General features: G+C 43.0%; 1 protein-coding gene across 2 annotated transcripts; it reads right to left on the bottom strand.

Annotated features, from left to right (window-relative positions):
• Window positions 1-19,341: 19,341 nt before the first annotated feature.
• On the bottom strand, window positions 19,342-85,221 carry CLIC1 (chloride intracellular channel 1). 2 transcript variants are annotated; one of them, XM_058168487.1, is made up of 6 exons: window positions 84,968-85,221; window positions 25,286-25,395; window positions 23,264-23,389; window positions 22,679-22,785; window positions 20,791-20,972; window positions 19,342-19,705 (listed from the first exon to the last, which is right to left on the bottom strand). In XM_058168487.1, the coding sequence occupies exons 1-6, from the start codon at window positions 85,004-85,006 to the stop codon at window positions 19,544-19,546; spliced, it is 726 nt and encodes a 241-aa protein (XP_058024470.1). In that variant the 5' UTR covers window positions 85,007-85,221; the 3' UTR covers window positions 19,342-19,543. The 2 variants fall into 2 exon arrangements, with proteins under 2 accessions (XP_058024470.1, XP_058024469.1); XM_058168486.1 differs by lacking the exon at window positions 84,968-85,221 and adding an exon at window positions 29,163-29,274.
• Window positions 85,222-105,067: the final 19,846 nt, after the last annotated feature.

Here is a 105,067-nt window from a genome sequence, read left to right on the forward strand (position 1 = left end):
GGCCCGCTATTCATTTCACTTTGATCTGGATGAATGGAACTGTCCCTGGCTGAGGGGCTTTCCAGATCTTAGATTTCATTTCCCATCACCCATCCTCCTAGAACAGGAGTGTCAAACTCAAGGTCTGTGGCCCACATCTGGCCCGCGGGACTGGCCTGGAAATAGTAAAGGACCGGCTAGGGGTGCCTCTGCTAGCAAAAACGGGGCATGGGAGGGGGCCACACACAGCCCCCACACCAGTGGTAGGTTTCAAAATTTTTTACTACCGGTTCTGTGGGCATGGCTTTGTGGGCGTGGCTTTGTGGGCATGGCAGGGCAAGGATACTGTAAAATCTCCATTCCCACCCCACTCCAGGGGAAAGTTACTGCAAAATTCCCATTTCCTCCCAATCAGCTGGGACTTGGGAGGCAGAGAATAGTTGGGGGTGGGGCCAGTCAGAATTTTTACTTCCGGTTCTCCAAAGAAATTTCCGCTACTGGTTCTCCAGAACTAATCAGAACCTGCTAAAACCCACATCTGCCCCACACCCTGTTTTCAGGCTGGAAGGCCTCCTGCAGCACTCTGCTGGCCAAAACATTCTGACCAGCAGCGTGCTGCAGGAGGCCATCCAGACCAAAAATGGGGCATGGGGGGTGGGGACATGCATGGGGGGGGGCACACTCCCTTTTGTCTGACAAAGTGCTGCAGGATACATCAAGGCTGAAAAAGTGGCATGGAGGGGCATGTGTGGGGGTTCCCCGCACCCCTTTTTGGCCGGCAAAATGCTGCAGGAGGCTGTCCAGGCCTCCTGGACAGGGGGGGGCCATGTGCCCCGTTTTTGGCCAGCAGGGGGCTGCAGGAAGCGTCTGTCCCGTCTTTCCCACCCCCACCACCCTGCCTGCCTGCCCACAGAGGAGAACTACAATGCTGATATGGCCCTGGAAGAAATCCAGTTTGACACCCCAGTGCTAGAAACAATAGATGGGAGTTCTAGTCCAAAAATATCTAGAATTGCCCTTGTATTGCCCTTTTCTAAGGCAACATTTTCATTCACCCCAGGATGCAATCTGGAATGAATGAAGCCTCTGCTTTATCGGCACGAGGAAAGCCTTTGGCTTATTTGTCTCCGTTCAGAGTCAAACCACAAAACTCGTGTTCGACAACCATGTGATAATTCCTCGTGTGTTCGCCCCCCATCATAAGAGCTCATTAATTACCTTTTGCATCCTATGACTATCGTTCAAAACAATCCAGGGTGGACTGTCTGTTCACTACAGAGCTACATTGCTTATAAAAGAAGATATGGCTATACAGATAGTCCTCGTCTTACAACAGCTCACTTAGTGACTGTTCAAAGTTACGACGATGCTGGAAAAAGTGACTTATGTCCATTTTTCACATTTGGAACTTTTGCAGCTTCCTCCTGGTCACGTGATCAACCTCTAGATTCTTGGCAACGGACTCATAATTTATGACGGCTGCAGTGTCCCAGGGTCATGTGATCACCTTTTGATGACTCCTGACGAACAAAGTCAATGGGGAAACCAGATTCACTTAACAACGGTGTTACTAATTTAAGAACTGCAGTGACTCACTTAACAAATGTGAGCAAAGCAAAGTCGTAAAGTGGGGCAAAACTCCCTTAACAAATGTCTCACCACCCGTAAAAACAACTGCAGTGATTCATTTAACAACTATGGCAAGGAAAAAATGGGGCCTACGTCACTTAATAAATATCTCATCGAACAAGATAAATTTTGGGCTCAGTTGTGGTCATAAGTCAAGGACTACCAGTACACGCCCAGGTTTATGTGAACTGCATAATACAGGTAGTCCTCGACTTACAACAGTCCGCTTAGTGACCGTTCGAAGTTACAACAACACTGAAAAAAGTAACTCATGACCATTTTTCACTCTTTATGACCATTGCAGCATCCCCATGATAACATGATTTACAACTGGTTCACTTTTATGACGGTTGCGGTGTCCTGCGATCAGGTAATCCCCTTTTGCGACCTTTCGACAAGCAAGGTCAATGGGGAAATCAGATTCACTTAACAACGGTGTTAATAATTTAAGAACTGCAGGGACAAATGTGGCGAGCAAAGTCGTAAAACTGGGCAAAAAACTCACCTTAACGAATTTCTCACTTAGCAACAGAAATGTTGGGCTGAGCTGTGGTCGTAAGTTGAGGACTACCTGTATTGTGTTCTTTGTTATAAAGTACCTTGGAAAGGCAATCATAATGAGCAGAGGAGACCATAACTCAATATCAGCACCAGGGGGCACCACCTCAAAACCATGTGGTCCTGTCCACCATTAAACCATCTTTTCAAGCGGTCTCCATTTTTCCAGTGTCTTTCTCCCCACTTGGAACTGAACCCAGATGGACATTTCTTCCAACAGTGTGAAGACAATCTCTCTGGAGAAGTACTGGGAAAGATGAAAGAAAAGAGAAGAAGAAGGTGACCAGCAGGAAGGGATGGATGGAGATATAATGGCAATGGGCCACCACTGGAATACTTGAAAGAATAGAATAGAATAGAATAGAATTTTTATTGGCCAAGTGTGATTGGACACACAAGGAATTTGTCCTGGTGCATATGCTCTCAGTGTACATAAAAGAAAAGATACCTTCATCAAGGTACAACATTTACAACACCAATGATGGTCAATATATCAATATAAATCATAAGGATTGCCAGCAACAAAGTTACAGTCATACAGTCATAAGTGGAAAGAGATTGGTGATGGGAACTATGAGAAGATTAATAGTAGTGCAGATTCAGTAAATAGTTTGACAGTGTTGAGGGAATTATTTGTTTAGCAGAGTGATGGCCTTCGGGGGAAAAACTGTTCTTGTGTCTAGTTGTTCTGTTGTGCAGTGCTCTATAGCGTCGTTTTGAGGGTAGGAGTTGAAACAGTTTATGTCCAGGATGCGAGGGATCTGCAAATATTTTCACGGCCCTCTTCTTGATTCGTGCAGTATACAGGTCCTCAATGGAAGGCAGGTTGGTAGCAATTATTTTTTGTGCAGTTCTAATTATCCTCTGAAGTCTGTGTCTTTCTTGTTGGGTTGCAGAACTGAACCAGACAGTTATAGAGGTGCAAATGACAGATTCTGCAAATCTGTCATTCTGCAAATGACAGACAGATGCAAATGACAGACAAATGCAAAAAGACAGATCATCATGAAAAAAAATTATGTATGTGGTTAAAAGTCTGTAGAGATTCACAGTCATCCAGGTCATGGTTGTCCCAAAGGTGCTTTTTCAGGAGGCAACTGGACTTTCTTGTTGTTTCTTTTGAAGACGTTTTGCTTCTCATCCACGAAGCTTCTTCAGCTCTGACTGGATAGGGGGGAATGGAAGGATTTATATTCCTTGCAGACAGCTGGATATTTGCATCCTTTTAGAGCAAGGGTGTCAAACTCGCGCTACATCACGTGACATATCGGGACTTTTTTCTCCTTAATTAAACCAGGCATGGGCATGGCCAGCGCATGAGGCATCCGGCCCATGGCCCACAAGATTGAAGGCCTGTTTTAGAGGATCATTGAAGCACTTGGAGGTTTATCTGTGTCCTCAGGATCACCTGAGTAGTGCTTCTGGTTCCTGTAGTCTGCAATTTTTCCTCTGGAAATCCATTCCTACTCCTGCACCGTTCAAAGGGTGTTCATCCCAAATTGTATAGCTAAAATTCTTTGGTTGCTAAAAGTCACACTCAACTCAATTTATATGCAAGCTTTATCTATCTTAAATAAGAGTATAGACAGAAGACAGCATGAAGTGATGACAAATCTTTTTTATATGATGAGCAGCTTTTTCTTAACTAATCAATCAATCAACCAAGACCACTTTGGAATTTGAAAACACGTATCGTGATCACTGTCACAAAATGGCTGCCCCAGCAGCCTATTCATGCAATGCTATCATAGTGAGCACAGCCAGTTTCAAAGCATCTATTTACCAGAAGATAAACTAGTGGGTTTACATTCCAAATTCTCCCGTAATTCTCTATGATGCTTGTTTTTGTTTTTTGTTTTCCCTCTGGACTGGTGGGTATATTTCCAGACAAACCTGGCCTGCGTCAATCCTCCATTTCTATATTGTATGGATGCTTATCTATGGCACCTTCAGAACATCTGGATAAATCCTTTAGAGCTTTCTAACAGATGTTCCTAAAAATGTAATGTTTTTTAATATAACAGAAAGAGGAAAGACTCAACCCACTAAAGAACAGAAGAGTCAGTGCACTGCTTTTCTTTATTTCTAATTAAGATATACTCTAAATGAAATGAAGCCCAAATTTAATTTTTGACTTGGCTGTGCCTCTTTGGGGAATGCGTGGTTTTTTGTTTTGTTTTTTTGGCAAGCTGCTGCAAAACTGAGAGTGGTTCTTAGCTCAGAAAATATTGTGTCAGCCCTGGCTGATGGGATTTCTTGAAATCCCAAAGGGATCCTTGCAAAGAAATACGATTCTAAAGGCAGGGAACTGTTGTTTTGCAGAACTAGTTTCCCTTTCCCCTTTTAAAAATAAGGTTCAGCAGGCAGGTTGCAATTTGGTGCCCTTGGATACTCTGTTTAGCTGTCCCTTGAGTCTGAATACCGAATTATTTTGCTTGCTTAAAAACGGGAGAGGGAGAGACAAAACACTCTCTGCTCCTTGGCCCGCTGCATGTGCTACCAGGGTTACTTACGTTTCTCTGACTACCGTACAGATGTTGTAGTTTCAACACGATTTTTGTGTAAATTGGCTGAACTGAAGGCAGCAGTTGAAGCTCTCCCTGATGTTGCTGTTTATCACTGCTCCATGTACAGCCGGCCGCACCCAAATCAATTCTCTGTTAATCTCAAAACTTTAGAGCTTTTTAAACCCAGCTCGCAAATATGAGCTGACTCCCAACTGTAAAAACACCCCTGTTCGTAACAGCATTTGGGATCATTGTCTTGGGCTCAAGATTGATTCCTGCCACTTGGGTTCAATATAATTTCCCTGCCAGAAGCTTCATGCATATAAAAACCAAAATATTTACAAAAGATACTGACCCTTACTTTGATCTCTCATCTTCCTTTATTTTATATTATCTAGATCAGCGTTTCTTAACCTTGGTAATTTGAAGATGGGTGGACTTCTACTCTCAAAATTCCCCAATGGGCGAGGGAATTCTAGGTTTTGAAGTCCACCCATCTTCAAGCTGGCAAGGTTGAGAAACACTGATCTAGATCAGAGGTGGATTTCAGCAGGTTCTGACTAGTTCTAGAGAACAAGTAGTGGAAATTTTGATTAGTTCGGAGAACTGATAGTAAAAATTCTGACTGGCCCCACCCCCATCTATTCTCTGCCTCCCAAGTCCCAGCTGATCGGGAGGAAATAGGGATTTTGCAGTAACCTTCCCCTGGAGTGGGGTGGGAATGGAGATTTTACAGCATCCTTCCCCTGCCACGCCCACCAAGCCACACGCACAAAACCAGAAGTAAAATTTTTTGAAACCCACCACTGATCTAGATTGAGGAAAATCTGTCCCTTTTAAAACACAAAGTTACGTTTTAGGAGTGTCATTGTATCCTGACTCTTGCCTATGTTTAAAACTATGGGTTTTAAAAATGGATTGTTGAAGTGTAGGCATTCACATGTTGCGATAAGCTATTAAAATCGGTTCCGATGTCACCATTGGCTGTGAAAATTGATTGTGCTTTTTTTTTTCTTTTTTTTTTTTTTGGCATGCTTAATATTTTTCCTTTTCAACTTTGGGCCCTTGTGATGGCATGATACCATTGGAACGGACAGAGCTAAATTTTTTGACCTTTGGGGAAAGGGTTGGGTAGTTAAGGGCTGAAATATGTACCTTAAAATCTGCCACATCCAATTTGTTTCTCAATTTTCCAGCCGCCGCCACCATCCAGAACACAGGAACATTTCAACCACAAATATTTTTATTTTGGTACAAACAGTCCTCAACTTACTACCACAAAGGAACCCAAAATTTCCGTTGCTAAGCGAGGCAGTTGTTCAGTGAGTTTTGCCTCATTTTACAACTTTTCTTGTCCCAGTTGTTCAGTGAAACACTGCAGTTGTTAAGTGAGCAACACCATTGTTGTGTCACTATGGCTTCCACATTTACTTTGCTTCTCAGAAGTTTGCAAAAGGGATCACATGATCTTGGGACACTGCACCTATCATAAATATGTGCCAGTTGCCACATGTCTGGTTTTTTTTGTTTTTTGTTATCATATGCCTGCTGCAAAGGTTTTAAGTGTGACAAACGGTGGTAAGTCACTTTTTTCAATGCCGTTGTAACTTTGAACAGTTACTATACAAATGGTTGTAAGTCAAGAAGTATCTGTAACACTGTTGAATCATGAAAGGCCATGCAGAATCTGTAGCAGAGGTGGGTTTCAGCAGGTTCTGATCAGTTCTGGAGAACCGGTAGCGGAAATTTTGAGTAGTTCGGAGAACCGGTAAACACCACCTGTGACTGGTCCCGCCCCCATCTATTCTCTGCCTCCTAAGTCCCAGGTGATCGGGAGGAAATGGGGATTTTGCAGGAACCTTCCCCTGGAGTGGGGAAGGAATGGAGATTTTACCGTATCGTTCCCCTACCATGCCCACCAAGCCATGCCACATCCACTAAGCCACACCCACAGAACTGGTAGTAAAAATTTTGAAACCCACCACTTATCCGTAGGGTGGGTATTGTTTATTCTGTGCTAAATGAAACCAAACAAATGACATTGTCTGCCCAACGAGATCGACCAGATTCGGAAATGACTTCCACAAGAAGTCTATAACTCCTTCTTATTAAGATTGTCTATAACAGAGGTGAGGAATGATGGGCCTTTTATGACTTGTGGACTTCAACTCCCAGGATTCCTGAGCCAGCCAAGTCCACAAGTCATAAAAGGGCCATCATGCTCCACCTCTCGTCTATAATGACAGAATTTTGCATTTCCGGTTGGGCTGTACCTCCTTCTCCTTCTTATACTTCAGTGAGTTAGAGAGGTGTCTGCCTGAGTTATTTCCAAATTATGTATCTCAACTTCAGAGCTTCAGTTTTCCTAGATCGTGCTTCCTGCATATTTTTGTCTTGCTGACTCTACACACATAATTTGTGAACCCAGTTAATAACTTCCTTTTTACAGGTTTTAATAACCACATAAACATGAGATGGGGCGAGATTTATAGACTGCATCTCCTTTGAGCTATTTGCTTGAGACTTGGATGAAGGATATCTTGGAAGGACATCTTGAGTTCACATTTCCAGCCTCTGTTGTGGAACAAATTCCAGAGTTTGGGAAAAACATCCGGCCGGAAAGCTGAATTGCTACTACACACCCAAAGAGACAGTTCTAGGCTGGAAGGACAAACTCTATGATTTAGAATACGTTTTGAATACAGTACACCTCTATTGTTCACAAATGCAATTATTTTTGGCCGTGTCTAATTTACAACTTTAATATCAGAATATTTAATACCGTTATGTCACTGGCAGCTCATCCTTTCCTCCATTAGAAATAGAATAATTTAATACTGTGCACAATGTACTTATAGAATTGGAAAGGGATTTCTCCACTGTTGCGGTATATGCATTTCTTTTATTTATACATCTGTTATCTTCCCTCTTAATTAAAATCCACCTGAATGAATAGTTCTGCAAGCCAATGTTTTTTTTTCCACCGATAGGAGAGATTTGTAGATTTCATATTGAGGATGCCAGTTCGTCTAATCTAAAGCAGATTAAAATCAGAATACAAAAGAAGGTGTAGCAATTATTGAAAATTCATAGTTAGACCCTGCAAGAACCAAAAAATGCAAGAACAATAACTAAAAAGACTTGATTTGGTTTGAATAAAACTTGAAATCAGATTAAAGGTAGTCCTCGATTTACAATCACATTTCCGTGGGATGATAGAGGACAGGAAGGCCTGGAGCAGTGATGGCTAACCTTTCTGCCCTCACATGTGAAAAGTGGGGGGGGAGCGTGGGGGGGTCGCATATGTGCATGCCCATACCCATAATTTAATGCGCGCGCCCCTGCTTTTGGCACTCGATGGCATGGTGGGCCTGGTAGGCCGTTTTTCGCCCTCCCCAGGCTCCAGAGGCATTCTTGGAGCCTGGGGAGGGTGAAAACGGCCTTTCTCACCCCCCACAGAGGCCCTCTGGAGGCCAAAAACAGCCCATTTGCCAACTTCCGGTGGGATTGGAAGGCCTGAAAATCAGCTGGCCGGCGCACGCATGCGCACTGGAGTTGAACTAGGGCAACGCTTGTATGCCCACAGATATGGCTCCGTGTGCCACCTCTGGCACGTGTGCCTAGAGGTTTGCCATCATGGGCCTGGAGGAACGTTGTCCATGGGGTCAAGAAGGTTCGGACACAACTTCGCGACCAACAACAATAACAATCTAGTGGAAAAGTATCAAAAAAGGCAAGATGATGGCAACAGATTTGAAATCAAATATTCCCCCCCCCTTTTTTTTTACATGCATTAACAGACATAAAAAGGAGCAGATCTTCCATTGCCTTGTTGTGGCTACAGTCTTCGCATTTTTTGAGCCTATTCCTTGCCCTTGAACACCCCAGCATTAAGTGCTCAATAGAATTCACATCAAGAGTCTTTTTGATATACTGGTTAAGATACCAGGCAAGAAACTGGGAGACTGTGAGTTCTAGTCCCACCTTAAATCCTTAGATGCAACTTAGAACTAAGGAGAAGTCAACACTTATTTGAAGACATTTTTTTAAAAAAAAGCAAATATACAAACAAACAAAAAAAGACTTTACTTCAGAGCACAAAAATGCCACGGAGAAAATATGAAATACAAATGAAATCGTAAACATGCACAAGTTTATGATCTTAAACCTCAGCCGGCAGGAGTCACTCAATAGTGACAAATTTAATATATTTAATGAATAAAAACATCAAATCAGTAGTGGGTAGCAAAACCTGTCGCTACCTGTTTGCTTATGCGCACACGTATGCATGTGTGATGATTCTGTGCATGCACAGAAGCGTCTGGTGTGGGTGGACGGAGCCTCCCGCCGCCGGCCGCTACCGATTCACCAATCCAGGTAGAACTGGTAGCAACCTACTACTGCGCCAAATCCATGCTAAGTAGTGTAGTATCAAGTGAGGTGTGTTCTGAGTAAGCAAGCCTGATGTTTAGTAGTGCTACTGAATTTATTGTCCTCTTTTGCCATCACTCTGCTAAACAAATAATTCCCTCAACACTGTCAAACTATTTACTAAATCTGCACTACTATTAATCTTCTCATCGTTCCCATCATCCATCTCCTTCCACTTATGACTGTAACTGTGTTGCTTGTATCCTTATGATTTATATTAATATTGATTGCTTCCTGATTGCTTATTTGTACCCTATGATTATCATTAAGTGTTGTCCGTTATGATTCTTGATGAACGTATCTTTTCTTTTTATGTATACTGAGAGCATATGCACCAAAGACAAATTCCTTGTGTGTCCAATCACACTTGGCCAATAAAAAATTCTATTCTATTCTATTTTTCAGACTCTGAAGTTCTTTGCTACATATTTTTGCAGGAAAAACATGTCCAAATCAGTTCATTTTCTTCCTTTTAAAAAAAAAGAGACAATTATGAAATTAAAAGTAATTGAAAGAAGGCTGCTGCTAATCACCAGAGCAGAAAGTTTAAAAGGGAGGATCGTTTGCCTAGCCCAGACCCACAAGTAAGGAGAAACATGAAAATCGACTTCTTAGCCGGCTATGCAATACTGCTCCTCTTTCTTCCCCCAGGTAAGTAGAAATTTCCGGGACGATGTAGATTTCAGAAAAAAAGAGAGTTTGATTCCTTGGTGTGCCTACAGATCTATTTGATTTATAATCCAGACTTTTCTCAAGGTGGCGAACAAACTATTAAAGTAGAAGCAGTTCAAAATGGAGACTGACAAAATAGAATAACAGACTAACGGAAGAGACCTTGGAGGTCTTCTAGTCCAACCCGCTGCTCAGGCAGGAAACCCTATACCATTGCAGATAAATGGTTGTCCAATCTTTATTTATTTATTTATTTATTTTATTTTGTCACACAGTATATATAAGGATAAGCATGAAATAACTATACAATATATAAGCATATATATGAGTATGAATATGTAATAACTATATTAATTGGATATAATGAAAGGAAACAATAGGACAGGAACAGTAGGCACGCTTGTGCTCTTATGCACGCCCCTTATAGACCTCTTAGGAAAGGGGTGAGATCAATAGTAGACAGTTTTTGGTTGAAGCTTTGGGGACTTTGAGAAGAGACCACAGAGTCAGGTAGTGTATTCCAAGCATTAACAACTCTGTTACTGAAGTCATATTTTCTGCAATCAAGATTGGAGCGGTTAACATTAAGCTTAAATCTATTGTGTGCTCGTGTATTGTTGCAATTGAAGCTGAAGTAGTCTTTGACAGGAAGGACATTGCAATAGATGGTTTTATGAGTTAAACTCAGATCATTTTGAAGGCACCATAGTTCTAAATTTTCTAAGCCCAGGATTTCAAGTTGGTCGCATAAGGTATTTTGTTGTATTCAGAGGAGTGGAGAACTCTTCTTGTAAAATGTTTCTGAACACATTCAATTGTATTGATGTCTGAAATGTGGTATGGGTTCCAGACAGTTGAGCTGTATTCAAGAATTGGTCTAGCAAATGTTTTATATGCTCTGGTTAGTAGTGTAGTGTTTCTGGAGAAGAAGCTACGCAAGATTAGGTTTACAATTCTTAAAGCCTTTTTTGCGATGTAGTTGCAGTGGGCTTTGGCACTTAGATCATTTGATATGAAAACTCCAAGGTCTTTAACAGGGTGGGGATCATCTGTAAGGTAATGTCCATCAAGCTTGTACTTAGTGTTTAGGTTCTTTTTTCCAATATGTAAGACTGAGCATTTGCTGGTTGAGATTTGGTGTTGCCAAGTTTTAGACCATTCAGATACAAAGTCAAGGTCTTTTTGGAGGATAGCTGTATTGTCTGTGGTGTTAAATAGTTTGACATCGTCAGCAAAGAGAACACAATTACTTGTAATATGGTCACAGAGATCATTAATGTATAATATGAAAAGTGTTGGTCCAAGAACGCTGCCTTGGGAAACGCCGCTATTGACAGGAACAGGATTTGTTAGAGCACTGCCAATTTGGACCACTTGTTGTCTGTTTGACAGGAAAGCTGTTATCCAATTGTGGAAGGGTCCTGAGATGCCGTAGGATTTTAGTTTTAGGAGAAGTTTATCATGTACTACTGAATCGAAAGCTTTACAGAAGTCTATGTAGATTGCATCTATTGTTTTGCCCTGATCAAGATTTGTAGTCCATATGTTTTTGCAGTGAAGAAGTTGTAAATTACATGATATTTTTTTCTGAAACCAAATTGTTTATTAGAGAGTAGGTTGTTTGTTTCTAGGTGGAGGGTAATGGATTGGTTGATGATAGATTCCATTACTTTGCAAGTGATGCAGCATAGAGAGATTGGTCTGTAATTTTCAACTAGGCTGGGGTCTCCTTTTTTGAAGACAGGGATGACCGTGGCTAATGACCAAAGTTTGGGAAGGGAACTGGTTGTGAAAGCTTTTTCAAAGATTATGCTTAGGGGTTCTGCTATATTAGTGGAAAGCTTTTTTAAGAAGTATGCACATAGTCCATCAGGTCCAATAGATAGGGATGGTTTCAGTTTGCGAAGAGCTTTTTCAACGTTATCTTCTATGAAATCTATATGTTTTTCTCTTTGAGAATTAGGGAAATATATCCTTGCCCTTTTCTCTGTGACAGCTCCTCAAGCTTTGTTCCATGCCTCTTCCCTGCTTTTTGTTCTTCAGGATCAGGGGTGTCAAACTCAATTTTGTTGAGGGCCGCATCAGGGTTGTGTTTGACCTTAGAGGGGCCGGGGTGGGCATGGCAAGAGTAGGGGTGGTCAGCTCAATGTCATTCATGTCGTGGGATTCCTGTGGTGGCCGGTGCACTCTGCCAGCGAAAACGGACTGCCGAGCTCCATTTTTGGCTGCAACAACCTCCTACAATCCTCTGCCAGCAAAAATGGAGTTCGCAAGGGCGGTGCTCATCTCCGTTTTCTAAGCTGAAGAGCCAGCGCTGTCCAAAGATGTCTCCGTGGTCATGTGGCTGGCATGACTAAATGCCAAAGGCACACAGAATGCTGTTACCTTCCCACCAAAGGTGCTCCCTATTTTGCTACTTGCATTTTTTACATGCTTTCAAACTGCTAGGTTGGCAGAAGCTGGGACAAGTAACGGGAACTCACCGTTACGCGGCACTAGGGATTTGAACCGCTAAACTGCTGATCTTTTGATTGACAAGCTCAGCGTCTTAGCCACTGAGCCACCGTGTCAACTTAGATAGGTTTAAATTGAATTAACTAAATTAACTAAATTAAATTAATTAAATTAAATTAACTTAGGTTTAAATTGGACAGGAAAAGGCCAAGAAGAATAAAGATGGGACATGAAGACATTTTTGAAAAAGAACTGGGGTGGAGCCCTCGGGCTCTTGAAATTCCCCAAAATTGTTTGCAAAAATGGGAGTCTGTTCTGTTTCATGCTGTATGTGACTGTAACAAATAAATTATTGGAGGCAAAAAATGTGATTTGATGGCATTTTTGCTAAAGTCTCGGGTAGGAATAGATGAAACCTTATTCATTTTAAGTTCAGGAGGTGAAGTTTAGAAGAATGTGGCGTTATCGGGGCTTTCTGATCTTGGTTGTTTTGCTCATAGACATTTCATTACCCAATTCGATAACAAGATCAGTGTTAGATCCTATGATGGAAGAGACAGACACAGATCTTTCAGTAACAAAAGCTCTTTATTAGTAGACCAGTATAATCCAACAGAGTGCTAATCTGGCAGTGTCCTCTTTTATAGAGGGCTGCCAGACAGCTTAACCAATGAGTTTTAAGTATTTTCCCTCCTTTTTGGAGGACCTGAGTGAAACCTCTAGCTCACTCCTTATATGGTACATAACAATCAGTGCCAGAAATCTCTTCAAAGAAACTTTGTTGTTTATAAAAGCAACTTCTTTGAAAGTGAGAAAATGCTGGAAGAGAACTAGAAAGAAAAGGCTCTTTCAAGAAAGTCTTCAAGCAGAAACTAGATGGCCATTGCAAGGAGGTGGCACATCTTTGTGTCAAACAAGCAGATTAAACCAGAAGCTCTTCTGCATATCAATTGGGTGATAAGATATCATATCACGTTTAAATCTCTTTTACCTAAAGAATATCTTCACTTTTGAAAAACAAACTTGCGTAGGAAGTTAGCACCCACCCCTCTCCTAGGAAAATGAAATATTTTAGGAAATATTAAAAAGGCAGAATATATTTCCCTGGATGAGAAATGTGTTTTAGAGCAGGGGTCTCCAACCTTGGCAACTTTACGACTTATGGACTTCAACTCCCAGAATTCCTCAGCCAGCAAAGCTGGCTGAGAGAATTCTAGGAGTTGAAGTCCACAAGTCGTAAAGTTGCCAAGGTTGGAGACCTCTGCTCTAGAGTGCTTCATATACAGCGTATATACATATACTGTATATTTTTAATATACAGCGTTTGAATTTAGATTTTTAAACTGGGTATTGTATTTTAAATTTTTTTGGATTATTGTTGTTTTATCTGCTGTACACCACCCTGAGTCTTCGGAGAAGGGCGGTATAAAAATTTGAAAAATAAAAAATAAAAATAAATAAAATATGATTCTATTTCTCTCCTGACAAAATCTGATGCTTCAGCTGAAACTATTTTAATTCTATCTTGTGACATTACAAACTTTTGTGAAGACAAAACTCTATTGCTGTGTTTGCAGGATCCCCTCTGCAATGCTACGTTTGCCTCTTCCCCACCATCTCCCCGCTGGATTGCTTGAAATTTGCCACAGCGTGTGGCCCATCGCAGAAGTGTCTCACATCTGTGGCGAATGGTCATAAAGGTGAGACCGCCGTGTTTCTCGTTGCTTATGCAAAACTTTTCACGTTTGGATCCTATTCCTTCAAAAGCCAGGAAAGGAAATGTGAGGTAGCTTAAATAGGAATCCCAATATTAACCTCACCCTTTTGCAAAGGTGGTATTCAGCCGGATCAGACCGGTTCGGACAAACCTGTAGCGGTGACTATGGATGGGCCCGCCCCCACCCACCCGCTTGGATTAATGCTGTCCTATTTAGCCACGTTTTCAAGACAGGGCGCATGCGCGAAGGCCGGGAACATGCACAGAAGGTGTGCGCATGAAGCGAGGGTGAGGAAAGCTGGGTGCATGTGCGAAAGGCGCACACGGTGAACCAGTGGTAAGAATATGTGAAACCCACCGCTGCCCCTTTGGTTTTTCTGCTTGAGCAACTTGATTGGGTCAACGCAAATGGGCACAAGAAAGATACCTGAGAAATGGGAGGCGCATCATCAAATGCTTGAGGGAAATCTCCCATGTGGTCCTACCAGAAAGACTGGGTCAAACTCAAAGGCCAATGAAATGGAAAGGCCATGATTGGACAAAGGGGTGGTATTTGTGATTGACCTTCCATCTGGCCTTGACTCTCCTCTGTCTCTCTCTCTCCCAGGTGCCCTTGAACTGGTGATCCATGAGAAGACCTGTGCGGATCCTTCCATGTGTGGCGCTCGGGGTATTCGAAATATATTGGGGATCAATTTCACCTACAACACTTTCTGCTGCTCCACTGAGCTGTGCAATGGGGTGGCTGGAGAGTTCAGTACCTTCTGGAGGCTGCTGGTTTTTACCCCATTTTTGTTTATGCTGGTCTATCTCTGTTGAGTCATCCCAAAAGCAGCCCCATGTAATGGTAAAGGATAGCACTACAGCTCACTGTTAGCTATAATTATCACCTCCTATTTAACCCAACGGACCTGGGAGCCCCAAAATGCTACACAGGAGGAACTCAGACATATCCTGTCCTCTTCCTTCCCTGTCTTGGGATAATGTCTCAATTTTGCTAAGGGAAAATAAAGAATTTATAATCTGCTTGAGTCTATCAACCTTTCATTAAAAAGGAGAGGGAAAAGCTTTCTAAGACAATAAAGGAATCGAAAGACTTCACTATCTCTTTTGTTTATTTCATTATCCTTATCTTCATTTTACTGCCTAAATCTGAAATGTAGTTGTATTTATTTGCTCATCAAATTTGCATGCCACCCAACTCTTAACAATTCTGGGAGGGGCAAGGACCTCTTTCGTGTGTTTAAGTCTTTATTTGCATTTCAACATAATGGATTGGTGGTGATTTAACTGCTAAGTAAAACCATGAGCCATGGTGGCACAGTGGTTGGAGTGCAGTACTGCAGGCTACTTCTGCTGACTGCCGGCTGCCTGCAATTTGACAGTTCGAATCTCAGCAGGCTCAAGATTGGCTCAGCCTTCCATCTTTCTAAGATGGGTAAAATGAGGACCCAAATTGTTGGGGGGGCAATATGCTGACTCTGTAAATCTCTTAGAGACGGCTATAAAGCAGTATATAATTTTAAGTGTTATTGCTATTCAGGGGTGGGTTTCCAAATTTTTAGCAAGGGGTTCTCTGCCCGGTTGGTGAGTGGGTGTGATCATGGTGGGCGTGGCCTAGTCAGCCTCCTGCACCATGGTGGGGATGGGGGGGGGGCTTTTTGTCCTCCCCAGGCTTTGGAGGCTTTTCTTGAGCCTCCAGGAGGGCGAAAATGGCCTCCCCAGGGTTCGGAGGCCCGCTGGAGGCCAGAACTTCCAGCCTTCACAAACTTCTGGTAGGCCCGTTTTTCACCGTCCCCAAACCTCCACGCATGCCCTGCACTAACCTGCATCCAAAACAGGCTGCATGGGGGTTCCTGGGAGGGGAGGGGCAGGGTGGGCGGGGCCAGCCAGGAGTGGGATTTGGGGGTTCTCTGAACTGCACAGAATCTTAGCTAGAGGTTCTCCTGAACCCCTGCAAACCCCCAGCAGCCCACCCCTGTTGCTATTGCTAAGTAATACCGATAGAGAAGTAGTTAGAGAAATGATGACATCTTTGAGAACAGTGGTCAAGTCAGTGATCTAGCATCCCACAGAGCGGTGATAGAACTCTACAGGAAGGGAATCCGAAATCCACAGCATGCAACACCTTTCTTAGATTAAAAAAATCACCTGTGCGGATCCTTCCATGTGTGGCGCTCGGGGTATTCGAAATATATTGGGGATCAATTTCACCTACAACACTTTCTGCTGCTCCACTGAGCTGTGCAATGGGGTGGCTGGAGAGTTCAGTACCTTCTGGAGGCTGCTGGTTTTCACCCCATTTTTGTTTATGCTGGTCTATCTCTGTTGAGTCATCCCAAAAGCAGCCCCATGTAATGGTAAAGGATAGCACTACAGCTCACTGTTAGCTATAATTATCACCTCCTATTTAACCCAACGGACCTGGGAGCCCCAAAATGCTACACAGGAGGAACTCAGACATATCCTGTCCTCTTCCTTCCCTGTCTTGGGATAATGTCTCAATTTTGCTAAGGGAAAATAAAGAATTTATAATCTGCTTGAGTCTATCAACCTTTCATTAAAAAGGAGAGGGAAAAGCTTTCTAAGACAATAAAGGAATCGAAAGACTTCACTATCTCTTTTGTTTATTTTTCTTGATGTGCATGCACATCAAGAAAAATAAAATCAGTTTGTACTAAAGCTTTCTCAAGCTTGACGAGAAGAGAAAATAAGTTCAGGAAACATAAATTTTAAGGAAAATGTGTCTCACCCTTTGTAAGATACACAGGTCCCTTGACTGGTGGAAAACAGAACTCAAAGAAATATTCTTTTAGATTAACAAGCATGGATGTTATTTTATTTCATTATTTTCAGGGCAATCTCTCAAAAGATATACCGTATATACTCGAATATAAGCCGATCCGAGTATAAGCCGAGGTCCCCAATTTTACCCCAAAAACTGGGGTAAACTGGGGACTCGAGTATAAGCCGAGGGTGGGAAATGAGGCACCTACCGGTTGGGGAAACCCTCCCTCCCTCAGCTGAGAAGGCTGGCGGCTCCCCCGCCCCGCCCTCTCACTGCACCGGCAGGGCTTCAGTCCGGTAAAATGTGAAAAAAAGGGAAAAAAAAACCTCGAGTATAAGCCGTATATACTCGAGTATAAGCCGAGGGTGGAAATGAGGCACCTACCGGTTGAAACCCTCCTCCCTCAGCTGAGAAGGCTGGCGGCTCCCCGCCCGCCCTCTCACTGCACCGGCAGGGCTTCAGTCCGGTAAAATGTGAAAAAGGAAAAAACCTCAGTATAAGCCGTATATACTCAGAGTATAAGCCGAGGGCTTAAAAAAAAAAAAAAAAAAAGGCTGAGCGCCAAAGAATTGAGGCCTTTGAACTATGGTGCTGGAGAAGACTCCTGTGAGTCCCTTGACTGGTGGAAAACAGAACTCAAAGAAATATTCTTTTAGATTAACAAGCATGGATGTTATTTTATTTCATTATTTTCAGAGCAATCTCTCAAAGGATATACTTGACTTTGCAAAAATAATTGCTCAAAATCAAACTTTCCCAGCCTCTTTTTTTTCAAGGCAATTCTCATCATCCTCCAGATCTTGGAGCTAAAGTCCATATCAGCTAGGAAGTATTCTTACTATTATTCAAGAATCCATAGATTACAACTGTAGAATCTGCTTACAAATGATTTTGCAATTTGAGAGTCATTGGTTACCCTCAAGCTAAGATGCTATAATTTAATAGTATTAATGACCACAATAGTCTTTGTAAGGCAGAGAAGACTTGCTTGATGGGTAAGGAAAACCATCTTCCAAATTGTCAACCAGAATAATTCCTACGGGCCATTTTAAGGAATCCATGTTCTTTAAACTTTAACTAGAATATATATTAAAGCAGGGGTCTCCAACCTTGGCAACTTTAAGACTTGTGGACTTCAACTCCCGGAATTCCTCAGCCAGCTGGCTGAGGAATTCCGGGAGTTGAAACCCACAAGTTTTAAAGTTGCCAAGGTTGGAGACCCTGTATTAAAGCATGTAATTGGGTTTTTTTTCCATATAGCCAAAGGGTTCATTGGGAAGCACTACAGATCAGTTCCCCAGTTGCAATGTACGACTGTGAAAGTTGGACCATAAGAAAGGCTGAGCGCCAAAGAATTGAGGCCTTTGAACTATGGTGCTGGAGAAGACTCCTGTGAGTCCCTTGGACTGCAAGGCGATGAAACCGGTCAGTCCTAGAGGAGATCAACCCTGACTACTCTTTAGAAGGTCAGATCCTGAAGATAAAACTGAAATACTTTGGCCATCTAATGAGAAGGAAGGACTCACTGGAGAAGAGCCTAATGCTAGGAAAGATTGAGGGCAAAAGAAGAACGGGACGACAGAGAACGAGGTGGCTGGATGGAGTCACTGAAGCAGTAGGCGTGAGCTTAAATGGACTCCAGAGGATGGTAGAGGACAGGAAGGCCTGGAGGAACGTTGTCCATGGGGTCGCGATGGGTCGGACACGACTTTGCAGCTAACAACAACAGATCAGTTCTGACCTGGCTCACACGTTTAATGTTCTCTTCAACTGTAAAGTTTGCGTTGACGAGAATCAGGATCAACTCGTGACTTCATGGCTACATTTGCACGTGTTTTTTACAACAGTTTGAAAGTGGCTTGGTCTTGCTTTCTTCCAAGAGATTTGTGTTTTGTCTTCCTGGCTTATCCTACAATCTGGTGTCGGCTGGTAGTCTCACATCTGCAAAGTTGATTAGGGAGGCTAAAAAAATATGAAGAACAGTTGCAGAAATTGGGTATGTCTAGTTTAATGAAAAGAAGGACTAGGGGTGACATGATAGATTACAGTTCCGATATCTCAGGGGCTGCCACAAAGAAGAGGGAGTCAAGCTATTCTCCAAAGCACCTGAGGGCAGGACAAGAAGCAATGGGTGGAAACTAATCAAAGAGAGAAGCAACCTACAACTAAGGAGAAATTTCCTGACAGTTAGAACAATTAATTAGTGGAACGACTTGCCTCCGGAAGTTGTGGATGTTCCATCACTGGAGCTTTTTAAAACGAGATTGGACAACCATTTGCCTGAAATGATATACGGTTTCCTGCCTGAACGGGAGGGGTGGACTAGAAGACCTCCAAGGTCTCTTCTGCATACTCAACTGGTCCAACTTTGCAACTGTCAAAGCAACATTGCCTTTTTTTCTGAGCAACCTTCATGAAATGTTGAATAACCTCAAAGTCAGGATTCATACATAGCTTGCTCCATCTGGTTTGCAGAATTATCCAGCGTTGTGTCTCATAACTACCAAAGTAACCCAATTATTCCTCTAGCCATCGTTGTATCATGCAACACCTTATAATTATTTGCCTCTCCTTTGGGCAGGGAACAAGTACAACAAGAAACTTCCTATTTTTAAAAACATGTATTTTTTTATTTATTTCATATTTGCTCATATTTAAATTTGAATCATTTTTTCCCTCCAGAAAACAGACACTCCCCCTCCGGTGGCCAGACACAAATACATATGTTAAAATACCCGCAGAGATGCCCAAATCCAAGAATCCCTGCCAGCGAAGCCCTGTGTCCCTTCTCCACATTTTAAAAGTTTACTACTTCAAAGCTTTGGCAACCAGCTCATAAGCTAATTCAATTTCTTCATCATCTGGGCAGGTGCTAGAAAACTCCTCACGCGCGTAGGCATTCTTAAGATAGCGATGGATGCCGCGGAATTCCTCAGGAATGGTAAAGTCACGGTATTTCTTGCAAACCACCTGTCGGGAGGAGAACAACCACAAATTATTTTGCGGCTTCAACCTACTGATCAATCGGTACATTCTTTAAGGAAGAATTCTGTAAGGAAGGAGCCTTCGTGGTTGAGTGGTTGGAATGCAGTATTGCAGACAAACTCTGCCCCACAGCCTGGAGTTCGATCCTGACGGGACTCACGATTGACTCAGCCTTCCATCCTTCCAAGGTGGGTAAAATGAGACCCCAGATTGTTGGGGGCAATATGCTGACATTGAAAGCCACCAAAGCAGGGGTCTCCAACCTTGGCAACTTTAAGCCTGGCGGACATCAACTCCCAGAATTCCCCAGCCAGCAAAGCTTTAAGCCAGGCTTAAAGTTGCCAAGGTTGGAGACCCCTGACCCAGAGAGTGCTGCAAAGTCTAAGAGCTATAGCTATTATTACCGTATTTCCCCAAAAATAAGACCCGGTCTTTTTTTTTTAACTCCAAAAGAGGCATTAGGTCTTATCTCCCGCTGTCTCACCTCATGTTGGCGCCATCTACAGTCCCACCCAGCAGGAGCCCGTGTAGCTGCTGCCGGCTCACTTTTTCTCTGGCTGCTTGCCACCGCTCGCGCACGGTGCCCCTGGCCTCTGTTTCACCATCAGAAGCCTTGAGAAAAGGCCTCTGCAGCCGAGACACGAGCTCTGACGGCGCCTCTGATGGCAAAATGAAGGCCGGGAGATGCTGCGTGGGTCAATCCGGATCTTGTGTCTCGGCTGCAGACGCCTTTCCTGAGGGCATCTGAGAGCGAAACGGAGGCCGGGGGAGGGCGACACATGCAAGTCGTCACCCCCTGGGGATGCTGTAACGGTCGTAAGTGTGAAAAATGGTCGTAAGTCACTTTTTTCAGTGCCGTTGTAACTTTGAACAGTCACTAAGTGAATTGTTGTAAGTCAAGGACTACCTGTACAAAACCAGGAGATGAAAATGTCATTCTTCCAGCATTTTTTCCGCCAACTGTATGCTTCTGGGAAGCTTACAAATAGGGTGTGAAGGAAATCACACACCCTTATTTCCCGTTCCCCATAGATAATTTACAGGCGCCCTGTCTCTGAAAAGTTTTTCACCTTGACGATATGGAGTTTGGGCAGCAGATTGCAGTCTGCCAACGTAAGTTCATTTCCGTCAAGAAATTTGCGGTTGGACTGTCCTTCATCTTCCGCGCTGTTCTCGTCCACCTCTTCGGGTTGAGGCGTCATCAAATAAACATCCAGCACTTTCAATGCTTTCAGTAAACCTTTCTCAAGGTCTGGGAATTGAAGAGTGGGGTGGGAAGGAAGAGGGATAAGAGTTACCAATGAAAAATATAAATGAGAAGTCAACACAGCTGGAAGGATTCAATTGGTCACCAAATTGGGAAGAAGCTTTAGAACAAGACGAACAAGGGAGATACAAAGAGGAAGCCAACAGTAATAGGAGACAGAAGGTAGAGCCCCAGCCTAGATAATAGCCTGACAAACAAAATTTGAGTTCAAAGCAGGAGGGGTGGCAAAAGCAGCTCAGAAGGGACCCTCCCTAGTTTTGGGGGAAATAAGTGAAGGAAGAGTTCGAGTGTCGTGGTGGCCTTGTGATAAAGACACTCGCCTCCCACTCAGAAGGTTGAGAGTTCAATCCTAGGTTACAGCAGATGTTTTCTTTCTCTTATCGCGTAAAGAAAAAAAGTATCTGCTGTGAACACCATGTAGGTATCAGGAAGGGCATCAGGCCAGTATATGCTCAGCTCCATCCAGTCGCCCCGACTCTACCCTGAATTAAGGGACTACAGGGTCATTAAAAAAAAAAAAGGGAGGGAAGGGAGGGGTACTTTCAGACTCGATAACCTTACAATAAAGGTGGAGCTAGTAATCCTGGATCTACTTCTGGTCTGGATTACTTTGCAAGCTTGACAGTATCCAAGAAGAAAGTAAATAGGGCCAGTGAGATTCAAGGTATGGAACTAGAAAAAAAGAAGAACATTAGTGAGAGGGCAGGAAGAGGATCGATTCCACCTCTAGGATTTTTGGGGTGAACACAAAATGAGGCATCGTAGCAACTGGTGGGAAATGAGGGACAACTAAACGTTAGACAACAATGATTTTTTGTTTCGTTTTAAAAATTGTTCTTATTGTTTTTAATGGAAGCTGCCCAGGGTCGTTTGGAGGTCGGGTAGCCTCTGAACTGTACACATGTAAAAAAAAAAAAAAGCCAAATAATGTCAAAGAAAAGATTTAGCTAGTAAAGATTAAAGCCAACAGGTAATGAAGTAATTGACAGATGATTTCGCAGGTCGAAGCAATTTGCAAGCACAAATAATGTTACGTTACACACAGACGAGAATGGAGTTGAAAGTTAGAAATGTTGAGAGTCCATTGGAGTTGGGTGGCTTATAATTTCATATCAATAAAAATAAATAAGCAAACACGCAATGAGAAATTCCACTTGGGAGCTGGGTGGCTTATAAATTCGTATCCATAAAAATAAATGAACCACCAATGAGAAACTCCACTTGGGAGCTATTACCAAATATTGTAGGGTTGACTGCTGTTTTCTTACAATTCAACTGGCTAGCCACCCCCATTTTCACGTCGATCTATTGCATTCTGCCTTCCGTTCACTCTTTTCTCCCTCCCCCTTTTTTAAATAGGCAGTTCCTTATTGGTTCCTGAGGCTTTCTTTCCCCCAATGAGAGCATTTCCTTAACCTTATACCGCCACGCAGACTCTTTCACAAATGTTAAGGTTTCCCACAAACGTACTTACTTTCTCCTGTTGGTTATCCATATATTGTACAAGTGACACTTTGTGGGAAATGAGCCGAAGAATTTTGGATTGAAGAAGAGAAACCAAAAGAGAAAGAAGAAAGTGAAAAAGCAAGGTTGAGGAACACAACCCAACCACAGAGCAAGGAAAATGAATTCCCAAGAGTTAAGCCATCACGTAAGAATAGCAATCAGGACTTGTGGTCCAAGATACTCACTGGCGTTGAGGGATGGGTTTGAGTTCTTGATATAGGCAGAGAATTTGGCAAAGACATCAAGGCCAGCTGTGTTAGATTCAGGGTTATTAGCAGCCAGCTTTGGATACCTAAGGAAGAAGTAAATATATATATATCCATGGAATTTGATAATAATCATATGAAATTCTCTCTATATCCCCAAATCCACTTTGCCAATCAGCCAGGGATGGGACCCTTCCGGTTTAACAACCAGTACGGTGATCGCTGTGCGTGTGTACGCAGTTTGAAGAAATCTTCTCTTCCGCATTTCTCCAGGGAGAAACACAGCTGAGGCGTGGCAACATGTTCTGCCACGCAAATCAGCTAAGAAGATAAAGGTAAGAAAATAGCGTGGGTAGGTGAGTGGGCCCATTTGATCAGGACAAACCGGTTTGCTCCCAGCTGATCATCGGAGCTACCGGTTCACCCGAACCGGTAGAATCCCATCCCTGCAATCAGCTCTATGGGTCTTTCCCCCTCTTCCCCCCTCTGTGTGGCAACTGAAGGAGAGAGAAAAATGGCTGCTGACGGGTTCAGTTCAAAGTTGACACTTTGTTTAGTTCGTACTTAGGAGGGCACAGAACTTCTTCCAGGAATTCTTCAATCTTGTTAGTGTCCGTATGGACCTCGGTCCCGTACATCAGGAATGGGAGCTGGCCTCCAGGACAAAGCTTCTGCACGGCTTCAGTTCTCCTGAGAAGAAGAGGGAAATGTAGGCAAGGAATGAAAAATGGATATGGATAAAGCCCCAAGTGGCCTCAACGGCTCTCAGAGAGGGGCTAACCAAATGATTGCAAAGAAATACAGTGCTTACACACACACACACATACACACACACCTCCATCCTGTCAGAACTTATCCTTCCATCCCCCTTCCCACCCCTCCATCAGTACGGATGAAGCAATTACCAGGCACATACTACCACATGTGGTGGACTTGTAAAAAAGCAAGGAAATTTTGGTTACAAATTCAGACATGGCTAGAAAAAATGGTTGGACAACGTATAGAATTTAAGCCAGAATTATTTCTATTAGGCATTATAACAGACAGCTACAGCAAAGGGCCAATATACCTAATACTACACATCCCGACAGCAGCGAGAATGGTGTATGCACAGCAATGGAAAAATGAAAACACCCCCTCAGAAAAGGAGGTAATAAGGAAGATATTAGTATGCGCAGAAACGGATAGACTAACGTTAGGATTAAAAAACAAAGGAGAGACAGAATATGATGACACATGGAACAGATTTTATCAATGGCTGGAAGCAGGAGGTGGGAATCGGAACACGAAAAAATTAGGGTAAGTTGACCCGGAATGAGATATTATATGTGCATTTGAATGAATACGTTGGTCAAAAATAATTGTACAAGACTAGCACTGTGTAAGGAGTGTATATGTTATTTGTCTTTTACTTTGGTTTTCACGGCGGATGAAATGCCAGGACAGTCACACTGTGTTCGATATACTTATATGTAAATAATAAAAATATACTTTAAAAAAAAAGAATGGATGAAGCTTCTTGGATGAGAAGCAAAATGTCTTCCATCTTCTTGAAGGAAAAACAGCAGTCCAGCACCTTTGAGACAGCTAGTTTACAAATAGTCCTCGACTTACGACGACAATTGAGCCCAAAATTTGCATTGTGCAACAAGGCAGTTCTTAAATGAATTTTGCCCTGCTTTGTGATCTTTTTTGCCAAGTTGTTCAGTGAATCACTGCAGCTGTTAGCTGAATCGTGCAGTCTTTAAGCCAATATGACTTCCCCCATTGCCTTTGCTTGTCGGAAGCCATCTGGGAAAAGTTACAATTGGTGATCAGCAGGAACGGCGCAATGGTCCTAAATACCAGCCAACTGCCAAGTGCCCAAAATTTTGATCATGTGACCCTGGAGATGCTGCAATGGATGTTTACGTGTCAATACTGGGTTATAAGTCACGTTTTTTCAGGGCTATTGTCACTTTAAAAGATCGCTAAACAAAAGATTGTAAGTTGAGGACTACCTCTAACCTAAATTAGATATGTTCATGAGTTTGACCAGACCTCCCAACCAACTTCTTTCCATATTTTTGGGACTTCTGTTCCCAGAACTGAATGGGATCTAGCTGGGAATGTTGAGAGATTAGATTACATTAGATTAACAGAGTTGGAAGGGACCTTGTAGGTCATCTAGTCGAACTCCCTGCCCAAGCAGGAGACCCTACACCATTTCTGACAGATGGCAGTCCGGTCTCTTCTTGAAAGCCTCCAGTGATGAAGCTCCCACAACTTCCGAAGGCAACTTCTGTTCCATTGGTTGATTGTTCTCACTGTCAGAAAATTTCTCCTTATTTCTAGGTTGAATCGCTCCTTGGTCAGCTTCCATCCATAATTCCTTGTCTGGCCTTCAGGTGCCTTGGAAAACATCTTGACCCCCTCCTCTCTGTGGCAGCCCCTCAAATATTGGAACACTTGTTATCATGTCTGCCCTGGTCCTTCTCTTCACTAGACTAGTCATGCCCAGTTCCTGCACCTGTACATCGTATGTTTTAGCCTCCACTAACCAGTAGCCTCAGGAGGATAGGATAGGATTAGTGTTGTCTCACCTACCTTTTGGTGTCCACTGTGGTGACATTGAAGGTCACTCCCTTGAGCCAGAGAACCATAAAGAGTCGTTGGGAGAAGGGGCAATTCCCAATTTTGGCTCCATCGCTGCCAGCCTGCAAAAGCCAAAGCCAAAAATCGAGGTTTAGATACAAGCATCAAAATGTAACTCAACAGTTTAGCAGAAATCCCGCTGGGTCTATAGCTGACATTGCCCTGGAATTGGTAGCAAGAGGAGTAACAGGAGTTTCATATATCTGGGTAAATGAATGGCAGGGCCTCACTTGATGGCTGGAAAAAGTCAGCAATCCCTGTGAACACCACTAGATGCAGCCATTTCATAGAAATATGGTGACAATCTTCACAGAATTGCTTTATACCAGGAACAGCCAAAGAGATTGTCCGTCTTTCTTTCTTTCTTTCTCTCTTTCTTTCTTTCTTTCTTTCTTTCTTTCTTTCTTTCTTTCTTTCTTTCCTTCCTTCCTTCCTTCCTTCCTTCCTTCCTTCCTTCCTTCCTTCCTTTATTCTCTCTCTCCCTCCCTCCCTCTCTCACACACAGCCTTTCTTACATCCTTTCTTTTACTTTTATCCCACCCCTTCTTCCTTTTTCCAAAATACCTACCATCTCTACTAATTCCACCATCACGTTTTTCCTTCTAAAAAAATACCTTGGCTTCTTGTCACTGGCTTTCTCATTAGATACCAAATTGTTCCTCCTAAGATCCTTTTCTCTTTTCATCAGGGGTGGGTAATCTATACACATGCAGGCCTAACTTATAAAGGCATATGGGAAAGACATGGCGGAGAGAGTCTGCCGAAGGATCAGTCAAATAACAGACAGCCTAGCCCAGTGATGGCGAACTTATGGCACACGGACCACAGGTGGCATGTGGAGCCATATCGGTGGAATAGAATAGAATAGAATAGAATTTTTTATTGGCCAAGTGTGATTGGACACACAAGGAATTTGTCTTGGTGCAGATGCTCTCAGTGTACATAAAAGAAAAGATACCTTCATCAAGGTACAACATTTACAACACAATTGATGGTCAATATATCAATATAAATCATAAGGATTGCCAGCAACAAGTTATAGTCATACAGTCATAAGTGGAAAGAGATTGGTGATGGGAACTATGAGAAGATTAATAGTAGTGCAGATTCAATAAATAGTCTGACAGTGTTGAGGGAATTATTTGTTTAGCAGAGTGATGTTCTTGTGTCTAGTTGTTCTGGTGTGCAGTGCTCTATAGCGTCGTTTTGAGGGTAGGAGTTGAAACAGTTTATGTCCAGGATGCGAGGGATCTGCAAATATTTTCACGGCCCTCCAGCACACATGCGTGCGCCAGCCAGCTGATTTTCAGGCCTTTTGGGCCCACCGGAAGTCGGGAAACTGGCCATTTCCAGCCTCCAGAGGGCCTCTGGGGGTGTGGGGAAGGCCATTTTTGCCCTTCCCAGGCTTCTAGAAAGGCTCTGGAGCCTGGGGAGGGAGAAAAACAGGCCTACCAGGCCCGTCGTGCCATCACGTGGCAAAAGTGGGGGGAGCCCGGGAGGGTTGCGCATGCATGTGCAGGGTCTACTGAATTATGGGTGTGGGCACACGCGCGCACGAGTCCCCCCATGCTCCCCCCGCTTTTGGCACATGACAGCAAAAAGTAACAAGCTGGAAGGGACCTTGGAGTTGGAAGGGACCTTGGAGGTCATCTAGTCCAACCCCCTGCTCATACAGGAGACCTATACCAGGAATTCAAACCGCTGACCTTTCTGATTGACAAGCTCAGCGTTTTAGCCACTGGCTTAGCCCATAAGTGGATCGTGGATGTGGCAAGAGAATGAGAAGAAACACACACATCCCCTTAATTTCTGAATTATAAGGGAGATGAGGGAATTATTTCTGTCAATGTAGTTCTACAATAAAGTGGAATTAGCTCATCTGGTTGTGGTTCCTATTTGGTTTACCAAGAAAGGCTGACATCACTTCTCTCTTTTTTTTTTCTTCCTCCAGACCATCAAGGTTTCCGACCACAAATGCAGAAAAACAGCAGCAAAGTCTGCTATCTTTCAGAGGCAGGAAATTCATCAAAATTAGAGTTTAAGCCCCAATGTTAATGTTATTTCTGATCTAAGACTTTCCAAAATTCCTCCCTAACATCTGTCTTGGCTCAAAGACATAACATGGCATTACCCAGTCAAAAGGCAACAGGGCTTCCTTTGTTTTTCCCTTGAAGACGTTTCACTTCTCATTCAAGAAGCTTGTTCAGTTCTACCATGGATTGAAGAAGCTTCTTGGATGAGAAGCGAAACGTCTTCAAGGGGAAACCAAGAAAGTCTACTTGCCTTTTGAAAGAGCACCTCTGGGACAACCATGACCTGGATATCTGAGAATCTCCTTAAGATATGGCACTACCCATTTATGCATTACTGCCATTTATCCCCACATACCACTTTAAGGCATCCTCTGACCATACAGAAAACTTGGTCGGCCATTTTAAAATCTTGCCTCAAACCCACCTATTGGGTGAAGTCCTTCTTAACTCCTTTGATCAACTGGAATTCAAATTGGGGCCGCAAGTTGGGGAGACAGTGGGGGCTTCTCCATTTCCAAATATACTATAAATTCCTTGGACAAAACAAGTTTTCTTGTTCTCTGCATATACCATAAAACACTACTGTGTTTCCCCAAAAATAAGACCCTGTCTTATATTTTTTTGAACCCCAAAATAAGCGCTTGGCCTTATTTTTGGAAAGGTCTTATTATTTTGGGCCGCTTGGAATAAGATGGGGCTCCTCTTGCTGTCTTACCAGATTTCCAGCTCTTTCTCCGTAACCCTAACCAGACTGGCTGCGCATGTGTTTAACTATTTTGGGGGAGGGCTTATTTTGGTGAGAAATACATTACATGAGAGCCAGTTTGGTCTAGTGGTTAAGGCACCAGGCTAGAAACCAAGAGATTTTGAGTTCTAACCCCTCTTTAGCCATGAAACCCATCTGGGTGAGTGTCTCCTAGCCAGACTCACCTCGCAGGGTTTCTGTTGTGGAGAACATAGAAAGAGGTGTGTTGGACTTAGTAACTGTTCAAAGTTACAGTAGACATATACACCCGAAAAAAAAAATTATGACCTCATTTTGAAGATACAATGAAGAGAGAGAGAGAGAGAGAGAGAGAGAGGAGGGAGAGATGGCAACCAACGCATCTTTATGGCCACAATCACAATCACAATCAGATCATCTTTAGCATCCCACAGTCACATGCCCACAATTTTTAATGTCTTTTGCCAGTTTCTGGCACTTCCAGTTTGTGGTAAAAAAAAAAATACCCACTGAGTAAAATGGATTCATTTAACAACCTCCATATTTACTTACTCAAATACTTTGGCCACCTAATGAGAAGGAAGGACTCACTGGAGAAGAGCCTAATGCTGGGAATTATTGAGGGCAAAAGAAGAACGGAATGACAGAGAATGAGGTGGCTGGATGGAGTCACTGAAGCAGTAGGTGTGAGCTTAAATGGACTCCAGAGGATGGAAGAGGACAGGAACGCCTGGAGGAACGTAGTCCATGGGGTCGAACATAAGTTCGCAACTAACAGCAACAACAAAAATATTCACTTAACAATTGCTGCAAAAAATGACAAAAAAATCAGGTCAAGTGACCTGCTTAATGAATTGTGACTGTAATGCCAGGGTTCCATTACGATTACAAGTCAAGGGCTCCCTATATTGAGGTGATTGTTCAAGGTATCCCTTAAAAGTAAACCAAAGCATAATGTGATTTGTATGTATGTAATTCTACTCTTTGATCATACTGGAGACAGAGAACTAGATCCCCAGGCAATGTACACAACCACAAACATGTCACAGACAAGAACAAGTTCTATCCGTGCTTCTCCATGAGGGCCAACACCAAACCAGGTCAACAGATAGGGAAAGTTGCTCATATTTAGGAGATGAGAACAGGTACAGCAAGGGGAGCAGAAGACCAAAGTATATCAGCTTCTCCTCCTCCATGAATTATCCTTCTAAAAGTGTAGCATCTAAAAGAATAGAATAGAATAGAATAGAATTTTTATTGGCCAAGTGTGATTGGACACACAAGGAATTTGTCTTGGTGCATATGCTCTCAGTGTACATAAAAGAAAAGATACCTTCATCAAGGTACAATACTTACAATTAATGATAGTCATAGGGTACAAATTTAACACTTAAAGATACAACACTTAATGATAGTCATAGGCTACAAATAAGCAATCCGGAAACAATCAATATCAATATAAAACATAAGGATTACCAGCAACAAGTTACAGTCATACAGTCATAAGTCTTTGCCTTTTCAGACCCTAAAATATCCCAACGGGTTTGAGATGCAGCTACCGTACTTTATGTATCAGCTGACCCTCAAGATGCAAGAGGAAACTGAACTAACCCTCCTGTGAGTTAAAGGCGGCAGCATTTTCCACGAGTTTGAATTACTGGCAATTTTTAACAAATGTCACTCAGCCTTTAAAAAGAAAACTCTTACCAAAACATAGTTTCACTACAACTATTGCAGTTCCCGATAATGGAACTTTTTTTTTTTCTGTGACCATGAAAGATTGCATTTCTGCAGTCACAAAGGTTACAAACACCACCCCCATATAAATATGCTGAGCTCTTCTTATGATACAGATTCAGCATTAGTCACAAGGTGATATGATTTTCGTGGTAGCATAGTCCCTTCCAGTAAAACACAGTTTAACCACCACTGAAGTTTCACTTTTCTGACAAGTAGCCTTATTAACCCCAAGCTTGCTAGCATAAACTTTAAACCAGGGGTCTCCAACCTTGGTCCCTTTAAGACTTGTGGACTTCAACTCCCAGAGTCCCTCAGCCAGCAAAGCAAAGCTGGCTGAGGAACTCTGGGAGTTGAAGTCCACAAATCTTAAAGGGACCAAGGTTGGAGACCCCTGGTTTAAACTACAGACCTGTAGCTGTTTTAGTTTCTTTTACTAGGAGCTTACAATTTTTTTTTCCAGCCATGGCATTTGGAATCCCAGGGGGTTTATTTTGAAAACCTAGTGCAGGGGTGTCAAACTCAAGGCCCGTGGGCCGGATGTGGCTCGAGGGGTTCTTAGATCCGGCCCGCATGGCGGGCCTGGAAATAGCAATGAACTGGCCCACAGTGCCTCTGCTAGTGAAAATAGGGCACAGGGCAGGGGTGAAATGCTCCCTGTTCGGAGCAGATCGCCCAATCCCTGCCCCCCACCCATGCCCAGCTGAGCCGCCCAATCATCAGGTTTTTGTTTTTTTACTTTTAAAAGCATTTTTTCTTCGGCCGAAAAAATACTTTTAAAAGTAAAAAAAAAGCCTCTGATGATCGCGCGGCTCATCTGGGATCGTCAGAACCTTTTAAAAGCATTTTTTCTACAACTTCTTTAGTCGAAGAGGTTGTAAAAAATACTTTTAAAAGGTTCTGACGATCAGGCAACTCAGCTGGGATTGTCAGAACCTTTTAAGAGCATTTTTTTTACAACCTCTTTGGCTGAAGAGGTTGTAGAAAAAATGCTTTTAAAAGTAAAAAAAAAAAGTTGGCCACGCCCACTCAGTCACATTACCCACCCCCCACCAAGCCACACCCACAGAACCAATAGTAACAAATTTTACATTTCACCACTGTCCTAGGGGGGCTGCAGGCGGCCCCTGCACACCATGTTTTCAGCTTGGACAGCCTCCTGCAGCACCCTGCCCACCAAAACGGGGCATGGGGGGGGCTCTGGGGTGGGTCCCCTGTGCCCCGTTTTGGCTGGCAGGAGGCCGCAGGAGGCCATCTGTCCTGTCTCCTCCTTCCTCCCCCCCCGCCCTGGCTGGCCCGCGGAGGACAACTACAATGCTGATCCAGCCCCCCAAGCAATCCAGTTTGACACCCCTGACCTAGAGGGACCAGAACAAAAATGTATTATTGTTGTTCACTGCACAGTCAGCCAGATGTTCAGACTGGATTTGGTTTTTTTTATCCACCTCCTAAGGACCAGGGGATAGACAGACGTTGATGTTTGATGGTGTTAGAGCAGGGGTAGTCCACCTTTTTATACCTACCGCCCACTTTTGTATCTCTGTTAGTAGTAAAATTTTCTAACCGTCCACTGGTTCCACAGTAATGCGCCATGTATCGTCGTCTGCGCATGCCTCTTGCGCATTGTGGATTGGGTTGGGGGGGCCCCGGCTACCAGCTCTGCTTGTCTGTTATAGCTGGATGGTGTGTGGGAGGATGCGTGAGCTATTCTGGGATGAGGCTCTTTTGTTTGCGGTCGCACTATAGTGCCATTTAGTTTCACTTAGCTAACATGAACTAAACTTATGTGCGGGCGATAGAAATAGTATATTTTCAGAAATTTAAATTGTCATGGGGAATTTTATGAAAACCTAATGAAAATGTTTTTAAATAATGATATAATTTTTTTTTAAAAAAGTCAATTAAATTAAAAAAAAGGAAAGTGCTTCAGTATCAGAAAAAACCCCTACCGCCCACCATGAAACCTGGAACGCCCACTAGCAGGTGGTAGGGACCAGGTTGACTACCACTGTATTAGAGGCATCGTCACAGGATGTAAGCTGTTCCTAGTCAAGCTGCCTTTTGCAATTGACTGATGGTGAATTGGTCAATGGCAATGCTGTTCAAGTGGTGCTCCAGCTGTTCTGGGATTGCACCCAAGGCACCTATTACTATTGGTACTACCCTTGCTTTCTTTTGCCATAGTCATTCTATTTCTATTTGCAGGTTTTGTTATTTTGTTATCTTCTCCAGTTCTTTCTCTTCTATTCTGCAGTCTCCAGGTACTGTCAGATCCATTATCCAGACTTTTTTTCTACCGGGCAATTGTTAAATCTGGCATGTTGCATGGCAGGTGACTGTCTGTTTGAATTCTAAAATCCCAGAGCACTTTAACTTCTTTATTTTCTATGATATTCTGATTGGATTTGGTATTTTTGGACAATCGGATCTAGGTTAGCTAGAGAATATTGCCATAATATATACACTGTTCCAAATACTGTGACTTTTTGTAATTGACAAATTGAGATTCCTTCCGTTCTGACTGCCTCCACGAGCTTTTCCAAATCTTTGGCACAGCACTAAGTGCAGCAATTATTATTGATTTTACCGCTGTTTCCTTTTTCCACGTTTGCTCAATTTCTACTTGATTATTTATTAGTGAATTATTCAGAATTTTTTTTTTTAATTTGACAAACAAAAGGAAGTGTGTTTGTGAGAGAGAGAGACAGGTGTTTGTGGAGCCCACTTCCTAACCACGTTGATAGCTGTTTTATGATTCTCTGGCTCCTGTGTGTTTTTATTTATGGCATTTTAAAAAGATTGTTAATTACGTACATTTTTATTTAGCGTTGTGCGCCACCCAGAGTCATTATGTGATGTAGGTGGTGGCCATTATAAATCGAATCAATCAATCAAATAATTAATGTTTAACTCACATTATAAATGACAATTTGGGAATAACATTTGAGGAGGTTCCGGGAGAAGAATCCAAGTTTTTTAGGCACTTCGCTGCTCTGTGCCGGGTAGAATAAATAAACCCTTCTCGGATTGAGTTGGGCACTTTGTGCTAATGTGCGTAGAATGTGCTACTTAAGACTTGATTTATAGCCAGGCTGGCAACAACTGATAACTCGGAACAAGAACAGGAGCAAAGAAGAAGGCGTTGCTTCCAGATCCTTCCGACTGCTTGATCCACAAGACAGCCCTCATGGGAACAGTCGGACCATGGGGAACTCTCTTAGCAACAGTTGCCAAGGACTGGAGGCAATCGGCCAGGTCATTATACAGCAATTGTAGAGATAGACAAATGACACTCCCCTCCCCAAAGATCTACAGCCGTCAATCCGTTGCTATGGGAACAGACTGGTTCCCCCTCAAATCCACTAGCTAATCTGGAGCCCACAGAGAGCATTTGCGCCCAGTGGAATGTTTGCATCTGGACAGCATTTGCATCCCTGGGCTGGCAGGGTTGCCATGGAGACACCCAAACAGAACGAAACAAGGAGCAAATCTGGGAGGCAAAATGGCCGCCTTCCAGCTGCCACCCATGCCATTTGAATGAATGGGCCCTCCAGCCTGTGCAAAGAATAAGGGAGTTGGCCTTTTCTTTAACAAATGGCAGAATTGTGGCGGAGGAAGAGGCGCTCCAGGAGAGATTTGGAAGAGTCGTGGTTATTTTAGCCCTTCCCACGCCCGATACTGTGGGGATGAAGAATGCAAATGCGAAAAATGAAAATATCTGAGATGCTACTGGCTGGATTAAGATGCTGCAGGAGCAGATGGCTTATTTGTTACTTTAAGCAGCTGTCCGCTCCCAGCATCTGCAGCTCAGCAGTTCGGATGAGCCCGGGGAATTAAAACACTCAGAATGCCCCTTCCAAAATATGGAAAAATGACTTCAGGGAGGATGGGTGTTAAGGGATGAGGTGCTATCTTTAAATCCTTTAAGCCCATTTCACCCCTTAAAGGCCCCGTCCTCTCCAAAATGAAAGAAAGAAAGAAAGAAAGAAAAGAAAGAAAGAAAGAAAGAAAGAAAGAAAGAAAGGGAAAGAAAGAAAGAAAGAGAAAGAAAGAAGGAAGTAAGGAAGTAAGGAAGGAAAGGAAAGGAAAGGAAAGGAAAGGAAAGGAAAGGAAAGGAAAGGAAAGGAAAGGAAAGGAAAAGAAAGGAAAGGAAAAAGAAAAGCCCACAATCAAAATTTCAGATCCTGCCCGCTTTAAGGGGAACTATAAAGAGACCCAATCTGGTATAGTGGCTAAGGCACCAGGAGATGGTGAGATCCTGCCTAAGGCTTGAAAGCCCGCTAGGTGATCTTTGGCCAGTCTCCCTCTCTTCGCTGTGCACTTCACAGGGTTGTTGTTGGGGGGAAAATAGGAGGAGTATTAGATATGTTTATTGCCTTGAGTTCTTTCTAAAGTAATAAATGTGGTATAGCATGAATAAATTTATGGATGGATGGATGGATGGATGGATGGATGGATGGATGGATGGATGGATGGATAAATGGGAGGGAGGGAGGGAGGGAGGAAAGAAACAGAAAGAAAGAAAGAAAAAAAGAAAGGAAAAGAAAAGAAAAGAAAAGAAAAGAAAAGAAAAGAAAAGAAAAGAAAAGAAAGAAGCAGAATGCTTACAGAATGCCTCTCCCTAGAGGATTATGTGTCAGAATGACTGGACACAGCTTAGGATGATTATTTTTTAATTTGGGATTTCTTAGAAGAATGAATTTACCAGTAAAAGCGGGGGCGGGGGGGAACCAACCTTCCCCCAGATCCCTCCTCTACAGCCTTTTCTGCCAAAAACCATTGCAAGCAGCTTTAAATGGACATTCTTCTCCCTTACGGTTCACCAGTTATAAATCATCATCTGTCTTTGTCAGGAACTACTCATTTTTAATTTAAAACGGACTCTTCCAGTGGCTCAGGAAGATGGGAAGGGGCGGGGGGAGGGGGGGAAACCCAACCCCAAACTGCAAATCTTTATATGGAGAAAATATGCCTAGAACTTGATCAAGCGAGAGTGAACCGTAAAAATACAATTTCAATCAACTACTGGGGTAAAGGGCTGCGTGAATATTTCACGAAAGGCCGGAGAGATGTTCGAACTAAAACTGAATTATTGTATTCATTGCCTGCCTCATCTCATCAGGGGAAAGACGTGGGGGCTTCCCTAGCTGATCTCATCCCCAGACTTGAGAAAGATTGCCAAAAAGGAGAATTTCTTTCCAGCCTTATAGACAGGAAATTCCATTCTTAAGCCGTCAGAAGCTCCTTATGTGCCCAACCCTCGACTTATCTTTATTCATTTCGCTCCATTTCACTCTATTTTCACAAGCAACACAACTCCATCAGCCTGTAACCCAGCGGTTCGGTTCTCAACCTGTGGGTCGCGACCCCATTGGAGGTCGAATGACGATTTGCCAGGGGTCGCCTAAGACCATCGGAAATATGGGATGTATACTTGCGAGTCGAAGAATTGCAAATTCGGTTTCAGGAGCGATGAATTAAAAAAGAGAGAAATCTTTGCTCTGACGTCTCCCTCTCAAGCCAGCTGCAATCACTCCCAATCACTAGCCTAATCTGGCTTCAGGCGCCATAAATTTAATAGGGGAGGAGTCTCCGCTTTAATGCCTCCGTCCTCAAGGCAATCGCAAGCAGTTCAGATCACTAGCCAATACGGCTTCAGGCGCGATAAATTCAAAAAAACAGTTTGCCGCTTTTTCCCCCTTTCTGCGGCTGCTGAGGCGCGCTGAGACTGCTGCCTAAAAAAAAAAATTACTGTTGGGGTCGCCACATCGTGGGGAATTGTATTAAAGGGGTCGCAGCACTATAAAGGTTGAGAACCACTGCTGTAACCATTCTACTGCCCTGGCTGAAATCAGGGGTGCAAATCACAAAAAAGTGACAAAAATCAGAGGCTTGCCACAGGCCAAGAAAATAAGCAGGTCCTGCAGCGGAAAATGAACCGAGCCAAGACAAAAATTTGCGGTGTAATTTAAAACAAGTAACAGTATTGCTCCCTGTTGTATTTAACAACTTCCTCATTCTATGATATTTGTTTATTCGATTAGTGTATATGGCTATCCATCTCCCTTGCATGTGACTCTGGCCCCATTATACCAAAAATCAAAGCCTTCCGCTATTTAAAGCAGTGAAAACCAGTTAAAAAGGCTCAATTTATCAGGTTCCTCCCAACCTCACCAAAAAATCCTAGCCTTTAATTTAGCTTATCATCATCAAACCACATTCCCTGAAACTGCCCTTTGTTTTGCTGGAACAAGAAAGGCTGGAAGATGAAGGACGCCATCCAAATTGGTGTACCAGAATTATCTAACACTCTACAGCAGGGGGGTCAAACACAAGCCCAGGAGCCGGACCCAACCCGCGGGGTGCTTAGATCTGGCCCGCGGGGCTGCCCTGGAAGGACTGGCCCACGGTGCCCCTGCCAGTGAAAACAGAGCTCCATTTTTGTTGACAGAGGGTTGTAGGAGGCCGTCGCAGCCAAAAACAGAGCTCGCAAGGGCCACATGCGGCACTCCCGAGCTCTGTTGTCATTGGAAGAGGGCTGCAGGAGGCCGTCGCAGCTGAAAACAGAGCTTGGGAGTCCCTTCTCACTAGCAGAGCACTCGGACCATGAGTGACGTCGAGCTGGCCACACCTACTCTGGCCCCCTGAGGTCAAACACATCCCTCAATGAAATCGAGTTTGACACCCCTGCTCCACAGGTAGCCTTTTACTTACAACCGTTCATTTAGGAACCGCTCAAAGTTACAACGGCATTGGAAAAAAGTCACTTACAACCAGTCTTTGGACTTAGAACCGTGGCAGCATCCCCACAGTTGCATGACCAAAATCCAGGCGCTTGGCAACTAGCATGTATTTACAATGGTTGCAACATGTGGTTACCGTTTGTGACCTTCCCAGCTGGCTTCGGACAAGCAAACTCATGGGGGAAGCTGCACTGGCTTAGCGACCGGGTGATCCCTTAACAACTGCAGTGCTTCATTTAACAAAAAAGGTCATAAAATTGGATGAGACTCACTTATCGAGCCCTTTACTCAACAAAGGAAATTCTGGTCCCAGAATTGTGGTTGTAAGTCAAGGACTACCTGTCCATCAGTGTTTTTCAAACTTGGCTATTTTAAAAATGTGTGGATTTCAACTCCCAAAGCTGGGGGATTTGAGGAGTTGAAATCCATACATTTTAAAGTTGCCATCTTAGAAAAAAACAGTGTTCTACCTACAGTACAAGCAGGAGTTCAATAGTATTCCATAGACTAAAAAGCAAAGTCCATTCAGATGTTGAAAGTCTTAGACGTCAAGAGTTCTTTCTGGAACCTGGCAGATATTTTCTTTCTCTCAACCCCTCAGCCTTACACCAGAGAGGAACAAGGTTTATTCTTTCATAAATACCTTCCTTGGATATGTCTAGTTTAATGAAAAGAAGGACTAGGGGAGACACGATAGCAGTGTTCCGATATCTCAGGGGCTGCCACAAAGAAGAGGGAATCAAGCTATTCTCCAAAGCACCTGAGGGTAGAACAAGAAGCAATGGGTGGAAACTAATCAAGGAGAGAAGCAACTTAGAACTAAGGAGAAATTTCCTAACAGTTAGAACAAATAATCAGTGGAACAACTTGCCTCCAGAAGTTCTGAATGGAAGTTTTTAAGAAGAGGTTGGATAACCATTTGTCTGAAATGGTGTAGGGTCTCCTGCTTGAGCAGAGAGATGGACTAGAAGGCCTCCAAAGTCTCTTCCAACTGTATGTACCCTATGACTATCATTAAGTGTTGTACCTTATGATTCCTGAGGAATGTATCTTATCTTTTTATGTACACTGAGAGTGTATGCAACAAAGACAAATTCCTTGTGTGTCCAATCACACTTGGTCAATAAAGAATTCTAATTCTACTTCTAATTCTTCTGAGATTAGATGGTAGTAAAGACTGAAGCAAGGATTGGGTGGAAACAGTCTCAAATCAATTATCTTTGACATCTTTTTCTTTCTCTTTGTGTAGCACCCAGTTCTCTTTTTTTTGTTCCATTTCTCCCAAACAGCACCCACAATGGGTATCTTTTGAACTCAGTGTTCAGGCAGGACTTTAGAAATCATGCTGAACGTTTGGCCACAGACCGTACAATTCTAGGCCTCCAGGTTACTTCTCTTTGCCTTATGCCAGGGGTGAAATGTAAAATTTGTTATTACCGGTTCTGTGGGCGTGGCTTGGTGGGGGGGAATGTGACTGGGTGGGTGTGGCCATTTTTTTCTACTTTTAAAAGCATTTTTTCTACAACCTCTTCGGCCAAAGAGGTTGTAGAAAAAATGCTTTTAAAAGGCTCTGACAATCCCAGTCAGAGGGATCCTGATAAGAGGCTTTTGTTTTCTTTTAAAAGCATTTTTTTTGCCTTTAAAAGAAAAAAAAGCCTCTGACGATCAGGCAACTCAGTCAGAGCCTTTTAAAAGCATTTTTTACAACCTCTTCGGCCAAAGAGGTTGTAGAAAAAATGCTTTTAAAAGGCTCTGGCGATCCCAGCTAAGCCACACGTTCATCGGAGGCTTTTTTTTACTTTTAAAAGCATTTTTTCAACTGAAGAAAAAACGCTTTTAAAAGTAAAAAAAAACTTCTGAGGATCGCACAGCTCAGCTGGGCATGGGAGGGGGGGGGCAGGGATTTTTGCTACTGGTTCTCTGAACCGGGAGCATTTCACCCCTGCCTTATACCCTTATAACCTTTTGTGGATTCCTTCCAGACTTTGGACTTCTTAATCCTGCTTCTCTCTCATAAGGGAAGCCTAGTCAATCAGACTGCCGAAGACTTTGCTTAAGCTGCAGTGGGTGGAGGAGGTCCGTAATTGAAAGTGGCAGATCTTCAGCAGGTTTCTTATTTGCTCAGGAGACGCTGCAAGCGGAGCTAATCTCTGTTTGGCAACCACGAGAGCCCCAACTGGCAGGACTTGTACACAAATACTTGGATCACGGCCCTACTAGGCTTAACCGATGCTTAAGAGAAGGAGCCTGTTCCAAGAATGTGGCATGACAAAACCCTCAAAGACAAAGCCAATTCTGGAGGTGTGTCACTTCTGTGTTGCTAAATATAACATAAACAAGGAACCAGGAGCCCCATTTTTTTCTCCAATTCTTTGCCCGTGCATGTATGCGTGCATGCATTTACATCTGTGTGAATTGAGAAGAAAAATGTACGGCGTTGTTTTTTTTCTCGGCCTCCACCCCTCGAAACTCGCCTCGGTCTCTTTTTCAAGCTGAGGAGATTGGCCCATGGCTTGTCTCTAATCTAATATTTATGTATTTACATTTCGAACTAGGATGAAATCTTGGAACAGCGGAACCTGGAGTCTATTTGTCAAGGGTGTCAAACTCAAGGCCCGTGAGGCGGATCTGGGCTGTGAGGTCAGCCGCGGGGCTGCCCTGGAAACAGCAAAGGACTGGCCCGCGGTGCCTCTGCCAGGTCCGTTTTCAGCTGTGACAGCCTCCTGCAGCCCTCTGCCAGGGAAAACGGAGCTCAGGAGAGCCGTGCTGATATGGTCTGCAGGGCTGCCCTAGAAACAGCGAAGGACTAGCCCGTGGCGCTGGCAGAGCGTTGCAAGAGGCCGTTGCAGCTGAAAACGGAGCTCGGGAGCCCATTTTTGTTGGCAGAGCACTCAGGCTGCCACAAGCGCCCCTGACATAAGTAACATTGAGCTGGCCACGCCTACCCTGGCCACGCCCCACCAGCCCCCCCTCTGAGGTCAAACACAACCCTGATGCGACCCTCAATGAAATTGAGTTTGACACCCCTGCTATATGTTAATATATTAACCTGTTCTCACACTCTGCTTGCCTTTAGTTTTTGTACCCTTTATCCTGATTGCAATACCCACCTTCAAGGCAGATGCCCCAAATGGGAGGGAGAAGACAATGGGAACTCTTGTTCTCTGGGTGCAGATGGCAGACCATGGCTTGTTTCTTTTCAGCTTACTACAGTGGGTGATACTACAATGGGTGAAACCTACCATCGTGACTTCCTATTGTGCATGAACCAAACCCCTACAGCTTATTCCTCAATCACGTAAGATCCTCTCTCCGCATGATATCTGACTGCAATCAAATTCCTCTTAATCTAGAATTATTCTCTTATCATCCATCTCTATTCTGAAGCTAAGCTGCTACTACCTTCAGGGTACTTGTTAAAAAAAAAAAAAGTTTCTACCATTTCTAAATTGCAAAAATCTGGATCACGACCTCTAGGTGGCAGCAAAGAGAAACAGGAGAAGCTGATCTTCTCCTGCCACCTAGTGGTTGTCTGGAGTTTTGCATCAGACAGACGCGTGTCCTTATAGTAACCCACCTCAGAGTGTTGTCAGAAGGAAAAGTGTGAGTCTAGGACCCCATCCTTGAAATCAAGAGTAAAAATGTGAGCAGGGGACGGGATATGACCAAGTGAAACTTTGCTGGGTGTGACAGCTGCAATGAAAAGGGTGCGCCAGACATCAAACATGAATCTTTCAGGCCTTCATGTGCTGGAGAGAGGCTCAACCAATTCCTTTGTCTGGCCTTGAACTAGGCTTAGCAGCCGGATATGATTTTAATTTCCTGCAGTCCTCCCAGGCATTGTGGAAATGGGCACTCCCAGATTAGTGTAACTAGAGAAATGATTACATAGGAACGGGACCACTGACGGACACGTTGCCAAAAATGTAGAATTGTTCTTAGATGCGTTTTAATAGGATCCGAGGTCAGATTCAGGAAGTCTGACATACAAGCCCAGCAATTTAATTCTATCCTATTAAGCTTCCGTTGACTCTGTATTCTGGTACTTCCGAAGTTAAGCAAATATGAGACCTTTGTTTTTCTTTCATTACATACTCTTTTTATTTGTCACCAGTAGAAGTTCCACCCTTGGCAGCATACAGTACAAAAAAAAAAAATTCAAAAGGAATTCAAAATCAGGACATGGAACAAGTAACTATTTATTTATTTGCACAAATACAAACAGTGAGTCATTCTATCTGGATCGGTTTTGCTCCAATGGCTTTAAATGATTTAAAACGCAACTGATCTTGCATCGAGATTAGTATTATGCCTGAATAATTCCTCTTACACTCTGACTTAAGAATTAGCAACTTAATGTGGTTGAAAAATAGCACCAGATGAAGTATAAAAAGCAAAGATAATCCTTAGTGGAATACTATTTTATTCACAGGCGGGCTACATTTTTTTCATTATGTTAACAAAGTAGTGTCTACTGGAATAGCTCCAGCTATACAGCTGTCTTCTTTATGTAGAACCAGTGAATATTTTGTATTTCATAAAACATAGAGTCACAGGGCTGAGGGACCTCTGAGGGGCGTCAAACTCGATTTCATTGAGGGCCGCATCAGGGTTGTGTTTGACCTCAGGGGCCGGGGGGACGACGACACTGTCCAAGGTAGGCATGACCAGCTCAATGTCATTCATTTGGGGGGCATCTGTGGCAGCCTGGTTGCTCTGCCAACAAAAAAGGGCTCCTGAGCTCCGTTTTCAGCTGCAACAGTCTCTTGCAACGCTCTGCCAGCGCCACGGGCTAGTCCTTCGCTGTTTCTAGGGCAGCCCTGCAGGCCATTTCTAAGCATCCCGCAGACCACATCAGGCCTGCAGGCCTTAAGTTTGACACCTTTGCCTTATACCATCCCGGTTGTCCAGTCTATTTTTGAAAAATTCCCATGTTGGAGCATTCACAACTCCCGGAGGCAAGCTATTCCATTATTCATTATTCTCGCTGTGAGAAAATTACTTCCAGGCTGGATCTCTCTTTAACAAACTTCCACCCATTGCTTCTTGTCCTGCCCTCTGGTACTTTGGAGAAAAAGAATAATTTCTTTTAAACTTGTATCTGCTTATCCCCAACCAATGTACTGTCTGTCTACTCTAAACACTTGCTTTTGAGTAGATTCTGTGTCTTGTTCAAGCTTCACATCACTATCTTGGTTAATTGGGATCGATGGAAGATTCCGTATTATTGTTCCATAGTTGGTATAATCTCTCTATCTCTGCTAAACAGAAACAAGAATTCACTGGCTGACTACACCCCATGTATGTTTTAGCCTTTAGCCTATTCCATAAAAGTCCCAGTTTCATACTACTAGTTCCTTATTTAGGGCCACACCTAAACAATAACCCGGGCTTGGATCAAACATGCTTGGGACATTTAACCAGGAACGTGAAACGAAAAAGAAGACATCTATGATTGATGGGATCCAACTATAAATGTGAGAATGATTCTAATAAGCAGTTTGAACTGTGGGAGGAAAAAAAAGGAGATAAAGTTGTTTTATAGTATGCAATAAATCTATAAAACCAACAAAACCCAACTTCTGTAATGCAGGTAATTCCAAACCATCTGGTCATTCGTTTTAAAGATGGTTTGGAATTACAACCTTGGAGTTACAATGGCACTAAAAATGGCACTCAACCTGTCCTTGAAGATACAACTGACACCCCACACCAGTGACTGTGATTTGGATGCTTGGCAACCGGCTCATACTTATGACCGGTTGCAGCACCCTGCCGTCGCCTGATTGGCGGTTTCTGACAAGCAAAGTTAACAAGAGGAAACTGGATTTGCTTAATGACCACGTGATTCACTTAACTGCCGTGAGATTCGCTTAATGACCACAGTAAAAATGGTTGTAAAATCAGGTCTGGCCCTGTAATGACTCGTTTATTGATCGTTTCACTTAGCAATCAAAATTCTTGTCCCAATTATGGTTGTTAAGTCGAGGACTATCTGTAAATTTCTGTGAATCACAGATACCAGTGAATTCCTGAGAAAGAGGCCTTGGTCAAACTCAATTTCATTGAAAGCTGCATCAGGGTTGTGTTTGACCTGGGGGGAAAGATGGGGGTGTGGCCAGTTCGATGTCACTCGTGTCTGGGGAGCCTGTGGTGGCCTGAGCGTTCTGCCAGCGAAAATGGGCTCCCGACCTCTGTTTCCGGCTGCAACAAGCTCCATTTGTGCAGTGGTGCAGTGGTTAGCGTGCAGCACTGCAGGCTACTTCTGCTGATCACCGGCTGCCAGCAGTTTGGCAGTTCGAATCTCGCCAGGCTCAAGGTTGACTCAGCCTTCCATCCTTCTGAGGTGGGTAAAATGAGGACTCAGGTTGTTGTGGGCAAAATGCTGACTCTGTAAACCACTTAGAGAGGCCTGTAAAGCACTGTGAAGCGGTCTATAAGTCTAAGTGCTATTGCTATTGCTATTTTCGCTGGCAGAGGCACCACGGGCTTCTCCTTTCTCTGTTTCCAGGACAACTCCACTGGCCAGATCTAAGCAAGGATCCAGCCCGCAGGCCTTGAGTTTGACACCCCTGCCTTAACATATAGCTGGCAGGTCCTCAAACAGCTCTGTTAAGAGTTGAATTCCCAACACTTAAAGATACACCTTCCAGTGTTTTCCTTATTTACTTATTTACTTAATAACATCCTACTGGGTGGGAAGGGTAGATGCTGTTGACTTCTCTGCTTCACTGTATTTGCATGTTTGTTCATTTAGTGTGACCGTTAAGAATTGGGAGACGGATAGCTGAAGCAGATGGTTCACAGTGAGCAATTCTCATTGTTCTTTATAGACAAAGTGGATCAGATTCATTTTGGCTTTTATTTAGTGTTTGGCAGGTCACCCGGAGGCAATCTGGCAACCACTTATTCTGTTCTTATGAATTATTTCCAATATGTACTTATTTAAGTGATGGACACCCCACCCTCACCCAGCGGAAAGATGAAGTCTACCAATTACAGACTGTAAAACAGTTCATTTACTGACCGTTCAAAGTCACAACGGCACTAGAAAAGAGTGACTTGTGAAGGTTTTTCACTCTTGCAATCTTTGTATCATCCCCATAATCAGGGGTGGGATTCTACTGGTTCGGACCGGTTCGGGCGAACTGGTAGCTCCAACGATTAGCTGGGAGCAAGCCAGTTCGCTCCGACAATCAGCTGGGTCTGCCCACCGGCCCAACTGTGCTTTACTGACCTATATCTTCTCAGCTGATTTGCGCGGCAGAGTGGACTGCCGCACCTCAGCTGTGTTACTCCCCAGCAGTAACGTGGAAGGTGAGCTTTCATAAAACTGCATGCAAGCATGCAGTGCGCATCAGGCACGCGATCTCCGAATTGGTTGCTAAACCGGCAGGATCCCACCACTGCCCATAATCACGCGATCCAAATCCAGATGCTTGGCAACTGGCTCATACTTACGGTCACTGCTGTCTCTTAAGGTCATATGATCACTTTTTGCAGGCAAAATCAATGGGGATTTACTACTGGACTGCTAACTTATCCACTGTGATGATTCACTTAACAAATGTGGCAAGAAAGGTCATAAAGTGGGCCAAAATTCAATTAAAAGCGTCTCACTTAACAACAGAAATGTTGGACTCAGTTGTGGTCTACCTGTATTATCTTTTCCCCAAATATTTGTTTTCTCTTGGTTGACTGAATTGGTCAAGTCGAGACTGATCCTACAGTTAAGGAGGTAATCAATGCTCCTTTGGACATACACTGTGTGCACAATTATTAGGCAAGCTGTAATTTGGAGGATTAGTTTTATTATTGAACAACTACAGTGCTCTCGGCCAATCCAAAATGTTAATAAACTTCAAACCTGAATATTTTAAAAAAGTAAAAGTGAGGTTATGGCTTTCTTAGGAGAATATCTATGTGTGCACAATTAAACAAACTCAAATTTTAAAAATAAATATTTCTGACAGTTCAAAAAAAAAAAATCAGTGACCAATATAGCCACCCTTCTTTTCAATAACAGTCATAAGCCTTCCATTCATGGAGTCTGTCAGTTTCTTTATCTGTTGATGATCAACTTTTTGTGCAGCAGCAACCGCAACCTCCCAGACACTGTTCAGAGAAGCGTACTGTTTTCCTTCACGGTAAATATCCCATTTAAGAAAGGGCCACAAGTTCTCAATAGGGTTTAGGTGAGGTGAGGAAGTGGGCCATGTCATTCCTCTTTCAGCTTTAAGGCCTTTACTGGCTAGCCACGCAATGGAGTACTTCGATGCATGCGATGGAGCACTGTCCTGCATAAAAATCATGGTCTTCTTGAAAGATGCAGACTTTTTCCTGTACCACTGCTTGAAGAAAGTGTCTTCTAAAAACTAACAGTAGGTTTGGGAGTTGATTTTGAGTCCATCTTCAACCCGAAAAGGTCCACCTAGCTCATCTTTAATAATACCAGCCCATACCAGTATACTGCCTCCACCTTGCTGGCATCTGAGTCAAAGTGGAGCTCTGTGCCCGTTACTGATCCAGCCACAGACCCATCCATCTGGTCCGTCAAGAGTCACTCTTGTCTCATCAGTCCATAAAACCTTTGAAAAATCTGTCTTTAGATACTTCTTGGCCCAGTCTTGCCATTTCAACTTATGTCTCTTGTTCAGCGGTGGTCGGGTTTCTTCCTTACCTTGGCCATGTCTCTGAGCACTGAACACCTTGTACTTCTGGCCACTCCAGGTAGGTTGCAGTTCTGGAATATGACAGCACTGAAGGATAGTGGGTTCCTGGTAGCTTCACATTTGAGTCTTCTCAAATCTTTGTAGCCTATGACTATCATTAAGTGTTGTATCATTAAGTGTTAAATTTGTACCCTATGAGTATCACTAAGTGTTGTAAGTGTTGTACCTTGATGAAGGCATCTTTTCTTTTATGTACACTGAGAGCGTATGCACCAAGAAAATTCCTTGTGTGCCCAATCACACTTGGCCAATAAAAAAGAATTCTATTCTATTCTATTCTATTCTATCCTATCTTTGGCAGTTAATTTTTTTTTTTTGTTTACATTTATACCCCGCCCTTCTCAGAAGACTCAGGGCGGCTTACAATGTATAAGGCAATAGTCTCATTCTATTTGTATATTTTTTACAAAGTCAACTTATTGCCCCCCCAACAATCTGGGTCCTCATTTTACCTACCTTATAAAGGGTGGAAGGCTGAGTCAACCTTGGGCCGGGCTCGAACCTGCAGTAATTGCAGGCTCTGTGTTCTAATAACAGGCTTCTCTACTGCCTGAGCTATCCCGGCCCACAAAAAAATGTGCGTCTTTTTGTCTCAAAAAGGTTTTTTGCAACCCTGTTGACTATTTGCAACAAAACCTTTGATGGTTCTGTGATCATGCCCCAATATCTTAGCAATTTCAAGAGTGCTTCATCCCTCTGAAAGACTTTTTACAATGTTTGACTTTTCAGAGTCAGTTAAATCTCTTTTCTTAGCCCATTTTGCCTGGGGTAAAGAAGCTGACTAACAATTATGCACACCTTGATGGAGGGTGTTGATCTCCTTAGATTACACGCTCCCTCATTACACAAATATACATCACACTGATATGCTTATGCCAACTAAGCATTCAAGCTTATACAGGTTGGAGGTGGGAAATATGCATAAAATGAAGACATGGTCAAAATACTCACGCTTAATAATTGTGCGCATGGTGTACAGTATATATTCTTGCCTTTTTATTTTATTTTTTTAATAATTTTTATTAAACAATTTTTTTTGACAAACAAATATACAAACATAAAATTTTTTATACAATTCTCTTCTTCACAACAATATTCTTGTCTTTTTAAATGACACAAGGTAAGTTCTCCCATAGCCTAGAAGATCTCTATAACTATAATCCAAGCCAGTCTCAGGTAATCCACCCCTGGACAAGATGGTGTAAATCCAGTTGCATTTTGATGAAACTATCTGGACGTCTGGATTTTCTGCCATCACTGTGAGTTGTATTGTGTTGGGGTGTGCACTGAGGGAGCTCAACCAATCTCATTGTACATACGTTGTGCACTGACAATAAAGATTTGAATTGAATTGGACTTTTTTCAACTGAGGTTCCCATTTCCATCTGCATTCATCAGGATTACTTTGGGAAATGATCTACTCCAAAAACTAAATCATGCTAGTTTCTCCTGGCCAGTTGGTGACTTTCAAGTCCATCAACTCTTGTTTCCTTCTGGACAATTCTGATGGATTTTAGCCTTTGGATGTTTTTCAGTACGGGAAGTCCTCACTAAGTGATGGCCTAGTACCGCAACTGTTCGTAGTTACAACAGCAATGAAAAAGTAATTTTGGGATCAATCTTTTGCATTGACAAAGGTCTGTAAAGCAAAGGAAAGCTGATGGACAATTATAAGCACAGCTGCGGTTTCATTTAGTAACAGCTTCACTTAATGACTGATTGCTGATCCCAATTATGAGGGCTTCCCTTAGTTCTAGCCCTTCCTGACCAGAAGGTAATACTGGAGTTGATACCTATTTGGTACTTAGGTCACTGGTTTAGGTATGTCGCTGAGGTCTACCATTCTCCATGGTGTTTAACATTAATAGAATAGAATAGAATAGAATAGAATAGAATTTTATTGGCCAAGTGTGATTGGACACACAAGGAATTTGTCTTGGTGCATATGCTCTCAGTGTACATAAAAGAAAAGATACGTTAACATGAAATCATTACCTTAGTCAGTTACAGCTTCTGAGTTGGGTACCTTCAATTATACATGCATAGAGCCCTGGTGGTTCAGTGTTGTAGTACAATATTGCAAGCAAAAAACTCTGCCCATAGCCTAGAGCTTAATCCTGTCAGGGGTCAAGGCTGACTCAGACTTCCATCCTTCCAAGGTCGTTAACACGATGACCCGGATTGTCGGGGGTGGATGGGGGGGGGTGGAGGCAATATGTGAATAACGCTTCCGCACTGTAAACCACCCAGAGACTGCTGCTATAAAACGCTATGGGGCATTGTATAAGTCTAAACGTTATTGCTATACTCATGGTATCCAACTCCGGTGCTCTTTATCATCTAACTCAGGGGTCAGCAATCTTAAACACTCAAAGAGCCACAAAAGCCCTAACCAGAAGCCTCCCGTTCAATTCTGGAGCCAACCGGAATTCTGGTTCCCCCTACCATAGGGTCTCCTCCTAGCATGGCGTTCCTTTTCCTCTACCGACCGGAAGTACGGTTTCCCCATCATAGAGTCTCCTCCCAGCGCATCCTTTTTCCTCTACCTATCCTAACTGAAAGCCCTATCAATTGTGGAACTGACTGGCGACAGGGAGCCGCAGCAGAGGGACGAAAGAGCCACATGCGGCTCCAGAGACGCAGGTTGCCGACCCCTGATCTAACCCAAAGGAAGCAATCAATGACCACCACTGAATTTCAACGATGAACTTGATGAGGAAGAATAAACTGAAATTGGAAGCAAATGTTCTGGCAGGGGTCAGCATTTATTGATGGTTCCAGCTACTGTGTTCTTTAACTACTTGGTTTCTTTTCACTGCTAACTATTCCAAGCATATTTGCTTTCTCCAGTGAATTCCCCAGCATGACGTGATCAAAATAAATGGGATGCCATCAAATGCTCCTCAAATTGTCACCTCTTTGCAGGCCAAGGTTGCGCAAGAAACAACTGCAGATGTATGACCAGTGCATCCATTGCAACCCTTCCTGAATGGGTCAAGCTCAGTGACGTTTATCGACACTAGCTGTATCCCTTCTTGGCTGCTGCAAAGTGCTTTTAAGCAGGATTACTAAAAGATCTAGGCTCGTAACAAGTCTATACAACAGTTTAAGCTGTTGTGTTGACTTTTAATAACTTAAATAGCTTAAGGACTGAACATATGCACCTCTCCCACTGTGAACCAGCAGGGACACTTCCGTGATCAGGAAAAGCCCTTCTGAAGATGACCATTGCCAGAAGCTCAGTTGTTTTCAGAGTCTTCTCCAGCTATGGGATGTACTTTCCTAGGAGATGGCTTTTTTTTAATAAAAAGGTTTTTTGTATTTTGTTATTTTTTAACAAATGTATCAATGCATGAACAGGGTGACACCTGGGTGTCATACATTCTAATACAAATAAAACTAGTAGAATTAATCAGTTATTACATTCAATCAACTTATATATATATATACTAGACACAAGAACAGTTTCTTCCCGAAGGCCATCACTCTGCTAAACAAATAATTCCCTCAACACTGTCAAACTATTTACTAAATCTGCACTACTATTAATCTTCTCATCGTTTCCATCACCAATCTCTTTCCACTTATGACTGTAACTTTGTTGCTGGCAATCCTTATGGTTTATATTGATATACTGACCATCAATTGTGTTGTAAATGTTGTACCTTGATGAACGTATCTTTTCTTTTATGTACACTGAGAGCATATGCACCAAGACAAATTCCTTGTGTGTCCAATCACACTTGGCCAATAAAAATTCTATTCTATTCTATTCTATTCTATTCTATTCTATTCTATTCTATTCTATTCTATTCTATTCTATTCTATTCTATTCTATTTCTAATAATGATACACATTTATATTAAGTTGCAGTCTGTTATTATTCAATTATTCCACGCTTTCTCTTTTATTTTATTATATAAAAGTGTACACACTAATATTCCCCCTTCTCTTATTTCTATCTCTTATTCTAACTTTTAATCATGTCACCCTTTATTAAAAGACGTTTTCTTTCTATCCTGCCTAACTTCTAGTCAGGTCACCTACCTAAAAAAAGATAAGAAAGAGAGAGAAAAGGAAAAGCAAATCAGAACAACAAAAAAGAGAAATCATCTATCCATCATCTCTTGCCCGCTTCAATACTTTAATTGCTATGCTTTTTTTTTTTTTGGCTTGCCTCCCATATTCCTTTCTTGGATCTTTATCTCTGTCTGCATCTGCTTCTTGGCTGTTCAGTCTAGGAGATGTCTTTGACCTTTACTTTCCCTCTATTCAGGAAAATGAAAGACAACTCTCTTTCACTGAGTTTTTAATTCGTTTGATGATGATGATGATGATGATGATGATGATGATGATGATGATGATATCCATTCAGCTATGTCTGATTCTTGGCAATTCTATGGGCCGGGTCTGTCTACATCTTCCAATCTTGCACTACTTCTTTGAGTTTTTCTATGCTCTGGCTGGGGTCAGCTTTGATGGTGCCCAGTCACCGTTTTCTTTGTCAGCCTGGTTTTCTTTTACCACTAATTCTTCCAAACATAATTGCTTTCCCCAATGAATGTATTTTACTCTTATGCTTAAACTTTATCTTTTCATTTTTAAATATTCTTAGCCATCTTGGGAAGGAAGGGAGGGAGGGAGGGAGGGAGGGAGGGAGGGAGGAAGGAAGGAAGGAAGGAAGGAAGGAAGGAAGGAAGGAAGAAAGAAAGAAAGAAAGAAAGAAAGAAAGAAAGAAAGAAAGAAAGAAAGAAAGAAAGAAAGAAAGAAAGAAAGGCAAAACCTAACTGAGACTCGCTGTTCAAACTCTAAGGACACATCTTCAGACCCCAGGAAGTAATAAACACTGCACCTAATATAGATTGACAATTTTTCCCTTCTGCTTGGGGGAACAAATGGAACTTATTTTCCAAATAGCAAACAGCCAGCCACAACAACTCCATAGGCCAACTTTGATGCAAGAAAAACTTGAATGATGGATTATTCCTGACACACCCATCTGAATTTCAGGAGAAACAGTTCTTATTTCAGGAGAATTTTTAAAGCCTGCCTCCATTTAATCAGATAAGAAAGATGACTTGAAATCACATGAAACCCAAACAGATAATTAGAACTGCAGAAAAAATAATTGCTACCAACCTGCCTTCCATTGAGGACCTGTATACTGCACGAATCAAGAAGAGGGCCATGAAAATATTTACAGATCCCTCACATCCAGGTCATAAACTGTTTCAACTCCTACCCTCAAAACGACGCTATAGAGCACTGCACACCAGAACAACTAGACACAAGAACAGTTTTTTCCCGAAGGCCATCACTCTGCTAAACAAATAATTCCCACAACACTGTCAAACTATTTACTAAATCTGCAGTACTATTAATCTTCTCATCGTTCCCATCACCAATCTCTTTCCACTTATGACTGTATGACTGTAACTTTGTTGCTGGCAATCCTTATGATTTATATTGATATATTGACCATCATTTGTGTTGTAAATGTTGTACCTTGATGAAGGTATCTTTTCTTTTATGTACACTGAGAGCATATGCACCAAGACAAATTCTTTCTGTGTCCAATCACACTTGGCCAATAAAAAATTCTATTCTATTCTATTCTATTCTATTCTTCTATTCTATTCTATAATCAACCAAACTTGGAAATCTGTGTTTTAACTGACACTCTGCAGCACCACAACTCATTGGCTGTGGGCCAAGTTCTTAATTTGTAAATTCAAATCTAAACTTCTAAAAAGACAAAGAACATCTGCAAACACGTAACAGGACTAATTACATGAAGCAAGATGATCATGGTAAGGGAGAGGCCACATTTACAATCACCTTTTAACTGGAGATACCAAAGTTGAAACTCTTTATGCAAAGCTTGTAACTGAGCTACATTTTTAAAAAGGCAGATCCAAACATACCAAGAGAGGAAACTAAGACAGGTAATCCTTGATTTACGACTGCTTGAAGTTATGATGTCACTGAAAAAAATGACTTAGACTGGTCCTCGCACTTGCAATTATAGCAGCATTCCTGCGGTCATGTGATCAAAATTTGGGTGCTTGGTAACTGGGATGTATTTACAATAGTTGTCCCAAAGCTGCTTTTTCAGGAGGCAACTGGACTTTCTTGTTTTTTCTTCTTTTGAAGACGTTTCGCTTCTCATCCAAGAAGCTTCTTCAGCTCTGACAGGATAGTGGGGAATGGACGAGCTGTCCATGCTGAAGAAGCTTCTTGGATGAGAAGCGAAACATCTTCAAAATAAAAAACGAGGAAGTCCAGTTGCCTCTTGAAAAAGCACCTTTGGGACAACCATGACCTGGATCACTGAGAATCTCTACATTTACAATGGTCACAGCGTCCCGGGGTCAAGTCGCCACTTATGACTTTCCCAGCCAGTTTCCGACAAGCAAAGTCAAGGGGGCAAGCTGGCTTCATTTAAAAACTCCACGCTTTGCTTAACAGCCACAGGAAAAGTCATAAAATCGGGCATGATTTGGTTAATGGCCATATTGCTTAGGAATGGGAATTCTGGTTCCAATTGTTAGACGTACCTCCAGGACTACCTGTAATTAGAAGGTCCCTGCTTCATCTCTGCTGCCCATCTAAGCTACAGAGAGTTCCCCAAGCTACAGGAAGTACAAATAGTCCTTGACTTACAACTATTCATTCAGTGACCGCTCAAAGTTACAACGGCACAGGAAAAAAGCAACTTATGACTGTTTTTCATAACGAACTGTCGACCGTTGCAGCATCCCGGTGGTCATGTGATCCAAATCCAGAGGTTTGGCAACCCACTCGTTTTTACGACCGTCGCAGCGAGCATCCAGAAGTCACATGATCCCCTTTTGCGACCTTCTGACAAGCAAACTCCATGGGGAAGCCAGATTCACTTAACAACCGGGTTACTAACTCGACAGCTCCAGCGATCCATTTTAACAACGGGGGCAAGGAAGGGCATAAAAAAATGGGGCAAAACTCACTTGACTGCCTCGCTTAGCAACAGAAATTGGGGGCTTCAGGGTGGCTGTAAGTCAGGGTCTACCTGTAATCTATCTACAATATAGAAACAGTAATTTTGAAATAATAGAAAAGACCGTAGAGTAATAACGAGCAATATAGACATTATAACGTTTGCAACAATCCGCTAAAGGTCGCATACATCACCATCACCACATACATGATTCTTAAAGACCCAGCTCCCCGATCATTACACATTTTCTGATTCTCAGGTGTTTTTTTTTTTTTTTTTTTTATTTACATTTATATCCCGCCCTTTTCCGAAGACTCAGGGCGGCTTACAGTGTATAAGGCAATAGTCTCATTCTATTTGTATATTTACAAAGTCAACTTATTGCCCCCCCAACAATCTGGGTCCTCATTTTACCTACCTTATAAAGGATGGAAGGCTGAGTCAACCTTGGGCCGGGCTTGAACCTGCAGTAATTGCAGGCAGCTGTGTTTTAATAACAGGCTCCTTACAGCCTGAGCTATCCATGGCCCAAGGTAAGGCCAAAATGCACCCGCCCAAGATTCTTTCCTGCAGGGTGGCATATCCCACAAAAAAATATACAGGTTTTAGCTTGTCATCTGAGCTAGATTTCAGCAAGCATATTGTTTTGCTGCCCTTTTTTCTTCTTCTTCTCTGGTTCCCCATACAGCCCTTCCCCCCACTTGAATCCCATAATGGGAAAAGCAGCTGAGACAACAGCCTGTATTGTGGCGTCTAACAGAGATAACAGACAAACAGCAGCTGCTCTGTGGCAAGAGAAATTCAACACGACAAGCAATGCACAGTTTAAAAAAATAAATAAAAAAAGTCCCAACGTATCTCTCCATTTATTAAAAAAATATGCTAATTGCTTCCCCGTTGAAAAACTATGTACAAGAGGATATACAAACCATTAAGGCTTATCTGAGCGGAAAAATAATATCAACAGCCAACAGAAAGCAAAAATAAAAAATAAAATAAGATAAAATAAAATAAAATAAAATAAAGTAATAAAGTAAAGTAAAATAAAATAAAATAAAATAAAATAAAATAAAATAAAATAAAATAAAATAAAATAAAATAAAATAAAATAAAATAAAATAAAATAAAATAAAATAAAATAAAATAAAATAAAATAAAATAAAATAAAATATGACTACATCACAAAATACTGTCCAGGTTTTTTTTTCCTCCTCAGCTTAAGATATCATATTTTTCGGACTATAACTGGGTGAAAATGTCTGTGTGTCTTATAGAGCGAATATTGTGGCAGGGGCGAGAGAGTTTGGTGTGGCACCAATCAGCTGTTCTAGGTGGTGGGGATTGCCACCGCTGCTGCCAATCACTGCTGCCGCTGCCCGTTTGCCGCCGCCTGTTCGCCACCGATTTTCCTCCTCTAAAGCTAATGTGCATCTTATAGTCCGGAGCGTCTTATAGTCCAAAAAATATGGTACTTTGGAACATAAGTCTGTTTTAACACACAGGTCAGGTTATGTTGAATGAATTGAAGCTTCTGAATTGTCTTTAGAGGCAGAGCACATTGCAATAGTCTAGTAGAAAGAAGAACATGAACCATTGTAGTCTAGTCCTCTCACTCCAGATAGTGCAGCAAGGGGCACCCAGGAAAAGCTTGGCCAGAAGCTATCTTTGTTCACATCTGCTGCAAGTCCAGGTACACCCTCAAATCAGAGATTTGTTCTTTCGGGAATAGTTTTTCCCCACCAAGATTTACCATAGAAATCCCAATGGACCATGGTCCGGTATCTGGCGTCAGAACCAGGAACCTTGCTCTAGGGCACTCTGTGCTTGGTTTCTTATTACTGTCTTAACAATCTTCGTTCATGTGGAAAGATGGGGGATTGTACAATAATTATCCAACACTCTGGACTCAGAGAGACCCTCTTAAGGAGGACGCGGACCACTGATTTCCAGTCCTCTCTCTCTCAAGAAACAAAGACTCTGCACTTTGTTGTCAGAGATGAATAAATCCATTTGTAACTAGCTGGTATCTCTAGTCCTCAAAATCTCTTTTGTCTCCTCAGTGCTCACCAAAGATATTCTTCTATTGTAGAGAAGATTGTCTCTAATTTAAAGAAGTAGACTTCTGAGAAAGAGGATGGAAATTTGTATAGGAGGACTCTTATAGAAAAGTTCAAAACTGCACTCTCAAAGCAGATGTCTATGGAGATTCTCAGTCATCCAGGTCATGGTTGTCCCAAAGGTGCTTTTTCAAGAGGCAACTGGACTTTCTGGTTTTTGTTTCAAGAAGTTTCATTTCTCATCCAAGAAGTTTCTTCAGCTCTGAGCTAAATGCAGATGGACTGCTGAATCTGGTCTTGATGGGTTTGTTCTCCTATGGTGCGCCATGCATTTATGAAGTGGTTGTTTTGTTTCCCCAGATCTGCACATGGTTCACTGTATTCCCCACCATCCAGTCAGAGCTGAAGAAGCTTCTTGGATGAGAATAGAATAGAATAGAATAGAATAGAATAGAATAGAATAGAATAGAATAGAATAGAATAGAATAGAATAGAATAGAATAGAATTTTTATTGGCCAAGTGTGATTGGACACACAAGGAATTTGTCTTGGTGCATATGCTCTCAGTGTACATCTTCAAGCGAGACAATCTTGAAGCGAGACATCTTCAAAGAAAAACCAGAAAGTCCAGTTCCCTCTTGAAATAGCACATTTGGGTCTCAAAGCAGATGTTTGCTGATAGAATTAAAAAATTTGAATGAAGTTCAGACATTTAAGCTCTTGTTGGTACTATGAGACATTTACCGGAGCTCTTTCTCTCAACTCTTCCCAACTGTGAGGTCTCCCAAGCCATGTCGTCCTCTTTTTTTCCTTCCATCACAATCCTGATGATAGTTGTAATTTGAAATATTTGAAGGCACCAGGTTGGGGAATGCAGACGGTACAGGTAGCCCTTGACTTACGACCACAATTGAGCCCCAAATTTATGTTGCTAAGTGAGACATTTGTTAAGTGAGTTTCGCCCCCATTTTTATGACTTTTCTTGCCACGTTTGTTAAGTGCCCTGGTTAAAGTACTAACGTGATTGTTAAGGGAATCTGGCTTCCCCATTGACTTTGTTTGTCAGACATTCGCAAAAGTGGAATCACATGCTCTCAGGACACTGCAGCGGTCATAAATATGAACCACTTGTCAAGTATCTGAATGTAAATCATGTGACCATGGGGATGCTGCAACAGTTGTAAGTGTGGAAATGATCATAAGTCGCTTTTTTTCAGTGCCCTTGTAACTTTGAACGATGACTAACAGTGAACAGTGAACTGTTGTTAAGTCAAGGATTACTTGACTATATTAGATTTCCAGCTGATTGGAAATGTTTTTCATTGGTCTCAACTCCTTTTGATTTTATGCTTCTTCTTCTGTGTGTGTGTGTGTGTGTGTGTGTGTGTGTGTGATTTTGTGACAGTGGCGGTTTGTTTTTACAGTGGTACATCACTCTGGAATTCACTTCTATAAGAAAATGACAGGCTAAATCTTAAATATTGCACGCGTGTTTTCCTTTGACTAGAACCACACCCGGTTCTTCCTACCACTGATCCTCCTTCCTTTGCTGTTTGACAAGTAAAATTACAATTGATTTACTATGCTGAGGAGAAAAACTGCATTTTTTCCCAGATAGTCATCTTTTTAACGTCTAACCGTGTCAGCTGGCAGGATTTAGTTGCTACTGTATAGATGGCTAAAAGAAATTTGATGTTATAAAACAGATGGACTCTATCTTTTGAGGTAGGATCAGTTTGCTATTTTTGTAATTACAGGTAGTCCTCAACTTACAACAGTTCATTTAGTGACCGTTACAACGGCAATGAAAAAAGGGACTTATGACCTTTTTTGACACTTAACAAACTTTTCAGGGTCACGTGATTTACAGTCAGATGCTTGATAACTAACTCACACTTATGACGGTTGCAGTGTCCTGGAATGATCCACTTTTGTGACTTTCTGACAAGCTGGGAAACCAGATTCACTTAACAACCGTGTTACTAATTTAAGAACTGCAGTGATTCACTTAACAAATGTGGTGAGAAAAATTGTAAAATGGGGCAAACTCACTTACCCAATTTCTCATTTAACAACGTAAATTTTGGGCTCAATACCTGTAGTATATTTTTTTCCAGCTATGATTTCTTTTAAAAATAGGAATATTAATGAAATACCATTGAAATACTGTAAATATTCTACTACGACTGTGACGTTATAAAATAACTGTTTTATCACTGCACCGTTTCAATTAAGTTGGCATTTCTCTAATACACATTTCGCAAATCTATTGGCGGAGGTAATTCAGTGGTAATTAAAAGGTTGCTTTAAAATTAATTAATGCAATGATACAAGTGACTTCAGCTTGATTGAAAAAGAAATATGCACACTGTGATAAGAGGGCCCCAACACTGAAATTATGTAGGAGCACTTTATGATCTACCTGCTTAGTAGGTAACTGTCCATATGTTTTAAAAAGCGGATGTGATTATTAATAACACTATTAATCTTACAATGTTTCCACTAGAGTTTTAGTATTCAGCAGGGAAGGACATAACATAACATAACATCAGAGTTGGAAGGGACCTTGGAGGCCTTCTAGTCCAACCCCCTGCCGTTCAGAATGGCAGTGAAAGGATGAGAGTAACAGACCGGAGACTCCATAAAAAGGTGGTCTCAATGCACGGCGTCTCCAAATTAAATACAGATAGTCCTCGAGTTGTGACCACAATCCAGCTCAAAATTTCTATTGCTAAACAAGACAATTGTTAAGTGCATTTAATGCAGTTCTGTACAGATCGTCTTCAAACTTACGACCACAATTTGAGCCCAAAATTTATATTGCTTGAGAAATTTGTTAGGTGAGTTTTTGCCCCATTTTGTGACTTTTCTTGCCACATTTATTAAATGAACCACTGCAGTTAGTAACTCGGTTGTTAAGCCAATCTGGCTTCCCCATTGACTTTGCTTATCAGAAGGTCGCAAAAGGCGATCAAAAGTGATCCTGGGATGCTGTAATGGTCATAAGCATGAACCAGCTGCCAAGCATCTGAATTTTGATTACATGATCATAGGAATGCTGCAAAGGTTGTAACTGTGAAAAACTTTGAACTGTCACATAGTAAACTGTTGTAAGTCGAGGACAACCTGTACTTTCTAATGACAACAACTCTTCCTTACCAAAGCATATCCATCCATATTATTCTTTTAAGCTGGAGATCTTTGGGACTGAAGGCCCTCTCCATTGAGTGGTTGCTGTTGTGGTCCGTCAGCAGCCTGCGCAGCTGGCAACTGAGTCGGACAGCGATGAGGCTGAGATGAGGCCAAGGCCATCGGGGAGTGAGGTGTGGAGTCCAGAGCCTCCAGAGACTGATAGCAGTGAGGCAGAGGAACAGGAGGAGCCTGTTCCTAATGCACGCATGAGAAGAGCTGCCAGAATGCAAGAGCAGCTCAAGCAGAGAGGACAACTCGGGAGTAAGGCCAAGAGATGATTGGCCCCTCCCATAAGGCTTAAAGCAGACCAGTCACGGTGTTTGGACTTTGCCAGAAAACAACGTTGGTAGCTTCGTCTTCTGCTTCGTCTACGTCTTGCATTAATTTTTGTGACTTCGGAACGTTTGCCAAGCAAGGCTTTTTTGCAGTTTGCCTAACTGGACCAAGGTTTGTGAGAGGACTGAAGAATTTGTGTTGGGAGGAATTTGTTTTAATTTGAGTTGAACAATGCCGAGAATGAACTCATTCTCAACTGTTCGAATAAAGTTCGCTTGGTTTTTCACGGACTGAGTTTCCTACTACCTACTTGGGCCTTGGTCACAACAATTGCTGAACTGGAGATGCCAATGACTAATGACTTACAGAAGCTTCTCATGCCAAGCGTGAGGCCCCACCCTGAGATCTCAAACACCCTTCAGGGCCTTGGTGCTTTCCACATGTTCTGGTCTTCAGATCCAAACACAAACAGCTAGGACTGTGATGGCGAACCTATGGCACGAATGCCAGAGGTGGCACACAGAGCCCACTCTGTGAGCACGTGCGCCATCGCCAGTTGCTCTTCTGATTTCAGGTGCATCGGCCAGCTGGTCTTTGTGGACGCCGGAGCACCAGAAAATGGCCAAAAAACAGGCCATTTTCCGGGCTGTTTCTAGGCCTTTTCCGGGCTGTTTTTGGCCCTAAAAACGGCCAAAAAAGCAGGCAAAAAACAGGCATGTGCACACCGGTCAGCTGGTCTTCCGGTTTCCGGTGTTCACATGCACACACATCCACACGCGTTCCGGTTTGGGCCCTCGGTGCTGAAAAAGTTCACCATCACTGAGCTAGGAGGTCACCTGGTTGGCCGAGGAGCTCTGGAGAACCTGAATCCTTGCACGCTATTGATGACATTGGATTGGTCTGGTAAAGACTTGCACAAACATGGACCACTGATCAGGGTCCTTTGCTAAAAGCATGGCTGGAGACATGGCCAACACCCTCATACTGTTAAGCTAATTAACACCTGTAAATATTTGGCTTCTTTTTCCTTATCCTACCCCAAACAGGAAGCTGTGTTCAGTGGAGGAAGGGACGATTTCGCTGAAAACAAAGAAACATACAGCACGGGGCAGGCAAAACAAGGAGATCCTTGGTTCTATTTTCATTGTGTGTGTGTGTGTGTGAGTTGAAATGGTAGATGGCACAACGTCCTTCTGGGGTCATGAGGAAATTCCCAACAAATACTCACAGCCTCACAGGAAACACATGTTATTTCAGTAAACGTGATCGGGGAAATCGCATCCCTTTTTTTCCACCCTTGTATACTTTTGTCAGAATGTCCCAAAGGTGCTTTTTTTCAAGAGGTGACTGGACTTACTGGTTAATTTCTTTGAAGAAAAGCTTCTTCACCTCTGACCGGATGGTGGGGAATGGAAGGTTTTACACCCTTTGCAAACAGCCTTCTTTTTGGAGAGTCGTTGAGGCCGCTTGGAGGTTTATCTGTGTCCTCGGGGTCACATGGGTGGTTCAAATGGATGTGGAGCCTTCTTGGAACTGCTGAAAGGACTGTTTTGCAGACTGGAGATAGATGATGTCATATCCCTCCCCCTCTATTGAGAGAGGTCTGTTCAATTTCGACATAGATGGCCTCTTTTTTTAATATATAATTTGCATTTATATCCCGCCCTTCTCCGAAGACTCAGGGCGGCTTACACTATGTCAAGCAATAGTCTTCATCCATTTGTATATTATATACAAAGTCAACTTATTGCCCCCAACAATCTGGGTCTTCATTTTACCTACCTTATAAAGGATGGAAGGCTGAGTCAACCTTGGGCCTGGTGGGACTTGAACCTGCAGTAATTGCAAGCAGCTGCTGTTAATAACAGACTGCATTAGTCTGTTGAGCCAACAGAGGCCCAAAGTGGGGTCTTTGACCCCTCTTTCAAACCAGCGATTCCCTCTGTCCAAAATGTGGACTTTGCTGTCTTCAAAAGAGTGGCCTTTGTCTTTTAAATGCAGGTGGACTGCTGAATCTAGTCCGAATTCAGGGTTTGTTCTCCTATGTTGCGCCATGCGTTTATGAAATGGTTGTTTTGTTTCCCCAGATCTGCGCATGGCTCACTGTATTCCCCACCATCCAGTCAGAGCTGAAGAAGCTTCTTGGAGGAGACACAAAATGTCTTCAAAGAAAAACCAGAAAGTCCAGTTGCCTCTTGAAAAAACACTGAGAATGTCCCTAACTTTTGTCAGTGCTGGCTTATGAAAACAACCACATCCTTCTACACACGCAAGGCAGATTTTTTTTTTGTTTTAACGGCCATACACGTAGTTCTCAACTGTATGCATTCCCCAACCTGGTTTCCAAGCACTGTGTAGATGGAAATGGAGACACTATGAACTACAAACCTCTATCAAGCACCAGTGGAGGTTTTTTCCCCCCTCAGCTGCAGATCTCTCAAGAACAAAGATATAATGCAAATTGCAAATTGTTTTGGTAACCACCTTTAAAGCGCTCCATGGCATAGGGCCGGGTTACTTACGGGACTGTCTACTGCTACCGAATACCTCTCACCGGCCCGTGCGCTCTCACAGAGAGGGACTCCTCAGGGTGCCGTCAGCTAGGCAGTGTCGTCTGGCGACGCCCAGGGAAAGGGCCTTCTCTGTGGGGGCTCCCATCCTCTGGAACGAACTCCCCCCAGGACTCCGTCAACTTCCGGACCTCCGAACCTTCCGTCGCGAGCTTAAAACACACTTATTCATCTGCGCAGGACTGGACTAGTTTTTAAATTTATAGGGGTTTTAATTGGTTTTAATATTTATACTATTTTTAATAATTTGGCTTTTAGGATAAGTTTTTTAATGGTTTTCTTAATTTGTACATATATGTTTTTACTTGCCTGTGAACCGCCCTGAGTCCTTCGGGAGATAGGGCGGTATACAAATACGAATAAATAAATAAATAAAATAAATAACAAATTAATCTACATTCTCATAACAAAGGATTTTACCTCAGGGGTAAATTGCTGATACGAATGAAGAACAGAATAGATGGAGACCCTCCAAAACCTGGGGTTGAAAGATTTGCTGTTCCCAGGCAGTATGATTTATTTATTATTTGTCAAATTTCACAAGGCGTATACAACATTCAAATCGAAAACAAGTTATATCAATGCAATCATGATTAAAATATATTAAAAAGTAAAATATTGAGGTATAGAGAGAGTGAATATATCAATAGCAATAGCACTTAAGACTTATATACCGCTTCACAGTGCTTTACAGCCCTCGCTAAGCGGTTTACAGAGTCAGCATATGGCCCCCAAACAATCTGGGTCCTCATTTCACCAACCTCAGACGGATGGAAGGCTGAGCCAACCTTGAGCGGGTCAGGATCGAACTGCTGGCAGTCGGCAGAATTAGCCTGCAAATACCGCATTCTAACCACTGTGACACCAAGGCTCTTAAGGCCATTAAGACCCAATGGGAGGTGTGTCATATAAATTTAATTAAATAAATAAAATAATGGAGAGAATATTCCAGACACCTCAGGCGAGAACGCCTGCTTGCTGGGACCCACCAAATTTATGCAGGTTTCCAAATATATGAACCCGGCATACATATATACAAATTTCATTAAGCAAACACGCCTAATTAGCTTTAACAAATCGCCAAATCCCACACATCCTGCCATACTGAATACCCCGGTACTTAATGAGGCCCTTAAGTATTTATTAATTTATTTATTTATTTGTCACAACAGTATATATAAGCATAAGCATGAAATAACTATACGATATATAAGCATATATATAATCATAAGTATGCAATAACTATTTATTTATTTATTTATTTATTATTTAAATTTTTATACCGCCCTTCTCCCGAAGGACTCAGGGCGGTTCACAGCCATAAAAATAAAATAAAATAATAAAATAAATAAAATAATAAAATAAATAAATAAATAAATAAATAAAATAAATAAAATAATAAAATAAAATAATAAAATAAATAAATAAAATAAAATAAAATAAATAAATAAATAAATAAAATAATGGAGAGAATATTCCAGACACCTCAGGCGAGAACGCCTGCTTGCTGGAACCCACCAAATTTATGCAGGTTTCAAATATATGAACCTGGCATACATATATACAAATTTCATTAAGCAAACACGCCTAATTAGCTTTAACAAATCGCCAAATCCCACACATCCTGCCATACTGAATACCCCGTACTTAATGAGGCCCTTAAGTATTTATTTATTATTTAATTTTATACCGCCTTCTCCGAAGGACTCAGGGCGGCTTACACTATGTCAAGCAATAGTCTTCATCCATTTGTATATTATATACAAAGTCAACTTATTGCCCCAACAATCTGGGTCCTCATTTTACCTACCTTATAAAGGATGGAAGGCTGAGCCAACCTTGAGCGGGTCAGGATCGAACTGCTGGCAGTCGGCAGAATTAGCCTGCAAATACGCATTCTAACCATCAGACACCACGGCTCTTAAGGCCATTAAGACCCAATGAGAGGTGTGTCATATAAATTTAATTAAATAAATAAAATAATGGAGAGAATATTCCAGACACCTCAGGCGAGAACGCCTGCTTGCTGGAACCCACCAAATTTATGCAGGTTTCAAATATATGAACCTGGCATACATATATACAAATTTCATTAAGCAAACACGCCTAATTAGCTTTAACAAATCGCCAAATCCCACACATCCTGCCATACTGAATACCCCGTACTTAATGAGGCCCTTAAGTATTTATTTATTATTTAATTTTATACCGCCTTCTCCGAAGGACTCAGGGCGGCTTACACTATGTCAAGCAATAGTCTTCATCCATTTGTATATTATATACAAAGTCAACTTATTGCCCCAACAATCTGGGTCCTCATTTCACCAACCTCAGACGGATGGAAGGCTGAGTCAACCTTGGGCCTGGTGGGACTTGAACCTGCAGTAATTGCAAGCAGCTGCTGTTAATAACAGACTGCATTAGTCTGTTGAGCCACCAGAGGCCCAAAGAGGAGTCTTTGACCCCTCTTTCAAACCAGCGATTCTCTCTGTCCAAAATGTGGACTTTGCTGTCTTCAAAAGAGTGGCCTTTGTCTTTTAAATGCAGGTGGACTGTTGAATCTAGTCCGAATTCAGGGTTTGTTCTCCTATGTTGCGCCATGCGTTTATGAAATGGTTGTTTTGTTTCCCCAGATCTGCGCATGGCTCACCGTATTCCCCACCATCCAGTCAGAGCTGAAGAAGCTTCTTGGAGGAGACACAAAATGTCTTCAAAGAAAAACCAGAAAGTCCAGTTGCCTCTTGAAAAAACACTGAGAATGTCCCTAACTTTTGTCAGTGCTGGCTTATGAAAACAACCACATCCTTCTACACACGCAAGGCAGTTTTTTTTTTTTGTTTTAACGGCCATACACGTAGTTCTCAACTGTATGCATTCCCCAACCTGGTTCTCTCAAATATATCATGTTAAAACTTTCATTAGGGTGGTGATGGAAGATAAAAAAGAGGAAGGCGGGTTGGCTATACAGATGCAATTTACCCGCGAGACAGAGTACAGCAGGGGTGTCCAAACTTGGTCCCTTTAAGACTTTTGGACTTCAACTCCCAGAGTCCCTCAGCCAGCAAAGCTGGCTGAGGAACTCTGGGAGTTGAAGTCCAAAAGTCTTAAAGGGACCAAGTTTGGACACCCCTGGAGTACAGGTACACTTACAGCCACAACTGAGCCCAAAATTTCTGTTGCTAAGTGAGACTTTGTTAAATGAGTTTTGCCCCACTTTACATCCTTTCTTGCCACATGTGAATGTGGCATTATGTGAATCTCCGCAGTGAAAGATTTGCTGTTCCCAGGCAGTATGATTTATTTATTATTTGTCAAATTTCACAAGGCGTATACAACATTCAAATCGAAAACAAGTTATATCAATGCAATCATGATTAAAATATATTAAAAAGTAAAATATTGAGGTATAGAGAGAGTGAATATATCAATAGCAATAGCACTTAGACTTATATACCGCTTCACAGTGCTTTACAGCCCTCGCTAAGCGGTTTACAGAGTCAGCATATGGCCCCCAAACAATCTGGGTCCTCATTTCACCAACCTCAGACGGATGGAAGGCTGAGCCAACCTTGAGCGGGTCAGGATCGAACTGCTGGCAGTCGGCAGAATTAGCCTGCAAATACCGCATTCTAACCACTGTGACACCACGGCTCTTAAGGCCATTAAGACCCAATGAGAGGTGTGTCATATAAATTTAATTAAATAAATAAAATAATGGAGAGAATATTCCAGACACCTCAGGCGAGAACGCCTGCTTGCTGGAACCCACCAAATTTATGCAGGTTTCCAAATATATGAACCTGGCATACATATATACAAATTTCATTAAGCAAACACGCCTAATTAGCTTTAACAAATCGCCAAATCCCACACATCCTGCCATACTGAATACCCCGGTACTTAATGAGGCCCTTAAGTATTTATTATTATTATTATTTGTCACAACAGTATATATAAGCATAAGCATGAAATAACTATACGATATATAAGCATATATATAATCATAAGTATGCAATAACTATTTATTTATTTATTTATTTATTATTTAAATTTTTATACCGCCCTTCTCCCGAAGGACTCAGGGCGGTTCACAGCCAATTAAAATACACAATGATACAATAAATACAATTAAAATACAGTTAAAAAACTTATTAAATTGGCCAAGATTAAAATTTAGAATAAAAAACCATTAAAACCCATAAATTTAAAACTAACCCAGTCCAGCAGATGAATAAGTGAGTTTTGTCTCAGTTCACGACTTTCCTTGAGATGTTTCTTAAGTGAATCACTTCAGAGGTTGACGTAGTAATACAGTTGCTAAGCAAATCTGGCTTCCCCACTGACTTTGCTTGTCAGAAGATGGCAAAAGGGGATCACATGACCCCAGGACACTGCAGCCCGTCATAAATATGAGCCAGTTGCCGAGCGTCTGAATTTGGATCACATGATCGTGGGGATGCCTCAATGGTCGTCTGAAAAACAGTCACAAGTCACTTTTTTCAGTGACTTTAAACGGTCACTAAATGAGCTATTGTAAGTCGAGAAACTACCTGCATCTTATCAGTTAACAACTATAATGTTTAAAACCGTATTGCATTTGATTTTTTTTTAACTATTGTATTTTTCGGAATATAAGACGCACTTTTTCCCCTCCTAAAAGAGGCCGAAAATTTGGGTGCGTCTTATACTTCGAATGTAGCTTTTTCCAAGCTTTTTTTCAGCCCTAAGGAGGTCCAAGTGATCTACCTCCAACTCTCAGCTGTGCTTTAGAAGCTTTTTTTCAGTGAAGCGATCCGACTCTCAGCTGTGAAGTTTTTTTTCAGCCCTAAGGAGGCGCTAGCGAGTGAACCGATCTCCGTGGTTTGCCTGTTTCTCCCATCCAGACCCGCACGGCTTCCAAGCACCGGGACAGCACTTCGATAGCTTCATTGGGGTGGCCCGTGTGGAAAAGTACAGCTGGGTGTCATCAGCGACAGCTGGTACCTCACACCGAAGCCACTGATGATCTCACCCAGCGGTTCATATAGATGTTGAACAGAAGGGCGAGAATCGACCCCGCGGCACCCCACAAGTGAGGCGCCGGGGCCGACCTCTGCCCCTGTCAACACTGCTCATCGGTCGGAGAGATAGGAGGAGAACCACCGATAAACGGTGCCTCCCACTCCCAATCCTCCAACCGCGCAGCAGGATACCATGGTCGATGGTATCGAAAGCCGCTGAGAGGTCTAATAGGACCAGGGCAGAGGAACAACCCTATCCCTGGCCCTCCAGAGATCATCCACCAACGCGACCAAAGCCGCCTCAGTGCTGTAACCGGGCCGGAAGCCGGACTGAACGGGTCTAGATAGACAGTTTCCTCCAGGTGCAGGGGAAACTGATATGCCACCATATTTCTACAACCTTCGCCGCGAAGGTTGGAGACCGGACGATAATTACCTAAAACAGCCGGGTCCAGGGAAGGCTTCTTGAGGAGGGGTTTCACCACCGCCTCTTTCAAGGCGGCCGGAAAGACTCCTCCAACAAGGAAGCGCCGTAATAGCCTGAGCCAGCCTCGTGTCACCTCCTGAGTGGCCAGCACCAGCCAGGAGGCACGGGTCCAGTAAACACGTGGTGGCATTCAATCTACCCAGCAACCTGTCCATGTCCTCGGAGCCACAGGGTCAAACTCATCCCAGACAATATCACCAAGACCGCCTCAGCGTCCGTCCGAATCGCCACAATTCTGGTCCAGACCGTCTCAAGCTGAACGATTTTATCGATAGATAACCATTAAACTCCTCAGCACGCCCCTGCAGCGGTCATCCCGCTCCCCTGGTGAAGGAGGGAGCGGTCACCCAAACAGGGCAGCTGGGCGGTTATCTGCCGACGCAATGAGGGAGGAGGCGAGCAACGCCGCTTCCCTCAGTGCCACTAGGTAGGTCCTAGTATAGGATCTAACTAGTGTCCGATCAGCCTCTGAACGGCTGGACCTCCAAGAACTCTCTAGGCGCCTTCTCCGCGCTTTCATCTCTCAGCTCCTCGGAGAACCAAGGAGCCGGTTGGGATCTGCGCCGGGTCAGAGGTCGCAGAGGCACGACACGGTCTAAAGCCCCAGCCGCAGCCCGCTCCCAGGCTGCGGCTAGTTCCTCTGCCGTGCCGTGAGCCAGATCCTCAGGGAATGGCCCAAGCTCCGTCCGAAACCTCTCTGGGTCCATCAGGCGCCTGGGACGGTACCAACGTAGTGGTTCCGTCTCCCTGCGGTGTTGGGTAGCGGTCAGAAAGTCCAGGCGAAGGAGGGAGTGATCTGACCATGACAAAGGTTCTGTGACTATATCTCTCAAGTCCAGATCCTTCAACCACTGACCAGAGATGAAAATCAGGTCCAGTGTGCCTCCCCCGATGTGAGTAGGGCCATCAACTACTTGAGTCAGGTCCAGGGCTGTCATGGAGGCCATGAACTCCCGAAATATGAATATATGAAATTGGATACAATCAAAGGGAACATTAGGACAGGAACGGTAGGCACGTTGGTGCTCTTATGCACACCCCTTACAGACCTCTTAGGAACGGGGTGAGGTCAATAGTAGATAGTCTTTGGTTAAAGCTTTGGGGATTTTGGGAAGAGACTACAGAATCTGGTAGTGCATTCCAGGCATTAACAACTCTGTTACTGAAGTCATATTTTCTGCAATCAAGATTGGAGCTTAATTAACTTAAATCTATTGTGTGCTCATGTATTGTTGGGATTGAAGCTGAAGTAGTCTTCAATAGGAAGGATGTTGTAACGGATGATTCTATGAGTTAAACTCAGGTCATGTTGAAGGCGGCAGAGTTCTAAATTTTCTAAACCCAGGATTTCAAGTCTGGTGGCATAAGGTATTTTGTTGTAATCAGAGGAGTGAAGGACTCTTCTTGTAAAATATTTCTGGACACGCTCAATTGTATTAATGTCCGAAATGAGGTATGGGTTCCAGACAGGCGAGCTGTATTCAAGAATTGGTCTAGCAAATGTTTTATATGCTCTGGTTAGTAGTGTAGTGTTTCCGGAGAAGAAGCTACGCGAGATTAAGTTTACAACTCTTAAAGCTTTTTTTCCGATGTAGTTGCAGTGGGCTTTGGCACTTAGATCATTTGATATGAAAACTCCAAGGTCTTTAACGGGATGGGGGTCATCTACAAGGTAATATCCATCGAGCTTGTATTTAGTGTTCTGATTCTTTTTTCCAATGTGTAAAACAGAGCATTTGCTGGTTGAGATTTGGAGTTGCCAAGTTTTTGACCATTCGACACAAAGTCAAGGTCTTTTTGAAGGGTAGCCGTATTACTGGTAGTGTTAAATAGTTTAACATCGTCAGCAAAGAGAACACAATTACTTATAATATGGTCACAGAAATCATTAATGTATAATATGAAGAGTGTTAGTCCAAGAATGCTGCCTTGGGGAACACCACTATTGACAGGAACAGGATTTGATAGGGCACTGCCTATTTTGCTATGTAGTTGCAGTGGGCTTTGGCACTTAGATCATTTGATATGAAAACTGCAAGATCTTTAACGGGATGGGGGTCATCTACAAGGTAATGTCCATTGAGCTTGTATTTAGTGTTCAGATTCTTTTTTCCAATGTGTAAGACAGAGCATTTGCTGGTTGAGATTTGGAGTTGCCAAGTTTTTGACCATTCCGACACAAAGTCAAGGTCTTTTTGAAGGGTAGCTGTATTGTTGGTAGTGTTAAATAGTTTAACATCGTCAGCAAAGAGAACACAATTACTTATAATATAGTCACAGAGAACATTAATGTATAATATGAAGAGTGTTGGTCCAAGAACGCTGCCTTGGGGAATGTCGCTATTGACAGGAACAGGATTTGATAGGGCACTGCCTTTTTTGACCACTTGTCTGTTTGACAGGAATGCTGTTATCCAATTGTGGAGGGGTGCGGAGCCTCAGCCCAGAACGCCTGCTTGCTGGGACCCACCAAATTTATGCACGTTTCCAAATATATGAACCCCGCATATAAACAAATATATACATATATACAAATTTCATTAAGCAAACACGCCTAATTAGCTTTAACAAATCGCCAAATCCCACACATCCTGCCATACCGAATGCCCCGGTACTTAATGAGGCCCTTAAGTACTGTAAGGACACACATTTCCAAAAGCGTCACAGGAAAAACACAATTTCCTCTTTAAGGAGAGTCACTGGCAGTAACAATTTAACAAATTGTTAAAACTGCAGTATGCAACACAACCAAGAGAAGCCCTCCAGCTCATCACACCACTCTTTTTCACATATGCAAATAATTAATACTATTAAAAAGGTAAAGGTTCCTCTCGCACATACTGTACGTGCTAGTCGTTTCCGACTCTAGGGGGCAGTGCTCATCTTCGTTTCAAAGCCGAAGAGCCAGCACTGTCCAAAGATGTCTCTGTGGTCATGTGGCCGGCATGACTAAAGGCCAAAGGCGCACGGAACATTGTTACCTTCGCACCAAAGGTGGCCCCTATTTTTCTACTTGCATTTTTTATGTGCTTTCGAACTGCTAGGTTGGCAGAAGCTGGGACAAGTAACGGGAGCTCACCCCGTTACACGGCAGCACCAGGGATTTGAACCGCTGAACTGCCGACCTTTCGATCGACAAGCTCAGTGTCCTAGCCCCTTGAGCCACCGTATCCCTTTAATTAATACTATTACCCATTTGCATTTAACAGTTTTAAGTTGGTGCAGAGGTCTTTTACTTGCTTTTCAGCTTTCAGATCCAAACAAGAAAAAGACAGGCAAATTTTAGTCTGGCCTACATATGACAGATACCTTTATGAAGGTGTTCTACTTTCACTACCTGCCATCTTTCTGTCAACAGCACGCTCCCAAGAATCTCCTTCTTAATCTTCTGATGATTTTATTGCTTAACCCAACAGTTAATTTCTCAGAAATGTCATCGTTTCTCAATATTACTTGAAAAGAAACTTTCCACTGAGCAATTTGAATGTTTACAAACACTGTGGGCTGCAGCACTTCCAGCAAATTACTGGGTGAGTTTTAAAGCTCCCAATTTTGAATGCAGATTTAAGCCTGCCATTTCAACACTGGAGTGGAACAAACCACAAAACTTTACGTCGAAGTGGAATAAAAAATCAGCCCTCCTGGCTTACTGTTTAACACCAGGTCAGCTGTCAATTAGACGTATCTCACCTGGAAGATAAAGTTGTATAAAGGTAAAAAGGCTCCCCTCACACACATATGTGCTAGTCGTTAGTCATTCCCGACTCTAGGGGGCAGTGCTCATCTCTATTTCAAAGCCGAAGAGCCAGCGCTGTCCGAAGACGTCTCCGTGGTCATGTGGCCAGCATGACTCAATGCCAAAGGCGCATGGAACGCTGTTTCCTTCCCACCAAAGGTGGTCCCTATTTTTTCTACTTGCATTTTTTATGTGCTTTCGAACTGCTAGGTTGGCAGAAGCTGGGACAAGTAACGGGAGCTCACCCCGTTATGTGGTGCTAGGGATTCGAACCTCCAAACTGCCGACCTTTCAATCGACAAGTTCAGCATCTTAGCCACTGAGCCACCGTGTCCCTTTGTATATTATTTTATTTTATATTATTTTATTATTTTATTATTATTTTATTATTATTTTATTATTTTGTATATAAAGTTGTATAAAGGTAAAAAGGCTCCCCTCACACACATATGTGCTAGTCGTTAGTCATTCCCGACTCTAGGGGGCAGTGCTCATCTCCATTTCAAAGCCAAAGAGCCAGCGCTGTCCGAAGACATCTCAGTGGTCATGTGGCCAGCATGACTAAACGCCAAAGGCGCACGGAATGCTGTTACTTTCCCACCAAAGGTGGTCCCTATTTTTCTACTTGCATTTTTTATGTGCTTTCGAACTGCTAGGTTGGCAGAGCTGGGACAAGTAACGGGAGCTCACCCTGTTATGTGGTGCTAGGGATTCGAACCGCTGAACTGCCGACCTTTCAATCGACAAGCTCAGCATTTTAGCCACTGAGCCACTGCGTCCCTTTAATTAATACTATTACCCATTTGCATTTAACAGTTTTAAGTTGGTGCAGAGGTCTTTACTTGCTTTTCAGCTTTCAGATCCAAACAAGAAAAGACAGGCAAATTTTAGTCTGGCCTACATATGACAGATACCTTTATGAAGGTGTTCTACTTTCACTACCTGCCATCTTTCTGTCAACAGCACGCTCCCAAGAATCTCCTTCTTAATCTTCTGATGATTTTATTGCTTAACCCAACAGTTAATTTCTCAGAAATGTCATCGTTTCTCAATATTACTTGAAAAGAAACTTTCCGCTGAGCAATTTGAATGTTTACAAACACTGTGGGCTGCAGCACTTCCAGCAAATTACTGGGTGAGTTTTAAAGCTCCCAATTTTGAATGCAGATTTAAGCCTGCCATTTCAACACTGGAGTGGAACAAACCACAAAACTTTACGTCGAAGTGGAATAAAAAATCAGCCCTCCTGGCTTACTGTTTAACACCAGGTCAGCTGTCAATTAGACGTATCTCACCTGGAAGATAAATTTGTATAAAGGTAAAAAGGCTCCCCTCACACACATATGTGCTAGTCGTTAGTCATTTTGTCTTGCGATTAGCATTTGTTTATCTGCTCATAGGACAGAAACTGTTGTAATATGGAAACACACTAAGCCTCCTAGGGTGAATGCGATGTACTGTTTACATAAACTCATGGTGAGTTACTACAGACACCAAATTGTGTGTAAAATACAAATTTGGCCTTAACCAGATAACATAAGAATAAGTCCAGCACTGTGCTTTGAGAAATGAGTTTCATTCATGGCCAACAAGTTGCCTTTGAAGGACCAAGAATGGCCAACAAGATAACTTTGGAGGACCTAGAGCGCCAATGCTGCATTCTAACCACTACACCACCAGGCTCTTGGTATATAACAGACCTGGAATGAATCAAAGATCTGGCTGAAAATTAATCTCTCCTATTAAAGTCTGCTAAATTACAAGTAGTCCTCAGGTAGTCATCGACTTACGACCGTTAGATTAATGATAATTTAGAGCTCCAACAGTGCTTAAAAAAAAGATAACTTACAACCCACCTTCAAAGTTATGATGACTACCAACTATAATGCCACTACAGTGGTCATACGTTTGCAATTTGGGCACTTGGCAACTAGTTTGTATAGTCTGCCCTATTTGATTACAATTTACGACAGTCCCAGCAGCTTCCAACAAGCAAAGTCACTGTGGTGATTTAGCACTTGGCACTTAGACTTATATACCGCTTCACAGGGCCCTTTTACAGCCCTCTCTAAGCGGTTTGCAGAGCCAGCATATTGCCCCCAACAATGTGAGTCCTCATTTTAACGACCTCGGAAGGATGAAAGACTATGTCAACCTTGAACTGGTCAGGATCGAACTCCTAGCAGTGGGCAGAATCATCCTGCAATACTGCATTCTAACCACTGTGCCACTATGGGAGGGAGGGAGGGAAGGAGGGAAGGAAGGAAGGAAGGAAGGCCCAACATGCCAGCTGGAATGTTCTGGGTACTGAGATGTTTAAAGTTGCTGAGATTGAGAAACCCTGGTCTAGGGATTCCGAATCTTGTCAACTTTAAGACATGTGGACTTCAATTCCCAGAATTCCCTAGCCAGCTAGCCAGAATTCTGGGAGGTGAAGTCCACAAGTCTTAAAGTTGCCAAGGTTGGGGACCCCTGGCCTAGACTATAAGGGGACGCATTCTTTCTAAAACACTAAATTAGTATTCCGTTTTACCGTTGGGTCCATTCTAAATTACGTACTGCCATTCTATAACATTTAAAAGGGGGTTTTAAGCGATGTTCCCAAGGCAAGCCACGTTGGAGCCCTGCTTAATTTTAACTATGAAAGAGCATCAGAACAGTTATATTAAAAAACAAAAAAACACGGTATTAAAGCAGCCACAAATTGGCTAAGTTCAGATAAACGGCTTTTATTAAAACGAGCCATTATTACGGCTTAATGTTATCGGTAACTATGTTCACAAACAATATTCATCCCAATGTAGTGAGCAGAGATGAGAAACATGTTATGACTGCCCTTGTCATTAGCTATGATTCCTGGAGGGTGACAGATTTGGATTTAAGCAACTCTAGTTCCTAAGTCAACTTTTCTGCTTCCAGAACTAAATGAAAGCAGCAAAATTTGCAGGCGCTTTGGGAATTTAAGTGGATAAGGATTCACTACCTCAATCGCCATAGCACTCTCCCCTGGGAAGTCAGAAGGCAAATTAGCAAAAGGTGAATAAGAGTTTATCGGAAAAATAATTCATAATCAGCCTTAGGCAACCCTATAAATAAAGTACGCCAACTGCTGAAGCCTAGAAAAAAATCTTATTTATCTGCTGAGAAGCAACATATGTTTTCCGCTCTACAAAAAAAGCATCTTCCCTTCAAAGACAGCGAAGAAAAGAGTGGTCTCTTTTGTTGAAATGGAGGCCAGATGGACAATTAATCTCCCCTCTGTCAACCAGTTCATTTTCAGTAATGGTCAAGGAAGAAGGGCCATTCGTTAGTCATTTTGTCTTGCGATTAGCATTTTGTTTATCTGCTCATAGGACAGAAACTGTTGTAATATGGAAACACACTAAGCCTCCTAGGGTGAATGCGATGTACTGTTTACATAAACTCATGGTGAGCTACTACAGACACCAAATTGTGTGTAAAATACAAATTTGGCCTTAACCAGATAACATAAGAATAAGTCCAGCACTGTGCTTTGAGAAATGAGTTTCATTCATGGCCAACAAGTTGCCTTTGAAGGACCAAGAATGGCCAACAAGATAACTTTGGAGGACCTAGAGCGGCCAATTAGATGCCTTTGGAGGACCAAGAATGGCCAACAAGGTGACTTTGGAGAACCTAGAGTGGCCAATTATAGTAGTGGCCAAAATTGTAGAAACCTTTTGGGAAAAGTGTATTTTCTAAAACTAGCTAATAACACCACTTTTTTTTGGAGTAGTACCATAAAATTATATATCAATGGAAAGATAATTTAATCAAGAATGTAATGCAATAACTTTTAGGAAGGATTTGCTATTAGAATAGCAGTTACAGTATAAAGAAGAAAAGTGAAGGAAGGAAGGAAGCAAAGGGACGCATTCTTTCTAAAACACTAAATTAGTATTCCATTTTACCGTTGGGTCCATTCTAAATTACGTACTGCCATTCTATAACATTTAAAAGGGGCTTTTAAGCGATCTTCCCAAGGCAAGCCACGTTGGAGCCCTGCTTAATTTTAACTATGAAAGAGCATCAGAACAGTTATATTAAAAAAAACAACAACACGGTATTAAAGCAGCCACAAATTGGCTAAGTTCAGATAAACGGCTTTTATTAAAACGAGCCATTATTACGGCTTAATGTTATCGGTAACTATGTTCACAAACAATACTCATCCCAATGTAGTGAGCAGAGATGAGAAACATGTTATGACTGCCCTTGTCATTAGCTATGATTCCTGGAGGGTGACAGATTTGGATTTAAGCAACTCTAGTTCCTAAGTCAACTTTTCTGCTTCCAGAACTAAATGAAAGCAGCAAAATTTGCAGGCGCTTTGGGAATTTAAGTGGATAAGGATTCACTACCTCAATCGCCATAGCACTCTCCCCTGGGAAGTCAGAAGGCAAATTAGCAAAAGGTGAATAAGAGTTTATCGGAAAAATAATTCATAATCAGCCTTAGGCAACCCTATAAATAAAGTACGCCAACTGCTGAAGCCTAGAAAAAAATCTTATTTATCTGCTGAGAAGCAACATATGTTTTCCGCTCTACAAAAAAAGCATCTTCCCTTCAAAGACAGCGAAGAAAAGAGTGGTCTCTTTTGTTGAAATGGAGGCCAGATGGACAATTAATCTCTCCTATTAAAGTCTGCTAAATTACTAGTCCTCAGGTAGTCATCGACTTACGACCGTTAGATTAATGATAATTTAGAGCTCCAACAGTGCTTAAAAAAAAGATAACTTACAACCCACCTTCAAAGTTATGATGACTACCAACTATAATGCCACTACAGTGGTCATACGTTTGCAATTTGGGCACTTGGCAACTAGTTTGTATAGTGTGCCCTATTTGATTACAATTTACGACAGTCCCAGCAGCTTCCAACAAGCAAAGTAACTGCGGTGATTTAGCACTTGGCACTTAGACTTATATCCTGCTTCACAGTGCTTTACAGCCCTCTCTAAGCGGTTTACAGAGTCAGCATATTGCCCCCCAAACAATCTGGATCCTCATTTTACCGATCTCAGAAGGATGGAAGGTTGACACAACCTTGAGCCCTTTCAGGATCGAACTCCTGGCAGTCGGCAGAGTCAGCCTGCAATGCTGCATTCTAACCACTGTGCCACTATGGGAGGGAGGGAAGGAGGAAGAGAGGAAAAAATTCTCCATACCGTGCACGACTTTATACAATTTGCTCATGTCCTTGTTCATCTTTCTTCCTAACGTAAAGAGTGTCCATTTGGATGAGAACTACAACATGGTCCCTGAGGAAAAGAGGATGGATGGGGGTTTTCCAGAGAGCAATGTTGAAAGCACCAGCTTTGAATGATAAGTGCCCCACTACAAATTTATTAATAACAGAGGATCGATCTTCTATCTAGTTTGATCTGAGAGCTAGAGATGTTCATGCAACAAGGAACGTACACCAGAAATAACATTGTTATAGAAACTTTCTGGGCTACACTGGAACTAATGCAGAGGTGGGTTTCAGCAGGTTCTGACCAGTTCTGGAGAACCGGTAGCGGGCATTTTGAGTAGTTCAGAGAACCGGTAGTAAAAATTCTGACTGGCCCCACCCCCATCTATTCTTTGCCTCCCAAGTCCCAGCTGATTGGGAGGAAATGGGGATTTTGCAGTAACCTTCCCCTGGATTGGGGAGGGAATGGAGATTTTACAGTATCCTTCCCCTGCCATGCCCACCAAGCCACGCCCACCAAGCCACACCCTGCCCACCAAGCCACACCCACAGAACCGGTAGTAAAAAAATTTGAAACCCACTACTGAGTTAATAGCCTTGAACAGGCTCTCTTCCACTATAGAGCGGTATCCCAAACTTGGCAGCTTTAAGAAAAGTGGACTCCAACTTCCACAATTCCCTAGCCAGTCATGCTGCAACAAGCTTGGGAAACCCCATGCTTAGAGAATTGGTTTCTGTGTAGAAGTTGGAAGATCAGCTGAAGTTTAAATTTACACCATGGGCCACATTCAGCCCTGAATAAGATCCATGCTGAAAAAATGAATGTGACAAAGAAAAAGTAGGCAAGTTCACACCCATTTAAAAAATCTGGTTCTAAATTAATCTTTAACATCCAAAGTAAACAGAATTAATATTCAGCCTCTGGCAGGAGGCCTAAAAATAATACCAAGATGTTCCAAAGAAGAGTAGAAAAATCTCAGCAGTCTACAGGTAGTCCTTAATTGACAACCACCATTGGTCCCAAAATTTATGTTGCTAAAGCGAAACATTGGTTAAGTTAGTTTTTCCCCATTTTACGACCTTTCTTGCCACCGTTGTTTAGTGAATCATTGCAATTGTTAAGTTAGTAACACGATCGTTAAGTGAATCTGGTTTCCCCATTAACTTTGCTTGTCAGAAGATCACAAAAGGTGATCCCGGGGTCATGTGATCCCCTTTTGCGAGAACCAAAGTCAATGGGAAAGCCAGATTCACTTAACGACCGTGTTACTAATTTAACAACTGCAGTGATTCACTTAACAACGGTGGCAAGAAAGGTCTTAAAATGGAGCAAAACCCACTTAACCACTATAGTATCTTGCTTAGCGATAGAAATTTGGGGCTCAGTTGTGGTCGTAAGTCAAGGACTATCCACAGTCGTCGTCCCCCAGCAAAATAAACTCAACGCTTCAGCAATTATTCCAAATTGTCACTCAGGGCCTGAAACATCTATGATAAGGAAGGAGGAGACTCCAAAGCACCATGCGGTTTGCAAAGGAAAAAGAATTATGATCGGAGTGCTGAATTATTATCGCACTTCTGAAAGCAATCTTGATTGGTAACAAATGAGGAAATGCTAGGGTGGAAACGCCCAGATCAGCCTTTGCACAAAGTACAGTGACTTACCCTGGCAGGACGAGGCATTATGCCACTGTCATTTTCTGCTCCACCCACTTCACCCTTTTTAAGATTGAAAAGAAGCAGTCCTGAAATACAGGAGTGGCCAAAATTGTGGAAACCTTTTGGGGAAAGTATATCTTTGAGGTTTGATGGCTAATAACACCACTTTTTTTTTTGCAGTAGTACCATAAAATTATATATCAATGGAAAGATAATTTAATCAAGAATGTAATGCAATAACTTTTAGGAAGGATTTGCTATTAGAATAGCAGTTACAGTATAAAGAAGAAAAGGGAAACATGTAGAAAAAATGAGATATACAAAACTTATCATCGTGTCAGTTAATACTTAGTTGGGTAATATTTAGCATGAATTACGTCCTTACAACGTCTTCCCATGGAGTGAACCAAGTCTTTTAGTTCTGCAGCTGTTATAATGTGAAACCAAGACTGAATGATTGCTTCTATTAACTGAGTTTTATTGCTGGGTCACTTCTGACTGACAAGTTTCTTTAGTCGGCTCCATAGATTTTCAGTTGGGTTAAGGTCTGGGCTATTCCCAGGCCATTCCAGCAGTGGAATACGATTATCTTGACACTCCCAAAAAAAAAGTGGTGTTATTAGCCATCAAACCTCAATAATACACTTTTCCCAAAAGGTTTCCACAATTTTGACCACTACTGTAGATGCTTTTGGAGGACCTAGAATGGCCAACAAGTTGCCTTTGAAGGACCAAGAATGGCCAACCTCCATTCATGGCCAATTAGATGCTTTTGGAGGACCTAGAGTGGCCAACCTCCATTCATGGCCAATTAGATGCCTTTGGAGGACCAAGAATGGCCAACAAGGTGACTTTGGAGAACCTAGAGTGGCCAATTACAGGAGTGGCCAAAATTGTGGAAACCTTTTGGGGAAAGTATATCTTTGAGGTTTGATGGCTAATAACACCACTTTTTTTTTTGCAGTAGTACCATAAAATTATATATCAATGGAAAGATAATTTAATCAAGAATGTAATGCTTTTCAATCTTTGTTTGAGAGATAAAAAGGGTCTTTTTTTCGTGGAATTCTAGATTTTAGGCCAAATTCTTGCAGGCTGTGCCAAACAGTCCTTGTACTCAACTTCACATTGCATTGCGTCATTTCATCTTGTATACCCCCAGGTGATTTTCTTCTGTCACGCAGACACAGTCTCTTAATTCTTCTATCATCACTTCTTGTTGTGGACCTTTTCCTGCCTTTACCAGTGTGGTTTTGTAGTGACTGAGTCTCTTTATACCTCTCCAAAAACTTAGAAATGCCACCTTTAGTTAAGTTTATACCAATTTTTTTTCTAATTTCTTTATAACTGTAGCCTTGTTCACTTAATAATACTATTTTACATCGCCTTCTGGGCGACCAGTCAATTCTTTGCACCATTACTTTAATTTTATTACGTTTTATGAAAGAACACACAAAAAAAACCCCAACCAACTTGATAGTGATCACATAACACACTGACAAATGTCCTCCTCTCAGCTTCAATACATGACATCAATAACTGGATCCTAATGTGATCCGATTGGCTCATTGCCAAAACAAGATGACACCTGATTGGCTCTTTAAACGCTCATGCTCATTGGCTACAACCAGATGAAGGAAAACTACCTGATATCAACCTAAGCAAGTTGTGCTTCCTTTTTCTGGTTATTTGGCTATAACTTTTCATAGAATACAGATAATTGAACAATCTTTGTTGGATTACATTCTTGATTAAATTATCTTTCCACTGATATATAATTTTATGGTACTACTCCCCCCAAAAAAAGTGGTGTTATTAGCCATCAAACCTCAAAAATACACTTTTCCCAAAAGGTTTCCACAATTTTGGCCATTACTATACGTACATTTCAGGATCCAATCTGAGACAGTCCCCAGGACCAGAGGACTTGTTCTTCTAAGCTTTCAGAGTTGTGCTGGGGCCCATCCTCAGAGAACTTGGGCGTCCTCCTGGATGGACGGCTGTCTTTTGATGAACACCTGGCGGCCGTCTCCAGGAGGGCCTTCTACCAAGTACGCTTGGTTCGCCAGTTGCGTCCCTTCCTTGACCGGGATGCCTTATGCACAGTTACTCACGCTCTGGTCACTTCTCGTTTGGATTATTGCAATGCTCCCTACATGGGGCTGCCCTTGAGGTGCACCCGGAGGCTGCAGTTAGTCCAGAATGCGGCTGCGCGAGTAGTAACGGGAGCCACTCGTTGCTCCCACGTAACACCACTGCTACGCAGTCTGCACTGGCTTCCTGTAGTCTTTCGGGTGCGCTTCAAGATTTTGGTTACCACCTTCAAAGCGCTCCATGGCTTAGGACCCGGGTACTTACGGGACCGCCTGCTGTTACCTTATGCCTCCCACCGACCCATACGCTCACACAAAGAGGGTCTTCTCAGGGTGCCGTCTGCCAAACAATGTCGGCTGGCGGCCACCAGGGGCAGGGCCTTCTCTGTTGGAGCTCCTACGCTCTGGAACGAGCTTCCCCCTGGCCTACGCCAATTGCCTGATCTTCGGACCTTTCGCCGTGAGCTAAAAACATACTTATTTATTCAAGCGGGACTGGCTTAATAGTTTTTATTAATTTTAATTGGGGTTTTATTGTGTTAGGGTTTTTAAATTTTTAAATTTTTAATGTCGGCCTTTTTTTTTTCCTAATATGCTTTGTTTTAAATTTCTGTTTTAATTGTATATATACTGAGTTTTTATTTTTTTGGCTGTACACCGCCCTGAGTCCTTCGGGAGAAGGGCGGTATAAAAATTTAATAAATAAAATGAAATAATAAATAACTTTTCAGTCTCTAGGATCGGTACATCCTGCAGATTGAGAAGTTTCCCGTGGACGGGCTCCAGCACAACTCCGAAAGCTTGGAAGAACAAATCTCTGGTCCCAGTGACCAATTCAAACTGGATCCTTTCAGCATTATCCTGAGATAGGTATGTTTGCCTTCATTACGTACATTTCAGGATCCAATCTGAGACAGTCCCCAGGACCAGAGGACTTGTTCTTCTAAGCTTTCAGAGTTGTGCTGGGGCCCATCCTCAGAGAACTTGGGCGTCCTCCTGGATGGACGGCTGTCTTTTGATGAACACCTGGCGGCCGTCTCCAGGAGGGCCTTCTACCAAGTACGCTTGGTTCGCCAGTTGCGTCCCTTCCTTGACCCGGGTGCCTTATGCACAGTTACTCACGCCTGGTCACTGCTTGGATTATTGCAATGCTCCCTACATGGGGCTGCCCTTGAGGTGCACCCGGAGGCTGCAGTTAGTCCAGAATGCGGCTGCGCGAGTAGTAACGGGAGCCACTCGTTGCTCCCACGTAACACCACTGCTACGCAGTCTGCACTGGCTTCCTGTAGTCTTTCGGGTGCGCTTCAAGATTTTGGTTACCACCTTCAAAGCGCTCCATGGCTTAGGACCCGGGTACTTACGGGACCGCCTGCTGTTACCTTATGCCTCCCACCGACCCATATGCTCACACAAAGAGGGTCTTCTCAGGGTGCCGTCTGCCAAACAATGTCGGCTGGCGGCCACCAGGGGCAGGGCCTTCTCTGTTGGAGCTCCTACGCTCTGGAACGAGCTTCCCTGGCCTACGCCAATTGCCTGATCTTCGGACCTTTCGCCGTGAGCTAAAACATACTTATTTATTCAAGCGGACTGGCTTAATAGTTTTATTAATTTTAATTGGGGTTTTATTGTGTTAGGGTTTTAAATTTTTAAATTTTTAAATTTTTAAATTTTTAAATTTTTAAATTTTAATGTCGGCCTTTTTTCTAATTTCTTTATAACTGTAGCCTTGTTCACTTAATAATACTATTTTACATCGCTTTCTGGGTGACCAGTCAACTCTTTGCACCATTACTTTAATTTTATTACGTTTTATGAAAGAACACAAAAAAACCCAACCAACTTGATAGCAATCATATAACACACTGACAAATGTCCTTCTCTCAGCTTCAATACATGACATCAGTAACTGAATCCTACTGTGATCTGATTGGCTCATTGCCAAAACCAGATGACACCTGATTGGCTCATTGCCAAAACAAGATGACACCTGATTGGCTCATTGCCAAAACAAGATGACACCTGATTGGCTCATTGCCAAAACAAGATGACACCTGATTGGCTCATTGCCAAAACAAGATGACACCTGATTGGCTCATTGCCAAAACAAGATGACACCTGATTGGCTCATTGCCAAAACCAGATGACACCTGATTGGCTCTTTAAACTCTCATGCTCATTGGCTACAATCAGATGAAGGAAAGCTACCTGATATCAACCAAAGCAAGTTGTGCTTCCTTTTTCTGGTTATCTGGCTATAACTTTTCAGTCTCTAGGATCGGTACATCCTGCAGATTGAGAAGTTTCCCGTGGACGGGCTCCAGCACAACTCCGAAAGCTTGGAAGAACAAATCTCTGGTCCCAGTGACCAATTCAAACTGGATCCTTTCAGCATTATCCTGAGATAGGTATGTTTGCCTTCATTACGTACATTTCATGAGTGCTCCTCCCAGGGACAAGGTCCTTTAAGGGCCAAATACAGACAGGAATTCGGAAGAGGGGAATAAATTAAAAGAGGCCACAAATAAGTTGTAAAGACAAAGGATGGGCACTTGGAAAGAAACTCCTTCTGGTGAGTCGACCATCGTGTGGTATGTGGCACTCCAGAAGAACTTTTGGTTTTCCTTAAAAAGACCTCAAATTCATTTTCTAGTACCTTCCACTAAAAGTAGACTCGGGGAAAGATTCATTCTGGATTAAGTTCCTACACATCCTCCAATAAAAGGAAAGACTTTACATAATGCATTAAGGTATGACTAATTTAGTCGTGGATTACTTACTCATTCACTCTGCTTATAATACCACAAAATCTAAGAAATCCACAGTGTTTATGGAGTAATTTCCCATTGTCCAAGTTCATGCATCACCCAAAGTCCAAACCATGGTTTCCAAATCCCAAAGTTTGGATTCACACCATGCACCAAGCAAACGTTAAACTAATCATATTACAGAGGAGTACAAGGACACAAATCCATCCTAGACAGATTTAATGAACCTCATTCTCATCTGATACAGTGGCGTAGGTCAAACACACTGCAAGCCACCAAGAAAACTTCTACTATTGTCCAAATATCCTACAAGTTTCTCTATCCTGCACCACAAGTTGGCCATCTATGGGCTGGCGTAAGTAAAGAACCAACTGATAAACTGCCAGGAGAAATAATCTGGTTTAACATAGCATTTTTCTCAATGGATTCAGATTTGGTTCTCAGCTTTTTGAAGAATGCAAATATCAAGCTGGATCATAAATACAGACGTTCCTTCTGCCTTGGTCTTCTCCAAACTCATAATTTTTTTAACTTTCTGAATGAGCATCCTCAAATAGCAGCATTCAGGAAGTCCTCCTTGATTTTCACCCATCTCTGGATCTTCAGGTGCCATTGATGCCAAAGTATCTACACAATTATGTTTAGTGTATCAATTGAATATCAATTGATACATAAAAAAAGTATATCAATTGCTCCAATACTGGAGGCTTTCGAGAAGAGACTGGACAGCTATTTGTCTGAAATGATATAGGGTCTCCTGTTTGAGCAGGGAATTGGACTAGATGACCTCCAAGGTCCCTTCCTACTCTCATAATTGTGATGAGGCAACCAAATTCACATACAGCTAAATTATGGTTAAGTGTTTTCCAAGGGCTACCTCTAGAATTTGTCTGAATGTGTCAGTTGTTAACTGGAACAATACTGTAGGTTTACATCATGTTTGTGTCATATTGTGTATGTATGTATGTATATGTATATATGTATATATATGCATTATGTTGTTTCATTATTGATGTTTTTTTAACTGTTAGTAGCCATATAAATATTTTAAATAACTTTGATGCCAGGTTTTTAATGTTGATGGTTTTATATAATATATGTTTATATATGCTTAGTATATGTTTTGAATGAATCAAAATGAATAGAAGGAATGGATGAATGACTTGCAGTGACACAGTGTTTTATTTTGCCAATGGTTTGATTGTACAGGTATTTATTATTTTAACCGTGTTTTAAGTATTTTTGTTAATTTATTTAGATAAGTAGGCACTTGAAGCATCTTTGTTAGATGAAAAGGGAGGGTAGAAACCTTTTAAAAGTTACATTCAGAAAATCTGTAATTTGAAAGACTGAAGAGAACTTAATTTTTAGAAAGAGGCACAGAGGGGTTACCTTTTTATCTTATTGATTTATCGAATTTATATAGCCACCCATCTCATTGAAAGCAACTTTTTAAAACCTCCTTCCCTCAAAACCTTTCTAAAAGATACCACCAGCAATCTATACAGTAGTCTAAAAGGGCGCCAGCCAAATCTGAGCACTCCACCCTCCTAGCCACATTCAAACCGTTCAAGAGATTCTAAATTCTCCTTTCTTAGTTCTTTGGTATGCACTTCAAGAGGAAGGAAATGAAGTATGAGAGAGAGAGAGAGAAAATGTCAAGGCTTAAGAGCCAATGATTCATTCGAACTTAAAACTTTTTTCCTAAACTGACAGTATGGTAGAACAGAAATGCAGAAGGCCAAGTTATAGGTGGCTGCCTGCCAAGCCTTCAATTCAGCCTCCAGAACCCAAGTTGCCAATAATTATTTGGCAGAAGGAAATTGTTAAAAACAAAGGGAAACCTGTCTTAACTGTACTTAATTTATTTAAGTTTAGTGAGGTTTCAAATAAAGTTGGAACATTTGTCTAGTCTCCACTTTTTGGAGGGCGGGTATTTACTCCCTCAAGTCGCCAGAAGTTGTTTTAACAAGCCACAATGAGTCTTGCTGAATCCTAAAACTTAACTCTTTTTATCCCAACAAAGAGTCTTAGGATAACCACAACTCAATCAAGTCCAAATCCAGCAAGTAAACATCAAAACTGCCTCCCCCACCCACGCACCCACCACCATAGAAAAGATGTGTTAAGATTACAAAAATCTCATCAGCATCCATTAATGGCATAAGATGATGGGAGTTGTAGTCCGCAACATCTGGGAGACATCCTTCTGAAGCAAGCTGTGAACCAGGGATTTAGAAAAGGAATTTTTTAAAAATCGCTCTTTACTTCCCAAAGTTAGGCTCTAAACTGAGCTAGCTCATTGAAACACCCACCGTGGAATAGGCCAAGCGAGCTAAAAGAAGGATTTTTATCACCAGCAAAGAAAAGCAGGGGGTTGAGAAATATAGCATCCAGTTTTGGTCATCGCATTAAAAAAAAATATGTTGAGACTTTGGGGAAAGTACAGAGAAGAGCAACTAAGACGATTAAGGGTCTGGAGCCAAAAACATGTGAAGAACGATTGCAGGAATTGGGTCTGGCCAATCTAGAGAAAAGAAGGACTGGGGTGACATGATAGCAGTCTTCCAATAACTAAAGGGCTGCCACAAAGAAGAGGGGATCAACTTATTTTCCAAAGCCCCAGAAGGCAAAGCAAGAAAGAATGGATGGAAACTAATGAAGGAGAGAAGCAACCTGGAATTAAGGAGAAACTTCCTAACAGTGAGGATAATTAACAGCTTTGCCTCCAGAAAGTTGTGGGTGCTTCATCGCTGGAGGCTTTTAAGAAGAGACTGGACAGCCGCTTGTCTGAAATGGTCTTAGGCACGTCTCCTGCTTGGGCAGCGGGTTGGTCTAGAAGACCTCTAAGGTCCCTTCCAGCTCTATTCCGAATCGAATCGCATCGATCCCGTCCTTAAGACGCCACACGCTCAATCTTTTGTTTCACTTTTGTCTTTCCGGGATTACCGCGACTCCCTCTCCACCCACGCCGATCGCCCGTGCCGAGCCTGACAGATCGGAAGTGGAAGTCAAAGGGAGCGGTCGGGTCGAATTCCGAAGCGATCACGCCTAGCCAGGGATCCTCGGGATCAAGGCGAGGCGACGGGTCTCCCCTGACTTCCCTGGAGACTTCCGATCGTTCCCTCAGCCCACCCCCATTCCCCCATCCCCCCGCCCCTCAAACCCTTCAATCGCGCTCCCGAACCGAGGCATCGCAAGCACGCTGAAGCCAACAATCTCCCCTCGAAGTCTGCGAAAGTTAGTTTAAATAATAATAATAATAATAAAAGCAAGCGCGCGCACACACACATACACATAAGGGCGCGCGCGCTTCTTTTCTCTCTCTTTTTTCGGTTTTGGGCTCCCCTTCGCTCAAGCGGAGAGGAAGTGGGCGGGGGGGGGAGAGAAAAAGAGCGAGGCAAGGTTTCCCGCTTCTCAACAGACCCCCCCTACCCCACCCCGCCCCACCATCCCAAGACAGAGACAGCGAGTGAATCGGTTTATTTTATTTAAGGAAACGGGGCTGGGGGTTCCAGAGACCCCGACGGGAACTTTCGGCCCCCGATCCCTCGGTGGGAAGGGAGCAGCCCGCAAGAAAGCCCCCCCCCACATCTCGTCTTCCCCGCCTCCCCACAGGTTCCCTCTCCGCCGGCTTACCTTGACGAACAGCTCGACCTGCGGCTTCTCTTCAGCCATGGCTGAGGAGGAAGAGGAGGAGGAGGAGGAAGCTTCGACGGACGGCGCGGGGTTGAGGCTCGGGAGGCTGGGGCGAGGGAGGTTGGGGACTCAAGGGGCGGCGAGGGAAAGGCAAGGCGGGCAGGCGGGCGGGGGCAGCGCCGAGAAGGCGACTCTCGCAACTTCGCCTCAACTTCCCTCCGCTACTCCGGCCCCGCCCAGGAACTGAGCCCAGCCAGCGAGCGAGCCAGCGGGCCCAGGCTCGGCCCCCCTCGAGGAAGAAGACGGCCGCGGTGCGCTGGGGCTGGGTTGCCGGGGCTGGAGGCTGAGCCGCAGCGCCTCGGCTCCGGCCGCGCCGCGCCGGACGGCCGCCCGGTCGCTTCTCTCTCTCTCTCTCCTTTCTCTTTCTCTTTCTCCCTCGGCTTTCCTTGGACCGCGGCGAGAAGGTGGCGGAGCAATTCTTTGAGAGCCTTTGTAGGAGCCGCAGAGGACCTCCTGGGCTTTTGTCCCAAGATGATGGTACTTGTGGTCAAACCGGTTTCTCTCATGCTCGCTCGCTCTCTCTCCCTCCTTGCTTCCTTTCTTCTTTCTTTCCCCCTCCTTCCTTCCTTTTTCTTTCTATTTCTCTCTCTCTCTTTTTCCTCTTTCTCTTTTTCCTTTTCTCTTTCTGTCTTTTCCCCTCTTTTTCCCTTTCCTCTTTCTTTCTGTCTCTTTAGCGTTTTCTCTTTTCCCCTCTTTCTCGTTCCTCTTTCTCTCTTTTTTCTTTCTTTCTCTCTCTTTTTCTCTCTCTCCTCTTTCTCCTTTTCTCTCTTTCTCCTTTCCTCTTTCTTTCTCTCTCTTTAGCATTCCCTCTTTCTCTTTTCCTCTCTCTCTCTCTCTTTCTTTTCCTTTTCTCTTTCTCTTTTCCTTTTCTCTCTCTTTCTCCTTTCCTCTTTCTTTCTTTTCTCTCTTTCTCCTTTCCTCTTTCTTTCTTTCTCTTTTCCTTTTCTCTTTCTGTCTTTTCCCTCTTTCTCGGTCCTCTTTCTCTCTTTTCTTTCTTTCTCTCTTTCTCTCTCTCTTTCTCCTTTTCTCTCTTTCTCCTTTCCTCTTTCTCTCTCTCTTTAGCATTCCCTCTTTTCCCTCTTTCTCTTTCCTATTTCTCTTTTTTCTTTTTTTCTCCCTCTTTCTTTCCTTTTCTCTCTTTCTCCCTTTCCTCTTTCTTTATCTCTCTTTTGCTTTCACACTTTCTTTCTTTCTCTTTCTTTTCTCTCTTTCTCCCTGTTTTTCTCTCTTTCATTTTCTTTCTCTCATCTTTCCCTGTCTCTCTGTCTTCTTTTTCTTTCTTTTTCCTTCACTCTTTCTCTTTTTTCCTCTCTCTCTCTGTTCTTACATCTGTTTTTTCTGAAATATTTTAGAAGCAACAATAAGAACTAATACAATCTACAGTAGAACAAGGAAAACAAAAAGAAAAGAAAAAACTCGAAGTGCAATAAGAAAAAGAATAGAAGAAAGTAAAAAAGAGAACATATGAAGAAGTGGTTTCAGATATACTTCACAATAATTATAAATAGAATTATATTTTAACCTCCCCCCCCCTTCTAAAGTTACATTCTGGCTTTCTTTTTTTTAATATAATCTATCCTGTATGATCATCCAAACCAGAAACCACAAATTCATTTTCCCCCATTTTTGTGCAAGAGTCTGTAAGGGGCTTTAGTGACTAAAAACAAAAATGTATATGTATAGATATAGATATTGTCCTTTTTATAACCAGGAAAATCAATTTGTCCACCTGGGCACGTTCTGTCAATTTCACCAACCAATGTTCCATGGTAGGCAATGCCAAATCTTTCCTATCAAACAGGTTTCTTAAACACTGGCAACAAAACTCAAACCTGCCAGACCTGTTTGGCTTCGGGTGATGATGGATATGCCTTTAAAAGCAGAAAGCCAAGAATCCTGTTTCCAATTTTGGAAGGGTTACAGAAAGACCCACCTGGTGGTTTGTCTAGCCCAGTGATTCCCAAACTGTGAGCCGCGGCTCCCCAGGGAGCCGCGCTATCGTCATGGGGGCGCCGCGGAATATCTGCGCCCGCTGGGTCCGGCGCTGATGCGCCATTTCTGGGGCATCTGGTGCGCATGCGGTTGCAGTCAGTTCCGGGAGCAGCGTCTGGTGCGCATGCGCAGTTGCAGGTCGGATTTCCGGGGGAGCCGCGGGCGAAAAAGATTGGGAACCTCTGGTCTAGCCTGAAATCAAAGGATATCTTGCTAGTTGTAAATTGAAGCTAGTAGGCCATTTCACCTAGCACACAGGACTAGAAACTTGATTTTGTTTTTCTTTTTTGGTCATGATCAAGACACATATAGTTCTCAACATACAATTGGTTGATTAAGCGACCATTCAAAGTTATAATGCCCCCTCAAAGGTACTTACGACCTTGTTCTGAAGTTCTGAAAGAGCCTCCCCCCCATAGTCATGTGACTGCATTTAGGAAACTTACCAATTGGTTTGCATTTATGGGCATTTGGAGCATCTCCTGGTCACATGACTAAGGTTTATGACGTTGCTGAAAACCAGATTTACTTCCGGTTTTTTGCCAAAAACCACCTCATAGCAAACAGCGGGTTTCCTTAATGACTGTAGCATTTGTTAATGAATTCTTCAAAGTGTCATAAATTCAAATCAGTCACATGATGATCTGCCTTACAACTCTCACAACTTATGACCATAATGAGCAACCTCCATTATGGTCGTAGGCCAAGGACTACCTGTACAGCCATGGGCCACAGTCCCAATTCCAATACAGCTGAGGTTGTACCTGCTTAGAAAATCTTGTAGCTATCATCACGTAACTGCCATTAGCTATTTTAGAACTACACTTTGAAAACCAGATTTATATATCTTTATCTCAGGGGTGAAATGCTCCCAGTTTGGACCGGATCACCCGATCCGATAGCAATGGTGGTGGGTGGTTCGGAGAACTGGTAGCAAAAATCTCTGCCCCCCCCCACACACCATGCCCAGCTGAGCCGCACGATCATCAGAGGTTTTGTTTTTTTTACTTTTAAAAGCATTTTTTCTTCACCCGAAAAAATGCTTTTAAAAGTTAAAAAAAAAGCCTCTCATGATCGCGCGGTTCATGATCAGAACCGTTTAAAAGCTTTTTCTACAACCTCTTTGGCCAAAGAGGTTGTTAAAAAGATGCTTTTAAGAGGTTCTGACGATCAGGCAACTCAGCTGGGATCGTCAGAACCTTTTAAAAGCATTTTTTCTACAACCTCTTCGGCTGAAGAGATTGTAGAAAAAATGCTTTTAAAAGTTAAAAAAAAGTTGGCCATGCCCACCCAGTCACATTACTCCCCACCACCACCAAGCCACACCCACAGAACCGGTAGTAACACATTTTACATTTCACCACTGCTTTATCTACACAAGAGGATTTTGTAATGATCTGTATCAGATGGCAAGGTGCTATTTTTCCAAATGCCCCCTCCCCCAGATGAACTTGATATGATACTAAACTCGGAATACAATAAAATGTCATTTCTTCTTGAACATATAATCCAGTTTACGGAAACCAGTTTGACCAAACATTGCACTGTCACTGAGGGCCTAGTTCTGAATAGTTACCCAGTCTCAGTTAAATGAAACATTAATCTTCAAAAGTCATCTACTTTCTATTTTTAAAAATCCCGTGGACCATAAAAAAAACCAAGCATATTTATTTATGAATTTTCTGTGGTGTCTAGCCAGGTTTTTTATTACATTTTTATTCCAATTTTTCTTTTCTCCCACTCATCTTTGGGATGGGGGAATGTCTTCTATTATTTATTTCATTGCATAATCATTGTCAAAGTTATTATGACTTCAGTCTGTCTGCAGGATAAGAATGGAGAAAATGTAAACATGCAGTTGCATTCAGCAGAATAAGGAAGTGCAAACAGAAGGAAACAGAAGAGTTGAGTTCAAAGGAAATAAGGGTTCACAAATGTGCAGGATTTGAACTATGGCTGGGTAGAAATTCTGTACCCACTTTCCACCCTGCTCAGAGGCTACCATCACTTGGTTTTGATGCTGTACCAGCAGTACAATAAAGATTTAGTTCCCAGAGGGGCTTATCTAAGGTACCCTAGTGGTGAAGATGCTCGCCTCCCACTCAGAAGAGTTCAATCCTAGGTAGTGGCAAATATTTCTCTCCTAGGGCACAAAGGAAAAATATCTGCTGTGAACTCCACGTGGTGTCAGGAAGGGCATCCAGCCAGTAAATGCTCAGTTCCATCCAGTCATCCCGACTCTATCCTGAATTAAGGTATTACAGGGGTCAAAAAAAGGGAGAATCTCTGGAAAATTAGCTCCTGTTGGTTACATTGCGGAACCACCTTACCAAACATTAATAATTATCTACTCGTAAGAAGGAAGAGATTATTTATTGCAGGAATATATAAGTAGTTCCTCAATTATGACACACAATTGGAACCAGAATTTTGATTGCTAAGTGATGCCATTAAGTGAACTGCTTGACTACCAAATTTTACAACCATTTTTACCATGGCTATTAAGTGAATCACCATCATTGTTAAGGGAATCGTATGGCCATTAGCAAATCCGGCTTCCCAATTGACTTTGCTTGTTGGAAGCCATCTGGGAAGGTTGCAAATCACCATTGTAAATGTGAGCTGGTTGCCATGCACCTGAATTGTGATCACATGACTGCAGAAGCGGTGCAATAGTTGTAACTGTGAGGGCGAGTTGTAAGTCACTTTTTCCGAATCCATCATTTATTTTATTTATTTATTTAATCGTATTTATATACCGCCCTATCTCCCAAGGGACTCAGGGCGGTTTACAGGCACTAAAAACAGATAAATAGAATATAAATACAATATAAAACATTTAAAAAACTTATTCTAAAGCCCGTCCAATTAAAAATAGAAATAAAACCCAATTTAAAACCCAAAATTTAAAATCTAGCTCAGTCCTGCACAATTAAATAAGTATGTTTTAAGCCCGCGGAAGGTCCAAGGTCCAAAGCTGACGAAGTCCGGGGTAGATCGCTCCAGAGGGTGGGAGCCCCACAGAGAAGGCCCTTCCTGGGCGCCGCCAGACGACATTGCCTCGCTGACGGCACCCTGAGGAGACCCTCTCTGTGAGAGCGCACGGACGGTGGGAGGTATTCGGTCGCAGTAGGCGGTCCCAGAATAACCCGCCCAATGCCATGGAGCGCTTTAAAGGTGGTCACCAAAACCTTGAAGCGCACCCGAAGGCCACAGGAAGCCAGTGCAGTCTGCGAGGATAGGTGTCATATGGGAGCCACGAGGGCTCCATCTATCACCGCGCAGCTGCATTCTGACTAACTGTAGCCTCCGGATGCCCCTCAAGGAGCCCCATGTAGAGAGCATTGCAGTAATCCAGGCGAGACGTCACGAGTGCGTGAGTAACCGTGATAGGGCATCCCGGTCCAGAAAGGCGAACTGGCGCATCAGGCGAACCTGGTAGAACGCTTCCTGGAGACGGCCAAATGCTCTTCTAGAGACAGCCGCTCATCCAGGAGGACGCCTGTTGCGGACCCTCTCCATCGGGGCCAATGACTCGCCACCGATGTTCAGCCGCCGGATTTAGCTGACTGTACCGGGATGCCGGCATCCACAGCCACTCTGTCTTGGCGGGATTGAGCTTGAGCCTGTTTCTCCCCATCCAGACCCGACGGCCTCCAGACACCGGGACAGCACTTCGATAGCTTCGCTGGGGTGGTTCGGTGTAGAAAAATGCTTTTAAAAGTTAAAAAGTTGGCCATGCCCACCCAGTCACATTACTCCCCACCACCACCAAGCCACACCCACAGAACCGGTAGTAACAAATTTTACAACCATTTTTACCATGGCTATTAAGTGAATCACCATCATTGTTAAGGGAATCGTATGGCCATTAGCAAATCCGCTTCCCAATTGACTTTGCTTGTTGGAAGCCATCTGGGAAGGTTGCAAATCACCATTGTAAATGTGAGCTGGTTGCCATGCACCTGAATTGTGATCACATGACTGCAGAAGCGGTGCAATAGTTGTAACTGTGAGGGCGAGTTGTAAGTCACTTTTTCCGAATCCATCATTTATTTTATTTATTTATGAATTTTCTGTGGTGTCTAGCCAGGTTTTCTATTACATTTTTATTCCAATTTTTCTTTTCTCCCACTCATCTTTGGGGTGGGGGAATGTCTTCTATTATTTATTTCATTGCATAATCATTGTCAAAGTTATTATGACTTCAGTCTGTCTGCAGGATAAGAATGGAGAAAATGTAAACATGCAGTTGCATTCAGCAGAATAAGGAAGTGCAAACAGAAGGAAACAGAAGAGTTGAGTTCAAAGGAAATAAGGGTTCACAAATGTGCAGGATTTGAACTATGGCTGGGTAGAAATTCTGTACCCACTTTCCACCCTGCTCAGAGGCTACCATCACTTGGTTTTGATGCTGTACCAGCAGTACAATAAAGATTTAGTTCCCAGAGGGGCTTATCTAAGGTACCCTAGTGGTGAAGATGCTCGCCTCCCACTCAGAAGAGTTCAATCCTAGGTAGTGGCAAATATTTCTCCTAGGGCACAAAGGAAAATATCTGCTGTGAACTCCACGTGGTGTCATATGGGAGCCACGAGGGCTCCATCTATCACCCGCAGCTGCATTCTGACTAACTGTAGCCTCGGATGCCCCTCAAGGAGCCCCATGTAGAGAGCATTGCAGTAATCCAGGCGAGACGTCACGAGTGCGTGAGTGACCGTGCATAGGGCATCCCGGTCCAGAAAGGCGAACTGGCGCATCAGGCGAACCTGGTAGAACGCTCTCCTGGAGACGGCCACAAATGCTCTTCTAGAGACAGCCGCTCATCCAGGAGGACGCCTGTTGCGGACCTTCCATCGGGGCCAATGACTCGCCACCGATGTTCAGCCGCCGGATTTAGCTGACTGTACCGGGATGCCGCATCCACAGCCACTCTGTCTTGGCGGGATTGAGCTTGAGCCTGTTTCTCCCCATCCAGACCCGACGGCCTCCAGACACCGGGACAGCACTTCGATAGCTTCGCTGGGGTGGTTCGGTGTGAAAAGTACAGCTGAGTATCATCCGCATACAGCTGATACTTCACACCGAAACCACTGATGATCTCACCCAGCGGTTTCATGTAGATGTTAAACAGAAGGCGAGAGATCGACCCCGCGGCACCCCACAAGTGAGGCGCCTCGGGGCGACCTCTGCCCCTGTCAACACCGACTGCGACCGGTCGGAGAGATAGGAGGAGAACCACCGATAAACGGTGCCTCCCACTCCCAATCCCCAACCGCGCAGCAGGATACCATGGTCGATGGTATCGAAAGCCGCTGAGAGGTCTAATAGGACCAGGGCAGAGGAACAACCCTCATCCCTGGCCCTCCAGAGATCATCTACCAACGCGACCAAAGCCGTCTCCGTGCTGTAACCGGGTCGGAAACCGGACTGGAACGGGTCTAGATAGACAGTTTCATCCAGGTGCAAGGGAAGCTGATATGCCACCATATTTCTACAACCTTCGCCGCGAAGGTTGAGACCGGACGATAATTACCTAAAACAGCCGGGTCCAGGAAGGCTTAAGGAGGGCCTCACCACCGCCTCTTTCAAGGCGGCCGGAAGACACCTCCACCAAAGAAGCGATCGAATCGCCTGAGCCAGCCTCGTGTCACCTCCCGAGTGGCCAGCACCAGCCAGGAGGGGCACGGGTCCAGTAAACACGCAGGCATTCAACCTACCCAGCAACCTGTCCATGTCCTCGGAGCCACAGGGTCAAACTCATCCCAAATAATGTCGCCAAGACCACCCTCGGCGTCTCACCCGCATCACCGCAATCTTGGTCCAGACCATCCCGGTTGAACGATTTTATCGTATAGATAACCGTTAAACTCCTCAGCCCGTCCCTGCAACGGGTCATCCCGCTCCCCTGATGAAGGAGGGAGCGAGTCACCAAACAGGGCGGCCGGGCGGTTATCTGCCGATGCAATGAGGGAGGAGGCGAGCTACGCCGCTTCTCAATGCCACTAGGTAAGTCCTAGTATAGGACTTCACTAGTGTCCGATCAGCTTCGAACGGCTAGACCTCCAGGAACTCTCTAGGCGCCTTCTCCGCGCTCATCCCCTCAGCTCCTCGGAGAACCAAGGAGCCGGTTGGGCCCTGCGCCGGGTCAGAGGCCGCAAAGGCACGACTCGGTCTAAGGCCCCGCCGCCCGCTCCCAGGCCGCAACAAGTTCCTCGGCCGAGCCGTGAGCCAGACCTCAGGAAATGGCCCAAGCTCCGTCCGGAACCCATCCGGGTCCATCAGGCGCCTGGGACGGAACCAACGTATCGGCTCCGTCTCCCTGCGGTGGTGAATGGCGGTCAGAAAGTCCAGGCGAAGAAGAGAGTGATCTGACCATGACAAAGGTTCAGTGACTATTTCCTTTAAGTCCAGATCTCTCAACCACTGACCAGAGAGAAAAATCAGGTCCAGAGTGCCACCCCCAATGTGAGTAGGGCCATCAATTACCTGGGTCAGGTCCAAGGCCGTCATGGAAGCCGTGAACTCCCGAGCCGCTGTCGATGACGGGCCGGAAGATGGCAAGTTAAAGTCCCCCATGACTAAAAGTCTGGAGGTCTCAACTGCCACCCCGGCCAGCACCTCCAGGAGCTCGGGCAGGGCAGCTGTCACGTAGCAAGGAGCCATAAGTTTGAATCATTGTTAAACAAACGGTCGTAAGTTGAAGACTGCCTGTATATCTGAGTGGAAAACACCTTCCCTAGACTGTGGCTTGTAACATGTGTTGGACTATAACTCCCATCTCCCAGTCAAATAGTGCCGTGAGGGAGGGTAGCATTATAAATTCAACACATCTGGAGGACATTAAGCCAATGAGGGCTTGTGTGGAATCTCATTTCCTACCACAAGAAGCAAGCCTGGCTCTCCACAAATCCTCATTTTGGTCATATCACTTCACAATGTGATCGAATCTTAAAAGGCAGCTTCCTGCAAACAGCCGAAGTTCATTGTATTGTCTCCACTACCATTAGCTGGGTTGCCAGAACAGGCTAAACCAAACGCAAACAAGCTATGAGGGTGGGACATCACTGCACAAATACCACAAATTATATAATTGTGTGGCTTCTCCCACTCCCATCCAGGGGTGGAATTCAGCCGGTTCGGACCGGTTCGGGCGAACTGGATGTTAATTTTAACCTGGTTTGCTGAACCGGTTGTTGCAAGGACTGGCTGACCCTGCCTACCCTGCCCTGCCCCTCTCAGGAGTCTCCATGCAACCCGTTTTGGATGCCAGGTAAGTGTAGGGCCCGTGCGGAGGCTCTGGGTGGGTGAAAAAATGGGCTACCGGAGGTCTGAAAATGGGCCCATTTCCGGCCTCCAGAGGACCTCCAGAGCCCAGAGGAGACAGTTTTCGCTTTTCCAGAGGCTCGAAGAAAAACTCCGGAGTCTGGGGAGGGTGAAAACGTTCCCCCCCCCCACAGAAGTGCAGGAGGCGGAGTAGGCCACGCCCACCCTGGCCATGTCCACCCAGCAACCGGGCAGAGAACTGTTTGCTAAAATGTCTGAATCCCACCCCCTGCTCCCATCTGTGCACAGTGCGTGAAGTAAGTTGAAGTGAACTCTAAGGAAGACTTACATTCCAGCTTCTCCCAGACTTATGAGCTTCCTATAAGTATTTCAGTATTTGAGGGGCTGCCACAAAGAAGAGGGGTTCAATTTATTCTCCAAAGCATCAGAGGGCAGGACAAGAAACAATGTTTGGAAACTGATCAAAAAGAGAAGCAACCTGGAATAAAGATTAGAAACTTCTTAATAGTGAGGACAATTAACCAGTGGAACAGCTTTGCCTCCAGAAATCGTGGGAGCTCCATCACTGGATGTTTTTAAGAAGAGATTGGATAGTTACTTGTCTGAGATTGTATAGGTTCTCCTGCTTGGGCCTCTGTGGCTCAGACTGGTAAGACCGTCTGTTATTAACAGCAGCTGCTTGCAATTACTGCAGGTTCAAGCCCCACCAGGCCCAAGGTTGACTCAGCCTTCCATCCTTTATAAGGTAGGTAAAATGAGGACCCAGATTGTTGGGGGCAATAAGTTGACTTTGTATATAATATACAAATGGATGAAGACTATTGCTTGACATAGTGTAAGCCTCCCTGAGTCTTCGGAGAAGGGCGGGATATAAATGCAAATAAAAATTTAAAAAAGACCTCCAAGATCCCTTCCAGCTCTATTCTGTTTTATAAGTAATTCCAAGTCTCAACATTTTTTTAGTCCAGCTTTTACTATTTTAACACTCATACAACTTTTACCCTCTGCGGCCGATATAGGCCTACGTGGGCTTGGATGAAGTCCGTTTCAACCAGCTGAACTCTATTGTACAAGTTGTGATGAGGGCTGAAGGAATGATGCTGCATATGCCACCTCAAGCTCTTTGATAAAACATAAATAATTGTGTTTCTTCAAGACCAGCCAACCATGCTGGGTGTCTTAGGCTATCATTGCTGTGTTAGCAAACTAGTTTAATTATCTTCTCCTCTGCCTGGGGCAACTATTAAAGTTCTTATCAGGCCGGCTGCTAGGCACTGCCATAGGACAATTCCCAGGAAAATAACCTGAGATAAGACATTTATCAAGATACAGAAATGGACAAACACTATAAGGAAAGGTAAAGCAAACTTCCGTTTATTTCCAGAATGACAACTATGTTAATCAGTTTCAACAAGCACACATACACATCGCCCGCCTTGTATCAGCCTAAGGATTAGACATACAGCAGGGGTGAAATTCATCAGGTTCTAACATGTTCTGGAGAACCGGTAGCGGAAATTTTGAGTAATTCAGAGAACTGGCAAATATCAACTCTGGCTGGTCCCAGAGTGGGGTGGGAATGGAGATTTTGCAATACCCTTCCCCCAGGTGTGGGGAGGGAATGGAGATTTTTCAGTATTCTTCCCCTGAAGTGGGGTGGGAATGGGGATTTTGCAGTATCCTTCCCCTTGAGTATTGGGGGAATGGAGATTTTGCAGTATCCCTACCTTCCCCTGGAGTGGGGTGGGGATCGAGATTTTGTAGTATCCTTCCTCAGGAGTGGGGTGGGAATGGAGATTTTGCAGTATCCCTCCCCTGGAGTGGGGTAGGAATGGAGATTTTGCAGTATCCTTCCCCTGTCACACCCACCAAGCCACACCACACCCACCAAGCCGGTAGTAAAAAAAAATTGAATTCCATACAGTCATTTATGGGAAAATGCATTTTGTGGGTTGAACTTCATTTCAGTCCCGGAAAGTTTAAACCAAGAGTGTCCAACTTTAAGTTTAGTTGGCAACTTTAAGACTTGTGGCTCTTTAACTTCACAGAGCTGAAGTCCACAGGTCTTAAAAGTTGCCAAGGTTGGATACCCCCCTGGTTTAAACCATAAAGTGTTAGCCTTGTGCTTTAAACCCTCAGCATTTGAAGATCTACCTATTTATACTCCAAGATGAAATCTGTCATCATTTCTCAAGACTGATCCAGAACAACCAGGACATGACAGACAAATGGATCAATGCCAGAAAGCTAACACTTGCAATGCAATGGAGGACATTTCAATTCTCTACAGAATTTTGTTGCTTTCAAGGTGGGAACATAGAGCAAAGGAATAAAAAGACTAGGTTTGTCCTAACTACTGAGTAAATATTCTATTACAGGGGTCTCCAGCCTTGGCAACTTTGAGCCTGGAGGACTTCAACTCCCAGAATTCCCCAGCCAGAAATTATCTTTTCAGTTTAGGAATTTTAAAAAGCTATCTAATCAATCCTAACACAAACATGGGATAAAAGTTTTCCTATATTCCAATCGGTTACAGAACCCGAGCATTATTTTAAAAGAGAGGAAAAATAAGGTCAAATTAAAATACAAAATAACTTGTGTTAATTCACAACTTACAAGAGCCGTGTCAGGTGCCCTTCAATGCAGTTGATAAAACGGACTGTGGTTTAACAAAAGTTTAAAGGGTTGTTAGGTTTTAAGAGACAAGATACGATTCTGTGCTGCTTTACTGCAAAAAGCTTAGCCCTCTAGGGAAAAAAATGTGCTATTCTTGCTACTGAATTAGCTGAGTGTGTTAGGACAGGAAAGGGTCAGTTTTCAGGCAAGGGGCCCACCAAGAATTTGAACAGCCTGGTGGCTTCAGACAGAATAGCTGCCATGGGAGATATTATTGTTTAGAATGGCCATTTGTCAGAAACTTGGTCATCCTGAATGCTACTTTGTGGAACACAAACTTTGAAACTAAGCTGCCAATACTATGCTTCCTAAACATATTTTATTAAAAGAAAACTTTTAAAACTCACATAGGTCATCCAGTCTGGGTAGAGTAGAGGAAGGGACCTGTCTGGACTGGAGGCACATTGGCATCTATAATCTAACCCTACACTAGACCATAAATCACTCGTATAAATAAACTTTTAACACTTTTCCTACTCGAAACATGTAAATTTGACTTGGACCACCCTGTGCAAGAGAATGAGCTCTTTATGCTCGCTCCTGATATGGATGTCTGTCTTACTCAGAGATCCACATGTTTCTGAGAGAAGTAGAGTTTTATCGTATTTTTCGGACTATAAGGCGCACTGTCTCCCAAAAGGGGGTGAAAATGTCTCTGCGTCTTATAGACCGGATATTGCCTAAGCCCCGCCCACCCTCCAGCCACTTTTTGGCCTCGCTTTTGTGCCCTGCTTTTAGGCCTTTGTTCGCCCTGTTTCCAGGGCTTTTTTCAGCCCGTTTTGAGGCTTTTTTCAGCCCATTTTTGAGGCTTTTTTCAGTCTGTTTTAAAGGGTTTTTTTTGGCCTGTTTTCAAGAGGGGGGGTTGGCCCATTTTTTAGGATTTTTTCCAAAAAACTGGGCCAAAAAAAGCCTTGAAAATGGGCTAAAAAAAGACCTTAAAAATGGGCTGAAAAAAGCATCAAGAAAAAAGCATCAAGAACAGGCTGGAAAAAGCCTCAAAAACGGGCTGAAAAAATGCCCCCCAAATGGGACAAAAAGCCTCAAAAATGGGCCAAGAAAAGCCTTGAAAATGGGCTGAAAAAAAGCCACGGAAATGGGCCAAAAAAATACTGTAAAAGAGCCCAAAAAAAGGGCCGAAAGTGGTGTGTGTGGAGGCCAAAAACTTTTTTTTGTTATTTTCCTCTCCTAAATTTAGGTATGTCTTATAGTCCGAAATATATGGTAATTAGAGGTTAATTAGCCCAGCCTTCTATGTTGATTCCTGCTGACTGCAACTCCATGCAATTGTTTTGGCAACATTTTTCAGAAGTGATTTGCTATTGATTTCTTGCTAGAGCTAAGAAGGAGTGACAGGTCCACAGTCACCCCCAACTAGCTTCATGCCTAAGGCAGGATCAGAATTCACATTTTTTCCTTTTTTTTTTAACCTGATGCATTTAAACCACTACACCGAACAGGATCTAATTCTTTACCATTCCTGAAATGGGTCTCTTGCAGCTTCTAGGAGTCACTTGTGATCATGGCTGAGGCACCAAGCTAGAAACTGGATGACAGTGAGTTCCAGTCCTGCCTTAGGCACAAAAGCAGCTGGGTGACCTTGGGCCAGTCTCTTTCTTAGAGCTCCAGAAGAAGGCAAGGGCAAAGCACTTTCCAAAAAATTGTCAAGAAAAACGCAGGGACTAGTCCACATAATTGTAGGGAGTCAGGACTGATGCAAATACACGCAAAAGCTACAGGCACAGTTGAAATGCCAATGAACATGTACCGAGTGCATTTTCCTCCTTGTAGAGTTAGCCTTCCTCCACATACTAAAGTGGAGACAGATGTGGTAACAAAAATCCCTGCCCCCCGCCCCGCATGCCCAGCTGAGCTGTGCGGTCATCAGAGGTGTTTTTTTTTTAACTTTTAAAAGCATTTTTTCTTCGGCCGAAAAAATGCTTTTAAAAGTAAAAAAAAAGCCTCTGATAATTGCCCGGTTCAGCTGGAATCATCAGAACCCTTTAAAAGTTTTTTTTAAACAACCTCTTCACTAGAGGAGCCTTTTAAAAGCATTTTTTCTACAACCTAAGTCCGAAGAGGTTGTAGAAAAAATGCTTTTAAAAGGCTCCTCTGGCGATCCCAGCTGAGTTGCCTGATCATCAGAGGATTTTTAAAGCATTTTTTTACAACCTCTTCGGCCGAAGAGGTTGTAGAAAAAATGCTTTTAAAAGTTAAAAAAAAAAAAGTTGGCCATGCCCACCCAGTCATATTACCTCCCCCATCAAGCCATGCCCACAGAACTGGTAGTAACAAATTTTACATTTCACCCCTGATAGATAGATAGATAGATAGATGGATGGATGGATGGATGGATGGATGGATACATACATACATACATACATACATACATACATACATACATACATACATACATAGACAGATAGATAGATTATCCCCATCTTACCATTGGGCTACTCTGGGTAATTTACAAAAAAAAAGTTAAATAATAAATGAATGAATGGTGATAAAAATGTAAAATAGTAAAGGAATAAAACAGTGATGGCAAACCTATGGCACATGTGCCAGTAGTGGCACATAGAGCCATCTCTCCAGGCATGCCAGCCGACACCCGTTGCTCTTCCAGGTTCTGGCGCGCACATGCATGCTGGCCAGCTGGTCTTCACCTGAGCTTCCAGTTTCCAGCGGCACACGGGAGCGCCAGCAGAAACCGGAAGACCAGGTGACCGGTGCGCATGTGCACGCCGGAAACCGGAAGGTCAGCTTCCCAGCGCGTGTATGCGCACCAGGGAGCTGCACTTTCAGTTTCCGGTGCTCCCTATCTGTGCGCGCTCCCGTTTCAGCACTTGGTGCTAAAAAGTTTCACCAACATTAAAACAATAAAAAATGGAAGTACAATAATGTAAAATTAAAGACATGAGTGGAAGGGGAGAAGGAAGCACAGGGAAAAGGTAGGGTCAATTAATTATGGTCATATCTACAGTAATATATATAATACGTACATGCATAATAGAATAGAATAGAATAGAATAGAATAGAATAGAATAGAATAGAATAGAATAGAATAGAATAGAATAGAATAGATTTTTTATTGGCCAAGCGTGATTGGACACACAAGGAATTTGTCTTGGTGCATATGCTCTCAGTGTACATAAAAAAAAAGATACCTTCATCAAGGTACAACACTTACAACACTTAATGATAGTCATAGGGTATTGTTGGAAGAAATATCCATCTGGGTTCAGTTCCAAGTAGGGACAAAGACACTGGAAACATGGAGGCTGCTTGGAAAGATGGTTTAATGGGGGCCAGGATCACATGGCTTGAGATCCTGAACAGAAAAGGGATGAGATCCTGTGCGCTCCCTAGCTTTATGCTTTTTCTGAGCTTTGAACTTTCTGGGGCACAGGAAGAGTATCCTGATTGGTTGTCAGACTCCCAGGGGGTGGGGGTCTTAGCTAGCCTTGCTGGCTGATGTAATCTTCCCAGGTATCATGTGGTGAGTTTCTGTTGCTAGATGGGTCCTATTATGTTGCAGATGATGATGGCCCATTGACAAAGGTGGGGAGAATGAGTTTCTACATCTGACCCATTGACAAAGGTGTGGGGAGTGAGTTTCTGTCTCTGACCCATTGACAAAGGTGGGGGGAGTCAGGAAGCTGCTTTGTCTTTAAAACATGTTTCTCCATTTCTCATCCAGGGAAATATATTCTGCCTTTTAAATATTTTCTAAAATGTTTCATTCTTCTAGGAGGGGGGTGGGTGCTAACTTCCTACAGTACAAATAAGAAATCAGGAAACAATCAATATCAGTATCAATTGTAAGGCTACAAGCAACAAAGTTACAGTCATAAGTGGAAGGAGATGGGTGATGGGAACGATGAGAAGATTAATAGTAGTGCAGATTTAGTAAATAGTTTGACAGTGTTTTTTTTTTTTAATTTACATTTATACCCCGCCCTTCTCCGAAGACTCAGGGCGGCTTACAGTGTATAAGGCAATAGTCTCATTCTATTTGTAAATTTACAAAGTCAACTTATTGCCCCCCCCCCAACAATCTGGGTCCTTCTTGAGGGAATTATTGTTCCCTCATATTCCCTATTAGTTCCCTATTAGTGTTGAGGGAATTATTTGTTCAGCAGAGTGATGGCATTTGGGAAAAAACTGTCCTTGTGTCTAGTTGTTCTGGTGTGCAGTGCTCTATAGAAACGTTTTGAGGGTAGGAGTTGAAACAGTTTATGACCAGGATGTGAGGGGTCTGTAAATATTTTCACAGCCCTCTTTTGGACAAATCCTCAATGGAAGGCAGTTGGTAGCAACTGTTTTTTCTGCAGTTCTAATTATCCTCTGAAGTCTTTGTCTGTCTTGTTGGGTTGCAGAACCAAACCAGACAGTTATAGAGGTGCAGTTGACAGACTCAATAATTCCTCTGTAGAACTGCATCAGCAGCTCCTTAGGCAGTTTGAGCTTCCTGAGTTGGCGCAGAAAGAACATTTTGTTGTCCTATAATATATATAAAATCACATAGAAAAATGGTCTATACTCCAGCAGATTCTGTTCTCAGTTAAATAACCTTCTTGATGCCCTGATCAAAGTCAGAAACACTCAGAAAGAGCCAAGCCTGAATAGGGAACACAAAACCCCCTCTATGCCATCAGATGAATGGGAGACTCATGGCCAGCTGCCACAACCTTTTACAAACAAGCCATCATTCATTTCTAGGCTTTTGCAGGAGAAAGGAAAAACGTGGAGTGGAAGAACAACAAAAATAGGCAAGCCATTCTGGCCAGAGATATTGAACATGGTGCAGCTCTCTCAAAACGTCCTACTACAGGTAGTGCTTCACTTACGACAGTTCATTTAGTGACTGTTCAAAGTTACAACTGAAGAATGTGACTTATGACCAGGGATGAAATGCTCCCAGTTCGGACCAGATCACCCGATCTGGTAGCGATGGCAGCAGGTAGTTAGGAGAACCGGTAGCAAAAATCCCTGCCCTCCCCCATGCCCAGCTGAGCCGCGCGATCATCAGAGGTTTTTTTTTTTTACTTTTAAAAGCATTTTTTCTTCAGCTGAAAAAATGCTTTTAAAAGTTAAAAGAAGCCTCTGATGATTGCGCAACTCAGCTGGGATCATCAGAACCTTTTAAAAGCATTTTTTTCTACAACCTCTTCAGCCGAAGAGGCTGTTAAAAAAATGCTTTTAAAAGGTTCTGACGATCAGGCAACTTAGCTGGGATCGTCAGAAGAGTCTTTTAAAAGCATTTTTTCAGCCAAAGAGGTTGTACAAAAAAATGCTTTTAAAAGTAAAAAAAAAAAAAGTTGGCCGCGCCCACCCAGTCACATTACCTCACCACCACCACCAAGCCACGCCTACAGAACCGGTAGTAACAAATTTTACATTTCACCCCTGCTTATGACCATTTTTCACTGTTGTAATCTTTGTAGCATCCCCATTGATCCTGTGATCAAAATTCAAATGCTGGGCAGCTGGTTCATATTTATGACCGTTGCTGTGTCCCAAGGTCGCGTTATTACCCTTTTGCCACCTTCTCACAAGCTAAGTCAATGGGGGAAGCCAGGTTCACTTAACAACCAGATTACTAACTTATCAACTGCGGTGATCCACTTAACAACGGTGGCAAGAAAAGCCGTACAATGGGGCAAAACTCACTTAACAAATGTCTCACTCAACAACAGAAACGTTAAACTCAATTTTGGTCATAAGTCGAGGACCTATACTGTTACTGTACCCCAGTATCAGACTAGAAGGCACTAGCAAGCAGAAAGCAAGAGCAGGATAAAAACAATCCAGGCCAGGTTTTCTGAGGAGCTGAGAGGTTTCCACCCATATTTCCCCTGTTTACTCTATGGTTTCAACTAAGAGAAAGTTCGAAGAGGCCAGGATTAGAGGGTGACACTAAAGTATCAATTTTGGGGGGGGTCCTGTTTGGTCCCCCCTCTTCTCCTTCTTTGAAACCTGTGTGGGTTGCTTTGTTTAACAGGATGCTGTGCAGTTTCCTTCATCCTCTTATCTTTCATCATCATAAGATTAGAGCTGGAAGGGACCTTGGAGGTGTTCTAGTCCAGCCCCCTGCTCAAGCAGGAGACCCTATACTGTTTCAGACAAGTGGCTGTCCGGTCTCTTCTTAAAACCCTCCAGTGATGAATCACCCACAATTCCTGAAGGCAAGCCGTTCCACTGGTTAATTGTCATCAGGACTCCAAACTTGCCAGTTTTAAGACATGTGGACTTCAACTCCCAGAATTCCTCAGCCAGCCAATTTCCTCAATGACCATATTGATTTGTTTTAAGACTGAATTACGATCAAAATTCAGGACTCTGCTGTGATTTAAGTTGAAGGCTTACCTGTATGTGCGTCACAATGCACATTAAAAAGCATTGGGCTTTTGATTACATAACCCCCCTAACTTTAACCTTAAACTCTGTGGCCTCTGTGGCTCAGACTGGTAAGACAGTCTGTTATTAACAGCAGCTGCCTGCAATTACTGCAGGTTCAAGCCCCACCAGGCCCAAGGTTGACTCAGCCTTCCATCCTTTATAAGATAGGTAAAATGAGGACCCAGATTGTTGGGGGCAATAAGTTGACTTTGTATATAATATACAAATGGATGAAGACTATTGCTTAACACTGTGTAAGCCCCCCTGAGTCTTCGGAGAAGGGCGGGATATAAATGCAAAAAAACAAACAAACAAAAAACTGTCTACTGTTGACCTCACCCCATTCCTAAGAGGTCTGTAAGGGGCTTGGATAAGCGCACCAGCGTGCCTACCGTCCCTGTCCTACTGCACCCATTTGCTCATATCTTTATCCTGTATTCATAATCATGTTTATACTTTATTGTTATTTATTTATTTATTTTGTCAAACACAACAATATATATAAGTATAAGCATGAAATAACCACACAAAATGAATACAACCAAAGGGAAGATTAGGACAGGAACGGTAGGCACGCTGGTGCTCTTATGCACGCCCCTTACAGACCTCTTAGGAATGGGGTGAGGTCAACAGTAGACAGTCTTAGTTAAAGTTAAAGTACTTCTGTTATCTTATGAGTTTGACAAATAATATTAAATAAATAAAACAAAGTCACAGCTCCCATCTTTACTTGTTCGACTCCGTTAAGATTGTTCCAGGCTTCTACTGTTATAGTGCACAGTTTGGTGTGCATATAAAGGATTTTGAATTCTAATCCAGTGGCAGGTGCCAGATGTGGAAGAAATAATAAAATAATTGGAATTAAACCTTTTCTGGCCTATTCTCCTACCAAATAATCCCTCATATTTCTTTTCTGGGCACGACCATGGTCTTAAGGTTGAAACATTAAAACTTATAAAGCATTTACATTTATATACTACATTGCATTTGATCAGTCTTGATCAGGGTGACAAGCTAGACAAAAAAGAGGAAACAGAAGCTGTTGCAACACTCTTGCTCCCAGGGCCCATAAACCAGATGTTTTAAAGCAGGATTGTCCAACCTTGGCAAATTTAAAACTGGTGGATTTCAACTCTTCCTGCTCTGCGAAAAATTAAGTTTTCTCCCTCAGATATTTCTGATGCTATTCCACAGTTGCTGTGCTTTCGGTCACCCAATCCACCACCCCATCCTGACTCCCCAATCAAGCAAAAATGAAAAAACAAATCAGGAGAAAAAGAAGAACCAACATGGTACGAACGGAGGGAGACGGATTGCATCCTGAATGGAGTTAAATTTGAGAGACATGTCTGAAAAACAGTTGATACAGTGGGAGAGACCAGTGGTGGGATTCAACCGGTTCGCACTGCTTTGGCCCAACCGGTTGTTAAATTTCTGGCTGGTCCCTCCCCTCCCCACCCTGCCCCTACCAGAAGTCCCCAAGTGCCCCATTTTGGCTCCTAGGTAAGTGCAGGGTGCAGGCCCAAGATGGGTGGGGGGGGGGGTGCGGTGCGTTCCCCCCAAGGTCTGTTTTTGCTCCCAGGATGCTGCAGGGAGGCCTACTAGGCTGAGAGCTGCCTGTCACACCCCCTGGCCGCACCCATTATGGCCATGCCCACCCAGCCGGTCATTAGGGCAGATAACCGGCT

This window comes from Ahaetulla prasina, chromosome 2 (assembly GCF_028640845.1).
Source record: "Ahaetulla prasina isolate Xishuangbanna chromosome 2, ASM2864084v1, whole genome shotgun sequence".
Classification (NCBI taxonomy): domain Eukaryota; kingdom Metazoa; phylum Chordata; class Lepidosauria; order Squamata; family Colubridae; genus Ahaetulla; species Ahaetulla prasina.

Bases quoted from the DNA above. Each gene is read 5' to 3' on its own strand.
- CLIC1 (XM_058168486.1), bottom strand. From the start codon at position 29,216: ATGAGCAACTTTCCCTATCTGTTGACCTGGTTTGGTGTTGGCCCTCAT. The intron at 23,390-25,285 runs GTAGGTGAGACA...TCTTCTTCTCAG, and splicing joins ACCACAGTGGACACCAAAAG to GAGAACTGAAGCCGTGCAGA. The intron at 22,786-23,263 runs GTACGAACTAAA...CTTCTTCCTTAG, and splicing joins GAAGTTCTGTGCCCTCCTAA to GTATCCAAAGCTGGCTGCTA.